Genomic DNA, 106,988 nt, shown 5'->3' on the forward strand with positions numbered 1-106,988 from the left:
TGTTGCCAAGGCTGGTCTCAAACTCCTGGCCTCAGGCTGCTATCCTATGTCAGCCTCCCAAAGTGCTGGGATTGCGGGCATAGCCATCATGTCCTGACTGAGTCTGTTTTACTTACAGTTTTGTTTTTTTTTTTAAATCATTTTCTTATTTTCTGACCTGTAAATAGATACCTTAAATGGAAATGACTTTTAAAAATTGTTGTAAAAAATTATCAAATTAGGTACATTCATAATACAACAATTGCGCATATGACAATTAATTCACAAAGTGTAAGTTAAGTGGAGTCATAATTTGATTTCACTTTAATTTTGGATCACTCAGCAGATGTATGAAAGATGACCCGTGATGGGGACTACAGCGCCAGGGGACACTAGGTCTGGAGACCCTCTACAATTATGGCCGTAGTGCAGGTGAGACAAGGTGGGACCATGGACTGGTTGGGGTGGAAGGGGCTGAGAAGGGATCCACAGGTGGGTGGCCAGTGCGATGTGGTCAGGGAGAGGAGGGCAATGCAAACACTAAATTCCCAGTTTCTTACCAGAGTCAATGGGCGCTCTTCACTGAGATAGTAATTTAATGGGAGAGCAGGTTCTGGGGAGGAAATGAGGCCTGTCATTTGCGATGTTCTATGGTTGAAGCATCTGAGACCTCAGCAGAGCAGCATAAGAGGCAATCAGGGGTAGGAAATAAAATTGCTTTTGGCTGGGTGCAGTGTGGCTCACACCTGTAATCCCAGCGCTTTGAGAGGCCGAGGTGGGTGGGTCACTTGAGGCTAGGAGCTCAAGACCAGACTGGACAATATAGTAAGACCCCATCTCTACAAGATCTACAAATATTAGCTAGGCATGGTGGTGTGTGCCTGTAGTCCCAGCTACTCGAAAGGCCGAGGTGGAAGGATGTCTTGAACCCAGGAGGTCAAGGTTGTAGTGAGCTATGATCACACCACTGTACTCCAGCCTGGGTGACAGACCAGAAAAAAAGGGAGACAAGAAGAGAAAGCCAGAGAAGTAGAAAAGAACCGTGAGGGATTATAGTCTCAGGAGCCGAGAGAGATGAGTTAGTTTTGTTTTATTTTTTGGGGTGGGATCTCACTCTGTTGCCTAGGCTGGAGTACAGTGGCATGATCATGGCTAACTGTAGCCTCAATGTTGCAGGCTCAAGAGATGTTCCCACATCAGCCTCCAGAGGAACTGGTACCACAGGCACATGCCACGGTGCTCAGCTAATTTTTAAAAGTAGAGACAGGGTTTCATTATGCTGCCAAGGTTTGAGCACTGCTGTTTCTCTTATACCTTCCTTTTCATCATGGGGGAAGTTTTGTCTTTTTTTAAGCCTTTTTTTCCCCGATTAGGTTATAATTCATGTAACATGAAATTCACTATTGTAACCATTTTCAGTCGTACAATCCAGTGCGTTTTAGTTCATTCGCCATGTTGTGCAACCAGCACCAGTATCTAATTCCACGTGTTGCTTGATCTCTTAAGCCCGGAAGATGGATGGAAGTGGGTGGACCTCATCAAAGAAAGCAAAGCCACCAGGGGACTGGAGGCATTCATGGTTTCCTAAACAAATCCCCTCATTTTGCATTTTCCAATGATAATGTGTTTTTCTCCTGGAGGGCTATAAAATGGTAAAGAAAGGTTTTGCTTTATTGAGAGTCTTTCTACTTATTTATTCATTCATTCCATTTCATTCATTCAGCATCATTAGCGTCTCTTGTAGGCCAGGTACTCAGTGCTGATGATCCAGAGGCGAAGGAGAACACTGGGCCCCTGTCCTCTGCAGGGGCTGGAAAGTGGGAATCAAGCAATTATCCCTGGGGCTGGAAAGTGGGAATCAAGCAATTATTGTCAAGGCAAGTGCTGTGGGAATGGGCCGTAGGATGACCACTGACACTGACGATCGGGTACAATTTCCTGGAGACAGTGGTATTGAGTGTGGGAAGATTAGCCAGGGAAGGACAGTGTGCCCCATGAGTGTGGTTGGGGCAAGAGAAGGATGTGCGGGTGTAGACAAGGGCAGAGGGGACGGCACATGGTGACACCTTTAGCAGGAAAGAAAAATGGTCACAGGGACTTGGAATTCCAGGGTGGCTAAAGCCTCAAGAGCTGTGTGAGAGTAGAGCAAGATGACACGAGGTGTTGGGGCAGAAGGCAAGTCACTCAGGGCTTTGTAGGCCGTGTTGATGGTTTGGGGCTTTGTCTTCAAGACAGGAGTCTGGCTGGGCACAGTGGCTCACGCCTGCAGTCCCAGCACTTTGGGAGGCCAAGGTAGGTGGATCACCTGAGGTCAGGAGTTCGAGCCCAGCCTGGCCAACATGGGGAAACCCCGTCTCTACTAAAAATACAAAATTAGTCATGCGTGGTGGTGGCCACCTGTAATCCCAGCTACTCGGGAGGCTGAGGCAGGAGAATCGCTTGAACCTGGAAGGTGGAGGTTGTGGTGAGCTGAGATCACGCCACTGCACTTCAGCCTGGTGACAGAGGGAGATTCCTTCTCAAAAAAAAATAAATAAATAAAGGGAATCTGTCAAAAGGGGTTCAGGCTGAAGATGACAGGATTCACCAACTCTATAGAGAACAGCTGGGAAGTCATTATAGGGTGAGAAAGGGGGGCTACTTGGGTTAGGATGGTGGCTGTGAGGTGGGGGAGGAGGAAGGGATTTAACAGGTATTTGGGAGGTAGAATAGACAGGGAAGGTGAGGGAGATCTCAGGGATGACTTGAACCACTGGGTGGATAAACGGGAACCCTGGTGACAAACATATTTGGAAGAAAAGATCATGGTTTCAGCTTAGGGGAGGTTGAGTTTGGGGTGCCTGTGAGGTTCCATGTGGAGATGTTGAGGCCATAGTTAGGAATATCTAGATACTCAGAGGACAAGCAGGGGTCAGTGATTAAAATGAGGAGAGGTGAAAAGTAACAGTGAAATCACTCTTCCCTAGGCAGGAGTGCAATGGTGTGATCATGGCTCACTGCAGTCTTGACCTCCTTGGCTTAAGTGATCCTCCCGCTTCAGCCTCCTGAATAGCTGGTATCACAGGCACACTCCACCATGCCAGGCTAGTTTATTTTTATTTTTATTTTGGTGGAGAAGGGTCTCCGTAGGTTGCCAGGCTGGTCTTGATTTCCTGAGCTGGATGGATCTTCCTGCCTTGGCCTCCCAAAGTACTGAGATTAGGGCGTGAGTCACTGTGGCCAGCTTGGATTGTCAATGCCCTCTCTTTCCTCCTAGCTCAGTGATTCTCAACCTTGTTCTACCCATTTCCGGACCACGTGTGCACTGCTCTCTCCAGTAACTTCCCTCAATGTCCACAGGCTCCTTGAGGATAGAAATGTGTTGCTTATCTTTACATCCCCAGCATCCAGAACCCATTTTAGAAACCCACTAGGTACTCAGATGACTGATGACTGACCAAGAGTACACATGAATCAATGATTGTGTTGAAATCTACATCATTCATCAAAGACAGTGATTGACGTTATCTTTAATTTTGTAGCACCCATTGTTAGAGTTTAAAATAATCTTCACTTATTTAGAAGCAAAACATAAAATCATACAGGTGATAACATGAAGGCAGCTTAAAAAGTACAGCACAAAGATGTAGAAACAATATCACAAAGATTTAGGAGCTCAAGAGCTCAGCCTTCGTTGCTGAAGAACATCCTCCATGAAGCCTCAAGGACCTGCCCCAGGCAAGACTCAGGCGTCACTAGGCTGTTACGTAAAATCGAAGAGCATGGCCCAGTGCAGGATGTCCAGAGAAGCTACTACCCTCTTGCACATTTGCAAACATGCTGTTAAACTCAATTGTTTCATTTCAAGTGGCACCGTGGATTGTTTTGATGTCTTCAGCTGTGGAGTTGATTTCTAGGCGGCATCCCCAGCTAAACACGGCCACTAGACCCATGCCTCACAGCTCCTGCAGCCACAGGAAGAAAGAGAACAAGCTCTCCCTCACCTTGGTTCTTCTGGTCCAGGCGGCGAGGACAGCATCCAGCAGTCCAGGGCTGCCAGCAGGCCCAGCATCTCAGCCACAATCCTCTGTAAACACAGGGGAAGGAAGCAAGACTTGCCCTCATCCATTTACAACCAAGTCCACAGGGTTCAGAAGGTAGCGATCAGAGAAGAAATGGGGGTGAATGTTGCTCCTGCCTTGGGCTCGTGTAGATAAGCTGTGTTTCAGTTCAAAGAGAAGAAAATGGTTTTAGCATTATTAGGACCAAAGTGTCATTAAGGATGAAAGACAAGGCCAGGCACAGTGGCTCCTGCCTGTAATCCCAGGGTTTTGGGAGGCCAAGACAGGTGGATTACCTGAGGTTATGAGTTTGAGACCAGCCTGACCAACATGGCAAAACCCCCATCTCTACTAAAAATTAGGTGGGCATGGTGGTAAACACCTCAGCTACCCCAGAGGCTGACACATGAGAATCGCTTGAACCTGGCAGGCAGAGGTTGCAATGAGTTGAGATTGCATCACTGCACTCCAGCCTAGGTGACAGGGTGAGACTCTGTCTCAAAAAAAACCCCACAAACCAATAATTTGCTTTTGCACGGTCAGGGAAAAGGAAGGCCGTCGGCATACGGAGGAAATCTGATTTGAGAAATCAGTGAATGGCTCTAAAACAAGCCACATGAAGCAATGACACAGACCCAAAGGAGAGGAAAATTATAAAACAAGGAGGGCAGAAGTGGAAAGAGGTGCGATAAGAAGGATCATCTGCTCAAAACGAGATAAAACATTTATTTTTCCAAAAGAGAAAGGAAGGGGAGAAAATCTCCTAGACTTTACTTATTAGCATTGTACTTAAAGGAACATATTTTTTATTGCAGATTATTGAGGAAGGGGCAAGGATAATGCTCCGGGTCAATATTTGCTGTAAGGATGAACTTTGTCATTAACATTACAGCTACCATTGGTCATAACCGCTTCCTTGGAGGCTAAAATGAAAGGGAAAGAAACCAAAAACCCACAAAGGGCTAAGCCTAAATCTACATGAAAGAAACAACCTGCTGAGTGTTAAAAAATAATTCCCAGAATATGGAACTGTTATTGGAGCTGGCTGGTCACACATTGGATCTGAATGACGGGGTGAAGTAGTGATGGACACACCCAGGAGATGGGGACCCTCGTCTCAATTGTGCCGGTCTCGTCCTGCTTGTATGTGCGCATTTGTAAAGTAACCTTACTCTTCCTGTCTTACAGTGGGGCTGCTTGCAAGGCTTTTAGCATACAACCAAGAGTTAATATTAATAAAAGGCTGTGCCAAGCGGTTTTTAGGACTTCAGCCCAGCCAGAAAGGATGTGTATAAATGTTACATTCCAGCAGGGGGCAATACCACATAAAAATTCCTGTGAAGGAAAAACAAGGGCGCAGCATCTTTTGTCTGCTAGAACGTGTTTTCTGTGCTGTTGAATAATTATTATTTAGTGCCTTAAAAATAGGTGACTGATTCATACAGTTGATGGAGTACTGATGGGAAATCTTAGCACCACTTAAGCCCTCACAATGTGAAACTTTGCCATTTTCAAAGTCATGTGGCTGGAGTCTCCCTCCTGTGTGAGTCCTCCTGCGTGTAGATATGTGAGTGAGTGATATGCGGCTGAGTGACATGGATATGTGAGTGAGTGTGGCTTTCCTTTTGCTGTGTGTAATAATTTGCTATTGCAACCAAAGAAATGCATATTACATAGAGCCTCATCAACTACCATTACAGATGGGAGTTTTGTTTAAGAGAATATACCCTGGATTTTTCTCTTTTTTAAATAGAGACAGAGTTCTCACTGTGTTACCCATGCTGGTCTTGAACTCCTGACTTCCAGTGACCCTCCCGCCACAGTCTCCCAAAGTGCTGGGATTACAGGCATGAGTCACTACACCCAGCCCTGTAATTTAGCTAAAGATATTTCATTCTAGGCTTGGAATGGTGGCTCCCGCCTGTAATCCCAGCACTTTGGGAGGCTGAGGTAGAAGGATCACTTGAGGCCGGAGTTTGAGATCAGCTTGGACAGCATAGCTAATCCCCGTCTCTACAAAAAAACAACAACAACAACAAAAAATTAGTGGGGCATCCTTGTATAGGACTGCAGGTCCCATTACTTGGGAGGTTGAGGCAGGAGGACTGCTTGAGCCCAGGAGGTTGAGGCTGCAGTGAGCTGTAATTTCACTGCACTCCAGCCTGGGCAACAGAGCAAGACCCTGTCTCCAAAAAATAATTCAAAAAAATTAAAAATAGATCTCTAACAGCAAAAGGACCTCATCATTAGCAGTTAACTTTATAGTATGCCCAAGTTAACACGGATCCCTATAGACAGAAGTAAAAGTATTAATAAACTTAAATTTTAACAATTATTTGATCAATTGGTTATAATCCTACCAATTGATCTCCACTCTAATTTCCACTCTCACCTTTGTAAAGTATCAATATGCTTATGCTATTATAGTATTTATTTGCTATAAATTAAGTTTAAATAAAATGATTTTGCATTGTTATGCAATTGATTGATACTTATATTTCAGTTAGGAATTACTGTTTGATATTTCGGTATGCAACATAGATATAAATTTTCAAAAGGTAAACACCAGTCATTGCAGATGTCCACATGTGCAAGGAACAGTACAGTCTTTTTGTGAGATGGAGCCCTGCTCTGTCTTATCCAGGCTGGAGTGCAGTAGCACTGTCTTGGCTCACTGCAGCCTCCACCTCCCAGGTTCAAGTGATTCTCCTGTCTCCGCCTCCCCAGTAGCTGGGCCTACAGGTGCGCACCATTACACCTAGCTAATTTTGTATTTTCAGTAGAGAAGGCGTTTCACCATGCTGGCCAGGCTGGTCTTGAACTCCTGACCTTACTGGGCATGGTGGCTCACGCCTGTAATCCCAGCACTTTGGGAGGCTGAGGCGGGTGGATCACCTGAGGTCAGGATTTTGAGACCAGCGTGACCAACATGGAGAAACTCCATCTCTACTAAAAATACAAAATTAGCTAGGTATGGTGGTTCATGCCTATAATCCCAGCTACTCAGGAGGCTGAGGCAGGAGAATCACTTGAACCTGGAAGGTGGACGTTGTGGTGAGCTGAGACTGCATCATTGCACTCCAGCCTGAGCAACAAGAGCGAAACTCCATCTCAAGGAAAAAAAAAAAAAAAGAAAGAAAAGAACTGCTGATCTCATGATCCACCTGCCTTGGCCTCCCAAAGCGCTGGGATCACAGGTGTGAGCTACCTCACCCAGCCACTCCTATTTAAAAAAAAAAATTTCTTCCATCCGTGTTTTCCCTGTTCCTGAATTTAAGGCTAAAGGAACACACTCAACTCTGCCTGTACGTCAGCTGCCTGAACACTGCAAATCAGCAAATGTCATCTTGCCTGACATGTTTGATCCAACTTAAGGAAGGGCAGTTCCACTGACAAATCTGAACAATAGCTGCACTTGAGATAACGTGCTGATTCAGTGTACAATTCGTTTTGAGTCTGCACTTCTGTGGTCGGAGTTTTGGAAACGTGCCCCCTAGAAGCCGTGCTCACTACGTTTTCCAAATGTTAAATTTAGAATTTAAGAATATTTTCCAATTTTTATTTACTTTTGCTGCTGTGGCCCCTTCGGAGGCAGTTAGAAGCCCCCTTCTTGGGCTGCAGTCCCAGGCCACTGAGAGTGACCCTGTGGCTTTCAATAGATCAGGGCTTCCTCTGAGCGGAGAACTTGAGTGAAGACTAGGAAAAGATGGGGGCGGGAAGGAGGGTGGGCAGGGGGTGGGGTGTGTGCTATTTCAATGTCTTTCTTTCCCAAGGTGCCCCTTCTTCCTGCTGGCCTCTGCCTTTTGTCTGGAAATGAGAGAAACCTTTCCATCCTCCCTCCACAGGGATAAAGGCTTGGGGTGGGGGTGGAGGTCCCACCTGTTCTTCCATGAGAAGGCCCCTCGGTGGAGGCCCTGAGGTGGGAGGAGGAAAGAGCAGGCTGAGGAAAGGTATAGAAAGAGGTTTCCCTCCCATCCCTGTTTCCCTCCACCACTGTGGGGATGGTGGCCACAGACTGGTGGTGTTAGGCTGAGGTGACAAGTGGGCCTGGGTGGAGATGGGGGAAGGAGGGAGCTTTATGGAGGCATCTGGCCAGGCAGTCATGTGCGGAAGGTTGTCACCCTGAGATCCACTTTGCATCCCCAGGGGGTGGCAGGTTGGAAGGGGTGCAGCGTCAGACTGCTGGGGTCCGCTACCACACAGCACTGAATGACCACAGCCTTTTCAACTCCACTTCTCCAAAATGTAGAAATGGAATGCCCTTTTCCATTTCCCCACAGTGAATTCTGGGCTAATAAGTGAGCTTAATGAGGATGTGAGACATCAAATCCAATTCGTAGATGGTGAGAACTCCTAATGGCTTCTGCGTGGTGCCTGGAACCTGGCTGACAAAAATGCTTAATCTCTGCCTCACCAAGCACCAATTTGCCAAAGAATCTATTTTTTAAAATCTCAACACTTTATTAGTGGCTGTTACTTTCAATATATCTGGTGATAAATCTGACATTTATGTCATAAGTCTGACAAGAGAAGATGAGCCAGGCTAGAGTAACACTAAATCAGAAGTGATAAGTATGTCTCAATAGATTTTGCTAGTTTAGAGATTACAGTTGATGGCGAGGCTGACTTCATGTGTTAGCAACCTAATGAAAACCACTGTAATTGTTAGTGGAAAAAAATATGGTGGTTTAGAAAATAACTTTCTTTTGAGTTAATCATAATCTTTCTGTTGCACTAAATCAGTGTTACTCATCATTTTTGCTTATTTTAATCAGTGACTTATACAGAATCCTTCCAAACTGAACTAAGTGTCTTAATTTTCTAAGCCTATAATCAAAATCAAATAGCACTTTCATGGAGTTGCCAGTCAAACCAAGGCTTTGCCTTTTATCTTTTTCCCCCAAAATAACCTAGAAAACCTGATCTTTCCAATAACAAGCCCCCATGCCCCACACTTTCCCTTCTCTAAAACCATCAAATAAGAACATTAGATATTCTTAGAACTAAATTTTTCATTTGTTTGAAATCCTTTGAAGTTTGGATTTGAAAGAATCCCTTCCCTCCCAGCATCCACACCAAGACTGCCTCTTCTTGTCTAAACTGCTGTGTGGTGAGATGGGGCCCTGCTTTAAGCTGGGCTAGTAGGAGCTGGAGATGGTGACATTTCACCAATAGGTTATGGGATTTTCATTTATTTCATAACCGAACTTTCTCTCAGGGGTGAAGCACTCAGCCTTATGTACAGGATGAAAACGTAAATATTACATTAAATTATTATTATTAATTATTAATTTGAGACAGAGTCTCTGTTGCCCAGGCTGCAGTGCAGCAGTGCAATCTCAGCTCACTGCAACCTCCACCTCCTGGGTTCAAGCAATTCTGGCACCTCAACCTCCTGAGTAGCTGGGATTACAGGTGCCCGCCACCATGCCCGGCTAATTTTTATATTTTCAGTAGAGACAGGTTTTTGCAACGTTGGCCAGGCTGGTCTCAAACACCTGACCTCAAGTGATCCACCCGCCTCAGCCTCCCAAAGTGCTGAAATTACAGGCGTGAGCCGCCACGCCTGGCCTAAATATCACATCAAATTTTTTTAAGTCCGGGGTAACCAAAAGGGATCCGAAGTACTCTCTTTGTCAACCACTATGCCCATGGCCTTTATTACCTCCCTACTTCCTGTTTTCCCGATAACCATCAGGTTCTGTATGTCTTTTTAAAAATACTTGAGCAAATGACATTACGGATAGTCCACAGATTATAAACATATTTGCAAAAAAAGATCGGGCAGGTGTTCTGAAGAGTACCCCAGTATGATACCAGCATCCTGTTAATTCACCAGTGTACTTTATAACAGGAAGCCAACAAGGCAGGTTCAGTTCTCACTGCTGTTTCTTTCTTTCTTTCTTTTCTCATGTGTCACTGAGGCTTTTTTATTTTGAGCACAAAATCACTGGGGATCTTGCCTGTGGCCACCCTGGAGATGACCCTGGAGGCTCACATATCTCCAGACAATTGGTGGGAAGTGAGGCGAGAAAAACAATGATTTGGGCCAGTTACATGTCTGCAAAGCTAGGGCTGCCAACAGGGCTCCAGGGAGCTTGGCTTCTGTAGACGTTCTAAGGAAGCGGTGCGAGCTCCATGGCGGTGGGCAAGGGGAGCTAACTAGCAGGGGCCCCTGCCAGTGTTGGTCGGGGGCCTCAAGCTGCCCAAGCTGACACGAGGGGAGGGGTCTAATCAGCTAACAGGTGACTGAAGGGCTGGCCTCCCCACAGCTTGCTTGGCCAGGGGGTTTCTGAAATTCCTGCCAGCAAACTTAGCCTTGCTGCCCAGCTCCTCTTCAGTTCTGAAGAGCTGGCTATACTTGGCCAAGTGCCCAGATCGGCAAGGGACACCAGTCTTGATCTGCCCAGTGCACAGCCCCACCACCAGGTCCATGATGAAGGTATCTTCAGTCTCCCCAGAACAGTGAGACACCATGACACCCCAACCATTGGCCTGGGCCAGCTTGCACCTGAGGGGACTCGGTCATGGAGCCAAACTAGTTCACTTTGAGCAGGAGGCAGTGGCACGACTCATCATTCATGGCCTTGGCAATCCTCTTTGGGTTGGTCGCTGTGAGATCGTCCCCCACTCCCTGGATTCCTGCACTGGCCGCAAACTTCTGCCAAGCTCCCCAGTCATCCTGGTTAAAGGGATCTTCAATAGACACCACTGGGTAGTCCTTGATGAAGGACTTGTATGGGTCAGCCAGCTGGTCAGATGAGATGTACCTGCTGGGGTCATCGGGAGACTTGAAGTCCAGGTCATACTTCCCAGACCTGAAGAACTTGGAGGCCACTACGTCCAGGCTGATGACCACCTTGTCAGTGTAGCCAGCTTTCCCAATCGCAGGCTTCAGCAGCTCCAGACCTTCTTTATTCTTCAGGACATTGGGAGCAAACCCGCCTTCAGCCCCCACATTGGTGTCTTTCCCATGTTTCTCCTTGATGGCGTTCTTCAGGTTGTGGTAACCTCCACTCTAGCGCGCATGGCTTCCCTGAAGTTCCCGGCACCCACTGGGAGGATCATGAACTCCTGCATGGCCAGCTTGCTGCCAGCATGGAACCGCCATTGATGACACTGAATGCCAGCACTGGCAGGATGACTTTGGAAGTGCCAGTCAAGTTGGTGATGTGGCGGTACAGAGGAACCCCTTCTCAATAGCACCAGCTTTGCAGACGGCGAGGCACACCCCCAGAATGGCATTCACACCAAGCTTAGATTTATTTTCTGTTCCATCCATCTCGATCATCAGTTTGTCAATCTTCTCTTGTTCTGTGACATTCAGCATCATGCTAACCATGGCAGGTGCAATAGTTTTATTGATGTGCTCAACAGCCTTTGAGACACCCTTCCCCATGTAGCGAGTCTTAGCATTGTCCTGGAGCTCTAGGGCCTCATAGATACCAGCTGAAGCATCACTGGCCACAGCAGCTCTGAAGAGATCTTTTGAGGTGAAGAGATGAACCTCAACGGTGGGATTCCCATGAGAGTCAAAGATCTCCCTGGCATGGTTGAGAGTAGACATGGTGAATTTCTAGCTTCTGGGTCTCATCGCCTAGGAGAGAAGCGGAGGGTGTTGCCGACACCAAGGTGAGCGTTCCTCGTTGCTGTTTTCTATGAAACTGTGGGACTGGCCCTGATCAGGAGGGATGTTACATATAATGCCGTGTGTATGTCTGGGGCTCTCAACAGTCTCAGGACCTATTTAAATCTTTAGCCGTATTTCAGGGAGAGGATCATTTTATTTTCATCGTGGCATGAATCCACTCCGATTGTAGGACTTTGGCCCTTACAGGAGACTAGAAAATATCTTTTCCTAATTCCAGATTCAAATATTAAATTAAAACAGATGTGCAAAAATAAACAGAGATCCGCCACCAAAACAAGCTACCCCTTCACAAAACCGTCAACTTTGGGGAAAACCAGTGTCCACCGTTCCACGTCCTTATCCTAAACTCTCACAAAAGAACTGATTCACATTCCTTCTTGACTCGTGGTTGTTTCAATGTCCAAAGAGGCCAAGGAAGGAAAAAGAAGCGCTCTAGAAGTGCCTGGAATGGTCTCCACGCTCCCGCTTGGGCCACTCCTCCTCCACCCACCTGCGCAGAACCTTCTCCACGTCGGCCCTGTGATAGAGCCTGCAGAGCTCCATCAGCTGGCCCACCGTCCTCTGACTGTTCCGGAGCAAGAACTCCAAGGTGGGGCTCTGTGGCCTCTGCTCCAGGAAGCACAATTCATCATAGGGCATCCCCCATTTGCTTGCAAAATTCCTCCAGTTTTTCACCGTTGGGTGACATGGATCCAGCTTTATCCTGATCACATCTAATAGGTCCTGATCATTGAGCAAGTCACTGATGGTGGGGACCTGGAGTAGGCGGGAGGAACAAGTACAGTCTTCTTTGCAGGAGTTGTCCTTGCTGATCTCTGCAGGGAAAGACAACATGGTCCACAGGTCAACAAGGAGCTTACCATATGTATTCATTTCTTACATCATTCATTTTCCTGCTGAATTGTCAAAAGCATCATATGGAAGACTGTTTCAGAATACTCACTTCTAATACTGTGTTACTCTTCTTTCTTTATTTATTTATTTTTTCTGAGACAGAATTTCGCTCTTGTTACCCAGGCTGGAGTGCAATGGCACGATTTCGGCTCACCGCAACCTCCGCCTCCTGGGTTCAGGCAATTCTCCTGCCTCAGCCTCCCGAGTAGCTGGGACTATAGGCGCACACCACCATGCCCAGCTAATTTTTTGTATTTTTAGTAGAGACGGGGTTTCACCATGTTGACCAGGATGGTCTCGATCTCTTGACCTCGTGATCCACCCACCTCGGCATCCCAAAGTGCTGGGATTATAGGAGTGAGCCACCGCACCCGGCCCTATTCATTTCTTACATCATTCATTTTCCTGCTGAATTGTCAAAAGCATCATATGGAAGACTGTTTCAGAATACTCACTTCTAATACTGTGTTACTCTTTTTTATTTTTTTGAGAAAGGGTGTCACTCTGTTGTCCAGGCTGGAGTGCAGTGACATGATCTCGGCTCACTGCAATCTCCACCTTCCGGGCTCAAGTGATCCTCCCACCTCAGCCTCCCAAGTACCTGGGACTACAGGCATGTACCACCAAACTTGGCTAATCTTTTTTTTTTTTTTTTTTTTCTGTGGACGTGGGGTTTCACCATGTTGCCCAGGCTGGTCTTAAATTCCTGGACTCAAGTGATCTGCCCACCTTGGCCTCCCAAAGTGCTGGGATCGCAGGCATGAGTCACTGCACCTGGCTGTGTTATTTTCTATAGCCAAAGATGGGTTGCTTTGCTGGAAAGAGTAATAGTTTTTAAAGCCAGTTTCCCTTTCTTTCCAAGACTATGTCTTACAGTATGCACAGATGACACTGCTGGAAAGAATAAGGGCTCCGGCCGCCAGCACTCCCTCTGGGGTACAAGGGTCCAGTGGGGGCCAGACTCCACAGTGCCCGTGAGTAACCAGCTCACACTTGCATGTACTTCCACCTTTGCCCCTTCCAAGTGACCCGTCAGCCCTGACAGTTTAACACCAAACACAGCATGTTAGGGTGTAAAAAACTGCATAGTTCTTTGAAAGGTCTTTTTTTTAAAAAACAACACAGACATGAAAACTGGAATATCGACTCCATATGCATATTTGAAAACAAGTGATAGTTGATAGTGCCAGAAATCTAACTTTTTGAATTTATAACCCCCTTATCAGCCCTGTGCCTTTACCTATGTTTTCTTCATCCCTTTGAAGTGGAGTCAACACCCTGGGGTGTGTGCAGCGGGATGGAAAGAGGCAGAGAACCCAGCAGGAGGCTTTTCAGCTGAGCTTCAGCATGAAGAGCATGCTCCCACCCCAGAGGAAGGACAGCCTTTCTACTGAATCTTTCTTTTTTTTTTGAGACGGAGTTTCACTCTTGTTGCCCAGGCTGGAGTGCAATGGAGCAATCTCGGCTCACTGCAACCTCCGCCTGCCAGGTTTAAGTGATTCTCCTGCCTCAGCCTTGGAGTAGCTGGGATTACAGGCGCCCGCCACCACGCCCAGCTAGTTTTGTACTACTTTTAGTAGAGACGGGGTTTTGCCATGTTGGTCAGGCTGGTCTCGAACTCCTGACCTCAGGTGATCCACCCACCTCAGCTTCCCAAAGTGCTGGGATTACAGGTGTGAGCCACTGAGCCTGGCCCCTACTGAATCTTAAAGACTCAGTCATCCGTGGCCTCATCGTATTAGCTGGAGGCATGTGAGTAGGAGGACAAAGTCCGTTGCTGAAAGGCATTGACAGGTCATTTGTAATAAAGTATTAAGTGGTGTCTAAACAACATGGCAAGGTAAGCAGCTTAAATTCTACAACACTGAGTCTCATGAGACATTTGAATTCAGATTTTAACAGCCAAAGGCCACTTTAGAGATCACTGGCTTGGAAAATTCTGGGGAAGGTTATGATGACCTTTACTACATATATTACATTGAGTTATGGCCTTCCCAGTCTGGGAAAGTAAGGAATTTGGACTGAGGGAGTGACTCTGGTGACCATAAGGTAGCAAACCAGCAATCCTGAGGCAAGTGTAAACTAAAAGGTAATAAAATTAAGTTTCGAAAACAACCAAAATGTCTAAAGTTAGGGGACTAGTGAAATGAATGATTGTACTACTTGATGGAATATTATTTAAGTAACCACAAAGACAGTATAACAATCTAGAAAATGTTTCTGATGTGAAAAGAGCAAGATGGAAAGAATGTATGAATTCTACGATTAGAACTACATGAAAATGAACGGATAAAGAAAATGTGATATAAATATATATATACATATATGTGTGTGTGTGTATGATGGAATACTACTCAGCCATTAAAAAGGAATGAATTAATGACATTTGCAGTAACCTGGATGGAATTGGAGACTACGATTCTAAGTGAAGTAACTCAGAAATAGAAAACCAAACATCATATGTTCTCACTCATAAATAGGAGCTAAGCTATGAGGATGCAAAGGCATAAGAATGACACAATGGACTTTGGGAACTCAGGGGGAAAAGTGGGGAGTGGGTGAGGGATGAAAGACTACAGATTGGATGTACTGTACACTGAGTGAGGGGTGTACCCAAATCTCAGAAATCGCCACTAAAGAACTTACTTATGTAGCTAAATACCACCTGCTCCCCAATAACCTATGGAAAGAAAAAAGAAAAAGCTCCCTGGGGAAAAAAAAATTTCTCCCTGACCAGTCATGGTGGCTCACACCTGTAATCCCAGCAATTTGGGAGGCTGAGGCAGGAGAATTACTTGAGCCCAGCAGTTCGAAACCAGCCAGTCCAACATAGTAGGACCCTGTCTCAGCTGCTCAGGAGGCTGAAAGGAAGGATCGCTTGAGCCCAGGAGATTGAGGCTGCAGTGAACCGTGATCGTGCCACTGCACTCCAACATGTTAGGTTTTAGATTTATTTATTTATTTATTTAGAGAGCGAGCCTCGCTCTGTCACCCAGAGTGGAGTGCGGTGGCACAGTCATGACTCACTGAAGCCTCTGCCTCCTGGGTTGGAGCAATGCTCCTGCCTCAGCCTAGTGAGTAGCTTCGACAACAGGTGAGCACCACCAGGCTAATTTTTTTTTATTTTTTTGGTAGAAATGGCGGGGGGAGTCTCACTATGTTGCCCAGGCTGGTCTCGAACTCCTGGACTCAAGCAATCTACTCACCTCACCTTCCCAAATTCTCAGGATTACAGGTGTGAGCCACCACACCCAGCTAGTTTTATTTTTTGAAGGAGGCAGGGGAAGAAAGAGGCCCTAGGCCATCTCCCAGCTAGCCTTCTCCGCTGCTCCTCACTGCCACTCCCGTCCTAGAACACTGAGCTCACTGAGCCTCAGGAGCTTTGCCCCAGCACGTTCCTGTCTCTGGGACCCTCCTGCCTTAGATCTCCATGGGCTGGGTCCTTTGCATTGTTCGGGTCTCACTGCCCCTTCTGAACTAAAATGGCACCCTCCACCTGCCAGGCCTAATCCCACGACCCTGGCGTATCTTCCCCAGGCACCTACCACCATGTGAAATGACTTACTGATTTTGTGTTTGTTTTTCTCTCCCAACTAGAATATAAGCTGCAAGAGGAAAAGAACTCTGGATGTCTGGTGTCACTGCTGCATACCAGGGACACAGCAGGTGCTTAATAAATATTTGATGAATACAACAAATGAATGAGGAGTGTGACATAGTTCAAAAAAAAATCAAATTAGAAATTGGGCTTCTTGGCAGCCCAAGAGCTCTCTAGCTAGAAATTTTCAAACCAGCTGACACAAGTTTCTTTGGTGTTAACAAGGCAGCCACAAGATTGCTATGGAGAAGGAGGACACTGTGTGCCATGGGGATTAACGGCATGAGCTTTAGACGTGGCCAACCCCGTGCAGATGAGCAACCTGGACAGGTTACTGAGCTTGCTAAGCCCCCGTCTCACTCTCCAAACAGGGATAATGACACCTCTCCCACAGGTGGTTGTGAGGATTAAATGAGATAATCCTTTAAAGCTCCCATTCTGGCCCGCAGCAAGAAGCATCCCTGTAAAGCTCCCATTCTGGCCCGCAGCAAGAAGCATCCCTTTAAAGCTCCCATTCTGGCCGGCAGCAAGAAGCATCCCTGTAAAGCTCCCATTCTGGCCCGCAGCAAGAAGCATCCCTGTAAAGCTCCCATTCTGGCCCGCAGCAAGAAGCATCTCTGTAAAGCTCCCATTCTGGCCCGCAGTAAGAAGCATCCCTTTAAAGCTCCCATTCTGGCCCGCAGCAAGAAGCATCCCTTTAAAGCTCCCATTCTGGCCCGCAGCAAGAAGCATCCCTGTAAAGCTCCCATTCTGGCCCGCAGCAAGAAGCATCCCTTTAAAGCTCCCATTCTGGCCCGCAGCAAGAAGCATCCCTTTAAAGCTCCCATTCTGGCCCGCAGTAAGAAGCATCCCTTTAAAGCTCCCATTCTGGCCCGCAGTAAGAAGCATCCCTTTAAAGCTCCCATTCTGGCCCGCAGTAAGAAGCATCCCTTTAAAGCTCCCATTCTGGCCCGCAGTAAGAAGCATCCCTGTAAAGCTCCCATTCTGGCCCGCAGTAAGAAGCATCCCTTTAAAGCTCCCATTCTGGCCCGCAGTAAGAAGCATCCCTGTAAAGCTCCCATTCTGGCCCGCAGTAAGAAGCATCCCTTTAAAGCTCCCATTCTGGCCCGCAGTAAGAAGCATGCGACAATGAATAGAACAGCTGTGGGGAAGCATTAATAGCCAACAGCCTTTTTCAGGAGAATCGATTGAGCCTGGGAGGCGGAGGTTGCAGTCGGCTGAGATTTATGCCACTGCACTCTAGCCTAGGCAACAGAGTGAGACCCTGTCTCAAAAAAACCAAACCTTAAAAAAAGGCTTTTAAAAAGGTCTTTTAAAAAGTAGTGGTCTGGCCAGGCGCGATGGCTCACACCTGTAATCCCAGCACTTTGGGAGGCTGAGGTGGGTGGATCACCAGAGGTCACGAGTTTGAGACCAGCCTGGCCAACATGGTAAAACCCTGTCTCTACTAAAAATACAAAAAAATTAGCTGGATGTGGTGTAGTGAAAGCACAAACCTGTAATCCCAGCTACTTGGGAGGCTGAGGCAGGAGAATTGCTTGAACCTGGGAGGCGGAGGTTGCAGTGAGCTGAGATTGTGCCATTGCACTCCAGCTTGGGCAACAAGAGTGAAACTCAGTCTCGAAAAAAAAAAAAAAAAAAGCAGTGATCCTCAACCTTGGCCACAGGATGGACCTCCCCACCTTCACCCCACCAAAACCCCAAGGAAATTTACAAAACCCTGATATCTGGTTCTATCCTCAGAGATCCTGATTAATGAGTCTGGGATGCAGGGAGGACATGGGAGTTTTTAAAAGCTCCACTGGGACTTCTAATGTGCAGCCAGGACTGAAAACCTCCACCTGCCTTGAAGACATCTCCAGATTACGTATTCAGTCAGGAGCACCTGCCAGAATTAGATTTTGGAATTACACCCACTTCTCTTTGAGAGATGCCATGTCTGTTGTGTGATCAAGAGTTCTCGGATACATAGTGTTTCCCACACTCACAAGCAGATGAGTGGGTTTTCCATAAGGCGTTTCTCCCCATCTCCCTCCTCTCCGTCATTTCTCACTCACGTATTTTAAAATTATATTGTAAAGAAGAGTTTAGGAATCAAGCATGCTCATCGATGTCACTTAAAACACTTGTAAAAAAAAAAAAACTAAATGTCTGGCAGTGCCTGTATCCAACTCATAAGTTCATGGCTGGAGGGTTATAAAATATGGGTCAATTAACAGTTAATTGTGAATTGGAACAAGATTCAGAATTCACAAACGTCATGATTAGCTGAGCATAGAAACCGCTCCAGTCAGGATGTTGGCAGCGGATCACAGATTGACTTAATGTGCCTCCCTGCAGGGGAGGTGCCTTTTATCTTGCACCCTTTGGCTTTGGAGAGCAATTGCCATAGAAGTGTTTCCCTCACTGCTCCAAGAGGTCTGTTAGCTCTCAGATCATTTGTAAGGTGCTCCCCAGGATAACCAGGTCTCGAGTTAGTTCAAAACAATTAGAGAATAATCATTTCGTATCGGCAACTTCAGAGATAGTGAAGTATGTGGTTCTGAAGTAAAAGAACTCTATCCCAGGTGGTTCTACACGATCCGATTTGGAGCCTACAAAATGCCAACAAGTGCTGAAGTAGAGTCACATCCTTCTGCCGTCATAGTTATTAAGGGGGTACAATCATGCTTTTTTTTTCTGTGTGTAGTTTCCAATGTGGTTGGAAATAAACATATTTAAAATACCAGTTTCTGGCTTTGATATATCATTGGAATTTGGGGCACGCAGACGTGTGCGCACACACACACCCCACATTATTCATCAGAAGAGTTTCATGTTAGCAGCTTTTGGAAAGTGACGAAAAATTAATTTTACCTACTAAGAAACTGACCCAAGGGCTTTTGGTGGGCATTTGATCTCTTAACCAAAGGGGAAAAATAACGTAATTTTGCTTTCTCTAAAGCATCCTTTTAAGGAGACATTAAGTCGGCAGCAGCACCAGGGAATCTACCTGACAGGTTGCGTGGATCCAGGCAAGTAAATCATGTTGGTCCTCAATTTGTCATCAAACAAAATTGGAGTAGAGAAGACATGTGAAAAAACAAAGCAAACTCTCACATACAAAAGGGTCCAGGTTGGGCTGGGTGCAGTGGCTGAGGCCTGTAATCCCAGCACTTTGGGAAGCCGAGGCAGGTGGATCACTCGAGGTCAGGAGTTTGAGACCAACCTGGCCAACATGGGGAAACTCCATCTCTATTAAAAATACAAAAATTAGCTGGGCGTGGTGGTGCACACCTGTAGTCCCAGCACTTCGGGAGGCTGAGGTGGGTGGATCACCTGAGGTCGGGAGTTTGAGACCAGCCTGGCCAACATGGCAAAACTCATCTCTACTAAAAATACAAAAATTAGCCAGCGTGGTGGTGGGTGCCTGTAATCCCAGCTACTCAGGAGGCTGAGGCAGGAGAATTGTTTGAACCCAGAAGGCAGAGGTTGCAGTGAGGCGAGATCTCACCACTGCACTCTAGCCTTGGCAACGACAGCGAAACTCTGTCTCAAAAATAAATAAATAAATAAAAGGACCCAGGTTAAAACTCAGCATAGAATTTTATGTGAATTTGAATCATGTGGTTGAAATGATGTGACACAGACCTATTAACCATATTGCTTCATGGACCTAATTTGAAAAATATGAAATCTTATTTTACATTCATTTCTATGGGAAAGTTAGATTAGGCAAGTGCTGAATTATGCAAGGTCACCAGAAAGTCATCTTTGAAAAGCTGGCATCAGGTGCAAAAGTGTTGTATCACTGCCACTAGAAGGCAGTACCAGAACCAGGGTTTTTCTTCAATTATTTGTTCAGTTTATAAACATAGGAGTGATGTCTTTGGTGAGACCTGTCTCTACAGAAAATTTTAAAAATTAGCCAGGTGTGGTGGCACATGCCTGTAGTCCCAGCTACTCAGGAGACTGAGGCAAGATGATCACTTGAGCCAGAAGTTCAAGGCTGCAGTAAGCCGTGATTGCGCCACTGTACTCCTGCCTGGATGACAGAGGAAACTATGTCTCCAAAAAGAAACAACTAAGAAATAGTTATGCTTAGCAGGGCATGGTGGCAGTTGCCTATAATCCCAGCTACTCGAGAGGCTGAGGCGGGAGAATCGCTTGAACCCAGGAGGTAGAAGTTGCAGTGAACTGAGATCACGCCACTGCACTCTAGCCTGAATGACAGAGGAAACCATGTCTCAAAAAAACCCCTAAAAAACAGTTATGCTTAGCCAGGCATGGTGGTGTGCACCTGTAATCCCAGCTACTTGGGAGGCTGAGGCAAGAGAATCACCTGAACCCAGGAGGTGGAGGTTGCAGTGAGCCTAGATCACGCCACTGCACTCCAGCCTGGATGAGAGAGTGAGATGCTGTCTCAAAAAAAAAAAAAAAAAAATGATGCTTCGATTTATTGGGTACAATGGAGAAAAGAGATCAGAATTCTAATTTGGGCAATTAAATACACACGCAAACGTGCGCGCGTGCGCGCACACACACACGAGTCTTATTCCTTAAATGCCCAACATGTTTTCCTTTTGAAAATGTGCTTTCATGGCTTCTTTAAGAGGATAAGCCACACATAATTGGTGGTGGTGGTTGTTTTAACCCAGGACAAGTGTAGGACTGTCTTTTCTTTCCCTGTGTTCTGCCCCAAGCAGTGCCAGCATCTGTATGGAGGGTTCCACCAGGGTGGTTTTGCTTTCCTGGTGAGAGTAGAGTGCAAACTATATTCTTCCTCTTTCCTTGATTCCAAACTGTTAGCTGTCATCCCTCATTCCTCTGCAGACTCCTTCCAAGGCAGTGCCTCCACCTCCCCACGTGGCTTATTTTCACCAGCTGTAGACTGGATCACAGAAAAGGCTTTCCGATGAGGAGAATGAAATACAGAGTAGGCTGTGAGTTAAGGCCCCAGGGCTTCATCCATGGAAAGTGGCAGGCTTTTGGGAAAGGTATGTCAGCAGCCAGAGATGGGCTTTTGGGGGTGTGAGGGTGGGTTTTACTCCATCTCAAAAAAATAAAATAAAATAAAAAGATAACTTGAGACTATGTTTATCATTAACTTTTAAAATCTGTACTGCAGAATAGAACAACTTTCTACCCTCGGTGAACTGCAGGGAAAGCTGTATCTTACAACACTTCACAAAAGGCTTCAAAGACTGTTTCTCTGTGCTAACCTTCCTTTCCATGTGAGGGGCCGGCAGGGTTCTGAATGGGGCGGGTTTAGGATCAGGCCTCAGTCACCACATCTATAAGGTGAAGAAAAGAACGGGACCTATGCACAGGGCTGTCATGAGCATCTCACATATGCCAAGTGTTTAGAAGAGTGCCTGGTACTCACTCTATGCCAAATCAGTGTTTGTGAATAAAACAAATTTTCCTTAAGTTGCTACACACATTCCAAGACAGACTATGTAGCTCTGCTTTTGCCAATTGTTCATTCAAGAGCAAAGCCATTAAGTCATGTCTCTCATCTATTTGTTTACGGAAAACAAAACAAAATACCTGAGTGTTCTTGTGTGCCAAATACCACGTGAGGTGCTAAAGGTATCAACTCAGACAGCACTCAGGGGTGGGCTCCCAACACATCATCATATTACCTGCTTTGTTGAGAAAGTTCATTCTTTTTAAAGCTCAGGCTGAGTGCGGTGGCTCACACCTGTAATCCCAGCACTTTGAGAGGACAAGGCGGGTGGATCACCTGAGGTCAGTTCGAGACCAGCCTGACCAACATGGTAAAACCCCATCTTTACTAAAAACACAAAATTAGCTGAGTGTGGTGGCACATGCCTGTAATCTCAGCTATTTGGGAGGCTGAGGGAGGAGAATCGATTGAACCCAGGAGGCAGAGGTTGTAGTGAGCTGAGATCATGCCATTGTACTCCAGTCTGGGCAACAAGAGCGAAACTCTGTCTAAAAAAGAAACAAAACTCTGGTGGTTCTTTTTGACACAAGTAAAAAATATTTGAAGATGACAAGAAGCCTGATTAAAATTAATCTACTAGTTAACAATAACCTTCACTCAGAAGAGTCCTTGAAGGGTTTATAATATTTCCAAACAAATTTCTGTATTCATTTCTATTTTAGCTAACATGACACGCGAATGTGTGGGGTGTTAGTCTTTAAAGAGTTTAAATACATATTTTTAAAATTAGAAAATAAACATGTGCTTGTCATGAGCATATGGAAAAAATTAATGCTCCCACTACTCAGACCAGCCACAGTTAACCTTTTAGAAATTTCCTTGGTTATTTCACCATGCAGCAAGGTATACTTACCAATATGTGATCATTTGTTATATGTACATTTGTATATCTAGATTAAATACACAGATTTGTTATATATACATTTGTATACACAGATTAAATGCAGAGGGGCAGTTCTGATACCAGCTCATGTTAGAAATTTTAGAAATATAAGATAGTGGAAAGAAAACTAAAACTCACCAGGTGTGTGGCTCATGCCTGTAATCCCAGCACTTTGGGAGGCTGAGGTGGGAGGATGGCTTGAGCTCAGAAGTTGGAGACTAGCTTGGGCAACAGTGAAGTAAGACGCTTTAATCCCGGCACTTTGGGAGGCTGAGGCAATTGGATCACCTGGGGTCTGGAGTTCTGACCCTGTCTGGCCAACATGGTGAAACCTCTTCTCTACTAAAAATACGTTTAGCCGGTGTAGTGTGTGCTGTTGCACTCCAGTGTGGGCAACGAGAGTGGGAAACTCCATCTCAAAAAAAAAAAAAAAAAATCTATGGAATGAAAAAAAAATCAGCTGGAACTGCACCCTGCAGAGATACCACGTGTCGGTATTGATGTATTTTCTGATATCATGTTTCTAAGGAGAAAAATGCTGAGTATGCACTGCCTGTTCTGGTTTTTCCGCTTGGTCACCTGGGCTGATGACAGCTGCCCCCAAGGGCTCTAGGGGTCCCCCACCCTGCTTAAGAAAGAAACAAACAAAACTCTGGTGACTCCAGTCAGTCAATGTATGGTTTAAAAGATGTAGAAAATGTTGGTGAGGTATGGGTTTTATTATGATTATTATTTTGCTAGCATTTTTTTGAGACAGTCTTGCTCTGTCGCCCAGGCTGGCGTGAAATGGTGCGATCTTGGCTCACTGCAACCTCTGCCTCCCGGGTTCAAGTGATTTTCCTTCCTCAGCCTCCCGAGTAGCTCGGATGACAGGTGCCTGTCACCACGCTGGGCTAATTTTTGTAATTTTAGTAAAGATGGAGTTTTGCCACGTTGGCCAGTCTGGTCTCGAACTCCTGGCCTCAACTGATCTGCCCACCTTGGCCTCCCAAAGTGCTGAGATTACAGGTATGAGGCACCATACCTGGCCATTGCTAGATTATTTTAACGCTTGCTCCCTTACTCCTTATCCTCTCTAATTAATTAATGAGAAATTTAAACATTGCAAAAATGTCTCTGCTATGATTAAAATAGGGGGAGGGGGGAAAATAAACTTTCATGTTTCCTTGCTGAAACACACTAAAAGCAGAAAAGGAGTAGGGACTGATTCCTGACCTAATGTCAGGAGGGCTGCTTCGACTACCTAACTCAGGAAAGAAGGCCAGGTGCGGAGGCTCACCCCTGTAATCCCAGCACTTTGGGAGGCCGAGGTGGGCAGATCATGAGGTCAGGAGTTCAAGACCAGCCTGGACAACATAGTGAAACTCCGTCTCTACTAAAAATGCAAAAATTAGCCGGGTGTGAGTGGCGCATGCCTGTAATTCTAGCTACTCAGGAGGCTGAGGCAGGATAATTGCTTGAACCTGGGAGGCGGAGGTTGCAGTGAGCTGAGATCACACCACTGCACTCCGGCCTGGGTGACAGAGTGAGACTCTATCTCAGAAAAAAAAAAAAAAGGAACTCGGAGGGAAGGATAATCTGCTCAGTCCTGACTGGCCTGATCCTAAACGCGCCCCATTCAGAACCCTGCTGTACATGCAAAGGAAGGTTAGCACAGAGAAAACACTCTGAAGGCTTTGCGAAGTTTTGTAAGATACAACTTTCCCTGCAGTTCACCATGGGTAGAAAGTAGCTCTATTCTGCCGAATAGATTTTAAAAAGTTAATGATAAGCATAGTCTCAAATTATGTTTTTTATTTTATTTTATTTTTTTGAGATGGAGTCTCACTCCGTTGCCCAGGCTGGAGTGCAGTGGCGCCATCTTGGCTCACTGCAACCTCTGCCTCCCAGGTTCAAGCGATTCTCCTGCCTCAGCCTCATTAGTAGCTGGGATTATAGATGCACACCAGCATGCCTGGCTAATTTTTGTATTTTTAGTAGAGACAGGATTTCACCACGTTGGCCAAGCTAGTCTTGAACTCCTGACCTCAGATAATCCACCCGCCTTGGCCTCCCAAAGTGCTGGAATTACAAGCATGAGCCACCACGCCGGCCTCAGATTATCTTCAATCTAGCCACACTAGCTATCAGCCCAGATATCCTTAGAATCAATCATTTACCTGGAAGGGGATCTGCAGTGCTATCTGGAAAGCCATTTTCTTCTCCCTAAAAACCAAAAAGCGACCTTCATTAAAATCATATCCATATGTGAATGGAGATATTATCCATTTTCCAACTTAGTTAAATTTCCACCAAAACCCAGGGGCTGGGGTGGGTGGAGGCACTGGATCTTCAGAATGGCATCTGTGGGAGGTGAGCCCAGCATCTCCTCTAGAATCCGAGCACTTGAGCACAGGGGCTTTTGTTTTTTGGCTCCCTGTGCTCTCCCAGTGCCCAGAACAGTGCTTGATGTACAGTAGACACTCAAATTTGTGGAATACACTAGTGTCCCTATTTTCAAAAATTATCAGCTGGGCACCATAGCTGGTGCCTGCAGCCCCAACTACTTGGGTGGCTGATATGGGAGGATCGCTTGAGCCCAAGAGTTGGAGGCTGCAGTCAGCTATGATTGAGCCACTGTGCTTCAGCCTGGAAGAAAGAGCACATTCTCAAAGAAAAAAAAAAAAAGGGTATCAGTGCATGCAACAATACACTATTTTTATTTTACATTATGGGTTATCTTCCTTCTTTTATTTCTTATCTGCTTTTTGTTGGGCTTGTTGTCTGTCAGCCCAGGTTACAATTCTTTCCCTTTTCTATTTATTTCAGTACATACTGCAAAGCAGCTAAAACAGACTGTGATGTTTTAAAAGTGGTGTCCAAATCTCTTGAGAGGCATCGTGTTTCTGCCCTTCTGACTGGGGCTCTATTTTTACAATCAGGGCCATGCTACAGGGATGTGAGGGGTTTACTCCGATCTTGCAGGGGGGTGTGTGTGTACGTGCGCTTCCTATGAAGTCAGCAGTGGAGACCAGGCCCGGTATACCTTCATTTATGTCAACCCCATCGTTCTACAACCAAAATCTTTCTCATCAGCTAATGTCACCCCCTCCATCCACATTACTGAAGAAGCGAGTCAAAAGCCCTGGGTTTTAGAACCTCAGGCACTGTGCCAATGCTGGTCTCAGATTCCCCATTTGTGTATTGAGGTGGCTGTGGAATTAGCTCAGCTCTAAGGTATCTCTATTTTCTTGGGTCAGAGTTTCACCTGAAAAGATGTGCTAACTCCATGGTGTCAATGTGTTTTAAGCATTTTAAACAGTCTCTAAATCTTCTCAGAGAAGCCTTTCTCCTCATCCCAAGCTCATCCATCCCCATGTCTCAGCAATGTAAATACCTTCACCTTCACCTAAGCGCAAGCCTAGATTTTTTTTTTATTTGCACACAGGCACATTCCTGTGTCTTACCAGCTAGACTTTTCTCCTAAGTAATCTAAATGTTTCTTTACTGGAACCGAAAACCAACCTGCTTGCCATAATTCATACAATTTCTTTTCATTTAGTTGAAGTCATACTCTCTTCTCACCTTTCCCTGACTCAGTTAAGAGTGTGGGAAACCGCAACATATAGACAGTCTTACACTTAGAGTGTGTGTGTGTGTGTGTGTGTGTGTGTGTGTCTGAGAGAGAGAGAAAGAGAGAAACAGATGAAGACAGAAAGAGAGAATTACAGTGAGTCTCAGAATGGATATAAATCTCTCTCTGTGCAACGTTTTGTTTTGCTCAAGGCTGAACCCAGAAGCCCATGATGTTAGGGACCCTAGTCATGACTCCGCAGGTCATGTGGAGACCTGCCTTTTCGCATGGGCAGCACTCCTGCAGGGTCGGGCAGGTATGTGGGCTCTTTCTATCAACACAGTCGTTCTGCTCACTGAATTGGAAACGGGCTGAGGAAACAGAAACAGGAACTTCAGGTACTGTCGAGAAATATGAATGTTAGAACTTGACAGATTTTGCGGTATTTGAGGTTCCTGCTAAAACCTGAACGCGACTATAAGTAGAAACTATGTTACTTGACATATTTGACTTGATTTCTCGTAATCTGGAGAGAATTTTGCCAAGGTCAATGTCTGGCCATAATCATCCCCGCCACGCAGACAGGAAATGCGAATGACTTGTGAGAGCTGATAGAGACAGAATTTAGATTCATATGCATGGTCTTTGTTCTTGGCTCTGACTTGTGACACTCTGTAGGTTTGTTTTCTAAGAGTGAAAAAGGAAAACACTGATTTTTGTAGGGTGTGTAGTCTTACTGAAATCATACGCATGCCTTTATTCAACATCTATTTATGAGCAGCTGATATGTAAAAGCCCCCATACTGCAATGTATAGACAAAGATAAAAGTACCTCAAGCCTTGACCTCAAGATATGCTGGGGAAATAGAAACCACTTAACAACTAAAATCCAAGGCACAAGATAGTGAATTCCAAGAGGCGGGTACAGATGAAGTCAGAGAGGAAAGGTGTCTTCTGATGAAAAAAATAAAAAAATCAGAGGCAGTTTCTTGGAGACAGGCATGTTTGAGATGGACCCTGCTGAAATCGAGCAGTGGGGACTTGGGAGGAAGGGGCATTTAGTCTTAAGCAAAGGCAGCGAGGGGAGCAAGAGGGAGAGGACTCAGAAATCCGGCTGGAAGCTAAGAGAAAAACAAGCAAAACAAAAAGCAGGAGCTGAGACGGGTGAAGAGACTGAGGCCTGTCCAAGGAGCGGGACGTCATTTCAGGGAGCAGGAGTCACTGAGGAGCTCTTGTCTGAAGCAGCGTATCCTCAGAGATGTCTGAGACCCACGCAGGAAATACCCGCCTGGCTACAGTGTCGGACGCATGGGGAATGAGACAGTGTAGAGACGACAGACAGAGAAGCAGGGAGAATGACATGAGCAAGGATTAAAGAGATTCCGCACTGCTCCTCCAGGAGAGGAGGGGATGAAGTGAGTGTAAGGTTTATTGCCGAGTTTTGTGTTTTTTTGAGACGGAGTTTCGCTCTTGTTACCCAGGCTGGAGTGCAATGGCGTGATCTCGGCTCACCGCAACCTCCACCTCCTGGATTCAGGCAGTTCTCCCGCCTCAGCCTCCTGAGTAGCTGGGATTACAGGCACGTGCCACCATGCCCAGCTAATTTTTTGTATTTTTAGTAGAGACGGGGTTTCACCATGTTGACCAAGATGGTCTCGATCTCTTGACCTCGTGATCCACCCGCCTCGGCCTCCCAAAGTGCTGGGATTACAGGCTTGAGCCACTGTATTGCCGAGTTTAAAATGAGGAAACTGAGGCCAGTATAAGAAAATGAAAATCCAATTTATTCAGCTCCCAGGCAAGGTTCCATGGTCCCGGGGAAAGGGGCCAGGGAAGTCGCGCCAACTTCTTGGGGTGTGGGCTTTTTATGGCTAGAAGGAATGAGCAACAGGTGGGTGCTCTGATTAACTCCAGGGGAGCGGGATTGAGACGGGGCAGGTCACTATTGGTTAGTGGGTTGTTGGGTGGGTTTTCCAGTGGGAGAGCCAGCCAGGAGTCTTGCATCAGCTGGAGCCTTCCAGGGGAGCCATGCAGCAGAGCTAGGTGCCGAGTGCAGAGCCTGGTGCTGGGTGCAGAGGTGGCTGTGTCCAACCTCCCAGCAAGGCAACCGGCCTTACAGTGAGAGCCACTGTAGAGATGTGATCACTGGGGAAGACGTGAATGGAGATGCAGAGTAAGCTGTGACGAGGTGATGGAGAAGACAGCAAAGCCAGGCTCACACACAAGCTTGAGATGCCCATGGGAGCTGATAGTCCTGGTCCCCGGGAGAGGACAGGGCAGGAGATAAAAGTGAGGATGTAGAAGTGATTATGAAAGAAGTGACTGTGAGGGAAGAGACAGCAGTGAGGTCACAACCTTGAGAAGGACCTGAGAAGGACACTTTGGTGGCAGGGGAAGGAACGAAAGGACAGCAGGGAGAGGAGGTCAGGGAGGGGGAGAGGAGGTCAGGGAGGGGAAGAAAAGCAGGGCAGCAGAATCAAAAGTTGTAGCAAATGACCAGGTATGGTGGCTCATGCCTGTAATCCCAGCACTTTGGGAGGCCGAGGCAGGCGGATCATGAGGTCAGGAGTTCGAGTCCGGCCTGATCAACACGGTGAAACCATGTCTCTACCAAAAATACAAAAAATTAGCCAGGCATGGTAGTGAGTGCCTGTGATCCCAGCTATTTGGGAGGCTGAGGCAGGAGAATCACTTGAACCCAGGACGTGGAGGTTGCAGTGAGCCAAGATTGCACCACTGCACTCCAGCCTGGGCAACAAAGTGAGACTGTCTCAAAAAAAAAAAAAAAAAAAGTTGCAGCAAGGGCCAGGCGTGGTGGCTTGTGCTGTAATGTCAGCATTTTGGGAAGCTATGGCAGGAGGATCTTGAGCCCAGGAATTCAAGGTTGCAGTGAACTGTCACTGAGCCACTGCACTCCAGCCCAGATGACAGAGTGAGACTCCATCTCCAAAACAAAACAAAACAAAAAACACTTGCAGAAAGTGATGGGCTCTGAGCACTGAGTGAAGACAAGACCTGGTGAGGAGGAGCCAGAAGTGACTTTGAAAGCAGTTCCGGGGGAGCGGTGGCCGGTTGATACCACGTAGGCAGCAAGACCACGGAGATAACGAAGAACATGCGTTTGGTTGTGTCGGCCTGAAATGCCACCGTCCCAGCCCTTTCATCTGCTTAATTTCTCTTATCTGTAAGGCCTCGGCTTAGACATCACTTCCTCTGGGACACCTTCTCCAAACGCCCAGTCTGAGTTCTGTGCCGGGGCGTTTCCTAGGGACCTGGTCCATGCACCCCACAGGATGCCAGTTCCACTGGGCCTGGAGTGTATTCAAGGAGCAACAGATGGACCTTGAGGATGAAAAGACACCATTTCTTTGCTGACGGGACAAAGAGGGAGAAGAACGGGGGCGGATCTGAGAATTCTGGAGAGAAGCGAGAAATCCGTTGGCCCGGCCTCCATGTCAGGGGACGGGGGCAGCACTGGGGAACGGGGTGGTTACTGTTCAATGGGCACAGAAGTTCCGTTTGGAAAGACAGAAACATTCTGGAGCCGGGCGGTGGTGATGGTTGCACAATACCGTGAACATACTTAATGCCACTGAGCTGGGCACTTAAAAAATGGTTAAAATGGGCCAGTTGCGGTGGCTCACACCTATAATCCCAGCACTTGGGAGGGTGAGGCGGGCGGATCACTTGAGGTTGGAAGGAGAGCAGCCTGGCCAACATGGTGAAACCCTGTCCCTACTAAAAATATAAAATCAGCCAGGTGTGGTGGTGGGCACCTGTAATCCCAGCTCTTCAGGAGACTGAGGCAGGAGAATCACTTGAACCTGGGAGGAAGAGGTTGCAGTGAGCCGAAATCGCGTCACTGCACTCCAGCTGGGTTACAGAATTAAAAAAGGTTAAAATGGTAACTTTTATGTTATGCATATTTTACCACAATAAAACATTGTAAAAATGTGGTCTCTCAAACAATGTGGGCAGTAGAGAAGCCGGCATGCTCCACCTGCTCTGTAGAGCCATGTGCCAGAATGACACGATGCAAACACTTCCAAGGATATCAGAGAAGGGCCATGTGAATAACATTTATGAAACAGGAGAGATGGAAGAAATGCGCCTATAATCCCAGCACTTTGGGAGGCCGAGGCGGGTGGATCACCTGAGGTCACGAGTTTAAGACCAGCTTGGCCAACATGGTGAAACCTTGTCTCTACTAAAAATACAAAAATTAGCTGGGCATGGTGGTGGGTGCCTGTAATTCCAGCTACTCCAGAGGCTGAGGCAGGAGAATTGTTTGAACTGGGCAGTGGAGGTTGCAGTGAGCTGAGATGGTGCCAGTGCACTCCAGCCTGGGCAACAGAGCAAGACTATGTCTCAAAAAAAAAAAAAGCAAAAAACAAAACTTTCTCATGTCACACAATCAGCAAAACTCGAGCAATTTTCAGGGGTAGTAATTTCCAAGACAAAGCTGGGATCTGTGTAACTCTCTGGAACACATTTCCTGATAATCCATGTCTAAACATTAGTACCAGACTGTGAATCTCCTGTTGGGTTTTTCTAAAAAGCCTGTTTATACCCAGTTCTTTTTCTGCAAAATAGTTGCTATTATGATAATAACTTTGCACTTATTTTTACTTTTTCCTACAGTATAAATCCATATAAAAATGTGGACATGTATCTATTTATTTGATAGTATACTCCAGAAACTGGCTTTTAGAAATGTATTTGGCCAGGGGATGGTGGCTCACACCTGCAGTCTCAATAGTTTGGGAGGCCAAGGTGGGTGGATTGTTTGAGACCAGCCTGGGCAATGTAGTGAGATCCCCCCCATCTCTACAAAATATAAACAAAAATGAGGTGCTGTGGTGAGTGCCTGTAGTCCTAGCTACTTGGGAGGCTGAGGTGGGGGATTGCTTGAGCCCAGGAGGTAAAGTCTGTAGTGAGCCAAGATCATGTCACTATACTCCAGCCTGGGTGACAGAGCGAGACCCTGTCTCAAAAAAAAAAAAAAGAAGAAGAAGAAATGTATCTGATTCTCCTGCCTCAGCCTCCCAAGTAGCTGGGATTACAGGTGCCTGCCACCACGCCTGGCTAATTTTGTACTTTTAGTAGGTTTCACCATGTTGGTCAGGTTGGTCTCAAACTCCTGAACTTAGGTGATCCTCCTGCCTTAGCCTCCCAAAGTGATTCAGAGTACACTTATTGAGTACTTACTACTCAGTGTAAGAAACAATTCTAGGCTCTGGAATATAGAGACAAAAGTCTCTTGCTTCAAGATTATAATCCAGTAGTGGAGCAAAGACACATGCATAAACATTGACATCACAAGGAAACTTGTGTTAAAAAGCACAGACAGAAGAAGAAGGCAGCACAGAGCGGGAAAGAATTAAAGTGAGACCTCAGGGAATGAGGGGCATTTCATTAAGGATAAAAGAGCTAAGGCCAGGCACAGTGGCTCATGCCTGTAATCCCAGAACTTTGGGAGTTTGAGGCAAGAGGATCACCTAAGGTCAGGAGTTCAAGACCAGCCCAAACAACATGGTGAAACCTATTAAAAATACAAAATTAGCCAGGCGTGGTGGCAGGTGCCTATAATCCAGCTACTTGGGAGGCTGAGGCAGGAGAATTCCTTGAACCCAGGAGGTGGAGATTGCAGTGAGCCGAAATTGCACCACTGCACTCCAGCCTGGGCTACAGGAGTGAAACTCCATCTCAAAAAAAGAGAGCTAAATAAGGAAGAGTGAAAATGTAAAATAAATGCTACAGTGTTCTGCTCGGATGAGAGCAAACCTGTAGGTCTTTCTTCTCTGCAATGAGTTTTCTTTCCAATTACAAGGAGGATCTGCTACTTCTGGAGCTGAAGTGGGGGTCAAAGATATAACCGTTCCGGGACTTTGAGGCCAGGCAGGCTCAGATGTAATTTCATACCTGTGCTATGGTTTCAAAGATGAAAGACAAAGGGGTTTTCCCTTTGTGTAGGATGTAGAGTTGATTATTGTTCAGAAATATCACAGAGTTTTTACAGGAGATTAAGGTTTGTACATGCAAATACAAGTAGACCACGTGGCTATGGATATTACAGGGAGACAGGGAGTTTTTGCACCTGTCTATTTCATTCACAGATCCCAGGCTGTAGGAGGGAGGTAATGCTAGAACATGGGCAAAGGGAAGGCTGAATGCTGAAGAAACACATCCACAGACTCCCTGGGTCAGTGTATAATTTTCCTCAGTGCACAATTACCGGCTAGCTTTCCACACAGAAAGACCATTTGGCTTCATCTGTCAATATATGAAAAGTTCACTGAGTCTGAACACCATCTAAAGTTTGGAATGATTTATTATATTATTTTTTATTTGCTTTGAAAAAAGAGCAAAAACATACAAAAGTAATAATTACTCAAAACCATGCTGTTTCCTTAAAAAATAAAAAAGAAATGGGACAATCTTTTTCTCTCAATCTATTATCACATCTCTCAATCCCGTCTCACTCCCCACACGTTACTGGTTACAATCTAGGCACTTCCCTCCTGATTCCTTAGTCATAACCAGGTTCACATCTATATAGAAATTTTTTTTAGCCCCAAAACATTCTGATCTATAACTTGCTTTATCTGTTTAACAATACGTCAGATATATATTTTTAAGGGAGTGAGGGGGAGGGGAAGAAAGAAAAGAGGAAGGTGGGGTCAGAGAGGGAATTTCAGAGTCGCAGGTGGAGGGTTTGTTCCCCGAGGTGACATGATCCCAGGCGTGGCCATTCCCGTGGTGGCACAGGCACACGCGGGAGGAAGGTCATGGCAAGGTCACAGTTTGGGATGAAGACGTTCGGTCTAGAGAAAGTGAGATGGCACACCCCAAGGAAGGTAAATACCAATGGGAGGTAGAATCCCATCCTTATCTGTTTTGGGCAAAATTGTCTACAATTATCTAAAGACAGAAAGAGAAGTTCTACAGCTTTTAAAGACCCCAGCCAAGTTCTCCCGGTGTCATTCAGTTATTTTTAACTTTCTAGCAGTCAGTGAGTTATTCTAACACAGGACCCTCCATCACCTTACTAGAGGTGAGTGAGCAGCGAGCTCTACAGACTAGGGAAGGTAGGTGAATGAAGAACACAGGAAAAAGGGAGAGGAGGAGTGTGAGGTCAAGAGAGATCAACAGAGAACAAGTGACTTCTCGCTTGAACCAAGGAGACGGAGGTGGCAGTGAGCAGAGATCATGCCACCACACCCCAGCCTGGGTGACAGAGCGAGACTCTAGAGAAAAGAACAGGCAATGTCTATTCCAGTGCAACCGAGGTTTCCTCTCCCGTCTTTAAATGTCCAGACAGCTCTGTAAGAGGAACCCTTTCATGCCTGTTTTGAGAACTGGACTGGAAGGCAGTCGCCGCGAGGCTGAAGTGAGTCCCTCTCATCAGTGTTAAAAATACCAAGTGTGTGCTCTAGGCAGTTGATTAGTTCCATTTAATAGTCCTCGTTCCTCATTCTATAAAATTCCCATCAGGGATGAAGTAAGGAATTGCCGAGCAAACCAGAACGATCTGATTTTCCCTTAGAGGAAGGAACTTGAGGACTCTCCAGTCTATTAAACAGATCTTGTTGGAGCTTGAAAGGATTCCTGCATATCAAGAGAAGCAGGTAGGGGCCTGCCGGGCTGACTCACACCAGATATCATCTCCAGCAAGTGCTGGTCAGGTCCATTCCCTGTTATTACACTGTATGTAATTACTTCGGGTCTGCAGAGAGTCTGCTGGGCTGGTTGCTCTGCCAAGCCAATGAGGCTGTTGGATGGGATTCTGCCCACTGCCTCTCTATCCAGTTTAAGGAAAGGAGCAACCTTTCCATCAGCCTGTTTTGTTCCAGTAGCTTTTATCTGCACTCTTCCACCGCATGGGTATCATTTAGAACTGTGGAAAAATCTAAATCTCCCTAGATTTAGGCAAGGCAAGCGGCCCAGCAGCCAGTGGTAACAACTGCTACCAACTCAGACACGCTGGGCATGTGTCGGGGTGCTGGACCCAGCCCTGGGGCCAACTCTGCCACTCATCAGCTGTCCTAGGTTCCCTCATCTGTAAAGCAATAAGGCCGAGCAACGTGACTTCTAAGGTTCCCTTCAGCTTTAAGATGCCAAGTTGTCAAACTGGGCACCTGGGCCCCAGGCTCACTTTCTAAATTGTCAAGATTAGCAATGCAGAGTCATCCCCCTGCTCTGGTTCTGGATGGCACCAAACCTAGGAAATAAGGCACGATAGATGGAGCCCTGGTCTCTGAATGACAGGGTATGCATGGGAGCTAGGAGGAAGAAGGAATCCAGCCCTCCAAAAGGAAGGTACAGGTGGTGTGTGAAGGGTCAGACACAGGGGTGAGTCCCACTTAAGATACGAACTCTGCAACCTTGGAAATAGACTTCTGTTTCTCTGATGCGGAAACAAGATGTAAAACGAGTCACTGTTTATTGGGTGGCTACGTTAGCATCCATCATTAAGAGGGTTTCCATTTATTCTCTATGGCATAATGCAGAACTTAAATTTTTGAAAGACTTGTTAGATATCAAAGCAATCATTACAGTCATGTGTGACTTAACAATGGGGTATGTTCTGAGAAATGTGTCCTTAGGTGATTTGGTCTGTGTGCACTTACACAAACTTCGATGGTGTAGCCCACCACACACCAGGCTGTGGGAAAGCCTGTTGCCTCTGGGCTACAAACCTGTGTTACTGACTTGAATACTATAGGCAACTGTAACACAATGGTATTTGTGTATCTAAACGTATCTAAACACAGAAAAGGCACAGTAAAAACAGTATTAGAATCTCTGCCAGGCACGGTGGCTCAAGCCTGTAATCCCAGCCCTTTGGGAGGCCCAACTGGGTGGATCACTTGAGGTCAGGAGTTTGAGACCAACCTGGCCAACATGAAGAAACCCCATCCCTACCAGAAATGTAAAAATTAGCCAGGCATGGTGGTGCATGCATGTACCACCATGCCTGGCTTAGACGTCGGATTTTGACACTTGGACACTATAATGCTTTTCTTGTGCATCACTCAAAAAGGAAGCTAAAATTAAGCCCTAGTAGAAGTAGATTTTAGTTCTTAAATTATAAAAATCACTAAAAAGGCAGATAATAATTATTCTAAAGAACATAGTTCCAGCTTGCATTTGCTTTATTTTAATTAATTTATTTATTAGCGACTCTGTCTCTAATTTAGCGACTCTGTCGCTAATAAATAAACCTTAATCAATTAATTAATTTAGAGACAGTCTCTAATAAATAAATCTTAATTTAATTAATTGATTTATTAGAGACTCTGTCTCTAAATTAATTAATTGCCCAGGCAATTAATTATTTATTAATTTATTGATTTCCAGGCTGGAGTTTAGTGGTTTGATCTCGGCTCACTGCAATCTCCGCTACCTGGGTTCAAGCAATTGTCCTGCCTCAGCCTCCCGAGGAGCCAGGATTACAGGCGCCTGCCATCGTGCCCAACTAATTATTGTAGTTTTAGTAGAGATGGGATTTCACCATCTTGGCCAGGCTGGTCTTGAACTCCTGACCTTGTCATGAGCCACCTGCCTTGGCCTCCCAAAGTGCTGGGATTACAGGTGTGATCCACTGCACCCGGCCTCCAGTTTGCTTTTAATGTCTGAACTATAGAATGGAGTGTGGGTTGTTTTCTTCTTTTAAACGTTTCTCTCTGAATTTTCTTTGTTCTAACTGCCAAGTTCATTTCAAAGAATCTGAGTATCTAGCAGTTAAAACAAATCCTATAGATTACACAAAGAAATAGTTAACGGAAGCAGCCAGCTTACAGGACTACTTTTTAAAGGACAAGAAGACAGTTTGTTTTAAAATAGAACTTTACAAATCTCAAAGAGGTCTTTCCCCTATTTTTTTAATTGATAAATACAGTTTCACCTTTTAGCATAATATTTACTTGATATCGCCAAAATTATAACACTGAAATTAGGAAAAATGCTCAACAGTGTGCTAACATTCTATACCTTATCTTAAATGGTTTTAGAAAATCTCTAAATGAAAAGTACATAAAAAATGTAGCATTCTTTTATCTTTATTTTTTTTCTTTTATCTTTAAAGAGGTCTACATGTTACCAAAAAATTTGAGGAGGAAAACTTTGTTTAAAAATTAGAATTACAAGAAGGACAAATTTATATTCTCTGTTTACTAAACTAGTTTAGATTCGGTAAGTACAGAACCCCTTTGTTAGATTGTAATCTCAAGGAAAGTGTTGAGTATCAGGAGTAAAATGTGAAGTCTGATAGTCACAATTATGAAGATTCTCCAAAACAAAGTTAAAAGTAGCACCATTGACCATTTTCAAGAGAGTTGTGTGTTTTGATTTAAATTGCTTATTTTTCAACTATTGTGTAACTTCTCTTTATTACAGAGGTAATTTGACTACCAAAAATGTTACTATTAAAGACTTTACTACAGACTGATACTTTAAAAGCAAGACTAAGCACAACTTGTTAAAAATTAACTTGATGTTATATATAGAAGGAGCAGAACTGAACCAGCCTATCTTGAGGTAAGATGTGCCTTTGAGATATTTAATGCTCTAAATATACTTAAGCAGCTCTGCCAATGAGCTCTGATAGAGAAAACAGAGGTGACTTGGACAGTACAAGAAGTAACTGACCGGCCAGGCACGGCGGCTCACGCCTGTAATCCTGGCACTTTGGGAGGCCAAGGTGGGTGGATCACCTGAGGTCGTGAGTTTGAGACCAGCCTGACCAACATGGAGAAGCCCTGTCTCTACTAAAAATAGAAAATTAGTTGAGTGTGATGGTGCATGCCTGTAATCCCAGCTACTCGGGAGGCTGAGGCAGGAGAATTGCTTGAACCCAGGAGGTAGAGGTTGTGGTGAGTCGAGATTATACCTTCTTTGCACTCCAGCCTGGGCAACAAGAGCAAAAACTCAGTCTCAAAAAAAGGAAGAAGAAGAAGTAATTGACCAAGGAAGGCCCCAGAAGGATGTACATCAAAAGGTGGAACAGTGGAATGACAGGCAATTCTCAATTTTTTGTTTGTACTTTTTTGCACAATCTGAACTTTAAAATAATGAACATTTTGTCCAGTCATGGTGCTTCACGCCTGTAATTACCAGTGCTTTGGGAGGCCTACATGGGCAGATCACTTGAGGCCAACAGTTCGAGGCTAGCCTGGCCAACAGCTAAAAACCCCATCTCTGCTAAAAATACCAGAAAAAAAAATTAGCCGGGCATGGTGCTGCACACCTGTAATCTCAGCTACTCAGGAGGCTGAGGCACGAGAATCTCTTGAATCCAGGAGGCAGAGGTTACAGTGAGCCGAGATCACACTATGACACTCCAGCCTGGACAACAGAGTGAGACTCTGTCTCAAAAAAAAAAAAAAATTAAAAATAAAAACATTCTTTTATAATCATAACACAACGTATTTTCTTTTTGGAAAAAGACAATAGAAATAATATGTTAAAGTCTGACACCAGATATCTAAAAAAATTAAAGTTTTATAAAGCATTACCAAAGTGTTATGTTAGATTATCTAGTTATGTTGTGTCTTAAAGAATTTGGACATCCACAAAATACCAACTGCATTAGAAAGAAAACAACTCTCCTTTCCAACTTACCAGCATTGATTTTCTGTTGTTGGCATGTAAATAAATATTTCAAAGAATGAATGAAAGCAGCGATATTTATTAGAAGTAAAAAAGGTCTAAAGATATGCTACCTTATTGGGGTGCTTAGAGACCATTTACAAGCCCTGTTTAAGACCTAGAAATCCTGTTTTTTATTTTTTTATTTGTAAAGCTTTATAATTCTCAAAAAATTTTAGGTGGGTTATTATGTACCTAAGGGTAAAATATAGCTGAAATTATTCTTACCTGATTTTGCATATCTGAATTTGATGGGCAGTTCAAAGTAATTGCATCACATTCTTCAGCTAGGGAAAAAAGAAAAGAAACAAAGCACGATTTTAAAAAGCACATACTCTGTGGTATAAGACCTAAATTTTCTTTTTTTTTTTTGAGACGGAGTCTCGCTTTGTCACCCAGTCTGGAGTGCAGTGGTGCAATCTTGGCTCACTGCAACCACTGCCTCCCAGGTTCAAGCTATTCTCCTGCCTCAGCCTCCCAAGAAGCTGGGACTGCAGGCGCACACTACCATGCCCAGCTAATTTTTGTATTTTTAGTAGAGATGGGGTTTCACCATATTGACTAGGCTGGTCTTGAATTCCTGACCTTGTGATCTGCCCGCCTCGGCCTCCCAAAGTGCTGGGATTATAGGCGTGAGCCACCGTGTCTGGCGTCATACCTAAAATTAAGGCTAGTGTCACGTGCTGCCTTGGCAGCTGGTAAAATCAGAAGGGCTGGACTGCAAATTCCTCTCCAAGCTCTGCTCTTAAGGATAAGATCCCCCGGCTAAACAATGCTCCTTATCAAGAGATTAGGCACAATTCCTGCTTTTTCTTTTTTTTTTTTTTTTTTTAATAAGAGACAGAGGGTCTCACTCTGTCATCCAGGCTGGACTGCAGCTCACAATAACTTGGAACTTTTTGGTTCATGTGATCCTCCCGCCTCAGCCTACCAAGTATCTGGGACTAGAGGAATGTGCCACCACACCCAGCTAATTAAGAATACACACACACACACACACACACACACACACACACATATATATGTGGGCCACAGACCATGCATAATTAAGAATATATAGATATGTGTATATACATAAGTAGACATAGGGACAATCTTGCCCGTGTTAGTTTTGAATTCCTGGCCTCAAGTGATTCTCTTGCCTTGGCCTCCCAATGTGTTGGGATTACTAGCATGAGCCACTGTGACTGCCCCTGCTTATCTTCGGGTAGTGGGTTTCAGTTTCCTGCCAATCTGTGGAATTATTCAAACAGGCTGATCATGCCCTCCCATGGGAATCAGAAGGCAGCCCACCCCAAGATGGAATTCCTCCCTCACCAATGGGGTGAAGAGGAGACAATCAAAACATTCTCCCCTGGCAGGGTATGGTGGCTCATGCCTGTAATCTCAGCCCTTTGGAAGGCCAAGGCAGGTAGATCACCTGAGGTCAGGAGTTCGAGAGCAGCCTGGACAACATGGTGAAACCAAGTCTCTACTAAAAATACAAAAATCAGCTGGGCATGGTGGCTCATGCCTGTAATCTCAGCTACTCATGAGGCTGAGGCAGGAGAATCGCTTCAACCCGGGAGGTGGAGGTTGCAGTGAGCCGAGATTGTGCCACCACACTCCAGCCTAAGTGACAGAGAGAGACTCTGTCTCAAAAAAAAAAAAAACGCCCTGATTAACAACATATCAAATTCCACCGTGTTCATTCATTTGTCTGCCATTTTACTAAGCCTTTCAGACAGTAGAGAGTGAGATTATACTTAACTCAACAGCTCATTGTCCTAAAGGTCAAACCTACACCATTTTGGTTCTCTTGTTCAAGTTCAGGTTGCCAGTGAAAAGCAAAGGAACTTGAAATTCATGTTAACGTTTAACATCTTTCCATATGAATTGATAGGAAGCAACTTCCATTCCTAAACTGTGTTAACTTCACAGTTTTCCCACCTGTGGTGAAGATGGTACAAATTTCTTAAAAACTGATTTTGTTCCATCAGATTCTAATCTTTAGTTGCAGAATTCAAGGCCATACTCTAAACTTTAAAGTTGGCAGAAATACGGTATGAAAGAAATTTTAGCACCATGTACATTTATTTTTTAATTTTCTTTTCTTTTTTTTTTTTTTTGAGATGGAGCTTTGCTCTTGTTACCCAGGCTGCGGTACAGTGGCACAATCTCAGCTCACTGAAACCGCCTCCTGAATTCAAGCAATTCTCCTGCCTCAGCCTCCGGAGTAGCTGGGATTACAGGCACCACCACACCCAGCTAACTTTGTATTTTTAGTAGAGACGGGGTTTCTCCATGTTGGTCAGGATGGTCTCAAACTCCCAATCTCAGGTCATCCAACTGCCTCAGCCTCCCAAAGTGCTGGGATTACAAGCATGAGCCACCATGCCCAGCCAGCACCATGTAAATTTTTAAAGTTATTTAGCCTTAAATACAGAACCATTTAACTCAGGATTGAAAAGTCAGGATGAGGTGAGGGATTGATTAAGCCATTTGCCTTTTTATATTTATTAGCATTCTTTTTAATTAATTAATAATTTTGAAACAGAGTCTCACTTTGTTGCCAGGTTGGAGTGCAGTGGCATGATCTCAGCTCACTACAGTCTCTGCCTCCCATGTTCAAGTGATTCTCATGCCACTCCAGAATCTGGGATTGTAGGTGCATGCCACCACACTGACTAATTTTTTTGTAATTTTAGTAGAGTCGGGTTATCACCATGTTGGCCAGGCTGGTCTGGAACTCCTGGCCTCAAGCAATCCACCTGCCTTGGCTTCCCAAAGTGCTGGGATTACAGGCGTGAGTCACCGCACATGCATTAGCATTCATTCACCTACTATGCGCTGAGCTGCTAGACTGTTTCAAATAAGGGACTATGCACATTCATTCCGATTGGAGTAAAAGACTTTCTTTTCACAATAGTATTATCTGCGAAATTGAAGCTAAAATTGTGGCCTTTGCTTAAGGCTCTGTATGTTATCTCAGTTTTTTTTAAAATGTCTTTATTTCAATAGTTTTGGGGGTACAAGTGGTTTATAGTTATGTGAATGAATTCTTTAGTGGGGAATCCTGAGATTTTAGTGCACCCATCACCTGAGCAGTATACACTGTACCCAATATGTAGTCTTTTATCCCTCATCCCCTCACATCTTCTTCCCCACCCCAAGTCACCAAAGTCTATTATATCACTCTGTATGTCTATAAGTCCTCATAGCTTAGCTCCCATTTATAAGTGAGAACATACAGTATTTGGTTTTCTATTCCTGAGTTACTTTGCTTAGAATAATGGCCTCCAGCTCCATTCATAATGCTGCAAAAGACATTTCATTCCTTTTCATGGCAGAGTTGTATTCCATGGTGTATAGATGCTGCATTTTCCTTATTTACAGCTAGAGCAGTAGCCATCTGACCCAAGCTTGTGTGGCTCTCCGCTCTCCTGCCTCTGAATCAGAGTGCTGGCCTCTCCCCCAGACCTCCTTAGCTGGAATCTCTGGGGGCCCAGAAGTCTGCATCGTTGACAAGCATCACCTCATGCTGACTCACACTGAAGTGTCATTTGTCACAGCCAAACGTAATAGACATGTGATTTCAGTCATAGTCACTCCCACAATGTCAAAGTTATTAACCCAGTTTTTTCTAAAGTGTTTTTTTACCAATACAAGAAGTTGAGTTTTTTGTTTTGTTTCTGTTTTTGTTAAGATGAGGGCTCACTGTTGCCTGTTGCCCAAGCTGGAGTGCAGTGGTGCGATTATAGCTATTGCTCACTGCAGCCTTGAACTCCCAAGTTCAAACTATCCTCTAGCCTCAGCCGCCCATGTATCTGGGACTACAGGTGTGCACCACTACACCCAGCTAATTTAAGCAAAAAATTTTGTAGAGGCACGGGTCTCACTATGTTGCTCAGGCTGGTCTCAAACTCCTAGTCTCAAGTGGTCCTCCTGCCTCAACCTCCTGAAACACTGGAAAGAATTTGAATTTATTTTGTTTTATTTTATTTATTTGGAGATGGAGTTTTGCTCTTGTTGCCCAGGCTGGAGTGCAATGGCGCGATCTCAGCTCACTGCAACCTACGCCTCCCGAGTTCAAGCAATTCTCCTGCCTCAGCCTCCCAAGTAGCTGGAATTACAGGCGCATGCCACCATGCCCGGCTAATTTTGTATTTTTAGTAGAGACGGAGTTTCTCCATGTTGGTCAGGCTGGTCTCAAACTCCCGACCTCAGGTGATCTGCCCACCTTGGCCTCCCCAAGTGCTGGGATTACAGACGTGAGCCACTTCGTCCAGCCAAGAACTTGAGTTTAACAGCAACTTTTCTCAGGTTGTTTTCCAAATGCTGCCATAGTCATATTCCCTTCCCTCCCCTCTGTCCTCTCACACATAAAAGATTAAAAAATCTTTTAGAGATTGTTACCACTGTATTCTTGTCATAGCTGGAAGGGGAAGGCATGTTGATTGTTGGTTGACTGTAACAGAAGATCCCCAAGCAGGTCTCTGTCAAGGCTTGGGGGTGGGGGCAGGGAGTGTATTTATGAAACAAGCAGGATGAGAGCACGCAACACATAAAGCAGGTGGGAGGATGGTGAGTTTCCCATGAGAACAGGGACAGCTATTAACATGAGGTCACTATCAACCCGTGAGGTAGGAAATCATATCAGTTATCACATATTGGCTTGCTAGCTTTAGGGCAGACATTTCTACTTTTGAATTATTTAGTGATTTTCTAGTACTTGTTTATTTCTCATCATGTGCTCAAACTGAACTACTTCTTAATTTAATTAACACATTGTTCTAAAAGATACCCTCCCCCCACCAAACAGCATCTATGTTTAAGTTCAAGTTCCTCAAATTTCTTAAGGTAACATCAGCCTACTTTACTTCAGCTGGGAGCAGTGGCTCATGCCTATAATCCAGCACTTTGGGAGACCAAGATGGGCGGATCGCTTGAGGTCAGGAGTTCAAGACCAGCCTGGTGCAACGCTGTTTCTACTAAAATTATAAAAATTATCTGGGTGTGGTGGTGTACGCCTGTAGTCCCAGCTACTCAGGAGGCTGAGGTGGGAGAATCACCTGAGCCTGGGAGGCAGAGGTTGCAGTGAGCCAAGATCACGCCACTGCACTCCAGCCTGAGTGACAGAGCAAGACTCAGAAAAAAAAAAAGTCTACCTTGCTTCTCTTTAACTTCTAAATTCGCTGCAACATTTTTTTGAATGATCAAAGAACAGAGCAGGGACACTAGAGGAAATGAAGATGATAAAATCTTGTTAGATTTGTGTGTGTATCTAAGTGTAATTTTCTCCCAGGATGAATAGTGGCTCAAAAATCAAAAGTCCTTTTCCAAACACATTTTTCTCTCAAAAATGTGAGCAGTCACATTCCCTTCAGAACAATCAAGCCAGCAGCTTCTATAAGATACTGGGAATCATGTGATGGAAAATAAACCCCCATGTCTCCAGTTCTTAGTACCCACAGACTCACAGATCCGCTCAGAAAAGAGCTCCAACAAAATGAACCCCCAAAATCTCTAAAATCGGGGGAAGGGTGCTGCTTGAGGAAGAAGCTCTGCATTTATGCACTATGAGAAAATGGGTATAATATTAACACATTTCACCTCAAAAACAGATGCTGATTACTGAAATTACACTAGATTTCCACAGCTGATTATTAAAACCGCATTATTCAAAACCACTCCATGCTGGCCAATGTTAAAAGATAGTTTTACACTCTCTGTGAATAAAGTGGGAATATACTAGTGGTATGAAAGAGACTTTGTGAAACTGTTAATGCTGATTACAAATGACACTGCTAGTAAATAAAGCTGGCCTCCTTAAAACCCACTTAAATGTTGGAGTCCTAGTCTTTTCTTTATAGAATTATAAATTACAATTGCTTTTAAGTCTATAAACCAGTCTCTTCGTTAATTCACGTGGATTTTCTTTCCCTAAAAACAACTTGTTTTATTTATTTATTTATTTATTTTTGAGATAGGGTCTCATTCTGTCACCCAGGCTGGGGTGTGGCTCAGGAGGTTCACGCCTCACTGCAGCCTCAACCTCCCAGGGTCAGGTGATCCTCCCACCCCAGCTTCCCTGGTAGCTGGGATTACAGGCACATGCCATCATGCCTGGTTAATGTTTTTTTTTTTTTGAGATGGAGTCTCACTCTGTCACCCAGATTGGGGTGCAGCAGTACGACGTTGGCTCACTGCAACCTTCACCTCCCAGGTTCAAGCAGTTCTCCTGCCTCAGTCTCCTGAATAGCTGGGATGACAGGAATGCATCACCACACCCGGCTAATTTTTGTATTTTTAGTAGAAACGGTGTTTCACCATGTCGGTCAGGCTGGTCTCAAACTCCTGACCTTGTGATCTGCCTGCCTCAGCCTCCCAAAGTGCTGGGATTATAGGCGTGAGTCACCATGCCCGGCTGCCAAGCTAATTTTTAATATTTTTTTGGTACAGATGGGGTTTTGCCATGTGGCCCAGGCTGGTCTTGAACTCCTGGAGTCAAGTGATCTGCCCACCTTGGCCTGGCAAAGTGCTGGGATTACAGGCATGATGAGCCATGGCACCCAGCCATAAACAACTTTAATGAGAAAATTACCACAACATCTAATGATAGTATTGGCCCCACTAATAATACCAAAGAAAAATGCTAGCAGACATGTTGAGTGCAAATGCAGGAGTAAGTTTCTAAACTTCTAGACATGGTTCATTTGCATGTAAAATGAAGCATTTATTTGGAGATAAGAAATTATACACTTAAGAACAATGTTCACTCCAATCTGTTCATTGATCTAAGAGAAAAAATATTATTTGAATAAGGATAAAGGAAAGACTTGGGTATGGTTTTCACATTCACGTTACTTATAAATTCATTAAGGTTTTGTAGAACCCAAATTCTAGGAGAAACCTGATGATACTATACTGTACTGTCAGGTTGCTAAGCCACAATCTCTTTCTTTCAAAACAGGAAATCACACTAAGAGTGATGAAAAAGATCTTGAGCCCGATCACACTATGACATTGCAATGCTAGGGCCACTACAGCTCCATCTTTTTCAATACAGTTTCACTCTCCCACGCTGCCTGAAAGCTTTTGACAGTCCTGAATCTTGATTTTTCTCACTTCTTTGGCCGGATTTCCCTGCACCCACGTCTGGTGCTCACAATTGCCAGGCACCATTCTCAATTATTTCACTGAATTCTCTCCAGCACCCTGGGAGGTGGATGGTAACCTTGTCCTCCCTGCTGTGCTGATGAGGAAACAGAGACCCCGAGACCTGAAACCATTTGCTGAGGTCACTCACAACCTTTTTGGACAGAAAAGGAAGGACACTCTAATGGTGTCATTTCAGGGAGCAGAGAGAAGGGTCCAGGGTAGCGGGGAGAGAAGAGGAAAAGAGCTTTGGCCAAACTCTGGACAGGTTGGCCCTGGGGATCTCCCGACGATTATCCACTACCATGAGAACTGCTGGGGAGACCCATGTTAGCATGTGCTGGGCAGGCCTGCCCCTCCATGGTGAGCAGGATGCCACATGCCCCTGCCATTCTTTGAAACTAGTTGGATCTGATTGTCCCCAACCCCACCCCATCCCACCCCTCATCTCTGAGTTGTCAGCAGACTACAAGGTAGAGGAACCACTGTGACAATCAGCAGCTTGGCCTCCATAAAGGAACACAGGGGTTGAGCATGGTGGTTCATGCCTGTAATCCCAGCACTTTGGGAGGCCAAGGCAGGCAGATCACCTGAGATCTGGAGTTCAAGACCAGCCTGACCAACATGGTGAAACCCTGCCTCTACTAAAATACAAAATTAGCCGGGTGTGATGATGGGTGCGGGGTTGAGCACCTGTAATCCCAGCTATTTGGGAAGCTGAGGAAGGAGAATCACTTGAACCTGGGAGGCGAAGATTGCAGTGAGCCGAGATCACGCCATTGTACTCCAGCCCGAGCAACAAGAACAAAACTACTCTGTCTCAAAAAAAAAAAAAAAAAAAAAGGAACAGAAACTTGCTGACCTGCTGACCACCCAGCAGGCCAGCAGGAGAAATTATGAAAGGCTAGGGTCTAGCCACCCCATGGTCTCCATCATGCCAAGTGTATGAGTTATCAAAGACAGCTTTTTTAGTTTGCTTTTGGGCCTAACAAGCATCTTTCACCCCTTTGTCTAGCCACAGAACATTTTTTCCTAGACAAAGTGGTTTGGGGAAAATCCACTCCATGATTGTCCTCCCTAACCCGAGCTCAAGGCTCAGACCTGGCCAACGTCCTCCATCCTCCTGATGACAAAAGTCAATTTAAGGATAGCCACATGATCTGAACTGCCCCAATCACAGTCATCTCTGAAACTGTGCTATGCGTGCTGGTGGAAAGGCTCCCTCTTCGTGCTGGTGGAAAGGCTCCCTCTTCGTGCTGGTGGAAAGGCTGTCTCTCCCTCCACCACTTTGAGAACACCATATAAAGCAGGAGGTGCTAGTAATTGTCTTTCCCTCCATGCAGGGAAACCCTGCTCAAGGCTGGAGCCAACATGGAAGACGACAGAGCCATGAGGTGGAGAGACTCAACCTGACAGCCTCATTTAGATGCTTGGATCCAGCAGGGCCCAAAGACCCCAAAGTCAGTGCGTTCCCACTTTTTTTTTCTTTTTTTTTTAGAGATGGGGTTTCTACATGTTGGTCAGGCTGGTCTTGAACTCCTCACCTCCAGTGATCCACCCTCCTCGGCCTCCCAAAGTGCTGGGATTACAGGTGTGAGCCACAGCACCTGGCTTCCCACTTTTTTTTTTTTTTTTTTTTTTTTGAGACAGAGTTTCGCTCTTGTTGCCCAGGCTGGAGTGCAACGGCGTGATCTCGGCTCACTGCAACCTCTGCCTCCCGGGTTCAAGTGATTCTCCTACCTCAGCCTCCTGAGTAGTTGGGATTACAGGAGCCGGTCACCATGCCCAGCTAATTTTTTTGTATTTTTAGAAAAGACAGGGTTTCACCATGTTGGTCCGACTGGTCTCAAACTCCTGGTCTCAAGTGATCCACCTGCCTTGGCCTCCCAAAGTGCTGGGATTATAGGCATGGCCACTGCGCCCAGCAAGTTCCGGCTTTTTAAACAAATTAGGGTTAGATTTCTCACCCTTGCAACCCAGAGTCCTGGCTGTCTTCATTTTATGCCTGTTAAAAACACCATAGGGATTTAACGCAAAATTTGTTATGGAATAATTTACAGTTTTTAATCAGAAAACTCATTTCGATTGCAAGGTTAAAAGATATGATTTTAAAAAAGAAAAAAGAATTAATTTCTGAGACAATCATGTTATAGGTCACAAGTTAATCTACGGGTATGTTCCTGCTTTACCATTTTAAATAATGAAAAATTAAATTGAGTAGTGCTTTGTTCATAATGTCAAAATAATCACAAGTTCAAGTCATTATTTTAACTGTACATACCTTTAGGGAGTTCCGTATCTTGAATGGGATATTTGTCTGACTGTAGAAACCAACAAACGAAGAGAGTTATTTTTAAATGCTATAGTCAATTGTAAGATCAAAGTGAAAAGAGAGCTTTGTCTTGGGAAAGTTATGACTTCAATTAAAAACTTGAAACTGTTTAGCCTCAAACTTATCAACTGGCCTCATCCATTAGCTGTGTTTCTTGTGTTTCTTCTCAATCGACAGGAATGAAATGAAGGTTGACAAGAGGTGAATGCCAGATCATGAAACAGAATAAGCCTTCCAAATTTCCTCGGCTCGGACCACAGAACCACACTTCCTCTCTTTTCTGCAGGGCTAGCCTCCTGCAGTTTACAACTGAGAAGCATTTGCTGTCACCACTGATGAGGACAGATGCGTTTCTTCTCACTGTTTCTGCAACAGTCATTGGCCAGTCATGTCCTGAGCAGTATTCACTGTGGCAGAGCTATGGCCTGGGTTGACTGAAACAGGATGAGTCAAAGGATCACTTTCCTACTGACTGCACAAAGGTCTAAACATCAGTGATGCAAAATTCAGCACAGTCCTCAATGCATGTTGAGAGTAATACAGTTAAAGGAATTCAAAATAGCAAATGTTCTCACAATCACATATATTTCTTTTAATGTATTCATACTTACATGCGGATGTCTAAAATTCTGGAAACCTATTTCAGACTAAACAACGTAGCCATTTCTGAAAACGTCCGTGAGAGGGATGAGAATTAGCCTAATTTCCCAACCCTGTCCCCTAACCCCTGCTCGGCTCCCAACTCCACTCAGCCCCTATCCTCGAGCCTGAACAAAATTACACCTCGACAGTTTCCTGTAGGTCTCACCCATCTCTTCCTCTGAGAGAGGAGAAAAAGAAACAAATGGAGAAGCAAGGATTTTGTTTTAAACGCCTTTCCTTGGAGTTTCTTTGGAGCTGGGCAGTAAATTTTCAGAACTTCTAGAAGCCTCCAACTTCTCCCAGCAAAAATAAATTAGTAAATAAAAATCAATCACGGAGAATAGTCCTACAGTTCTACCCCAGACCAGATTAGTTCTTTTCATCATTCTGCTCCCAAGAGCATGGAACACATACATGTACTAGAACACCTATCACTCTGTTTTTAAAAAAGGCCAGGCGCAGTGGTTCATGCCTGTAATCTCAGCACTTTGGGAGGCTGAGGTGGGTGGATTACCCGAGGTCAGGAGTTCAAGACCAGCCTGGCCAACATGGCAAAACCCGATCTCTACTAAAAATACAAAAATTAGCCAGGCGTGGTGGCTGGCGCCTATAATCTTAGCTGCACAGGAGGCTGAGACAGGAGAATTGCTTGAACCCAGGAGGTGGAGGTGGCAGTGAGCCAAGACAGTGCCATTGCACTCCAGCCTAGGTGACAAGAGTGAAACTCCATCTCAAAAAAGAAGAAGAGGAGGGAGAGGAGGAGGAGGAGGAGGAGGAGGAGGAGGAGGAGGAGGAGGAGGAGGAGGAGGAGGAGGAGATGATGAAACATAGACACCCTGGGAGAAGACGGCCATGTGCCAATGAAATGAGAGAATGGAGTGATGCTTCCGGAAGCTGAGGAGCTTCCAGGATGGCTGGCAACGACCACAAGCTGGAAGAGACAAGAAAAGATTCTTCCCTCTGGGTCTCAGAGGGAGCATGGCCCTGGGGATGCCTTGCCTTCAAGCTCCCAGCCTCCAGAACCATGAGCAAATACATTTCTGTTGTTTAAGCCACCCAGTCTGTGGTATTTTGTTGCAACAGCCCTGAGAAATTAGTAACAGGGAAACTTTGGAACGATCACTTTGTCTGCGGCATGGAGAAGTAATTAGAGGTAGCCGAGCCCCAGGGTGAGCATAAGGAGATGGCTTCAAGGGAGGGAAAGAAAATCTAGTGTTAGGAAGTGAGGAGGACACCAGGGAGACCTGGATAGTCACAGGTGGGGGCAGTGGGAAGGAAAGGAAGGTGAACTGAATAACACTTTATAGAAACCAAAGGCTTTAGTAACAAACTCCTCCAAAGAGGCACAAGCGATGACCGCAGGATTGTTCCTCATTCCATTTTTATGAGAGTGAAGAGACTGAGAATTTTTAGTAGGAATTTCCAGTGGGTATCAAAGTGTGATCCCCTGTGCTGTCCACCATTTACCAAGCCAGGGGTAATTAAAGGACAGGAACACAAACACCTCAGGTCCTCAAGACACCTAAGTTTTCAAGACATTTAGTTGAATTATATTAAGGGTATTTTATGTTGCTGTAACTAAATTAGTTAACCAAAACTTTTCACAAATTGGGAGATCCCATCCTCCAAGTGTCTGAAACAGAAGGAATGTGCCTTATATGATATGCCCATCACAAATGCCGTGCTGTCAGAGGGCACTGGTTGAGCCCTGACCAAGAGGCAGTGCTGGGCAGGAGCACGGGGCTCTGGTCTAGGTGGCTGCACACATCCATTAAACGTCCTTTCAGCATCTGTAGGATGGGGAGACCTGCCCCACCATCTCACAGTATGGCTGGGAGGATCTTGGGAGGTTGAAAACTAATGATGGCAGCCATAAAAAAGGGTAAAATTCTGTCCGGGCACGGCGGCTCACATCTGTAATCCCAGCACTTTGGAAGGCCAAGGCAGAAGAACCACCTGAGGTCAGGACTTTGAGACCAGCCTGGCCAACTGGTGAAACCCTGTCTCTACTAAAAATACAAAAAATTAGCTGGGCATGGTGGTGCACACCTGTAATCCCAGCTACTCAGGAGGCTAAGGAAGGAGAATCACTTGAACCCAGGAGGTGGAGGTTGCAGTGAGCCAAGATCACACCAGTGCACTCCAGCTTGGGCAACAAGAGCGAAACTCCATCTCAAAAAAAAAATAAAAATAAAAATAAAAAAATATATATATATATGTAAAATTTTGTCCTTTGCAGCAACACGGATGCAGCTGGAGGCAGTCATCCTAAGTGAAATAACTCAGAAGCAGAAAATCAAATACTGCATGTTCTCACTTACAAGTGGGAGCTAAAGAATGGGTACACATGGACATAAAGATGGAAATAACAGATATTGGGGACTCCAAAAGGGGGAGGGTGGGAGGGGTCTCAGGGTTGAACAATTACCTATTAGGTACAATGTTCACTCTTTGGGTGATTGCTTTACAAGAAGCCCAAACCTCTAACCATTATGCTATGTAGCCACATAACAAACCTGCATATGTGCCCATGGAATCAGAAATTAAAATAATAATAATAAACCTTAAAATGAATTTATAAAAACAATATATGTGAAATCTTTAAATAACCTTGAAGCAGTCACCTCAGAATGGTTACGGGAGGGTAGGGAGGTGATGAGGCTCAGAAGCCAGCTGTTAGAATTAAAGATGTAACAGAGGTAAATACAATAGTTGGTGTCCCTCTAGCATCCAGGCTGCTCCATTACCCGACCAATAGTATTAAAAACAGGCAAGTAGGCCGCGCACAGTGGCTCAAGTCTGTAATCCCAGCCCTTCAGGAAGCCGATGGGGACAGATCACCTGCGGTCAGGAGTTCGAGACCAGCCTGGCCAACATAGTGAAGCCCCGTCTCTACAAAAAAAAAAAAAAAAAATTAGCCAGGCGTGGCAGTGCATTCCTGTAGTCCCAGGACTCAGGAGGCTGAGGCAGGAGAACTGCTTGAACCCGGAGGCAGAAATTGCAGTGAGCAGAGATCGCACCACTGCACTCCAGCCTGGGTGACAGAGCAAGACTCCTTCTAAAATAAAATAAAATTAAAATTAAAAAACAAGCAAGTAGACAAAGCCCTCACATAATTTAAGATCACCTCCAGCATGTGCAAAAGCAGAACAGAATCTAATAGCATTTTTAGCCTGGAGAAACCCAAAGTTTATCCTTATCACATAGAATATCAAGATAAAGCAGTTTATCTTAGAAAAATCTCACTTTGGAGTTTCTGATGGACGTGTAAAGACTGAGTAATAAAAATGGAAAGAAATAACAAAGAAAAAAGCAAAACAATAATTATTACCATTTGTGTAAAATTTGTAACCTACCATGTTAAAGGATAAAGTGCTAGGGTCTGTGTCTTCCACTGGTTCTTTTGCCACATGATCTGTAAAAAAAAACAAAAACAAACAGAGAGTGGGTTTGCTTTAATTTAAAACCACAAATGAGTCCTTTGATAACTGTCTCTATACAGAGGCAAGTAATTTTACTCTGGCTGAAGCAAACTTTACTTTTTTTTTTTTTCTTTAAGAAATAGGGTCGGGCAGGCACGGTGGCTCATGTCTATAATCTCAGCACTTTGGAGGCCAAGGCGGGCGGATCACCTGAGGTCAGGAGTTCAAGACCAGCCTAGTCAACATGGTGAAACCCCATCTCTACTAAAAATACAAAAACTAGCCAGGTGTGGTGGTGGGCACCTGTACTCCCAGCTACTGAGGCAGGAGAATTGCTTGAACCTGGGAGGAGAAGGTTGCAGTGCATTGAGATTGCACCACTGCACTGTAGCCTGGGTAACAGAGTGAGACTCCATCTCAAAAAAAAAAAAAAAATTAAAAATATAAAAAGAAACTATATTTTTAAAAAACCCACCATATTTTGGAACAAATTTCTTATAAATCTCTTCAAATACCCAGAGTTACAAATAACTACAAACTATGCAGGCCTGATAGTAACAACAGCGGTGCACACTGAAGTGGACACTTTCAGCAGGAATGATCCGTTCCGAAACTGCTCTTTCCTGATTTCCCACTCTGCGGCAACTCACTTTTATTAATCTGCTGAATGTTGTTTATGTGGACTAATAAAGTAAAAAAATCTTACAGTATTTTTTATGGAAAAAGGTAATCTTAATAAAAAACAAAAAAAAAGGAATCTTGATTTCTCAATATTTTGTTTCTGATATTTTACCACTTGCTGTATTTAATGAATTTAATGGGGAAATGCAGAAAAAGATACAGACCTCAGTCAGGACCTAATTAGTACAAATTAGAAAAGTTTCCCGTCTCCAAAATGCTTTCTAAGACCTCTGCCAGAGAGCTGTCTCAACAAATAACCAACTCTATCTGCACGGGGTCCTCTAGGTTGTGCGGTGCGCACCCTGAAGTACCCTAAGTGGCAGCCGTGGGCCCGCCAAGAGTCAACATTCACTTTTTATCCAAATCCTCATTAAGTACACATTGCAGACTAGGAACTTGGTCCTGGGAATGCCTTTGGGGAACCAAATAAGCACAGCAGGACAATCTGTTGAGATAATTTGTGTTGTTCTTTTTGGTGTTTCCCTGCTGAGAATGTGCCTGGAATTTCCACAATTTCTTTGCACTGCAGGTGTTGATAATGTATGTCAAAGAAGCTTCCAGAAGGCAACATCTCTTTGTTTTATGACAGTCTCCAGTCGCTGAAGAGAAGCGGGGATGAATAGAGAGAGCCTTTGTCACTGCCTCGCATGCAGCAGGGCACAGACATCTGCAGAGCATGAAGGTGACATACTGCATCAGAGACAGCACAGAGCAGCCTAACCGCTGGGGACCGCGGCCCAGCCCCAGCAAAGAGACCTGTGCCCTGGGTCCAGCACAGAAACAGAGGGCTGCTGGGTCTCAAGGGACTTCTCGGGCCTGGACTAGGAGACAGCAGTGCCTCCCCAATGCACTAAAAATGTGAGGTCCTTTCCTAGTTTTCCCAGCACCACATGAAGCCCTCAGATTCCTGTGTGGCCCTGAAAGACGGAGCCCCGGTTCTGACAGAAATGGAATTTCCTGCCAGTCCAGTGGAATACACACTCAGATTTAAATTTAAATGGATAGAAAGAAAATGGAAAACATACTGTCTTACTAATGCCTCCCTGAGTTGGCAGAACTCTTACTGCCCAAGCAATGAGAATGCTACAGAGCCCTTAGTGCTAAGGCAGTGGCAGTGCAGGACAACCAGGGGACACACAGAATGAGCACAGAATGCAGTCCAGGGAGCTCCCGGGAAGAGGAGGAGGGGCAGGAGAAGAGCCGCAGAGGGACTGAGGGCTGAGTCTGGAAGGATGGGTTGACAGTCAGGAGGGAAAAGCATTCTAGGCAGAGGGAATAGCGCAGGCCTAGAGACAAGAGAGAACATGACACATTAATGTACAGTCATAGCACAGACCATGTAGATGATGGTGGTCCCATAGAGTAGATCACCGCCAGGCACAGTGGCTCATGCCTGTAATCCCAGCACTTTGGGAGGCCAAGGAGGGTGGACCACCTGAGGTCAGGAGTTCGAGACTAGCCTGACCAACATGGAGAAACCCCGACTCTACTAAAAATACAAAATTAACCGAGATTGATCCAAGATGGCCGACCACTAACAGCTCAGAACTGTAGCTCCCAGTGAAAGCCCAGAGAACGAGACGACGCCACACTTTTAGAAAAATTTTCGTCACTCACCGATCAGCCGATTCCCAGTGGAGGAGCCCCACGGGTTGCCAGCGCGACTCTTGTGGCCGCCACAGTGGTTTTGCCGTCTAGGCGCAGCAGCTCTTCATGCAGAGCCAACGGGACTGCTTCCCCTACTGACCAGAGTTTGGAGCTCCGGGAAGTCAGAGCCGCTTGTTGCGGACTCAAGAGGGAAGCCAGACTAGAGATTCCCGGGCAGAAGAGCACCATCAGTCTTATCGCTGCTATTTAGGCCGCCACAGTGGGTTGCTCGGATCCCAGCACTGGGAATCAATAAGTCGGACATCGACTCAGAAAACTAATTAGAAAGGCGGTTCATCTACAATGAAGGGAAAAAAACAGCCTAAGAAGGCCGAGTATACTCAAAATCAGAACCCATCAGCAACAGAACAAGCCCTGACGGAAAAGGACTCATCAGCAACCAAACAAGCCCTGATGGAAAAGGACTCATCAGTAACGTAACAAGCCCTGATGGAAAAGGACTGTGTTCCATTATCTGAAGTCGGCTTTAAAAGGTGGATGATAAGAAACTTCTGGGAGTTAAAGGAACTTGTTCTAACCCAATGTAAAGAAACTAAGAACTTGGAAAAAAGGTTCGATGAAATGTTGAAAAGAATAGACAATATAGAGAGGAATACAAATGAACTTATGGAGTTGAAAAATACAACACGAGAACTTAGTGAAATTTGTACAAGCTTAAACAGCCGAATGGATCAAGCAGAAGAAAGGGTATCAGAGGTCGAAGATCAACTTAATGAAACAAAACAACAAGACAAGAATAGAGAAAAAAGGATAAAAAGGAATGAGCAAAGTCTCCAAGAAATATGGGACTATGTGAAAAGACCTAATATACGCTTGATTGGTGTACCTGAATGTGACGGAGAGAATGAATTCAAGCTGGAAAATACTCTCCAGGACATTATCCAGGAAAATTTTCCTAATTTAGCAAAGCAGGACACTATTCAACCCCAGGCAATACGCAGAACACCACAAAGATATTCCTCAAGTAGACCAACCCCAAGGCACATAATCGTTAGATTCACCAAGATCGAAACGAAGGAGAAAATATTAAGGGCAGCCAGAGAGAAAGATCAAGTTACCCATAAAGGTAAGCCTGTTAGGCTTACAGCAGATCTCTCAACGGAAACCCTACAAGCTAGAAGAGAGTGGGGGCCAATATTCAATATACTTAATCAACAGAACTTTCATCCCAGAATATCATATCCTGCCAATTTAAGCTTTACATTTGAAGGAAAAATAAAATCTTTCAGGAACAAGCAAGTACTCAGAGATTTTATTACCACCAGGCCTGCTCTACAAGAACTTCTAAAAGAAGCATTATACACAGAAAGGAACAACCAGTATGACCCTTTCTAAAAATACACCAGAAAGTAAAGAGCATTAACATAAAGAAGAATTTTTATAAACGAAAGGACAAAATAGCCAGTTAATATCAAATGGCAGCAACCCTAAATTTAAATTGACCAAATCTCCCAATTAAAAGATACAGACAAAATCTAACGGTATATCCAAAGATATACATAGACTCAAAATAAAGGGTTGGAAAAAAAAAATGTACCAACCAAATGGAGAGCAAAAATAAATAAATAAAAAGCAGGAGTTGCAATTTTCACATTTGACAAAATAGATTTCAAAGCAACAAGGATACAAGGGTAAAAGGATTAATGTAATAATAAGAGATCTTAACACCCAGATACATAAGACCCATAATGAGATTTAGATTCAACGAGACAGAAAATTGATAACGATATCCGGGACTGGAACTAAGATCCAGAACAAATAAACTCAATAGAGCTCTCCATTTTAAACACACAAAATATATATTATCCACAAAATCTAACGATATATCTAAAGATATACAAAGACTCAAAACAAGGGGATGGAAAAAAACCTCACCAACCAAATGAAGAGCAAAAATAAATAAATAAAAAGCAGGAGTTGCAATTCTCACATTTAATAAAATAGATTTCAAAGCTACAAGGATGCAAGGGTAAAAGGATTAATGCAACAATAAGAGATCTTAACACCCAGATACATAAGACACATAAAGAGATTTAGAGTCAACGAGACAACAAATTGATAACGATATCCAGGACTTGAACTCAGAGCCAGAACAAATAAACACAATAGAGGTCTCCATTTTAAACACATAAAATATGCATTAACCACTTTAAACACTCAAAATATTGATCGGCCATTATTGAAACCCATTTTAGGAATGAAGTAATATTCCTTTTTCCCTCTTTTTCTTTTTTTTCCCTTCTTTAAAAAAAAAAAAAAAAAAAAAAAAGAAATGCACACATATGTCCATTAAAAGGCAGACACTAGAATCTTCATGGCAACACCATTCATAGTAGCCCAAATCTGGAAACCACCAAAATGCTGATTGACAGTACAAGAAATAAAGAAACATCTATATTCTTTTAATGAAATGTGACACCACAATGGGAAGGAATGATTACAATTATCCGATCAATATGGATGAATTTCACAAACATAATATTGAGTGAAGGAAAACAGACAGAAAGGGTACATAGCATTTATATATAGTATAGATAGTACAAAACCTGATGAAACAAGCCAAGCCTATGCTGTGAGACATTAAGACAGTGGTTATTCTTATGGAGAGGAGTATGAGAGCCTTCTCAGGAAAGACTGCTAATGTTCTACCTTTTAAATCAAAAAAAAAAAAAAAAAAAAAAGAAAAAATTAACCAGGGTTGGTGGCAGATGCCTGTAATCCCAGCTACTTTGGAGGCTAAAGTAGAAAAAAAGAGTAGATCACCATCTTCTCACCATCGCTTTTCCATGTTGAGATATGTTTAGATACACAAACACCATCGTGTTACAATTGCCTACTATATTCAATACGGTCCCACGCTGTGCAGATGCATAGCTCAGAAGCGAGGCACTGTAGCATACATCCCAGGAGAGTTGCAGGTTACACGATCTGGGTTTGCTGTAAGTGCTCTCTGTGATACTCACACAACTGCGAAACCAACTGGTGACGAGTTTCTGGGAGTGTATCCCTGTTGTTAAGTGACATATGATGATGCTTCAAATGAGTCCTTACAGCCAGACACACACGTGCCTTCGGCTTTCCAGTTTTTCCTTCCCATCCTTCTCACACACACTGGTTCCTGGCTGGGGAGCAGGTGGGAGAAGCCACCACAAAATAGTGCTTCTTCCCTCCTCCTATCGCAGCACAGTCTCAAATAGTTCATCTTCACTAGAGTGTATCTGGAGGATATGCTCTCAAATGCTACCCCGACAGCAGTGTGGCTTGCTAATAGGCATCAACATGATGGAATTTCAGGTAAATGGGTTTGGAGTGCTGAGCCAGGGGTGGGGTGAGGCTGGGGGCTTTTAAATGTCCCTGACACCATCCTCTGCAAACAATGTCCACTGTGTCCAAGACAAGTTAATCCTGTTTCCTATAGGAAAATTAGTATGGGTAGGAAAAAAAAGAAAAAACATAGAAGAAGAGAAAAATAAAAGGCAGAGCCACAAAAAAAGAAAAAAAAAAAGCAGGATTGAGGATGCACACGGGATGGTTAAAAGCAAGGAAGGAATGGTCCTCACTGGCGCATCACCAAGAGCTGGCAGTCTGGCCTTGAACAAGTCTAGTGCTGTGACCTTGGACAAGCCTAGAGGTGTGACCTTGGAGAAGTCACGTTTTCTAAGCTTGGGTTCTTCCCCTGCACCATGAGGAGTCCCAGGTCTCCAGGGCCCACACTCACTACCATTATTCTGGATTTGGGAACCACCCGGGTGGGCGAATTTCAACTCCCATCAGACTGACTGAGTTCTGTGAGGGTTCTGAGGCTACGAAGATACAGACAAAAGACAACACAGGCTTGGAGGCACAAAGCCTCTTGCTTCAGTCTGACATCTCAGAATACATGGAACTTGAGAAAGACACAGAGAATGTAGGGTTTTTAAAATTTGTTTTCTGAAGCACAGCAATGAAGTGAGAGGAGAACTGGGAGAGGAACTGCATTTAGAACAGGTATTAGGAACATTTTCAGAGCTTTCAGTGAAAGGGGTCTCACTCTGTTGCCCTGGCTGGAGTGCAGTGGCATGATCTCGGCTCACTGCAACCTCTGCCTCCCGGGTTCAAGTGATTCTCCCATCTCAGCCTCATGAGTAGCTGGGATTATAAGCACCCACCACCACATCTGACTAATTTTTGCATTTTTAGGAGAGATGGGGTTTCCCCATGTTGGACCAGGCTGGTCTTGAACTCCTGACCTCAGATGATCCACCGGCCTCAGCCTCCCAAAGTGCTGGGATTACAGGTGTGAGCTACTGTGCCTGGCAATTTTTTTTTTTTTTTTTTTTTTTGAGACAGTGTCACATAGTGTCACTCAGGCTGGAGTGCTGTGATATGATCACTTCTCACTGCAGCCTCAACCTCCTAAGCACAAGTGATCCTCCTGCCTCAGCCTCCCAAGTAGCTGGGACCACAGGCATGTGTCACCATGCCCAGCTAGTTTATGGGGGATTTTGTTTTTGTTTTTTGTAGAGACAGGGTCTCGCTATATTACCCAGGCTAGCCAGGTCTTTTACTATTTTCATTCTTGTGGTTCTGACTTTATCAGCCTTTGCCTTATATTAAACTGTGGATTAAGTTCTTGCCTACATGTTATTGCCAAATATGCTCACAGACCCAGACCCAGGCCCCTGGTGGCACCCCAGGCACTGTTTTTACACTGCACCTTCTCCCTGGCCTTTGTTTTGAAGCATGCGAGACTCCTCTTGTTCTCACAGGCCCAAATGTGTGAGCACCAGGGAAGCTGTCTGGAGGTCAGCAGATCCTGGGTGAGACTGATCCAGAAGTGGAAGAAAGTTGCCTGAGGTCTTTCTCAGAGCCTCGGAGTGCACGTTTACAACACTATCAAGAATAAAATCAAATAGTTTATCTAGAAGCTTTAATATGTTTATTTTTCCCAGCCCCCACATAACAGCAGCCTGAGCCTTCAGGCAAGGCTCAGATATCTGATGGGACATGGCACAGAGGAGCCACAAACAGAAACGGGGCCACATGAGCCCAGTGGAGACACGACCAGCGGTTTCTCCAAGTTCTAGAAGTGGCTCATGGCCAGGCATGGGGGCTCACACCTGTAGGCCCAGCACTTTGGGAGGCCAAGCGGGAAGATGGCTGGACCAGCACTTTGGGAGGCCAAGCGGGAAGATGGCTGGACCAGCACTTTGGGAGGCCAAGCGGGAAGATGGCTGGACCAGCACTTTGGGAGGCCAAGCGGGAAGATGGCTGGACCAGCACTTTGGGAGGCCAAGCGGGAAGATGGCTGGACCAGCACTTTGGGAGGCCAAGCGGGAAGATGGCTGGACCAGCACTTTGGGAGGCCAAGCGGGAAGATGGCTGGACCAGCACTTTGGGAGGCCAAGCGGGAAGATGGCTGGACCAGCACTTTGGGAGGCCAAGCGGGAAGATGGCTGGACCAGCACTTTGGGAGGCCAAGCGGGAAGATGGCTGGACCAGCACTTTGGGAGGCCAAGCAGGAAGATTGCTGGAGTTCAGAATGTTTGAGAACAGCCTGGGCAACATAGGGAGACCCCATCTCTGCTTATTCAAAAGAATAAAAAATAAAATAAAATAGAAGTTTTGAGACAGGGCTTTACTCTCTTCACCCAGGCTGGAGTGCAGTGGCTCAATCACAGCTCACTGCAGCCTCCCCCTCCTGAGCTCAAGTAATCCTCCCACCTCCTCCTGAATAGCTAGGACTACAGGCCTGCACTGTCACACCTGGCTAATTTATTTTTATTTTTATTTTTGTAGTGATTGGTTCTCACTGTGTTACCCAGACTGGTTTCAAACTCCTGAACCCACCTTAGCTTCCCAGAGTGCTGGGATTATAGGCATGAGCCACCACGCCTAGCCAATAAAGTAATTTTTTTTTTTTTTTTTTGAGACACAGTCTCACTCTGAGTATCACCAGGCTGGAGTGCAGAGGCACCATCCCGGCTCACTGCAACTTCAGTTTTCCGGTTTGAAGCAAATCTCCTGCCTCAGCCTCCCGAGTAGCTGGAACTACAGGCACACGTGACCACGCCCGGCTAATTTTTTGTACTTTTAGTAGAGGCGGGGTTTCACCATGTTGGCCAGGATGGTCTCAATCTCTTGACCTCATGATCCGCCCGCCTCGGCTGCCCAAAGTGCTGGGATTACAGGTGTGAGCCACTGCGCCTGGCTGTAAAATTTAAAATACAAGTGGGCTGGGTGTGGTGAGGTTAGGAGGTTAAGAGTTCCATCACCTGAGGTTAGGAGTTCGAGACCAGCCTGGCCAACATGGGGAAACGCTGTCTCTACTAAAAATACAAAAATTAACTGGGCATGGTGGTGGGTGCCTGTAATCCCAGCTACTTGGGAGGCTGAGGCAGGAGAATCGCTTGAACCTGGGAGGTGGAGGTTGCAGGGAGCAGGGACTGCACCACTACACTCCAGCCTGGGCAACAATAAATAAAATAAAAGTGGTTCATGCACTGACCACCTGACAGACTGTCTTGAGAAGGTGAGTGTCTGTGTGTCCCATTTCCCCTTTTTATATGGGCACCAATCATACTGGTTTAGAGCCCACTCAGATGACTTCAGTTTGATTTGGTTACTCATGGAAAGAATCTGTTTCCAAAGAAGGTTACATTTTGAGGTATCTTTTTAGAAGGACAAAATTCAACCCATAAAAGTTCACACTCTGCCCACTGCCCATCCTTTCCACATGCAGAGTCTATTTGCCTCCTCTCGATATCCCCAAAAGCCTTAATCATTCCAGCATCCGCTCTAAATCCTAAATCTCATCTACTCACCTCAACTCAAAGACTCAAATCTCATCATCTACCAAGCCAGAGCCTCTTCAGGAATGCTGGGAACCACGTATTGAATCCAGCAGCCTCTCCACAAAGAATCCTCAGCACATTATTCAAAACAGACACTGGTGGGGTGGCTGAGGACCGCACTGCCACATTCTGACATCAGATAGTGGTAAATGGTTCCTAGAGACAGTTTCTCAAAGGAAGTTCAAACATCTCTAAAGATGTCCTTTCAGAGAAAATGAAGAAGGAAGTATGTTAGGACTTCTTGGCTTTCCCGAGTATCCTGAGCCAGAAAAGTGCAGTCACCGTGCTTTCTAGTGAAGAATTGCAGGCAGTTCTTTGAATGTGTGATTGCAGCAGGGTTAATTTCTTTCTCATCTGTTATTTGTTTGTTGTTTTGTACCATAGCTTTTTTTTTTTTTTTTTTTTGAGATGGAATCTTGCTCTGTCACTCAGGTTGGAGTGCAGTGGTGCAATCTCGGCTTGCTGCAACCTCTGCCTCCTGGGTTCAAGTCATTCTCCTGCCTCAGCCTCCCGTCACCGTGCCTGGCTAATTTTTTTTTTTTTTTTTGTATTTTTATTAGACACAGGGTTTTTGGCCCAGGCTGGTCTTGAACTACTGACCTCAGGGGATGCACCTGCCTCAGCCTCCCAAAGTTCTGAGATTACAGGTGTGACCCACTGCTCCCAGCCCATGGCTTTTCTTTATCATTACTGGACATAAAGAAGCCTTAGAGGCTCATGCCTGTAATCCCAGCACTTTGGGAGGCCGAAGCGGCAGATCACAAGGTCAAGAAATTGAGACCATCCTGGCCAACGTGGTGAGACCCTAGCTCTACTAAAAATACAAAAATTAGCTGGGTGCAGTGGCACACACCTGTAGTCCCAGCTACTCAGGAGGCTGAGGCAGGAGAATCCCTTCAACCTGGGAGGCAGAGGTTTCAGTGAGCCAAGATCGCACCACTGCACTCCAGCTGGTGATAGAGCGAGACTCTGTCTCAAAAAAAAAAAAGAAGAAGAAGAAGCAGCCTTGGAGGCTGGGAGCAGTAGCTCCTGCCTATTATCTCAGCACTTTGGGAGGCCGAGGCAGGCAGATTGCTTGAGCTCAGAAGATTTCTACTAAAAATAAAAATAAAATAAAAAGAAATAGCGGGGTGTAGTGGTATGAGCCTGTGGTCCCAGCTACTTGGGAGTTGGGAGGCTGAGGTGTGAGGATTGCTTCAGCCCAGGAGATGGAAGTTGCAATGAACTAAGATCGCACCACTGCACACCAGCCTGAGTGCAGAGTGAGACCAAAAAATAAATAAATAAAAATAAAAATAAGAAGCCCTGAGCCATATTCAGGATTCTGGAAGTTCTCAGAGCCGCAGGAGTTCTGCTGCGTGGTGGTGCTGACACTGTTTCATCGAGCTTCCTCTGTCTTTCAGCACCCCAACCTGACCTCAGCTACTCTCTCAACTTCACAGCAGGGCTGAACGAGCTCGGAAAGGGTCAGGAATCCCTACAGCAACTTCTGTGGAGGGCAGCCGAGCATTAAGTGTGTCAGCCAGCCTACTGACATGGGATCAAACTGAAGAGGGCACGGGAGGAGGAGGGAAGACGGCAAACAGAGACGGAGCTCAGGGAAAAAGCTCGGGTAGACAGGAAGAAACTCAGAAAGCAGAGGCATTGTAAGAAAGAGAATCGAAGTGAGCACTGGAAAAATCCACACGGAAGAGAAAGAGAGAGAGCAGAAGGAGCGGGGATGGGAAAACCACAAATTGCCATCCCTGTCTTTGGTGTATCTGCAGAAAGAATTGGCTGGCCCAGCTTTGCACATGAGTGCTCCAGGAAGTGGTTTACCCTTTAGTCCTGGGTGCTGCCCCCAATGCCACTGGAGGGTAGGTTGCCACCTTGGACTCATCGAAGCCCACAGGAGGGGCAGTGAGAGGTGAGGTGACACCACTGGGGCTGTCCTGAGTTGGCGGCCCAGGGCCAGTGTTCATCCAGGAAACAGCCCTGGGGTGTGGAGTCTCAGAACAAAGGGAGAATGTGCACTTTAGCAGCTCTGTGGCCATCAGCACTTGCCTTCCTGTAACAAAGCAAGGAATTGTGCCACCTTCAGCCCAGACCTTCAAAGCCTGGTTCTTTGTTTCTGTCTTTAAAATCTACCCATATGAACAATAAGGAACAACCAAATTTTACATACATATGACGGATGTCACTCTTGCTCGTTCAGTGTTAGACTGCTTCTTGGTGGGAGAGACACAGTTTACCCCGTAAACACCATCACTGTTTTCCTCCCATATGACCTTAACAGTCCTATAAATTTTCTTAGTGTAAAAAGTCACTTTTAAAATTAACTCATGGCTGGGTGTGGTAGCTCACACCTGTAATCCCACCACTTTGGGAAGCTGAGGCAGGCAGACCACTTGAGGTCACGGGTTCCAGACCAGCCTGGCCAACATGGTGAAACCCCATCTCCACTAAAAAAGAAATACAAAAATGAGCTGGGTGTGATAGTGCAGCCCTGTCATCCCAGCTACTTAGGAGGCTGAGGCAGGAGAATCGCTTGAACCCGGGGGACAGAGGTTGCAGTAAGCTGAGATTGCACCATTGCACTCCAGCCTGGGCAACAGAGTGAGCCTCTGTCTCATTTAAAAAAAAAAAAAAAAAAGCAATTAAATAAATAAATAATAAATAAAAATAAAAATATTAACACATAATACAGTATAATCATATACCTACTTTTGTTCTATGCACATGGATATACAAACATCTTTCTTTAACTTTACAAGGAAAACTTAGTTAACACGGCTAACTCGATGCGTAAGTTCCTAAAATGCCAATGTGGGAAGAGCTTTTTTCCCCCTACTCTTTGAAGGGAGTGTGGCTAAATTTGATAACCTTCCTTCATTCACGAAGGTGGTAAGTATTTGCCCAGGGCTTTCAATGTGTGGAGTACTCTGCTGGGTGTTAGGAGGCGCTGCCGCACAGACACGGCCTCGATCCACCAGCATGTGGCCTACTGGAAATAGCCACACTGGCCAAAAAATCACAGCTAGAAATTGTAACAAGTGACAGGGTTTGCTGAGCATATATAACATCGGGCTGGATCTGGGTGGCCTCGGAGCTGACATCTGGAGGTTAAGTAGAAGGAAATGGGTGGGTGGAGGATGGGATGAGGGCTGGAATGCAGGGGACCTTCCAGGCCACAGGAACAAACTGCACAAAGGCCAGGAGGCGTGAGGGTGCAAGAGGCTTTAAGGAAATGAAAGGAGGCAGTACAGCTGCAGGCAGAGAGAGGGGTCGGACTAGGTATCAGGTGAGGCAGGTGGAGGAATAGGTAGGGATTGGTTGTACAGCGTGTGGAAGCCTCGAGGACTGACAGTCTAGTCTGTTGGAAAGTGCTGGAAAGTCAGCACCAGATTCAAAGCCAGCACAGACAAATGGTAGAACCTGATTTGTTTTAAAAGATGACTGGCTGGGCACAGTGGCTCATTCCAGTAATCCCAGCACTCTGGGAGGCCAAGGTGGGTGGATCACTTGAGGTCAGGAGTTCAAGATCAGCCTTAAACTACAAAAAATTAGCCAGGTGGCCGGGCATAGTGGCTCATGCCTGTAATCCAAGCACTTTGGAGGCCAAGGCAGGCGGATCACCTGAGGTTGGGAGTTCATGACCAGCCTGACCAACATGGCGAAACCCCATCTTCTTTAAAAAAAAAAAAAAATTAGCCAGGCGTGGTGGTATGCACCTGTAATACCAGTTACTGGGGAGGCTGAGACAGGAGGAACTCTTGAACCCGGGAGGTGGAGGTTGCAGTGAGTGAAATCACGCCACTGCACTCCAGCCTGGGTGACAGAGTGAGACTCCATCTCAAAAAATAATAAAAATAAAATAAAAGATAACCCTGGCCACCTTTTGCAGAATAGGTTACCAGAAGGCAAGAGTGGGTGAGGGAACGTAAGTTGGAAGGGTGTGAAAACACCAGATGAGAGACGAGTGTAGGAAATCAGGCAAGAGAGTATGGTAACTTGGCCTGGGGTAAAGCGAACTCAAGATATGGGCACCATCTATGGTTTCATTATAGAAAAAGGAGCAAGTGTCTACTGTGGGTTACAGAAACAAAATGATGTGCTAGGAAGGGGAAGTTAGGGTGCCTGTGTTTAAATGGAGGAACGTTCTTTTATAGACAGAAGAGAATCCCAGAGTGAGAATGGATATTTGGATAATGTTTCAGATGGTGGAGGGCATTCTTCAACATCCTCTGCCAACTGGTGGGGAGATCTCACCCTTAGGAAACCTCCTTTCTCTTTGTGGGAAGCCCAAATCCATCTGTCTCTAAAGTTTTCACCAACAGGTGTGGGCTCTACCTCTTGAAGTCAAAGACAGATTCTTTCCATATCACACTCTTTTTTTTTTTTTGAGATGGAGTCTCACTCTGTCACCCAGGCTGGAGTGCAGTGGCACAATCTTGGCTTACTGCAACCTCCGCCTCCCAGGTTCAAGCAATTCTCCTGCCTCAGCCTCCCAAGTAGTGGGGATTACACGTGTGTGCCACCATGCCCAGCTAATTTTTGTATTTTTGGTAGAGACAGGGTTTCATCTTATTGGCCAGGCTGTTCTCAAACTCCTAACTTCTTGATCTGCCCACCTGGGCCTCCCAAAGTGCTGGGATTATGGGCATGAACCACCTTGCCCAGCCCATGACACCCTCTTATCATCATATCCTCTGTCCTCTCACTACTCCAGTTGTGCTGGGATTTTTAAATCCCTTCGTTCCATGTAGCTGGTTTATTCCAGGTTGTGCACATCCATTTTGGCTGGGTGGATTCGACTAAGAATACCATCATGGGAAACTACAGTGCTATTTACTGTCATCTGTGATCGTATTAGCTACCCCCGCTAGACCCTGCCTTGTTCCCCAGGGCCTCATAGCACTATTGACTCAGTGAAGGTTTTTTCCTTCCTTCCTTCCTTCCTTCTTTCCTTCCTTCCTTCCTCTCCCCCCGCCACCGGCTTTCTTTCTTTATACAGATTCTTGCTCTGTTACCCAGGCAACACCTCCAGGACTCAAACAATCCTCCTGCCTCAGCCTCCCAAGTAGCTGGGACTGGTATGCACTGCCACACTCGGCTATTTTTTTTTTTATTTTTTGTAGACTCAGGGTCTCACTATGTTGCCAAGGTTAACCTCAAACTCCTGGCCTGAAGCAATCCTCTTGCCTCAGCCTCCCAAAGCGCTGGCATTACAGGTCTGAGCCACTGCACCCAGCCACTGAGCTTTTTATGCACTGCGGTCACTGCTTAGCTATTTCCCAGCCCCCATCTTGCCTGGTACTGTCGATTTAGATTTTACATTTTATCTCTATGCAGTGTATCTCTCTCAAGGTCTTTTGTGAATCCACCCCCAGCCCTACAATCATCATTTAATGAGATCTGAGACCATGATTAGTCAGATCTAGCCTCAAACACCTCTTGGCACCTTGTCAATTCAGTTCTCAGAAGAGGAGGTGGATGCTAGGGTGAGTGGAGTGGCACAGGGCAGTAGAAGGATTTCTTTGTTTGTTTCCCCCTCTATTTTTTCAAACAATAGGTATGGGGATAGGGAAGAATATCTAGACAATGTATTTATTTTCCACATCTAATTGATACAATGTTTACCAATCCCCACTTAAAGAAGAAGGTAGATCTTTCTTTGAAAGTCTCCAAGAAACTCCCCCAAACCCAGCCATCACAATGCCAACTTGGCTGTTGGGTGTAGACTCTTGACCACCTTCAGACGCACTGTCTCCTTCTAACCGCTGAAGCCATAATATAAGGATGGAACATTCAAACTCCGCCGCTGCCCAAGCTCAAGAAATGAAATAGGAAACGCGTTTATGTAAACGGTTATATCAGGTTCTGCGTAACTCTCTTCAGTGTTTCCAGCCTCAACAAAACCACGAAAAGCCCCAGTGTACTCTGGGAGACAGATCATTCATTCATTGTTGTGTTCAAGAAACACGCATGGAGGTCACCGCATAGGTTATAGGCGAGCAGAGAGAACTCCAGGAAAGCAAGGTGTGGGACGGATTTTAGATTCACGTGAAAAATCTCCACTCTGACCTCGGGTACCAACACATATTTTAAAATAAAGACAGAGTAGAGGTCATTCTAACCACAGATGGGATCTCACAGGTGGGATCGGCCTCTCGCTTCTGCGGATACTATCTCATGAAATAGTTCCCAGGGCCAATGTTTAGACAAACAAAACCATTTCATCAAAGCGCAATGGGCAAGAGGGAGAGGAGAAATGAGAAGGCATGTGAGCCGGGAGAAAGAAAAAGCCCGAGAAGAGACAACGAAATCCACCCCACTGCGCCCATCTCTGCCAGAGGTTTGCGGGACGTGTCTCAACCTGGCATCTCGAGTCCAGAACAAAAGCAACCCGCGCTGCGGCGCGGGCAGGGGGAGGGCGCGCGGTGGGTGACGCGGCGCAGGGGCCGTGGGGAGCGCAGGAGGGGCGGTCAGCAGCCGCTCGCGGACCTGGGCTGGGGGCCCCGCGCGACTCCGGGTTTGGCGCCTGGATCGGGGTGGTCGCCCGGCGGCCCTCAAGGGTCACCGAGGCTCGGCCTCGATGGCCCTGCAGCTGCTACAAGCGCCTCCCGAGCTCCCGACCCGCGGCGCCCGCTCCAGGTGTGGGCACGGCTCTGTGTCCCTTTACCTGCGCCCAGAGGTTCCTCCGGTGAAGCCATGGGGGCGGGTTAGGGGCAAACAAGCGTCCGAACGGGGCTGGCCGGCCTTCGGGGCGCGGGAGGACAGTGGGACCTCGGGGATGGACAGTCCTGCGGCTCCTACGCGCCTGGAGCAAACCTCCGCGGCTCCGCGCTCCCCGGCCTTCCTCCGCCTTCTCCTCCTCCCTCCTTCTTCTTCTGCTCGGCTTCTTCCACGAGCTCACTTCCTGCTTTGGCAATTAGCAAAGCCCCTTCGCCGGGCGTCCCTCGGTACCTCCCTCCAGAGGCGCGGGGCGGGAGCCGGAGTGCCGTGACCCGGGGCTGGGAGGCCAGGAGGGGCCCCGGGTGTCCCCGGCGTCCCCAATGCCCGGAGCGCGCTCCCTGCCTGGTGCCCACGTTCCCCTGGCCGGCTCCTAGCGGGGGCCTCACACGACTGCCGCCCGGGACAGACCGCGAGCGAAGGACTGGCCTTAAGAAACGGCTGCAGACGCGGGTCGCTTTCCTGGCGCCCTAATCAGGCCCTCAGCGGAGGCACCAGAACTCCCCTTACACAGGCCTGGGCTGAGATGCCCGCCGGCGATCTGATATTTGAACAATTTCCCGATCTTTAAGCAGTCTCTGCCGCTGCATGATGGCACACGCTGGTACTTTCTATTTTGATTTTTCTTTGGCATTAGACCTCCAGGGTGAGTGCCGCACAAAACGAGTGAAAAGAAGTTGCCCGATTCACACGCACACCCTCTCTAGAAGAAACAGCTTCGGGTTCTCTCGGAAATGCTGACTTCAAATATTTAAAATAATACGTTCAATACCCAGGACTTAAGTGAGAACACGTTGGAATTGGTTATGAAGAATATATTTAAGATTGCTATATTTTAACTAAAGCTATCATCAACCTTGAAGCTATTATAGGAAGGCTACGGGCATTTTAAACTTAGTAGGAATCTTTGAAGAGCTCTAAATAATTTTTCTCTGTCTTCGCACATAAGAACGGAAAGATAAAAGTTGGGTGGAAAGAGATAATAGTATTTAGTGTCCAATATATCAGAAAATTATCATAAATAAGCAACCTCTGGCTAAAAACCCAGCTCTTAGAAACGTAGGAAAACAACAAATGTCTACATACACTCTTGGTGACCAGGTTTAGTGCCTCTCCCCATCTGTTTAGTCGTCCTGAGGCCCATGGAATCTTGAATCTGGCTTCTTATTCTCTGGAGTTTGCCATGGAAGAAACAAGAGGTTCAGAGAAGATGCTCGCTGGGTATCTAACCGGAGTCAAACCTTCTAGATGAAAAGCTCTCCGTGAGAATTTGTGAGTGGGGGGATAAACTTCCTCTTGGTCTGCCTTCTGATAGGAAGGGAAATTTTTTTTAAGCATATCTTATCTTACAATCAATTTGGAGGTTTGGTTTGTGGTTCTTTCTGTAATTCTCATGAAGATGGAATTATTCTGACGTTGACTGTCAGGAAACACCAGTTGAGTGATCTTGTTAGCAGCCCAACCTCAAGGATTGCTCTAAAGCTGATTTGCTTTTTGAAACTCTGAACTGTAATTCTTTTTATCATTCCCATTCTGCCTTATATCAAATAGAAAATGAATGGTAGAAAGATATTTTAAGGTTTTTTTTTTTTAAGGAAGATTGACTAGTTATGTAGATTACTATTCCCTTTCATTTTCATTTCCTCTTTCCTATGAATTGCAATGATCCTCATCATTACCTTTATTTTTCCTATGTGCTTTTCGAAGTATAACGTATGACGCAAATGGGTGCTATTGTTGCTTCTGCACTTTACAAAAAAAGTAATTTAAAAACGATTCTCATTCACCAGAGTTCCTATATAATCAATTGCTGTCACAATATGTCCTTTGACTTTTATTCCTCTTGCTGTTCAAGAGGGTTTTAAACCACTGTTGAAAATGGACATTTTTGGGCCAGGTGTGGTGATTCACACCTGTAATCCCAGCACTTTGGGAGACCAAGGTAGGTGGATCATTTAAGGTCAGGAGTTGAAGACCAGCCTGGCCAACATGATGAAACCCCGCTTCCACTTAAAATACAAAAAAATTAGCCAGGTATGATGGTGTCTGCCTGTAATCCCAGCTAATCAGGAAGCTGAGGCAGCAGAATCACTTGAACCCTGGAGGCAGAGGTTGCAGTGAGCTGAGATCACCCCATTGCACTCCAGCCGGGGTGACAGAGCAAGACTCTGTCTCAAAAAAAAAAAAAAAAATAGACATTTTTAACATTTCCTGATAATAGCCAAACACTCAATCTCACAGTCATGTGAAAATTTTCATGTTTCCATAACTTCACTGCTCTTTGAGTGACCTCCAATCTTCCTTTTTCAATACACGGGATAGTGCATTTGGTAATCATGGAGTGAAATATGCTGGATTTGACTGATGGGACTACCACGTGAGGTTGTGTTACATTAAGCAAGAAACGATGAGTCTGTAAGTGTCTGCAGGATTGTGAGAATTCACTGAAATAATGTTTATGTGAAAATACTGGCTGGGCAGGGCAGCTCACACCTGTAATTCCAGCAGTTTCAAAGGCCAAGGTGGCAGGATAGCTTAAGGCCAGGAGTTCAAGACCAGCCTGTACAACATTTTGAGACCCAGTCTCTACAAAATAATTTAAAAATTAGCTGGATTCCCGCACTTTGGGAGGCCAAGGTGGGTGGATCTCTTGAAGTCAGGAGTTCAAGACCAGCCTGGCCAACATGGCAAAACCCTGTCTCTACTAAAAATACAAAAAACTAGCAGGCACCTGTAATCCCAGCTACATGGGAGGCTTGAGCCCCAGAGGCAGAGGTTGCAGTGAGCTGAGATTGTGCCATTGCACTCCAGCCTGGGTGACAGAGCAAGACTCCATCTCAAAAAATAAATAATAAAATACAAATACAAAAATTAGCCAGGTGTGGTGGCAGGTGCCCAGCTACTTGGGAGGCTAAGGCAGGAGAATTGCTTAAACCTGGGAGGCAAGGGCTGCAGTGAGCTGAGACTGCACCACTGCATTCCAGCCTGGGCGGTGGAGTCAGACTCCTTCACACACACAAAAAAAGTTATCTGGGCATGGTGGTACATGCCTATAGTCCCAGGTACTCTGGGAGGGTAAAGCAAGAGGGTCACTTGAGCCCAGGAGTTACAGACCAAAAGGAGCTATGATCCTACCACATCACTGGACGGTAGCGGGAGACCCTGTCTCCAAGCAAGTATACAAACCTAAACTAAGGCCTTAGGTGCAAACAAACCGGATCCTTTCCTGCCTTCATTCTTTTCTTGGAATTTAGTTTAAGCTCCTAGTGCCTTTGTTATAAGAAATAAATCCATATTTATTACAGTGTTTGTATACAGCATGGAGCAATGGATTGATTGTTTGCATTCATTAATGCAATTTAAAAAATCTCACCCCCTCCCTATGAACAAAACAAAATTCCAAGCCTGGGGAAATCAAAATGAGAAGTCCCTGACTGTTAGGAGTTTGTGGTCAAAAGAGATTTGCAAATATTGCTGTAGAACTGGAGAAATCAAAGTCTAAACCAGGAACGATGTGTGTGTGGAAGGAGGCACTGAAGATGAATGGAAGTAAAGTGGCTTGGTCATGACCATCTTGGATTGACAAGTAACCATGGAATTTTCAGGCAAATTCCGAGGCCTTAATTAATGGGTACAAGGCTGCAGCCATAAGTGTGGAGCGAACTGTTGGTCTCATGTCTTTTCACCAACAGGAATGTGCAGTTTCAAAAGGGGGAAACAACAACTCGAAGTATGTTTTGTTTGATTCATCATGACATACATCGTTTTTGTTTATTTTATACCATTTGAGGTAAGTGTTACAGTGAAATTTCTGCAATCTAAGATAAAAAATTAAATTATTGAACCACATACCTCTTATTTCAAAGGATATGTACATTGTATACAGATAAAACTCAGCAAATTAGGATGCTCAAGTGGGCCTGATCTATAGAGAGTGGCCAGAACCGCAATGGTAAAATATGAATTTAGGAACATAAGCGACACTATGCCTCAGAATGGGGCAGTCTCTACAGTTGAATTTGCTTGATATACCCTTACTGAGTCATATATGACAGGAGATACCCCAACAGGAGTTACTAGGTTCCTGTGTCTCTGCATTCTTGGAACAGACAGTTGTTAAATTTTGCCCAGAGTGCTTATAGGCAGTTATACTAACGTCTCACATGGGTGCCCAAGTTTTCTTCTTGAGAATCACTGTTCCCATCCTCAATCCATGTAATTAGGTGGTGGCACCATCACCCCTGACTCCCGAGTAGTCCAGGGCTTGGAATAGGACTCAGTTACAGCCTTTCTGGGCATTGCTGCAGTGAGTCACTGAGTGGAGGAGGTGTGTGGGATCTTTACAAGGGCAGGGGGCTGGGTCTTAAAATAACTAGCCCAAGCCAGGCATGGGGGTGGACGCCTGTAGTCTTAGCTACTTGGGAGGCTGAGCGGGAGAACTGCTTGAATTCAGGGGGGGGGGGTCGCAGTAAGCCAGGATTTCGCCACGGCGCTCCAGCCTGTGTGACAGAGCAAGACTCTGTCTCATAATAATAATAATAATAACTATCCCAAGGGCACACAGCTGGGATGTGGTAGAAGGAAGGAGTAGGAGTGAAACATTTAGGAGAGTCATGCCAGACAAAAGCATCTGAAACTAGTTTTTAGACAACAGGAAGCCAGGAAGCCAGTTTTTGAAAAGTGGCATGAGAAAATTGGTGTTTTGGAAGATTAATCCAGCAGCTGTGTGTAGGATGGAACAGAGCGAGGAGAGAATGCGGGGAGAGACGTTTAATCCTTACGAGACACTGTAATTTATTAGAGTTGAATTTACATCCTCAACCAAATGCAGGAAAAACTAATACTAGAAATTGTTTTTTCCGTAAGTGATTGCGGTACAAATGGTACTTGGTTACATGAATAAGTTCTTTAGTGGTGGTTTGTGAGATTTTGGTGCACCCATCACCCGAGCCGTATACACTGCACCATATTTGAACTCTTTTATCTTTTGCCCCCTCCCACTCTTTCCCTCAAGTCCCCAAAGTCCATTGTACCATTCTTATGCCTTTTCGTCCTCATAGCTTAGTTCCTACATATTAGTGAGAACATACGATGTTTGGTTTTCCATTCCCATCAGAAAAATTTAAACATTCTTTTGCTTTTTTTTGAGACGGAGTTTCGCTGTTGTTACCCAGACTGGAGTGCAATGGCACGATCTCGGCTCACTGCAACCTCTGCCTTCTGGATTCAAGCAATTCTCCTGCCTCAGCCTCCCGAGTAGCTGGGACTACAGGCACGCATCACCACGCCCAGCTAATTTTTGTATTTTTAGTAGAGACGGGGTCTCACCTTGTTGACCAGGATGGTCTCGATCTCTTGACCTCGTGATCCACCCTCCTCGGCCTCCCAAAGTGCTGGGATTATAGGCGTGAGCCACCACGCCCGGCTTTTTTTTTGTGTTTTTTTTTTTGAGACAGGGGCTTGTCTGTCTCCAAGGCTAGACTGCAAAGTGTAGTGGCATCATCACAGCTCACTGCAGGGTGGTCATCCTGGGGTTCAATCAATCCTCCCACCTCAGCTTCCTGAGTGTCTGGGACTACAAATGCTCCCCACTATGCCTGGCCAATTAAATTTTTATTTTTTGTAGAGACAAAAGTCTCACTACATTACCTAGGCAGGTCTCAAACTCCTGGGCTCAAGGGATCCACCTGCCTTGGCCTCCTACAATACCGTGATTGTAGGATTGAGGTACCATGCCTAGCCTTGTTACTTTCTTAAGCATTCATTATTACATAGGAGTCAGTTGCCTTGTAGATTTTGCATAAATACATATAATTATCTGAAAAGGTATATTCCAAAATGCCAACAGAGGCACTAAAGCTTAAATAAGTAAAATATTAACTTTGTGCTGATTTAACTTCTGTTTGTCAGAGGGACAGTATTCCAGTGCATATATTTAAGCATGAATAATTCCTTTTTTTTTTTTTTTTTTTTTTGAGATGGAGTCTCAGTCTATTGCCAGGCTGGAGTGCAATGGCGCAATCTCGGCTCACTGTAATCTCCAACTTCTTGGTTGAAGTGATTCTCCTGCCTCAGCCTCCCAAGTAGCTGGGATTACAGGCACGCACCACCTCCACGCCCAGCTAATATTTGTATTTTTAGTAGAGACAGAATTTCACCATGTTGGCCAGGCTGGTCTTGATCTCCTGACCTGGTGATCCATCCACCTCGGCCCAAAGTGCTGGGATTACAGGCGTGAGCCACCGTGCTTGGTCGAAGCATGAAAAATTCTTAAAGTTTCCTCTTTTCACTTATGCAATACCGTTCCTCACACAGGAGATTACATCTCTCTTGTTTACTTGTAGTTTACTTTGAATTGTTTCCTCACTAGAAACATGAGCAATGTTTGGTTTCTCACAAAGAGAATGGCAAAGTGTGGGTGATTCTTAGTATGATGTGTTGCTAAACACTTAGAATGCCCTGCGTGGGGAGTGGTAGGTGCAGAGCAGAGAGGAGGGATAGGAGTGGGGCGGAAAAGTGTGGCTGTGCAGAGAGCACTTTTATCCTACATATCCTCCTGCAGCCTCGGGATCTCACTCACTGCCTTGCAGGTCTTCCTGGTGCCTTGATCACACCCACCATCATTTCCAGCTGCTTTTTCAGTGAATGCCTTCATACATAGCAATTTATTTCTTGCTTCATATTTTGAGATAAAATCTGTTCCAAGAGATTAATTTCATATATTAAAACCTGAAACCCAACTAATTCGATTCAGCTAGGTGAGTTTTTTTGGGGGGGTGTCTGCTTTGGTTATTGCTGTGGCAAGAAAAGGACAAATGGAAAAACAATCTAGTGATATCGGTGACCATAGCCAGTGCTCAGTTTCCTGTGCTTTTGCCCCCAGAATGGAGAATACAGGCTCCGTCTGGTAACTCAGGAATCTACAGAATCATCAATCATTTTAAAAATTCATTTAGTAAATTGTCTTTTAGAGCTTATTCTGAACTAAGACAAGAAGGTGGACTTGGACCAAATGAGTCACCTGAGAAACTGTTAGAATTGGTAAGTGAATAGAGCTTGGTGGGGAGTTATCCAACAACAAGAGCTTTCTTATATGCCAGCAATACCCAGCTGGCTGCGGGGGGAAGGTCCCATTTAAACCAACAAATAAAGCTATAAAGCAACTAGAAATAAATTCAATAAAACTATGTGAGAGCACTACTGCAAATACTACAATGCTTTAGGGAAACACATAAAAAGAAATCTGACTAAATAGCAAGCTATACCATGTTAATGGATAAAATGTCTCAATATTGTAAAGATAGTCATGATTTCTTAACTAATCTATAGATTCCATGCTAACTCAACCAAAGTAACAAGATTTTCCTGGAATATAAAACTTATTGTAAAATTCATATAGGAGAGTAAATTCAAGATCATTTTGAGAAAGAATAACAAGGATTTGTGTTACAATATAATAAGATATGATAAAACAGCAGTAGTTAAAACCCTGACTATGAGTACAAGAAAAGTGAAAAAACATTGATAGAACAGAAATTCAAGACACAGACTCATATATGTGTTTCGAATATGATAAATGATAGACATTTAAATGGTAAAGACAGTTCAAAAAATGGTGTTGGGAGGATACACACACACACGCACACACAATGCAATTTATATTTCTGTCTCATCCTGCACACCAAAGTAAGCTTTGGATAGATTAAAGATCTAATTGTAAAACACTAACTTTCAAATTATTAAGAGAGAATACAAGAGAATCTCAACAATTTGGTAAAAGAGGATTTTCTGTTATTTATTTATTTATTTTTTAGATGGAGTTTTGCTCTTGTCAGCCAGGCTGGAGTGCAGTGGTGCGATACATAAATATAAAATGGTGGTCACTGAAACCTCCCTCTCCCAGGTTCAAGAGATTCTCCTGCCTCAGCCTCCCAACTATCTGGGATTACAGGCACATGCCACCATGCCCAGCTAAATTTTGTATTTTTAATAGAGATGGGGTTTCACCATGTTGGCCAGGCTGGTCTTGAACTCCTGATTTCAAGTCAGGAAACCCACCTGCCTCAGCCTCCCAAAGTGCTGGGACTACAGGTGTGAGACACCACACCTGGCCCTGGCTAATTTATTTTATTTGTTGTAGAGATGGGGTTCTTGTTTTGTTGCCCGGGCTGGTCTTGAACTCTCGGCTACAAATGATCCTTCTGCCTAGGCCTCCCAAAGGGCTGGGATTGCAGGCACGAGCCACTGCACCCGGTCTATTAGATACAATTGATGGGAGGCTATTTGACTCAACAGCCGAAACTAAAATGAAGCCACTTGTGCTGAAGTTCCACACCACCAAGCCCAACCTAAGTTGTTTATTTGATCTTCCAAGAAATCAGGAGAGACAGAGATAACCCAATTCCCCACAAGGCCAGTTTTAGTGGGCGTTGAGACAGAAATAATACAGGGTGGTCACAGGAGAATAGAATATTCTAGGCAGCAGTTTCACATGACCAGCAAAAGGAAACCGTTGAAATAGCTGCAGAAGCTACGAGCAGATAAGACCCTGAAAAACCAGGGTGTGGACCAAGCTGGCCAAGACTGACTAGACCCAGCATGGCACTGGAGTGACCTAGGTCTCACCCAGGACCTCATGCACTCATTAACATACTAAACACACACCCCCAGCACCATGACAGCTCTGTGAACACCCGTATTTGTCGTAAAAATGGGTGGCACCACAGTTCTGAGAAACCTTCGCCTTTTTCCAGGAATTTTCATGACTATTCAGCCCCTCGATTAAAGAAACCCATTAAAGGTAGCAGCCGCAGACCCCCTTGTGTGTGACTGTCTCCCAAGTACTCCTGCACTCCCTTTTCTTGAGTGTGTACTTTTTACTCTACAGTAAATCTCCCTATTTTCACTATTTCCTCTCTCATTCTTAAATTCCTTCTCAAGATGGTGTCAAGACCCTGGACACCGGCCAAGGTCAAGATCCCACCTGCATTTGGGGACCTCCTCTGGCCACTGGTATAAACATGATAAGAAAGACCCCTCTGCTTTAACCTGTCTACCTAAAAGGAAGAAGCTGAATCAAAATGAATATAAATAAATTATGTGGGCCAAGCTTGAGATTACATCCCAGGAGCATAGATTCAAGTTGCCCAGTGACTATTCACAGGGACTAGCAATAATTACAAGTAGGGTTTTAAAATTATATTTGTTTAGAGATGGGGTGTCACCACTGCCTAGAGCTGGAGTACAGTGGTGCCATCATGACTCACCACAGCCTTTAATTCCTGGGCTCCAGCAATCCTCCTGCCTCGGCCTCCCAAGTACTTGGGGATGCAGGGACTCACCACCTCAAGGTTTTTTTGGTTTGGTTTTTTGTTGTTGTTGAGGTGGAGTCTCCCTCTGTCACCCAGGCTGGCATGCAGTGGTGCCATCTTAGCTCACTGCAACCTCTGCCTCCCAGGTTCAAGGGATTCTCCTGCCTCGGCCACCCTAGTAGCGGGGACTACAGATGTGTGCCACCACGCCTGGCTAATTTTTTGTATTTTTAGTAGAGATGGGATTTCTTTTTTTATTTTTTATTTTTGAGAAGTCTTGCTCTGTTGCCCAGGATAGAGTGCAATGGTGTGATCTTGGCTCACTGCAACCTCCCCCTCTAGGGTTCAAATGATTCTCTCTCCTACCTCAGCCTCCCAAGTAGCTGGGATTACAGGCACCAGCCAACATGCCCAGCCAATTTTTGTATTTTTATTAGAGATGGGGTTTCACCATATTGGCCAGGCTAGTTTCAAACTCCTGACATCATGATCCACCCGCTTATGCCTCCCAAAGTGCTGGGATTTTTATAGGACAAGAAGAGACAATTTCTAAATTGTTTACCAATAATTCACATTAAAATAATGTAAGCTATTGATTGACTATATGTTGTTCTTTGTATCACAGATTCCAGAAACAGGAAGGTACTGGGTAAGGCAGCTAGTCAGGAACAAAATTGCTTTAAACAATTGACCCCCAGGTATGGGGTCGTGGGAGGGCTGGGGACAGGCATGACTGAAGTCTCACACTCCTGTGTCTCTGGTCCTGCCCACTTTACAGAGCTCAGAATGCTTGGAGCTATTTTTCTTCTCTCAAACTTGTAGGAGGAAAATAACTTTGAAAGGACCAATCTGCTTTTTGCTCTCCGCTTCTACTAATGCTTTCCTCAGCGTTTTTGTGTCTACAGAGCCAACCTCCTCTGCTCAGCTCATCAGGACACTCATTCTGTTTTGGGCTGGTGGCTGATGCCTCTAATCCCAGCACTTTGGGAGGCCAAGGTGGGAGGATCACCTGAGGTCAGGAGTGCAAGACCAGTCTGGCCGACATGGTGATACCCGTTCTCTATTGAAAGAATAAAATAAAATAAATTAGCCGAGTGTGATGGCACACACCGGAGGACTAAGCTCCGACTTTTTAATCTTGCCCAAATTCCTAAGGAATCTGGGGAGTCATGCCCTACAAACCATAAATTCTCATCAGATGGGTTTTATTTAACCCTGTATATTGTGACTTACTTTCCAATCTGACTCTGGCATAAGAAGGAAGAAATCAAAATATTTTACCCCTAAACATGTTTATCTGCAACATCTTGAAATGGCCCTGCAAAGTAGTCCCTTGTGGGAAAATCTGCATTCTATAGAGAATCCCCTTCTTCCCTATCTTTTTTTGTTGTTGCTCTTTTTTGTTTTTGTTTTTTTGAGACAGGTTCTCACTCTGTCACCTAGGCTGGAGTATAGTAGCACAATCTCAGCTTACTGCAACCTCCGCCTCCTGGGTTCAAAAGATCCTCCTGCCTCTGCCTCTGGAGTAGCTGGAATTACAGATGCGCACCACCTCACCCGGCTAATTTTTGTATTTTCAGGCGATCTGCCCACCTCGGCCTCCCAAAATGCTGGGAGTACGGATGTAAGCCACCGAGCCTGGCTTCCCACCTCTTTTTTTTTTTCCCCCTTCCTTCCTTTCCAGATCCAGGAGATAATCAACTAAGAGCCAGGCACCCTTTTAGGTCCAATAAGAAACATTTTACAACCTGCTCTCTCTGAAGTCTACTATTGGAGAGCTTCCTCTGCACAATGAAAACTTGATCTCCATAATCCTTTATTTTAACCTGAACATTTCCTTCCTATTGATCCAGGGTCTTCAGATAAACTCAACCGTCAGAAAATGTTTTAATTTTCTATAGTCAGTCCCAGCTCCATGGGAGGCTGAGTCAGGAGGATCACTTGAGCCCAGGAGTTTTAATCCAGTCTGGGCAATATAGCAAGATCCTGTTTCTAAAAAAAGAACAGAAAGTAAACTATTTACTGGGCTGACACAGGAGACAATCATTTCTGGGCCTTTTTTTAAATTTAAATTTTATTTTATTTTTGGGGGGTACCTTCTTTTTAGACACCAGCCAAAATCAGTAGGAAGCTGTAGGCAACCAGCACTTGGGATTGCAATATTTTACCACAATTCAAACTTGAAACGGGTTCATTCAGGGATTCTTCCATTTTGATAGGGTGCGAACTGAGAGAAGGACTGGGGAAAAGGTGGGCGCCTTCCACAGAGGTGCACGCGTTGCAGCCTCACTGGGCAGTACACTGACGACAGCTTGGAAGTAGGTCTTGGTCATTGTGTTTGCAACTGTGGACCGTGCAAGGTGCCAGATTTCCGAAAGTAGCGTCTGTTTACGCCGGGATCCTACAAGTCACCGGTGTAATTTCCAGTAGCCTGTAGGTATGACGCTACAGAAAGACTCATGAAGGAGCAGAGCCCCTGTTTGCAAAAGTCCAGGCCTATCTTTGGAAAATCAAGGCTGTGAAGGACGAGGGCGCAAATGCTACACTTTGAGGCCGTAACCAGGGATGTGGGAGGGGCCAGGGAGGGGCGTGGCGACAGCCGGCGGGGCCGAGAAGTGAGCGCCCAGCAGCCCCGCCCGCACCTCAGGGTGTTTTGGAGGACCACGTGGTCCCGTCTCATTGGCCGTTGGGAAGCTCCAGCCCCCGGGAGGCGGATCCGCCACCGCAGTAGTAGTTCACTGTCAGTCAGTAGCAACCTAAGGTCGTCCGGGATCAGAACTCCCAGAAGGCCTCGCGCTCGGGGGCGTGGCACTGCAGGGCGGGCGTTACAGAGATGCAAATGAAGTCTCCTCTCCCAGCACCTGCGCGCCCTCACTGGGCTTCCAGGGGGCGGGGGAAAAGCTTTCTCACCGCCCTACGGGTTCCTCCTTTTCTGACCTGGGGAGGCGCAGGGCTGGGAACGGGGCTGCGTTGAAGCTTCTGGTCTTCCCGGCTGCCTGGGCAGCCTGTTTGGCGCCCAGGAAGTTACAGTACTTGCAGAGGAAGCACTAGGGAATACCGGGGCCTCACTCCGGACCCCCAAGTCCAAACCAGCACCACAGAGCGGAAGCCAGTTGTAACTGGGAAAAAGCAAAGCTGCTAAGGTACTTTAATTTTGGCTAAGAAAATAAGCAGGAAAGACGACAGCCAAATCAATGGGATGAATGTCTGTGGACTATGCTGCAACGTTTAAATCTGTCCTCTATAATTCTTTGCTTTTTATTTTTTATTTTTGTTTTTAGACGGAGTCGCTTTTTCACCCAGGCTGGAGTGCAGTGGTGTGATCTCGGTTCACTGCAACCTCTGCCTCCCTGCAACCTCCGCCTGAGCGATTCTCCTGTCTCAGCCTCCCGACTAGCTGAGATAACAGGCACCCGCCACCACACCCGGCTGATTTTTGTATTTTTAGTAGAGATGGGGTTTCGCCATGTTGGCCAGGCTGGTCTTGAACTCCTGACCTCAGGTGATCCACCCACCTCGGCCTTCCAAAGTGCTGGGATTACGGGTGTGAGCTGCTGCACCTGGCCAATTTTTTGTTTGTTGGTTTTAAGAGCTAGACTCTCACCCTGTCACCCAGGTTGGAGTGCAGTGGCACCATCACAGCTCACTGCTGGGCTCAAGGGATCCTCCCACTTCAGCCTCCCAAGTAGCTAGAACTACAGGCATTTGCCACCACACCTAAGTTTTTTAACTTTTTTTGTGGAGACGGGGTCTGGCTTTGTTGACCAGGCTGGTCTTCAACTCCTGGCGTCAAGTGATCCTCCCACCTGGGCTTCTGAAAGTGTCAGAGTTCTGGGCATTGTAGTCCCACTGTGAGCCACTGTGCCTGGCCCTATTTTTTTTTAATGAGAGTGGGAAGAGGCAGCACTTGTAGCCTAGTGGCCAGCTGGGGGCTCCCATTTCCTCCCTAGTGTGATAATCATTGGCATTCGCACCCATACTCACTCACAGATGGAAGCAGAGTCCCCATTTTCTGTTTCCTGGAAGGTTGTATTTTGGTGGAACTTTGTTCTAGTGTCTCAGTCAGTTTCCCTCTCACTCATTGGTCAGGGGTCTTATTGCTTCAGATATTTGCACAATAGACTAATTAAAATCCATCTCCAGCTACTTACAAACTATTACAGGCAGTGGCGATTTGAAGGCCTTTGCTACAAATCAAAGCCTTGATTGTTAAAAACATAGAACGGACTATGATGTAGCTTAGGCAATGTGACAAATTGGCACCAATTGTTTGTAAGGGTGAGAAACATCGGGAAAGTTCCAGAAAGTGCTGGGTTTGGCAGGAAAAGGAAATGAGGCCACCCTCATTTTCCAGGTTTCGGAGGCAATGAATAAAGCATGAGAGGTAGGACGGGAGTCGTGAATTTTTGTTGTTGGCTTGGCATGGGTTGAGGTATGAGGGTGTCCTGGTACAATACTGAAGCAGTTGGGATGCAGGGAGGTGGGAAAGTGACTATTCCAAAATGAAACCGGGATTCGAATCTGATATCAGGAAACCACAAATATAATTCAGCTGAATAATCATATTTGTAGTTTTGTGTGTGTGCACGCATGTGTGTGTCTCGTGGGTGCGTTATGGTAGCACATGTCCCAAGCCCCACAGTGAGTTTATTTTGTCCATAACCAGACCCAGGTACTTTGACCCAAGTCTGTTAATTGGGCTGACCATCTTGTATGCCAGGTGCAAGACAACCACTGGTGAGAGGTAGATACCTTTCATTTCCCTTTGCAGACGGTGGACCAGCTTTATGGGAAGGCTGACCAATAAGGGAAACCCAGCAAGCCCCTGAGACTGCATGTCCAGGGCAGAGTGTGCTTGTAGGAGACTCACAGGAGGCAGGTGGGAGATGCCTCCACTTGTTCTCCTTCAGTCGCAGAATGTGCTTTGAGGTGGAGTAGGGAGCGGTGTGGAGATGGAGTGGCAACAGACATAGAGAAGAGAGAAGACTGGAGCCGTTTGAAAGGGAGGGTTTGGTGGTTGTTTTTGATTTTGCAAGTGTGCGTGCATGTGTATGGGTGTGCATGAGAGAAAATGCACTACCTTTTTTAAAAATCTATTTTTTTGAGAAGGGTCTCTGTGTCACCGACGCTGGAGTGGGGTGGTGCGGTTACCGCTCACTGCAACTTCCACCTCCCAGGCTCAGGGGATCCTCCCACCTCAGCCTCCTGAGTAGCTGGGACTACAGGAATGTGCCAACACGCTCAGCTAATTTTTTGCGTGTGTGTTTGTGTGTGTGTGTGTTTCTTTAGAAACCAGCTTTCGCCATGTTGCTGTTGTCCAGGCTGGTCTCAAACTCAAGGAATCTGCCCACCTCTGCCTCCCAAAGTGCTGGGATTACAGGCGTGAGCCAACACGCCCAACCTAAATTTTTAAATAAGAAAATAGCATTTGCTTTTTTTCTGATGAGTTTTTTTCTGTGATACCAAGAAATTTCAATATGACTGTAAATGGAGTGCTGATGCTAGACCCAAAGATTTGGAGAGGCAAATCCAAAGAGCTATCTTCTTCTTCTTCTTCTTCTTTTTTTTTTTTTTTGAGTTGGAGTTTCACTCTTGTTACCCATGCTGTAGTGCAGTGCCATGATCTGGGCTCACTGCTCCGCCTCCTGGGTTCAAGTGATTCTCCTGCCTCAGCCTCCTGAGTAGCTGGGACTACAGGTGTGCTCCACCATTTCCGGCCAATTTTTTTTTTTTTTGTACTTTTATTAGAGATGGGGTTTCACGACGTTGGCCAGGATGGTCTTGAACTACTGACCTCAGGTGATCTGCCCACCTTGGTCTCCCAAAGTGCTAGGATTATAGGCATGAGCCACCGCTCCTGGCCTAAGAGCTATCTTCTTAAGCGATGTAAACACCTAGCCATTGGCAAGACTGCAAGTCTAGCAATACAATATGCCTGATGTAGTATTGGACCTGTTAAACGTGCCTCGCTGTTTTTAATCTAATGGAACAAATCTTCATGGCATTAGGTGCAAGGGGCCCTGCTGCAGTGCAGTGGGAGGAAGTTGGGGGCAGCTGTGTCATTTGGGGCCTTTGTGGATGGCGCTCGCCTGGCCTCCCCCTCAGGCCCACTCACTTGTCACTTCAGCAGCATTCCTCATGTACTCATTGTGCAACCTCTAGGTGTAAAAATGGCAACGGAGGTCAGTTACCAGTGCTTACTCTACTCTGCTCCAGAAACTGTGCTATCACCTGGGTCTATAATGGTGAGATAAAAAGAGATTTGGTCTCTATTTCCATGAAGATGAAGCCCCTCTGTTCTCTTTTACTATCCTATCCCATTCTGTCTTTTTGAAGCACCGTGCAAGGGCCTACAGGGCTGCAAGTATCTGATTCTGTAAAATGACTGCAGTGTCCTCAGTGGGCTCCTGAGTTTGGCTCCGCCTTGAAAGGGCAGGGCATTTCGCTTCTTTCCATTCACTAGCTGTTTTGTGAATGTTTCCATTCACTAGCTGTTTCACTCTGGTGTTGATTTCTGGTTGCTGAAAGTTGTAATGAATCTGCAATGTCCAAGGTGTCACTTGTAAGAAAAGAGTGAGGGATTATGGAAGAGGAGTTAGTCCCCAGTGGTCCCTCTTACTCCTGGGGGTCAAGCAAACTCCAAGAATGTGGCTAGTTCTCAAAGGATAGTAGGCTTGCTGTGCAGAGTGGTGTGGCCTTTAAAAGCAATGCTAGCAGCCTGGTTACGTTAACTGACTTCCTGATGTTTTGCAATTCTGCAGAGCATCTTCTGCTGAGTAATATGGTCTGTGGAACAAAGGGGAGAATGATGGAACAGGTTTTCCAGTCATCAAGTTTATTAAGTTTTTTCATTCTGAACAGCATTCATTAATCTCTAGCCTAGTCAGTGTGTTATAAAAATGGGCTTTCTTTAAACTGACGGTTCTTGTTTTGTGTCTTCTTTTAGAAATGTAAATCATTCTAACTTTATCCCAAATTTATCTAATCCTGTCTAGTAAAGCCAGTTTGAGAGTCTTATAGTTTTATAAATATTGAAGAAAAACAGTGGACTCATTTTAGTTACTTTTTATCTTGTGTACTTGCCAAAGAAAGGAGAAGGTAAATATCAGAAATCTTATCACCAAGTCCAAATTGCAATTTATGCCTAAATCAAAATCATCCGCCTCTTCAGAAGCCTTACTTCTTGACATAGCTGTATTATATCACATAGATTAAGGTGGTAGCCAGACCCCAGCTGCTTCGTTCATCACAGTGCAGCTTACTCCTGCTGAAGTACAAATAATTGTTTGTTACACTTTCTTTTCTTTTCTTTTTTTGAGACGACATCTCTCCCTGTCGCCCAGGCTGGAGTGCAGTGGTGAGATCTCAGCTCACTGCAACCTCTGCCTCCCAGGTTCAAGTGATTCTCCTGCCTCAGCCTCCCGAGTAGCTGCCATACCCGGCTAATTTTTTTTTTTTTTTTTTTTGTATTTTTAGGAGAGACAGAATTTCTCCATGTTGGCCCGGCTGTCTCGAACTCCTGACCTCAGGTGATCCACCCGCTTCAGAGTGAGCCACTGTGCTTTTGTTTTTTGGCTTTTGTTTTTGTTTTGTTTTGTTTTTGAAATGGAGTCTTGACCTGTTGCCCAGGCTGGAGTGTAGTGGTGCGATCCTGGCTTACTGCAGTCTCTGCCTCCCAGGGTCAGGCGATTCTTTGCCTCAGCCTCCCGAGTAGCTGGGATTACAGGTACACACCACCACACCTGGCTAATTTTTGTATTTTTAGTAGAGATGGGGTTTCACCATGTTGGCCATGTTGGCTGATCTCACCATGTTGGCTGATCTTGAACTCCTGGCCTCAGGTGATCCACCCGCCTCGGCCTCCCAAAGTGCTGGGATTACAGGTGTGAGCCACTGTACCAGGCTGTTTGTTACACTTCCATCTCGTTACCTTGACACTAATATAGAATTAGCTGATTCATTAGCTGATTCCTAAATCAGGAACCCACAATATTTTAATAGCAAACAATACTCTTGACTGTATCATGAAACTGTAAGTCCCCAGAGCAATCTTCTTAATTTGTGCAATTACCTAACCAATATCATAAATAAACCAAGGCCATTGTCAAGCTTCTGTCAAGGAGAATCATTAACTAGAGGAATTCCCCATTGCTTTTGTGGGTGATAAGCTGTGAGCTGACAGGCTCCATTCGTTGGCTACACATTTGGCCACCTTGTGGACTTTTTGACAGCTGAATAGCAGGCCTGTGTTTGAGGCTTTGTAATCCTTTTTCTTGATGCAAGAATGCTAGTTTTATTGCCTTTCAGGTCGCTGCCCTCTTCAGGAAAGGTGCTGACTCAGTATGAATGAGTTCTCCAAGGGGATTTTCAGGAGAACCAGCTCCAAGGTGATCACCTGATAAAACTGCAATTCTAAACAACATTCATCATAAGTCTATTAACATTTATAAGACAAGGATTTCCCCCTGCATACCATAATGTCATACACACCCATATATGGAAGTGTAACTCAGAAAACAGAGCAACCCAATAAATGGAAGGAAGAGTAGGCTGGGTGTGGTGGCTCACATGGCTCACACATGTAATCCCAGCACTTTGGGAGGCTGAGGCAGGAGGATTACTTGAGGTCAGGAGTTTGAAACCAGCCTGGCCAACATGGTGAAACCTCGTCTCTACTAAAAATGCAAAAAATTATCTGGGCATAATGGTACACACCTATAGTCCCAGCTACCCAGGAGGCTGAAGTGGGAGAATCGCTTGAACCTGAGAGGCAGAGGTTGCAGTGAGCTGAGATGGTGCCATTGGATTCCAGCCTGGGTGACAGAGTGAGACTTTGTCTCAAAGCAAAAACAAAAAACAACCAACAAACAAATGGAAGAAAGAGTAAACATGAAAATTCAGAGGAGTAAGGCCTCTAATATATGAACGCCATGAGCTCAAGGTCTTGGCCTGTTTCCTTCAGTGCTGTGTTACCAGCACCTAGAACAGTGCCCGGCACTTTGTGGCCACTCAAAATCAAATAGCTTTGAATGAATCACTTTGGTCTTTGCCAGTGAAGTCGTTGGTTCGCTTATGATCCTCAGGCAAGGGGTGAGATATGTGCTGGGATTTTAAGAACAGAAGGAGCCAAACGGCAAAATTGAGAGGCTAAGACTCTAAAGGACACATTTTGGTGGATTGGAGTGGGTATAAATTCATTTAAATTTTTTTTATTGATGTATAATAGATGTGCATAGTTTGCGGATACATGTGATAATTTTATACATTCGTGTAATTTGTAAAGATCAAATTAATGAACTTAGGGTATCCATTACCTTAAATATTTGTCTTTTGTTCATTCTTGAACCATTTGAATTCTTCTAGCTATTTTGAAATACACAATAGATTATTGTAGATTATTGTCATCCTACTGATGTAACATGAGGTCTTGTTTCTTCTATCAAACTGTGTATCTGTAGCCGTTAGTAAACTTTTCTTTGCTCCCACCCATCCTTCCCCGCCTCTGGTAACTACTAATCTACTCTTTCCTCCATGAGATTTACTTTGTTACTTACACATATAAGTAAGAACATGTGATATTTGTCTTTCTGTTCTTAGCTGATTTCACTTAGCATAATGACCTCCAGTTCCATCCATGTTGCTGCAAATGACAGGATTATGGCTGAATAATATTCCGTCATGTACATATACCGTGTTATCTTTATCCGTTCATCCATTGATGAGTTCTTCAGTTAATTCCGTGTTTTTACTACTGTGAATAGTGCCTCCATAAACATGGGAGTGCTGATGGCTTTTTCATATATTGACTTCCTTTCTTTTAGGTATATGCCCAAGAGTGCAATTGCTGGATCGATCATACGGTGCTTCTATTTTCAGTTTCTTTTTTTGTTTGTTTGTTTGAGACAGGGTCTCACTCTGTAGCCCAAGCTTGAGTGTAATGGCGTGATCTCGGCTCACTGTGATCTCTGCCTCTGGGGCTCCGGCGATTCTCAGTCTCAGCCTCTTGAGTAGCTGGGGCTACAGGTACACACCACCATACTTGGCTAACTTTTTAGTAGAAACAGGGTTTCACCATGTTACCCAGGGTGGTCTCGAACTCCTGAGCTCAGGTGATCCACCCACCTCCGCTTCCCAAAGTGCTGGGATTACAGGCATGTGCCACTGCACCCAGCCAGTTTTTGTTTTTATTTTTGTTTTTTTGAGATAGAGTTTTACTCTTGTTGCCTAGGCTGGAGTGCAGTGGAACGATCTTGGCTCACTGTAACCTCCAGCTTCTGGGTTCAGGGGATTCTCCTGCCTCAGTCTCCTGAGTAGCTGGGTTTACAGGTGCACACCACCACGGCCAGCTAATTTGTATTTTTAGTGGAGACAGGGTTTCACCATATTGGCCAGGCTGGTCTCGAACTCCTGACCTCAGGTGATCCACCCACCTTTGCCTCCCAAAGTGCTGGGATTGCAGAAGTGAGCCACCATGCCCGGCCTGTTTGCAGTTTTTTGAGGAATCTCCATACTGTTCTCCATAGTGGCTGCACTAGTTTACATTCCTACCAACCATGTATGAGGATCCCCTTTCTCTGCATCCTCACTAGCTCTGTTATTTCTTGTCTTTTTGGCAAAAACCATTGAAACTTGGGTGGGATGATATCTCTTCGTAGTTTTGATTTGCATTTTTCTGACGATTAGCGATGTTGAACATTTTTTCACATACTTGTGAGCCATTTGTAGGTTTCATTTGAGAAATGTCCATTCAGATATTTTGCCCATTTTTCATTTAAATCCTAACTAGTCTATGGCTGTGGTCTGTACCTGTTCTGATAACTTTCCTTTGAAATGTGAGGCATGTAAATGTTGCCCACAGTGAATTCTCTTTGACCATGTACAGAATCACAAATAAAGGTTCTGACTGAACTCACTGCACTCCCTCCAGGTCCTTCTGATGTCATGGACCTTCAGGTTCAGACCCACTCCCATCAGTTGTAGATTACTTGCAGGGTTTGCAATCTTGGACTTGCAGTGCTGCCTGACTTCGCCATACTAAGCCTTTGAAAGCCATTGTGTGTTTTTAGTTTAAGTTTATAGCATATCTCAGTTTAGACTAGCCACATTTCAAGTGTTCACTAGCCACAGCATGGGACAGTACAGGTCTAGATAGCCCACATATTCTTCTCTTCAAAAGATAGTACTCTGAGTTATTCTTCATCTTAATTTCATCTTAATATTCTTCTTAATTTCAATTAAGTCAATTAAGTAAGTGGTGGTAATAACTCAGTCATGGAATCAGGTGGTTTTTGTGTTTTTTTTGAGACAAGATCATGCTGTCACTCAGGCATTAGAGCAGTAGCATAATCACAGCTCACTGTAGCCTCCAACTCCTAAACTCAAGTGGTCCTCCTGCCCTAGCCACCAGAGTAGCTGAGACTACAGGTGAAGCCACCACGCCTGGCTAATTTAAAAAGAATCTTTTTTGTAGAGATGGGGTCTTGCTATGTTGATCAGGCTGATCTTGATTTCCTGATCTCAAGCTGTCCTCCTGCCTTGGCCTCCCAGAGTGTTGGGATTACAGCTATAAACCACTGAGCCCAGACCTGGAATCACATATTCTAAACCTAACAAGGCAAGTTGTTGCACTGCCCTGGTCTCTGCCGGAGTGCTTATTTGCTGTTTTTACTGTTTTAATACTCCTTACTTACTATGTGTTTGATAAAAGAATTAATGAAATACATGGCTGCAAAAAATAGGATGAGTCATGACAAAGACTCTCTCCTTTAACCAAGCTGGAGTCAGGCTTCTCTGAGTTCTTCCTCTGACTAATCACCAACTTTGGGCTCTGTTCTTCATCCAGTGACTGCCCACTTAATCCAGTGTTAGCAAAACTCCTGCTAGGTCAGTTTAGTGAAAATCCTTCACACTTGCTATCCGATCATCCTTTTTGTTTTTGTTTTTGAAACGGAGTCTCACTCTGTCACCTGGGCTGGAGTGCAGGGGTGCAATCTCAGCTCACTGCAACCTCCACCTCCCAGGTTCAAGTGATTCTCCTGCCTCAGCCTCCTAAGTAGCTGGGATTACAAGTATGTGCCACCATGCCCAGCTAATTTTTGCATTTTTAGTAGAGATGGGGTTTCTCCATGTTGTCCAGGCTGGTCTCGAACTCCTGACCTAGAGTGATCCACCTCCCTTGGCCTCCCAAAGTGCTGGGAACACAGGTGTGGGCCACCACATGCAGCCTATCTGATCTTTCTTGATATTTAATCAAGTTCCTTATCCCCCACCTTCAATATCTTGTCACCCTTGCCTGTGTCACACAATAGTCCTGCCACGGTGGTTTAGCCAGAATCCCAACTTATCCCTGGTGTTTTCTTTCAGTAATGTTCTGACCACTGACACTCACCATACTCCTTGGCTGTAAATTTCCACTCATCCTTGTATTCAGAGTTGAGCCCCATTTCTCTCCCTTACTACAAAACCCCATTGTCAGAGCTCACCTTGAATAGTCTCCCTTACCATCTTTAACAAGAGCTGTGACTAATTCTTTCTTTGCAAGTCAAAAGGTTGCTAATGGAAGAGCGTGACTGAAACATGACCTCCTATAATGGACATGTGTTGGGTTTGCTAAACCAATATACTTTTCCTGTCCCTCTGGGGTACTGTTATCCCCAATTGTAGGTGGTCTTAGTGGAACTAAGTGAATGTGGACAAGTGAATCAGAGTAGGACAAAATTAAAAGTCTCTTCTGAAGTTGAACCTTGAGGATTCAAACCAAGAATGAAAAGGGATTGTTGGTGTTCTATTATTCTGATGACCCATTGATTCTTGCTTTCTTGGTTCCTAGATCTACTGAACTTTTTTTTTCTTTTAAAGACAGGGTCTTGCTCTATTGCCCACATTGGATCCATCATAGCTCACTGCAGCCTCAACCTCCCAGGCTCAAGTGATTCTCCCACCTTGGCCTCCTGAGTAACTGGGAGTACAGGTGCATGCCACCCACCCAGCTAATTGTTAAAAAATTTTTTTGTAGATGTGGGGTTTCACTATGTGTTGCCTAGGCTGGTCTCAAACTCTTGGGTCCAAGGGATCCTTCCACCTTGGCCTCCTAAAGTGTTGAGACTATAGGTGTGATTCACCTGGCCCAGCCACTTTCCGCCTTTGTGAAGATAATGATCACTTTTCTGAGTCTACTGTTTGCCGAATGTCTCTATAATGACCTATGCAGGCCAAGGTGTGGAGCATTATGATAAACCTCTGTAAGTTTTAAAAAGTTGCCCTCGTCCCTGTTGTATAAGACCATTCAAGATAGAAGGCCTGGGTGTGGGTGGGAAATGATTGAAAAAGGTGAAGTTCTAGCTACTAGATAGACTCACTGAGGGTGTGGTGCTAGAAGGAGAGCAACACTCAGGTACCCGGGGAGGAAACACCCCTGACCCTAAGCAGTGTTGGGGAGACATTGACATTAATGATCTCTTGCCTTTCAGAACTGTACCTGAAGCCATCCTCACAAAGGAAAATGCCCCGGTCCAGGTCTCCTAAACCCTGACAAGCCCTTTATATTTAACTGACTGTTGTATCTACCATCCCCTGCCAGATAGCTCTAACCATGGTTTGATTGTCATGCCTCTTCACATGACCAAAAAGTCCCTGCAGGGGATGGCCCAGCTCCTGCACCTCCCACACAAAACATCTGTTAACGCCTATGGTCATCTTCCCCACCCCTGTTTCTGTAGATGTTGCTCAGTCGTCCCTTGGGTAGGTGAACACTGCCTGGTTGGTAATGTGGACAAACTGGATAAGCTGGACTTGAAGCAAAACAAGGACTAGACCCAGTTACTCCAACTGAGCTGGGAAGCCTAGGTCAAAAGGTTGCTAATGGAAGAGTGTGACTGAAACATGACCTCCTATAATGCACATGTGTTGGGTTTGCCAGGAAGCCGTGTTGGAGGCACTGACCTGTGCCCTTCAACTGATATGGGTCTTACCTGGGGGATTCCAACAATTGTTACTTTTTTTCCAGGGGTACCATGTGGTCCCCTGACACTGCACCTCTGGTGTGGAAACCATACATTAATTTACCTTCCTTCCAAAATACATGGATTTGTATTTTTGGGGTGAGCCTAAAAGACCTTAAAAGTATTTAAGAAAACACCACTAGGGAATTAAATAGCCCTGAGGTAACTGCAGAGATCTCTCCAAAATGAGGCTATTCTTGGTGACATGGGGGAAACTTCCAGAGGGATAACGGATCCATTTTTAAAATTTATTTATTTATTTATTTATTATTTTAATTATATTATTATTTTTTTTTGAGACAGAGTCTTACTCTGCTGCCCAGGCTGGAGTGCAGTGGTGCTATGTCAGCTCATTGTAACCTCCGCCTCCCAGGTTCAGGTGATTCTCCTGCCTCAGCCTCCTGAGTAGCTGGGATTACGGGCATGTGCCACCATGCCCAGCTAATTTTTGTATTTTTAGTAGAGACAGGATTTCATCATGTTGGCCAGGCTGGTGTTGAACTCCTGACCCCAGGTGATTTGTCTACCTCGGTCTCCCGAAGTGCTGGGATTATAAGTGTGAGTCACTGCGCCCGGCCAACTGACCCATTTTAATGCACACATTACAGACTGTTTACCATGGGAGTCATCTAGTTAGAAAAAGTGGTACCAACTTGTCCCTGATTTTAATTATCACCACTTTGGACCTGGGAGACAGGTCAACCTCAATCCATCAGCCAGGTGTCAGAATTGCTCTTGATTTCTTCCTTGTGGGCCAAGGCAGAGACTGTGCCTCACTAATGCATCCTGCTGCACCTGTGTTAATGCCTCAAGCCATGTGGAGAGGTCAGGACAGAACCTTAGTGATAATGATGGTTTATGAGACTCGTTTACCTGTGTCACTCCAGGATCTGGAGGGAAATGGTTGAGGTCAATTCTGTAAGTTGGCCTCATTCTGTGTTGGGTCCTGTGGATACTGACTTTAAAGGCCGTGTCAGATAAAATGAATAGATTTGGTCCAAGCCTCTACTGATCAGAGCAATCAGAGTGGCTGACAGACTGACTCACTTATGACAAAATTCACCAGAAGCCAAGAGTATAGAAATAAGAAATGGATATTGTTTGGAGATAGTTCTCCGTTGGTCTCTCCATTTCTTCACATTTTGTAAGCAGAGGCACTGTATATTCTTAGATGATAGAGGGAATGTCTCTTTCCAAAGCAGAGGGCAGATTTGTTTACTGTCTAGTGCAATAAGGTTCATGTCACCCTCTGGAGAAAGATCAGACAGGCTTACTGTCAAATTTTTTTTTTTTTTTAAGATGGAGTTTCCCAGGCTGGAGTGCAGTGGCAAGATCTCAGCTTACTTCAACCTCCATCTCCTGGGTTCAAGTGATTCTCCTGCCTCAGCCTCCCAAGTAGCTGGGATTACAGGTACATGCCACCACCTCTGGCTGGTTTATTTTTAGTGGAGACAGGGTTTCACCATCTTGGCCAGACTGGTCTCAAACTCTTGACCTCAAATGATTGGCCCACCTTGGCCTCCCAAAGTGCTGGGATTACAGGCATGAGCCACCACGCCAACCTGCAGTCAATTTTAATAGGTGTGAGTTCCCGGTGCTCAGAGTTCCTCACTGTGATGCAGACTTCCTGCATGAGCAGCTTCCACCTGAGCTGCTGTCTGTTATTTGGGGAGCCAAGGGAACTGACGTGAACAAGAATACCTGCTGTGCTATGAGTAATAATGTTCTTTATTTCTGACTTCGACACCTTGTGCTTTCTGTCAGTGTCCATGGAACTATGGCAGGCTAGCTTCTTTGCTAGCAGGTTGGGCAAAGTTTCAGATCCTTCACAGTTCTTTATATAAAGTCAAGTAAGTAGTTCAATTTCCAAAATGGAGTTCACAGGAATGGCCTGGGAATCAGATGTCCTGGAACGTCCCTAATTTGCAGACGAAGAGCCTGAACCTTAGGCATGACCAGCCTATCCAATGTTATAGCAAGGTTACAGCTGAGCTAAAACTGGAACCAGGTCTATATATGTGCTGTCAGACATTCTGCATTCAAATCTTCGTTCTTCTTTTTGCTACTTCTTGTTCTGTGTCCCTCTTTCACAATTTATGAAATCAAAATAATCATAGTCCCAGCTTTGGGCCAGGCATGCTGGCTCATGCCTGTAATCTCAGCACTTTGGGAGGCCAAGGTGGGTGGATCACTTGAGGTCAGGAGTTCGAGACCAGCCTGGCCAACATGGTGAAACCTGGTCTCTACTAAAAATACAAAAATTTGCCAGGCGTGGTGGTGGGTGCCTGTCATCCCAGACACTCAGGAGGCCGAGGAAGGAGAATCGCTTGAACCCAAGAGATAGAGGTTGCAGTGAGCCAAGATCTCACCACTGCACTCCAGCCTGGGTGACAGGGTGAGACTCTGTTTCAGAAAAAAAAAAAAAGGCATCTGCTTCAAAGGGTTATTCCGAGTTTCAAATGTTTTAAATTTAATCAGGCATTTATCACAATACTTGTTGCATGCACACACACAGAAATGCCTAGCACCCAAAAAATATTCCCTCATATTAGGATAACCTATCAGTGCACTTTGTACCAATATCAATGAACTCTCTGCCAAGAGCCTATTAAAACAGAGTTGTCATAAGAAAAACTGGCACCCAGAGCCCTGTGAGAAACTGGCACCTGGGAGGGTTTATCTTGGCTGTGCCTCCTAATTAGAAGGTGGCAAACAGGCCTCAGAAAAGCAGCTCACCCCTTCATGACCCAGTCTATTGGGAAGTTTCTCGGAGGTACTAAAGCCTAATCTTCCAAGACCACTGGAGACAAGCTTGTAGTCTGTTCAAATTGAGCTTTCTGGCTTGGTGCAGTGAGAGGGACATTCCATAGGAACCACAACATGCTGCTCAAAATGAGGGAGGAGAAATGCATCTTTGGCAAGGTTTAGGCTCCCACGTTGGAGTCTGAGGCAGATCTAAAGGAAGCATAGATCAGTCCTGGATTGGTTGTGTCTAAAGTGGGGTTCATAAAAGCAGGGATTAATCAGGACGTGGCTGCTGTTGTAATGACAAGGTGCCTTGCCAGTTGAGTATCCCTAGTAATAGACAAGATCTGCACAGCAGGTCTGGAGGCATCGTTGGTGAGAAAACAGTAGTCACTCACAGAGGGGATCCTTATGATCCTTATGGCATTTCAAACTGCAGCATGACCTCAGAGCAGCAGTCTTCAACCTTTCTGGCATCAAGGACCAGTTTCATGGAAGACAGTTTTTCCACAGACAGTGTGTGGGGTGGTAGTGGGGATGGTTTCCAGATGAAACTGTTCCACCTCAGATCATCAGGAATTAGAATCTCATAAGGAGCATGCAACCTAGATCCCTCACGTATGCAGTGCATGATAGGGTCCGTGCTCCTGTAAGAATCTAATGTGGCTGCTGATCTGACAGGAGGCGGAGCTCATGTAGTAATGCTTGCTCACCTCTGACTGTGCAGCCCAGATCTCAACAGGCCACAGACTGGTACCAGTTTACAGCCCAGGAGTTTGGGGACACCTGCCCTAGAGAAATGATGATTCTCGTGGCCTTTGCAACAGGTCTCTCTGCATGTCCTCTGAACCTGATTCACAGCAGAGTCACTTTTTCCTTTTTCAGTTCAAACTGATTTCCACTCGCAGTGCTGACAGATTGTGATTCTCTAAGAGTTAGTATGTTGTCCATCAGAATTTAGCAAGTTGTTTGCACAAGTGTGGAAACTGCCAAAGGTCCAGGGTCACTGGTCTCTGAACCCAGCCTCTGTTGGTGTTCATGAGTTAGGGAACTCTAGTCTTGTTCCCATCCAGGGCTGCCACCAATGGGTTCATATACATTGGCTTGTTTTTATTTTTTAAATTTAATTTCTTATATGTGTGTTTTTATATATGTTGTAGAAAGTAAAAAGTTCCTCTTCAAAGTTTCCTTTCTTGCTAAAGAATAATAATAATAATAATAATAATAATAATAAATATTAGAAATAATAGTTTGTTTTAAAGACTAACTTTCTTCAAAGTCTTCTTGCTTTTTGCTGATAACTCTTTGTTAAGCCCTATCCTATGTAGCTGTTAGACATGCTCATTCTATGTCCTTTTACTTTAACCAAATGTCTAGTACATTCTACATCCTTTTACTTTAACCAAGATATCTGTGCTGGACGTGCTCACAGCCTACACCCCTTCCTTATTTAGACTTCCTCTTTTCCTTTGTTCTCCATTGCCTTTACCTACTGAGAAAAGTTTTAAGTTGTTAGCCAATCAGGTTCAGTTTGGATTGTGAGGTCTGGCTCCAGCCAACAGAGATCAGACATAGCAGTAAGGACCCAATGCGTAAAGAATAAATATGCTGCCTTTCCTTTTTTCATTGTACTCTCATGGCAAGATGGCTAACAAGAGCACCCTTTCTGCAGAAAGTAAAATTGCCTTGCTGAGAAAACCTTTTGTCTGAATGCTAATTTTTCCTTGCAGTACCTGACAACAAGCATTCTGTCTCTAATGTGTGTGTGTGTGTGTGTGTGTGTGTATTTTTTATGTTGTTATAGAAATGGGTATCATCATGTAGCCCAGGCTGGTCTTCAATCTTGGCTTAAAGCGATTCTCCCACCTGGGCCTCTCAAAATGCTGAGGTTATAGGTGTGACCCACCATGCCTGTACTTATATGTATGTTTAAATGGTGGTGATAGTGAGGGCCCTTAATTGGGCTTTCAGTGAAAGTGCTGCAGAAGCTGCACCTAGAAGTTGCTAATGAAACTTCTAAGAACTCCCAGTTGGTATGAGACTAAAGAGTGAGTGAGAAGCACTTATGCCTCTGTTTGAAAGTCCAGGCCAAGTGCTAGGGCTATATGGGGTCCCAGGACAGGCTAAATTTTAGTTAAAGAACTTTGGATACTCCATACAGGGAGGTCCTCCTAAGCCTCATTTACTTGGGCTCTTCTAGGAGCAAACCTTAGCTTAAGGCCTAGGCTTTAGAAGGAAGTAGCAGGCCAGGGTACAAAGAGAAGGACCATACCTCAGACAATGTGGCACAAGAGGGCAAGGCCAGGTGTAGTGGCTCAGGCCTATAATCCCAGCATTTTGAGACACCAAGGCAGGCAGATCACTTGAGGCCAGGAGTTCAAGACCAGCTTGGCCAACATGGTGAAACCCCATCTCTACTAAAAATACAGTAATTATCTAGGTGTGGTGGTGCACACCTGTAATCCCAACTACTTGGGAGGCTGAGGCAGGAGAATCACTTGAATGTGGGAGGCAGAGGCTGCAGTGAGCCAAGATTGCACCACTACACTCCAGCCTGGGGAACAGAGCAAAACTCCATCTCAAAGAAAAAAAAAAAAAGAAAAGAAAAAGAGGGCATGCTCTCTGGCCAGGCTGGCGCCTCCTCCATTGGACTCAGCTCTTCAGGTGTGGTTGTGCCTTTGGCCCCTGTAATGAGGTGTGCAGTACCTCAGCTAACATAACTTATTTTGGGCTAAGAAGAAAAGCAAGAAGGCGGTCTTTACTTATGGTAGTCACATAAGCAAAGCAACTTGGGAATGATGGAACCTGATGATCTGTCCTTCATATCTTTTAACTTTTCTTTCATAACTTGCCTGTGTTTGTGTGTTATATTCTCGAAGAAGTCCTTCACTTGATATTCTAGTTCACTGATTTGCTCTTGGACTGTATCTTATCTGCTATTCAGCCCATCTGTTGAATTTTTTTACCTTTAAAAACTATTTTTCTCCTGCAGTCTTTTCTTATCATCCAGTCTACATTCTGCAGGTGTTATTGACTCTTAGTCATCCAAAATATAGTTATTTTAGAATGTCCTTCTGCTTTGTTATAGTCTCCTCATGTATAGAGATTACTATCTCTCATGACATTGGTTGTCCTCAAATGTCTGTGATTGTTTATTATTAACAAATCTAAGTTTGAGAGTTCCCAATACTTGATATCTTACTGTCCGCACCATTGCGGGGAAAACTCTTGTCTAAAGACAGATCCTCCATGTGCTGCTGCCTGGCTCAAAGAGAGGCATGAAGCATTCTGGCTGCATTTTCCTCATCTCTATGTTGTGATGAGAGGATTAATATGTCAAAACGTTGAATTTTTATAGTCTCTTCATAACTGAGAGGTAAACAGCCATGTATTCTGGGAATGTCAAAGAACATAAAAAATAATAAGCATTAAACTTTTCACAGAAACTGCTATTTTGCATAGTGGTTTTTAGTGGTAAATCTTGTCATAAAATAAGATTTTTTATGTTGTCAAAGATAAAAATAATTTAAAATATGAATTTTTACAAATTAGCTGGGTGTGGTGGCATATGTCTATAGTCCCAGCTACTCAGGAGGCTTAGGCAGGAGAATTGCTTGAGCCCAGAAGGTGGAAGTTGCAGTGAGCTGAGTTTGCACCACTGGGTGACAGAGCAAGACCCTGCCTAAGATAAATAAATAAATAAATAAATAAATAAATAAATATCTAGATAGACTGATAGAATTAATTGTTTAAAAATTATGTTTTAGATATGAGAATAGGCTGCAGGTAATCATATAGCATATTCTTTCTCATTTCCAAACGCATACTTAAAATAGCAATGAAAGGACCACTTCTCATTCTAGCTTTTCCTCAAAGTATTTGTAACATTGACCCTTAAAAAAATTATCTGAAAACTGGCAAAATGCAATTAATCGTTTAAATCCTATCAGTATCTTCAATCCCTAGAGTAATGGGTCCATATAAAATTGAATTGTTTTTAAGTTGAGAAAGTCGAGGCCAAATGTCTTTAGTTTATTCAATTTTCAGGTAAATAACCAAACATTCTTCAGGTAACTAACCAAGGGCATGCAGAGTTATCCAAAGCTCAAATGTGTTCTTATGGAAAAGTATGATGTGAAGGCATATAAGACTTGAACTAACAGAATTAGAATATATATTCCTATTTTATATTACTGAACTTTAGAGGAATTAATATTTTCTATTATAATATCCCCAGGATCATAGTAAGCTTATTTCAAAGACAGGCTATGATAGTATCAGACCTCACCAGATTTTAAAATATAATATTTTCCTTTATAAAAATTCCCATTTTCTTCTTTTCTTCCAACAAGAATAAATTATTATTTTTCTTTTTTGGAGATGGAGTCTTGCTTTGTTGCCCAGGCTGGAGTGCGGAGGTGCCATCTCAGCTCACCACAACCTCCACCTCTCAGGTTCAAGCAATCCTCCCACATCAGCCTCCAAGTAGCTAGGACTACAGGCGTGTGCCGCCATGCCTGGCTATTTTGTGTGTGTGTGTGTGTTTCTAACAGAGACAGGGTTTCATTATGTTGGCCAGGCTGATCTTGAACTGCTGACCTCAAGTGATCCACCTGCCTTGGCCTCCCAAAGTGTTAGGATTATAGGCATGAGACACCACATCTAGCCAACAAGAAAAAATTCTGTGAAACTAGACAAAATATATAGGGCAATTGTTTCAAGGCACTAGGCAAAAGCAACATAGACTGCAATCCCTGAGAGAAAGGAAACTACAGACTTCTACAGTTGCTCAGCACTCTGTCTAGGAATAATTTCCTGACTGCATTGCAGGAACCTGGAACCCAAGCATACCATGGTAGTCTCATGGAGCTGAGCAGGAAGACATTAGAGTTTGGGGCTATTGATATGGCTGAATTCTGTAGGGCTGGACACCAGAAAAGAAGAACCGCACAGCGAACAAAGGCAGATGTATGTGGGAGTTTTCTGAAAATCTTTGCCAGGCAGAAATCTGAATGGGTTTCCTGCAAATCTTTGGCAGAGGGATGGGATTTCTATGCATGTGCAAAGACAAATCAAGGATTATCTGATAGTGGCTGCTGTGGGGTTGAGAGTGGAACAGAGGTATTCGAGGTTAAGAGTTGCTGGAAGACCAAGTTCTGGCCCTGTTATTTAATGAATTTTACAACACCTCATGCACCAATATAAAACAACAGAAATCACACACCTCAGGAATAAAGGCCATACTCTAGAACAGGGTTGGTGATGTTTTTCTTTAAGACGCAAGATAATAAGTGCTTTAGGCTCATGGGACTAACGTGATCACTAGATGGCCCAGATGTCAGATTTCATGAAAGATATTAAAATAGCTGGAATAAATGTCCAATGACTTAAAGGAAAATATGGTTTTATAAGTAAACAGATTAGGTAAAGAATGTCAGCTGAGAACAGAAGTTCTGTTTTATAAGGTCATTTTTTTTACTTCCTCCTCCATTCTTCTAATTCTTTCACTCTGTCTTCTAGCACATGCAAGCACATGGAGCGGGGGACACATAGCTAGGATTTAGGTGCCCCTGGATCCTCTGCAGCAAAAGGCTAGTTCCTCTTTGGTTGCTCTGTTCTCATTGCGGTGGAGCTCTTCACACTTTTAAAATAACTTAAAAAAAAATCCCAAGCTGGGCACAGTGGCACATGTCTGTAGTCCCAGCTACTCAGAAGGACTGATGCTGGAGCATCCCTTGAGCCCTGCAGCTCAAGGACAGGCTGGGTGATATAGCAAGATCCATCTCAAAAAAAATGTTTAAAATTCCTCTTAAAGCAATAGATTTTTTTCATGTTTTAAATGTTTAATTGCAAATCTGATAATAATAACCTCTACCTCTTATTAAAGGAAAAAAAGAAGGAAGCATCTTCCTTTCTCAACTTTGAATACTCAGAAGATGCAATGTTAAACTGACCCAAAATTTAAAATGACCCATACTATAGTTTCTTCCCCTTCAAAGGCTTTTTAACTTTGGAGAGGCCTCATGTGTTCTCCCTCTTTCTCCTTACTTTAGTGGGCTTCAATTCAGACAAGGCGTCTTCCTCTAAGTGAAAATGTGTTGAAAGTAGTTAACATCATTACTAAAAGATTTATGTAAATTGCACTAAAATTATTTCACTTAAATATGTTTATAAACTATAGCTCTTCATGGAAATGACTTTTGAAAATTACATGCATAGCACTCGCATCACAGTTTTCAGTATAAAGGAAAATATACATGAAAATAAAAGTAGTAAGGTAATAATAAATCCTATGATGTTAAATTTCAGTTGTGAATTCATGTGCACTAAAGGGATCTAAAAGTAGTCATATCCTTTAGCAATATCCAGTAGCAAGCAGATTGATATTTCTAAGTGTCTTTTTTTTTGAGACGGAGTTTTCGCTCGTTACCCAGGCTGGAGTGCAATGGCACGATCTTGGCTCACCGCAACCTCCGCCTCCTGGGTTCAGGCAATTCTCCTGCCTCAGCCTCCTGAGTAGCCAGATTACAGGCACACATCACCATGCCCAGCTAATGTTTTGTATTTTTAGTAGAGACGGGGTTTCACCATGTTGACCAGGATGGTCTTGATCTCTTGACCTCATGATTCACCCGCCTCGGCCTCCCAAAGTGCTGGGATTACAGGCGTGAGCCACCGCGCCCGGCCTTTTAAGTGCCATTTGTACCTATAAAGAAATGGCAAATTCAAGGTCTAGATCAACAAATACTATATTGCAGATAAGCCGGCAACTTTTGTGCCAGAAAGCAAGGAAGCTATAAAACACTGTGAACACAGCTAACTTAAAGGGGACTCTCACTGTGAAAGAGTCAAGTTGTGCATCAAAAAGAATAATGACTACAATTCCTGAATGATATTCCATTGTGTGGATATACCACATTTTGTGGTATATATTCATTCATCTATTGATGGAGAATTGTGTTGCTTCCATGTTTTTTTGTTTTTGTTTTTGTTTGTTTGTTTTGATGGAGTCTAGCTCTGTCACCCAGTCTGGAGTGCAGTGGCATGATTTCTGCTCACTGCAATCTCTGCCCCCTGGGTTCAAGCGATTTTCCTGCCTCAGCCTCTGAGTAGCTGGGACTACAGGCACATGCCACCATGCCCAGCTAATTTTTGTATTTTTAGTAGAGACGGGGTCTCACCATATTGGCTAGGCTGGTCTCAAACTCCTGACCTCAAGTGATCCGCCTGCCTCAGCCTCCCAAAGTGCTGGCATTACAGAACTTGGGCTGCTTCCACTTGATGATTATTGTGTATAGTGCTTCCATGAGTGTACAAATGTCTATTTGAATCCCTTCATCCAGTTATTGGGAGGTGTGTTTCACAATGGGCAGACCTATGCAAACCTACCCCAAAGTCCAAGGGAACTGAGAGACTGAAGAGGTGAGCAAATCCAGTTTCTTAGAATGAAACATTTAATAGGTATTCGTGAGAAGAAGCTATGTCTGTGTATCCGAAGGTTGTGAGACAAGATGGTGGATCCCTGCACAGTTGCCCCCAGACCCGGGAATTATATACCATAGAGGAGGGGCATATGTGCTTCAGAGGGAATGGGTAGGAATTTGCTTTGATTTACAGTGAATATGTGGTCTTACACAGGGAATAACAGACAAATTGGAAATCTCAGAGGCCTTCCCAGATCTGGGTGATCAGAAGCTGACGTGGCAGATGAGCATCTAAGATGGAGTTGCTTCAGCCTGCACAGGGTATATACGCAGAAGTGGAGTTTCTGAACCTTGTGGTAATTCACATTTTAATTGATTGATTTTCATATGCTATACCATCCTTGTATTCCTGGAATAAATTCCATTTTCTCGTGGGGTATTATCCTTTCAATATTGTGTTGAATTTTGTTTGTTAGTATTCATTTTTGAGTATTTTTTACGCTGATATTTATAAGGGTTATTGGTCAGTAGTTTTCTTGTATTGTCTTTGTCTGGCTTTGACTTTAAGGGTAATGCTAGTCTCCCAGAATGATTTGGGAAGTGTTCTCTCACCTTCAATGTTTAGCTTATCCAATTTGTTGGGATAATAGTTGGTCATAGTACTCTGCTATAAATCCTCTTATTTTTGTAAAATCAGTTCTTATGTTCCCACTTTCACTTCTGGTACTAGTAATTTGAGTCTTGTCTCTTTTCTATGTCTATCTAAAGGCTTATAATTTTGTTCGTACTTTCAAAGAATGAACTCTTGGTTTTTTATTTTTTAAATTGTTTTTCTATTCTCTATTTTATTATTGCTGTTCTAATATTTATTGTTTCCTTCTTTTTACTAGCTTTGGATTTAGTTTGTTCTTCTTTTTCTATTTTCTTAAGGTGTAAACTTAGGTTGTTGTTGATTTGAGAGTTTTTCATTTTTAATATAAACATTTCCAGCCATACATTTCCCTCTTAGCACTGCTTTCACTGCATCTTATAAGTTTTGATATGCTGTATTTTGATTTTCACTTTCATTAGTCTCAAGATATTTTCTAATTCCTGTTGTGATTTCTTCTTTGACCCTTTGGTTTCTTAAGGCTGTGTTAATTAATTTCCACGTATTTATAAATCTTCTAGTTTTCCTTCTGCTATTGATTTCTAGTTTAATTCCATTGTGATCAGAAAAGATGCTTGGTATGATTTCAGTCTTTTCAAATTTTTAAGACTTGTTTTGTGCCCTAATATATTAACTTATATTGGACAATGTTCTATGTGCACTTGAGTAAAATGTACATTCCGCTGTTGTTTGGTGGAATGTTCTATGGATGCCTTTTAGAAGCAGTTGGCCTGTAGCATTGTTTGAATTTTCTATTTTCTTATTGATCATGTCTGATTGTTCTATCCATTATTGAAAGTGAGGTATTGATGTATTTTACTATTATTGTAGAGCTGTCCATTTCTCTCTTTAATTCTATCAATGTTTGTTTCATATATAGGGGATTTGATGTTTATTTCACACATATTTGTAATTGTTATGTTTTCTTGGTGAATTGAAGCCTTTATTATTATTCAGTATTCTTCTTTGTCTCTTGTGACAGTTTTCTACTTTAAGTTTATTTGTCTATATTACTCTCTTTTATCCTTTTCATTTTCAACCTATGTGTGCCCTTAAATCTAAAGTGAATCTTCTTTTTTTTTTTTTTTGAGACGGAGTTTCACTCTTGTTACCCAGGCTGGAGTGCAATGGCGCCATCTCGGCTCACCGCAACCTCCGCCTCCTGGGTTCAGGCAATTCTCCTGCCTCAGCCTCCTGAGTAGCTGGGATTACAGGCACGTGCCACCATGCCCAGCTAATTTTTTGTATTTTTAGTAGAGACGGCGTTTCATCATGTTGACCAGAAAGTGAATCTTCTGTAGAGAGCAGATAGATCCTGTTTTGTTTGTTTGTTTTAAATCCATTTTGCCAATCTATGTCTATGCATGGAGGAGTTTAATCCATTTACATTTAATGTAATTACTGACAGGAAAAGACTTACTTTTGGCATTTTAATGCATGTTTTCTGCATATTGCACAAATTTTTTTCCCTCATTTCCTCCGTTATTGCTTTTCTTTGTTTTCCGCTGATTTTTGTGCAGGGACATATTTTTATTCCCTTTTCATTTTCATTTATGTATATTCATAGATACTTCCTTTATGGTGACCATGGTGATTACATATGACATCCTGAAGTTCTAGCAATCTATTTTGAATTAATGTCAACTTCAATCACATACAAAAACTCTATTCCATTATAGCCCTGTCCCTTCTCCACTTTGTGTAGTTCATGTTATAAATTACACCTTTATATACTATGTGCCCATTAACATATTTTTGATTACTGTATGAATTTGTCTTCTAAATCCTTTAGAAAATAAAAAGTGGAATTACAAACCAAAATTATAGTAATACTGGTTTTTGCATTCATCCATGTATCTACCTTTACCAGAGATCTTTATATTTTTTGAGTTACAGTCTAGTATACTTTTATTTCAAACTGAAAGACTCTCTAGCATTTATTGCAGGGGAAGTCTAGTGAATTCCCTCCGCTTTTTAAATCTGGGAATGTCTTAATTTTCCTCAGTTTTTTGAAGGATAGTTTTGCTGAATAGAAAATTCTCAGTTGACAGGTTTTTGTTTTTTTCCTTTTAGTGTGTTAAAAATATTAACCCACTGCCTTCTGGCCTGCTAAGAAATATGCGTGTGGTCTAATTAAAGATCCCTTGTATGTGACAAGTTGCTTTATTCTTGCTGCCCCTCCTCACCTTTTTATAAGATAGTGTCTCACTCTGTGTCCCAGGCTAGAATGTAGTGGCATGATCATAGCTCACTGCAGCCTCAAACTCCTGAACTCATGTGTTCATCCCACATTACCTTCTCAACAGGTGCATGCCACCACTCCTGGCTAAATTTTTTATTATTTGTAGAGACAGGGTCTCACTGTGTTGCCCAGGCTGGTCTCAAACTCCTGGCTTCAAGTAATCCTCTCACCTCACCCTCCCGAGGTGCTGAGATTACAGGCATGAACCACCACACCCAGCCACTCTTCCTGCTTTCAAGATTCTTCTTTGTCTTTGGTTTTTGACAATTCTATCATAATGCATCTTCATGTGCATCTGTTTGGGTTTGTCCTTCTTAAAGTTCACTAGGCTTCTTGGATTTGTAGATTTATGCCTTTCATCAAATTTGGGGAGTTTTTTGTCTGTTACTTTCTCAGATAAACTCTTCACTCCTTTCTCTATTTCTTCTACTTCTTAAATTTTAATAATACCTATGTTAGTCTGTGAGGAGGAAAAGTTAAATACTAAATTTGAACTCAATAGAGTATGGACACAAACAATGATCACCAAGTCCCAGGACAGGTTATATAAACCCCTTAAGGCATTCATCCAGCACTGCTTCAGATAAATCTCTACTTCAATCTATTCCTACATATCAATTATTGAAAAACAGAAGACAATTGCAAAAACAAGTTGACCTTTTTGTGTCTGTTGAGCACAGTTTTGAAGGGCCCTCCTGACTGGGCCTCATGCCAAAAAACTTGTTACAAAAAGAGATAGGGTCCCCGACTGCGCTGAAGCTTCAAGAGACCTCTCCTTGCCTGTGCACAGACAAGTGGCCAACTCTGGAGCCCAGGCTGTTGCTTCCCAGTCTGGTGGTGAATCCTCCATAGTCTGGTGAGTGTAGTGTCTGATTCTGGAGACCAGGCTGTTGCTTTCTGGTCTGATGATGAATCCTCCATAGTCTCGTGAGTGTAAATATACATATATTTTTCCCCTTCTCCCCTTCTCATTGCAATGCAATTTGCTTATATATCATTTTCTTATTATACCTGCATTACCATTTATGTGGGATAAAGGTTATTTACCCTTAAAGGTATTGTGTGTGTCTTTTATTCTCCCCTCATGCGTTTCCCACACAGAACAGCCTGCTAGATGGTGTCCCATAAGTTGGACTCTGCTCACTTTTTAAAATTATTTTTCTTTTTGTTCCTTAAACTCAATACTTTAAAATAACCTGTCTTAATTGCTTGAACCTGGCATGTGGAGGTTACAGTGAGCCGAGATCATGCCACTGTACTGGGTGACAGAGCAAGACTCCATCTAAAAATAAAATAAAATATAAAGAATAACCTGTCTTAATGTTCATTGATTCTTCTATGTGCTCAAGTCTGCTGTTGAACCCCTCAGCTGTATTTTTCAAATAATTACTGCATTTTTCAATTCCAGAATTTATGTTTGGTTTTTATTTTAATAATTTTAATCTTTTGTTGTGGTGGTTGTTCTCATTTTGTTCATATGTTGTTTTCCTGAATGTCCTTTAGTCTTTCTCCATGTTTTTCTTTAGCTCTTTGAACATATATAAGATCATGGGTTTAAAGCCTTGTCTAGTAATTCCAATGCCTGTCCTTCTTCAGTTATAGCTTCTGTAGATTTATTTTGCTCCTTTGAATAGACTGTGTTTTTCTGTTTCTTTGTATGCCTTGTGATTTTTTTTTTTAATCGAGCATTTGCAAAACAGCCACCTCTCCCAGTCTTTGGAGACTGGTCTATGAGAAGGAAGATCTAATTAGCAGTATAATTTCTAAGACTCACAATCAGCTTGGGACTTCTCAGGTCTCTTTTGGACATGTACCCTGCCTGGAACTAGGTGTTTGTATGTTTTTTATTACCCGCATATACATATCTTTTTTTGTATGTCTTAATTTCTCAAAGAGTCTTACCGCAGCTTATTCTCAGGACCTTAGATGTTCTCATCTATTTCTCTATCCACAATCTCTTGTCCCAGGCATCTGAAGACCTGCAGTCCTCCTATAACTTTCACATGCTATGGTGTCTGTCACTCTTCTTTCTAGCCTGCACTCTGAACTGTTCTGCCTTTTCCCATCTGAAAACTAATACACCTATCTTGATGTCATTCGGTTTGGAAAATTTTAATTTTAGGCAAGGATAGCTGGAAGGCTGTGAACAGGGCAGAGAGGATTGAGAGTTCTATGCCATGGGAAACCCAGATCAATAGTGGCAGCACATGGTGGTGATTCTGAAGCAAATGTTTACCAGAAGGCCTGCTGCCAAAAGGACATTACAGAATGTTCTGCTTAAGAGATCATTTAGAACCAACTATACCCTGAGAAATTCTGTGCTTTGATGTAAATTAAAGATTACTGTCTCACTCTCTCATTTTGTGATCTTGATCTGTCCATTATTTTGAATTCCGTAACCATATAACTTGAGGTATTCATTTATGGCAGTCATATTCACCACCTGTGCTGCTTGATGCCTCATCTATTCACTGACATGGCTTCCCTCGTGTATGAAAGACAAGAACTCAATTGCCTTTTTGCCTCAGCAAAGTTCACTGATGAGAAAGAGCTGTATATTTCTTTTACCTGGAGCAGAGGGTGGTGGAATGCCTGATTCCAAGAATAATGAGAATGTTATTCCCAAGTGGCATGAGGCAGAAGCTGCCACCATTGATTGTACCTCAATAACTACTGAATTCTGTCATTAGAATCCATACTAGCCATAGAGTGAAGATGGATGGGGAGAAGAGCACGACAGCAATAGGCTTGAAGAACAAAATTCCCCAGAGGGGGCCCTTGTCCTGCTCTACATAATGGAAGTTCCTTGGGAAATATTTGTGACTTGTTTGAGTTATTGTGCAAAAAAAACCCCAAAATATTTTAAACCAATACTTTTTAATTTTAGATAATTGTCAATTCTCACTTGAAAATCACAATAAGCAATATGCATTTTCTGGAATCTATATATACAGATTAGAAGCTATTACAAAGACTGAATGCTTGTTATCAAAGGAAATACCGAATTATCAGAAGAAAACACCCCATAGGTAAAGAGGCCACTATAAGTTTAATATTAACATATAAGATGATTTATATAACTTTGTTTTTTAAAAATTTGTCTCCTTGTTTTTATTTTTCTCATCTTGATAAAATGGTCACTGTTAAGGTTCTGATTAAGTTTTACTGCCAGCTCTGTAATGGGCCCTGATCTAGAAAAGAGTTAAGACTGAGGCACCAGCACCAGACGAGGCTGTGATATGGAATCCACTGCCTTTCACCTTGTGTCACTAATTCCCACTTCAGCTATTTTTTTTTTTTTTTGAGATGGAGTCTTGCCCTTGTTGCCCAGGTTGGAGTGCAGTGGTGCGACCTTAGCTCACTGCAGCCTCCACCTCCTAGGTTCAAGAGATTCTCCTGCCTCAGCCTCCCGAGTAGCTGGGACTACAGGCACGTGCCACCACACTCGACTAATTTTTTGTATTTTTAGTAGAGACAGGGTTTCACTGTGTTAGC

The 106,988-nt window shown here is 44.4% G+C and overlaps 1 protein-coding gene, 1 long non-coding RNA gene and 1 pseudogene across 4 annotated transcripts; 1 reads left to right on the plus strand and 2 right to left on the minus strand.

The window, feature by feature from the left end:
- Window positions 1-9,651: 9,651 nt before the first annotated feature.
- EDARADD (EDAR associated via death domain) lies at window positions 9,652-68,425 on the minus strand. 2 transcript variants are annotated; one of them, XM_008985773.6, is made up of 6 exons: window positions 68,209-68,425; window positions 51,164-51,222; window positions 47,115-47,154; window positions 37,925-37,983; window positions 24,654-24,699; window positions 9,652-12,485 (listed from the first exon to the last, which is right to left on the minus strand). In XM_008985773.6, the coding sequence occupies exons 1-6, from the start codon at window positions 68,264-68,266 to the stop codon at window positions 12,103-12,105; spliced, it is 645 nt and encodes a 214-aa protein (XP_008984021.1). In that variant the 5' UTR covers window positions 68,267-68,425; the 3' UTR covers window positions 9,652-12,102. The 2 variants fall into 2 exon arrangements, with proteins under 2 accessions (XP_008984021.1, XP_002760930.1); XM_002760884.6 differs by lacking the exon at window positions 68,209-68,425 and adding an exon at window positions 67,073-67,298.
- On the minus strand, window positions 10,254-11,586 carry LOC100410785 (alpha-enolase pseudogene; annotated as a pseudogene).
- A 10,837-nt stretch (window positions 68,426-79,262) lies between the features above and the next one.
- LOC118149524 (uncharacterized) lies at window positions 79,263-105,958 on the plus strand. Of its 2 annotated transcripts, XR_004737063.3 has the most exons (4): window positions 79,263-79,576; window positions 91,733-91,844; window positions 100,817-100,958; window positions 105,616-105,958. It is a non-coding gene; the product is annotated as an uncharacterized LOC118149524 (long non-coding RNA). The 2 variants fall into 2 exon arrangements; XR_008477931.2 differs by lacking the exon at window positions 105,616-105,958 and having other exon boundaries at window positions 100,817-101,308.
- Window positions 105,959-106,988: the final 1,030 nt, after the last annotated feature.

Source organism: Callithrix jacchus, chromosome 19 (assembly GCF_049354715.1).
Source record: "Callithrix jacchus isolate 240 chromosome 19, calJac240_pri, whole genome shotgun sequence".
Classification (NCBI taxonomy): Eukaryota; Metazoa; Chordata; class Mammalia; order Primates; family Cebidae; genus Callithrix; species Callithrix jacchus.

Coding starts and splice junctions, on each gene's coding strand:
- EDARADD (XM_008985773.6), bottom strand. CDS start 68,266: ATGGGCCTCAGGACGACTAAACAGATGGGGAGAGGCACTAAACCTGGT. Junction 51,223..68,208: donor TAAACCTGGTCACCAAGAGT/GTATGTAGACAT, acceptor TTTTTTTTACAG/ATCATGTGGCAAAAGAACCA. Junction 37,984..47,114: donor AGATACGGAACTCCCTAAAG/GTATGTACAGTT, acceptor TTTTTTCCCTAG/CTGAAGAATGTGATGCAATT.